At 33.8% G+C, this 126,386-nt stretch overlaps 13 protein-coding genes, 1 long non-coding RNA gene and 5 pseudogenes across 17 annotated transcripts; 4 read left to right on the top strand and 15 right to left on the bottom strand.

The window, feature by feature from the left end:
* The first annotated feature begins 6,308 nt into the window (after positions 1-6,308).
* LOC114762504 (receptor-like protein kinase HSL1) lies at positions 6,309-10,058 on the top strand (annotated as a pseudogene).
* A 3,827-nt stretch (positions 10,059-13,885) lies between these two features.
* On the top strand, positions 13,886-16,471 carry LOC114762500 (NAC domain-containing protein 73). Of its 2 annotated transcripts, none has more exons than XM_028951992.1 (3): positions 13,886-13,973; positions 14,329-14,518; positions 15,632-16,471. In XM_028951992.1, exons 1-3 carry the CDS (start codon positions 13,899-13,901, stop codon positions 16,156-16,158), a joined length of 792 nt encoding a protein of 263 aa, XP_028807825.1. In that variant the 5' UTR covers positions 13,886-13,898; the 3' UTR covers positions 16,159-16,471. The 2 variants fall into 2 exon arrangements, with proteins under 2 accessions (XP_028807825.1, XP_028807824.1); XM_028951991.1 differs by lacking the exon at positions 13,886-13,973 and adding an exon at positions 13,999-14,220.
* A 796-nt stretch (positions 16,472-17,267) lies between these two features.
* LOC114762538 (protein-lysine methyltransferase METTL21D) lies at positions 17,268-18,810 on the bottom strand. Its single transcript, XM_028952030.1, has 2 exons — positions 18,035-18,810; positions 17,268-17,623 (listed from the first exon to the last, which is right to left on the bottom strand). Exon 1 carries the CDS (start codon positions 18,749-18,751, stop codon positions 18,068-18,070), a length of 684 nt encoding a protein of 227 aa, XP_028807863.1. The 5' UTR covers positions 18,752-18,810; the 3' UTR covers positions 17,268-17,623; positions 18,035-18,067.
* A 2,472-nt stretch (positions 18,811-21,282) lies between these two features.
* LOC114762512 (zinc finger protein MAGPIE) lies at positions 21,283-24,094 on the bottom strand. Its single transcript, XM_028952008.1, is given in 4 exon segments — positions 21,283-21,727; positions 21,729-22,482; positions 23,146-23,542; positions 23,722-24,094. Coding segments are annotated over 4 exon segments (1,437 nt in total). The 5' UTR covers positions 23,861-24,094; the 3' UTR covers positions 21,283-21,580.
* A 7,678-nt stretch (positions 24,095-31,772) lies between these two features.
* LOC114762513 (uncharacterized) lies at positions 31,773-35,686 on the top strand. Its single transcript, XM_028952009.1, has 4 exons — positions 31,773-32,337; positions 32,508-32,620; positions 34,162-34,266; positions 34,484-35,686. The coding sequence occupies exons 1-4, from the start codon at positions 31,944-31,946 to the stop codon at positions 35,171-35,173; spliced, it is 1,302 nt and encodes a 433-aa protein (XP_028807842.1). The 5' UTR covers positions 31,773-31,943; the 3' UTR covers positions 35,174-35,686.
* Positions 35,687-37,315: 1,629 nt separating this feature from the next.
* Positions 37,316-38,048, bottom strand: LOC114762545 (glutaredoxin-C9). Its single transcript, XM_028952037.1, has one exon. It carries the CDS (start codon positions 37,984-37,986, stop codon positions 37,546-37,548), a length of 441 nt encoding a protein of 146 aa, XP_028807870.1. The 5' UTR covers positions 37,987-38,048; the 3' UTR covers positions 37,316-37,545.
* A 5,516-nt stretch (positions 38,049-43,564) lies between these two features.
* Positions 43,565-66,239, bottom strand: LOC114762533 (prohibitin-2, mitochondrial). 2 transcript variants are annotated; one of them, XM_028952026.1, is made up of 6 exons: positions 47,051-47,148; positions 46,387-46,571; positions 45,879-45,995; positions 44,797-44,967; positions 44,187-44,399; positions 43,565-44,062 (listed from the first exon to the last, which is right to left on the bottom strand). In XM_028952026.1, the coding sequence occupies exons 2-6, from the start codon at positions 46,561-46,563 to the stop codon at positions 43,871-43,873; spliced, it is 870 nt and encodes a 289-aa protein (XP_028807859.1). In that variant the 5' UTR covers positions 46,564-46,571; positions 47,051-47,148; the 3' UTR covers positions 43,565-43,870. The 2 variants fall into 2 exon arrangements, with proteins under 2 accessions (XP_028807859.1, XP_028807860.1); XM_028952027.1 differs by lacking the exon at positions 47,051-47,148 and adding an exon at positions 66,222-66,239 and having other exon boundaries at positions 43,579-44,062; positions 46,387-46,453.
* On the bottom strand, positions 49,312-50,487 carry LOC114762534 (fasciclin-like arabinogalactan protein 13). The gene has a single exon (XM_028952028.1). It carries the CDS (start codon positions 50,366-50,368, stop codon positions 49,616-49,618), a length of 753 nt encoding a protein of 250 aa, XP_028807861.1. The 5' UTR covers positions 50,369-50,487; the 3' UTR covers positions 49,312-49,615.
* On the top strand, positions 51,979-54,766 carry LOC114762535 (uncharacterized). 2 transcript variants are annotated; one of them, XM_028952029.1, is made up of 4 exons: positions 51,979-52,604; positions 52,636-53,055; positions 53,906-53,992; positions 54,173-54,766. In XM_028952029.1, exons 1-3 carry the CDS (start codon positions 52,381-52,383, stop codon positions 53,913-53,915), a joined length of 654 nt encoding a protein of 217 aa, XP_028807862.1. In that variant the 5' UTR covers positions 51,979-52,380; the 3' UTR covers positions 53,916-53,992; positions 54,173-54,766. The 2 variants fall into 2 exon arrangements, 1 of the variants encoding a protein (XP_028807862.1); XR_003742259.1 differs by lacking the exon at positions 51,979-52,604 and having other exon boundaries at positions 52,949-53,055; positions 53,931-53,992.
* On the bottom strand, positions 62,050-63,227 carry LOC114762531 (probable O-methyltransferase 3). Its single transcript, XM_028952024.1, has 2 exons — positions 62,454-63,227; positions 62,050-62,365 (listed from the first exon to the last, which is right to left on the bottom strand). Exons 1-2 carry the CDS (start codon positions 63,225-63,227, stop codon positions 62,057-62,059), a joined length of 1,083 nt encoding a protein of 360 aa, XP_028807857.1. The 3' UTR covers positions 62,050-62,056.
* Positions 66,240-75,022: 8,783 nt separating the features above from the next.
* Positions 75,023-76,343, bottom strand: LOC114762530 (probable O-methyltransferase 3). Its single transcript, XM_028952022.1, has 2 exons — positions 75,559-76,343; positions 75,023-75,470 (listed from the first exon to the last, which is right to left on the bottom strand). The coding sequence occupies exons 1-2, from the start codon at positions 76,330-76,332 to the stop codon at positions 75,162-75,164; spliced, it is 1,083 nt and encodes a 360-aa protein (XP_028807855.1). The 5' UTR covers positions 76,333-76,343; the 3' UTR covers positions 75,023-75,161.
* Positions 76,344-90,003: 13,660 nt separating this feature from the next.
* LOC114762532 (probable O-methyltransferase 3) lies at positions 90,004-91,365 on the bottom strand. Its single transcript, XM_028952025.1, has 2 exons — positions 90,529-91,365; positions 90,004-90,440 (listed from the first exon to the last, which is right to left on the bottom strand). Exons 1-2 carry the CDS (start codon positions 91,297-91,299, stop codon positions 90,141-90,143), a joined length of 1,071 nt encoding a protein of 356 aa, XP_028807858.1. The 5' UTR covers positions 91,300-91,365; the 3' UTR covers positions 90,004-90,140.
* A 1,597-nt stretch (positions 91,366-92,962) lies between these two features.
* On the bottom strand, positions 92,963-93,834 carry LOC114762536 (uncharacterized). The gene is made up of 2 exons (XR_003742260.1): positions 93,580-93,834; positions 92,963-93,246 (listed from the first exon to the last, which is right to left on the bottom strand). It is a non-coding gene; the product is annotated as an uncharacterized LOC114762536 (long non-coding RNA).
* Positions 93,835-96,541: 2,707 nt separating this feature from the next.
* On the bottom strand, positions 96,542-97,941 carry LOC114762542 (probable O-methyltransferase 3; annotated as a pseudogene).
* A 2,391-nt stretch (positions 97,942-100,332) lies between these two features.
* Positions 100,333-100,797, bottom strand: LOC114762516 (trans-resveratrol di-O-methyltransferase-like). Its single transcript, XM_028952010.1, has one exon. The coding sequence runs from the start codon at positions 100,795-100,797 to the stop codon at positions 100,333-100,335; it is 465 nt and encodes a 154-aa protein (XP_028807843.1).
* Positions 100,798-103,721: 2,924 nt separating this feature from the next.
* Positions 103,722-104,387, bottom strand: LOC114762515 (probable O-methyltransferase 3; annotated as a pseudogene).
* A 2,902-nt stretch (positions 104,388-107,289) lies between these two features.
* On the bottom strand, positions 107,290-108,718 carry LOC114762525 (trans-resveratrol di-O-methyltransferase-like; annotated as a pseudogene).
* A 7,648-nt stretch (positions 108,719-116,366) lies between these two features.
* On the bottom strand, positions 116,367-118,405 carry LOC114762514 (probable O-methyltransferase 3; annotated as a pseudogene).
* Positions 118,406-120,238: 1,833 nt separating this feature from the next.
* Positions 120,239-121,538, bottom strand: LOC114762524 (trans-resveratrol di-O-methyltransferase-like). The gene is made up of 2 exons (XM_028952015.1): positions 120,756-121,538; positions 120,239-120,627 (listed from the first exon to the last, which is right to left on the bottom strand). The coding sequence occupies exons 1-2, from the start codon at positions 121,536-121,538 to the stop codon at positions 120,319-120,321; spliced, it is 1,092 nt and encodes a 363-aa protein (XP_028807848.1). The 3' UTR covers positions 120,239-120,318.
* Between the last annotated feature and the right edge of the window lie 4,848 nt (positions 121,539-126,386).

Genomic DNA, 126,386 nt, shown 5'->3' with positions numbered 1-126,386 from the left:
TCCATGTCTTTTTTCGTCAAATGTAATTATGAGGGTCTTATTGTCAGATTACAGTTTTGGTAGCTCTGGCTGGGACACTAACCATCGGGTCAATAACGTTGACTCAAATAGTTAACAGTTGACCTATATGTGAAAAATAACTACTCTTCAGTTTTAAATATAAAGATCTTATATTTAGAATCGGAAAAATATCATTATGGAATCACAAAATAAACTCCGATTACTTTTTTTTTCTGAAAGCTGTGAAAATAAAAATAAACAACAAACATTAATTATGGTTTGGAGGGGGAAAAAAGAGTCCCCGGTAGATGTTAGTGTTTGAATTATTAAAAAAAATAAAGCAGAGGTAACTTAGGTATTTGTACAAATCAGCTTTATTAAAAGAGAGAATCAAGGGGCGATCCATGAGAAAGATAATTCATGAATGTCCAGTGATAGTTAAAGCCCCGTTTGGTGCAATAGATGCATGAGAAAGATAATTCATGAATAAAATTGAAAATTAAAAGGGCCTTTTATTGTAAATGAAAGGGCCTGGTCTGATTTGACGAAGATTGTACATACTCGTAGTCGCTCAAAATGCATGCATAGGACGGAGGGGAAATATAAGTGTTTTGTTTTTCAATCAGAACATTGGGCACCTCCACGTGGAATGGGAAAATGGGGAAACAATGCTTTCGGCCCACTATCCATTTGTTCATTTATGTTTGACCCATTCAACTCGTTAACCAAACTCGCCTCTCACACAGGCACTCACACACACGAGCCCTTTCTCTACCCCCCCTCATGAAGCAATAAACATAGAATTTCTGTTGAAAATTTTTTGAAAACAGACACTAAATATAAACACGTTTCTTAATAAAAATTTAAACTTTAGTTTGCACATTATGAGAAAGTAATCCTATTAAAAGCAGTTTTGTTCGAAATATTGTAATGCGCTAAATGTGGATATATCTCTTGGCTAGAATTCAAATATTGGTTTATCATATAAAGAACTAATTCTTTTCACAAAACTTAAACCCAATCGGTTGCAAACAAGTTTGAAAAGGAATTTATGTGCAAGGAAAAGAATACAAATGTGTTGGAAGAATCAAGAAAGAGCTCCTTTAAAATAGCTTATAAATAGCTTTTCAATCGTAATTTACTAAATATAAGATAAGTATGTGAGAAATGTTTTATCTTAACTTATTCAAAACGTGCTTATAAGTACTTCTAAAGATTATCTTAGAATCCACAATTACTTATTCATCGGGGACGGATATTGATAATGTTTAGTGATGGACTGGGCCATCGAATCGGGTAGGCAAAACGTTTTGGGCTAAGCCCACCAAGATGATTGAATTGGGCTGAACACATTTACCCGCATCTTGACGTTGAGAGTGCAATAAAAATGATATTTTTATGTTTTAGTACAGATGAATAAGCAGAAGATAATCGAGCACTAGATGGGAGTAGGTAGGGGGTAGAGGATAGTGTACTGTAGTGATTAGGGGAAAAAGGAAGAGGGGTGGGTAGTTGTCTGTTTGACCAAAAAAAAAAAAAGGCTACGTGTAATTAAAAGCTGAATATCAATCACACATATTGCCTATTGCCTAATGCCTATTCTTCGACCACCTTTTTCATTCCAATTTGCCACATTTCCCCATCAACTCTACTGTACAGTGCCTTCAATCATGGGGCAACTTCTTTGTTTCATCCTTCTTTCAATTTCAACCCTTCCATCACTCGACTAACTCCTGCCAAATCTCTAACAAAGCTAGCTAGCACTAGAGCACTTCACTTCATATGATCATACTTCATCTTTTTTCTCTAAAAAAAAATATTATCTTGTGCTAATGCTAATATAAACGCAATAATCACAAGTTGAAGAAATGGACGGACAAGGCACATCGAAAACTTAGAACCAAAGGACTGTTTGGATAGAAACCAAACCATGGTTTTAAAAATGTTTTTACAGTTTACGATATAAATATATAGATGATTTGGCTCGTTTTACAGAAAAGTAATTCTTAAAGCACTTTTAGATATTCCCAAACACCCCAAAAAAAAAGGGCAAAATAACATTAATGACGTTGATCCCAAGAAATTATTATAAACTCATGAGGCTTTGCCATGGGCCCCCTCTTCATAAAAAGCCAACAATAATACAAATGCTGAATTGTTTATATTTGATTAAATGGTCAATAATTAGCTTACATTTATTTAGTTTTTAAAATAATCACTTGGAGGATCATGTGCGTCGTTTTGTGGGGAAACATATATGTGTGTTTATTAAGCGTTACGAGCTTGGGCAAGCATTTGGTAAAGGGTAGGGACGACAGGGTTCCTATTTTCTATGGTAGGCAGCTTCAAGATGCTAAGAAGACTGACCCTTACGTGGCCTTTCAAACCCTTTATTTATTATCCTAACTAACCACCCCCACTAATTCTTGAAAATTTACGCACTCTCTTCCTATTTATAATTTATTTATATAGAAGTAATTTGTAGGGTAATTAATAAAATTTTTTTCCTAATTTTATTCATGTTGATTTAATAAATGCATAGAGAGATAGGTGATAGAAAATATAAATATATTTTTAAGACCTTTTTAAAGAATAAATATAAACAATATTTATAAATTTAATGTATTTTTAAGTTTGTGGATTTTAATAAATAAGAACAAAGTGATACACATTAGTCCACTTGTTTGGATTGGGTGATATGCTAAATTTATATATCTATATAATAGTAACATCTCATAAACTTCAATAAGTATGTAAATAATCAATAGTTCTATAATTTAGTAACATGAAAATTTTCCTCAAAACAAGAGAGATCACACCTTCAGTCTTGGTCAATTGTAACCTCAGTGTAATGCATGTGCTGGTTGGCAAGAATATAAGCATATGGAAGTCACACCGTTCATTTATACAAGGCCATGAACTGTAAAGTTTCTAGTTAGCTTAAACTTGTACTCCTTCGAATTTTAATATATGACCCAATTGTTGAATTAGTTTTTGTATTAAATAGAAGACCCGTTTTTCATATTTATTAATTTTCTCTAAGTTACTCTTATGGATACTCCTTCAATCATAATCAAGTAGAAGAGGAAAATGGGTATTAAGAAATATGGTTATGGTATTTTAGAAAAAATAAGTCACAGTTTTTATAATTAATACCTAATTTTCTTAATCTGATCAAATTAATTAAATGAGTCTTGTATTAAAGATTAGAGGAGTATAACGTATGAGACCTTCCTATCAGCTGATTATAAATATTAAGAAAGAACAGAAACTTTGAAATTAATTCTACACAATATACAGGAAGAAAAAAGTTCTTACTGACATGATAATGATTGAGATGGAATTGAAAGGAACAGGATGGAAGCATCCATTGTTGGTTTATGGTCCATGAAGGAAGAAAAGGCAGCACAGTGTAAAGTCGGGTGTGGTTTGAAAATAGGGGATTATGGGGGGACATCAGAATAATAAATTGGGTCAAAAAGGAGACGGCCATACCTTTTTGAAATTGAATGAATGCCTTTGCCTTCTAATCATTCATTCATTCATTCACTTCACCTTCGGCCCCTCAATCATTCATTCGGCGGCACCTTGGATCATGGTGATCTTTCCCAATCTTCTTACTAAAATTCAACCAAATAACACGAACCAGGCAATATAATCCTCTCCTTAATATACTGTCATTTAAAAAAAAAAGGAAACATATAAATTAGCAATAGTAATGATTGGAAACGGAGCAGGAAGACATGGTTTGAGGGGTTGGAAGCATGAATGACGCCTGGGAAGAAAGAACAAGTCGGTTTGCCACTTTTGCCTGTGGCCACAGGATAGGTAGTGAAGGAGGATGGCTTCAAAGTCAATTTTAGTGGCTCGTTTAGGGACAGGAACAGTACTGACACATGCAGAGCTTGGGTAATTGTTTCTTGACCTCTGTCCATAGACTTGGCAATTAAGAAGCGAAGTTTGAACTTACGCGGACTCTGCTCGATTAGCCTGTAAGTGTTGTTGAAGAGCAGAGCCACGCCACATCTTATCATCTTAGTACGGGAACAGTTAAAATTGGGCATAAATGGCCCAGGTAAGCACAAGTATGGTTAAAGAAGGCGTGCATCATGCAACTCACGGCAACGGTTACATGCTTCGGCGAGGAGGATGACGAGGAATCTTGGGAACCAGTTTTGTTATTAATCACTTTGATAAATACCTTAAACTCATCAGATCTAAATTGTTCACATCTCATTTAGATAGTTCAGATTTGATTTTTTTAATTTTTATTTGTTTAAAATAATTATTTTAATATATATGAATCTAAAATAAAAGTAATCTTTTAACTATCATTCTTTCAAAAAAATAATTTTTTATTTAAAAATAATTAAAATAAAAGTAATCTTTTAACTATCATTCTTTCAAAAAATAATTTTTTATTTAAAAATAATTAATTAAAAATTTTAATTTAAACTATTTAAATCAGATATAACCATTTAGATTTAGTTAGTTTATAATGCTTATTAAGATTGGTGAGTACCGAAACTTATTCTATAATCTTATAAAATCAAGCCAGAAAAGAGGCTACCTACTCTTCTTGGCTTTATGAGCGGTGAGGGTGTGCGGAAGTTATAAGGAAATTGAGGAAGGAGGGAGGGAGGAAGAGACGGGAAAGGAGGGGAATTAGAATTAAATAATTAAGTGGCAGATAAAGCATTTAAGTGGACTCGTTGACCGCATCGTTGACTGTCTCCTTCAGCGCTGTCACGCCATCAATGACTTTTCTTCCCCCCATGCCCATGCTCCTCATCCATTCACCCCGCCTCCTTTCATCCCCACCCATTTTTATATTTCACTCTCATTAATAATCATAAATCGTTAATGGTATCCCAAAAAAAATAAAATTAAAATTGGTACTTGATGTGGAAAAATGTTTTTCCCATAGATGTGCTACTGATACTTGTTATCAATTCCTCTCTGGTAGCCGTTTTCCATTATATTATTACTACCTCCGATCCTAATTATAAAATCCAGTTGACTTATTTGATAAGATTAAGGAAGTAAATTAAATTAGTTATTTGTAATAAATAAGTGTTGTCATTCCTAAAAATATTCTTAATAATTAAGTACATTGACTAGAACTATCATTATTAGAAGGACTATCTTGAAAAAAATGTATAAATATGATAGAAAAAATGGATTGGAGTCTTATAATTAAGACCAAATAAAAATCAAATGAAATCTTATATTAAGTACAGGAGGTAGTATTACAGAGGGGGTGATAAATATGTAAATTTCTAACTAACTTGTGTTTCCTAGATTGATGCTCCTCTTTACCGGTCGCTTTCTACTTACCCTCTACAGCTGTGTGTCAAAAATAACAATATCAGCATTTGGTGAGGGAAAACGTTTTCCCATCATGGACTGTTGACTCTTGTTTTTAATCCTATCCGTTGGTTACTTTTCATTGTAGCCGTGGGATGCCTAAATATGCAGATGAAAGAGGATACTCATAATTTTCCCCACTAAAAGCAAAGCAGCTATTCCATTGAAAAAAAAGAAAAAGAATTTCTATTTCTATATATTTTTTAATTCCAGAATAAATAATACTTTAAAATTTAATAACTTTTAATTTTATTCCTTTTTAAAATACACTTTCTACTTTAAAGAGACTTCAAACGTATTTTATATTGTAAGAAGTGTAAGAATATGAAGTCTACGTGATAATAAATGAATAGTGTAACTATATATTTATATAAAACAATTTAATGATATGATTTAGAAATAGAATAAAATACTGTGGGGGAAAAAGAAAATAATAGGATAAAATCCTGGTTAAAAAAAAGAAATATGATAAAAAATACTCTTTTATGTTATAAATAATACCATAGAAATATGAGATTAGGTTTCACTACAATGTTCTTATCATTAAGAAGACATCTCATAGGGTTGGAGAAAAGAAGAAGGGAAAAATGATTCATAGAGTATAAAAAAATAAAGTAAATGGCCAGTGATGTAACTTTGAAGCCGTTGTCTTGAATTAAACTCATGGGTAGAGAGGGGGAAAACAAAACCAAACACACGCACAAAATATACAATTATCTTATTAGATCCTTTTTTCTTTTCTTTTTTTAAAACTCCTTTTCATAAAGACGGGCAAAAAAGGTAGGATCTATTCTTTTTTATTTCTTTTCCATCCCAGTATTCATCAAATAAAATGGATGAATTTCAAAATATTATTAAAAATTCCAAATTCATGGTTATGAGATTTTGGTTTCTTCAAATCCCTCCCCACCTTGCTCCGGAAGCTGGACACGAAGAAGCGCCTCGCTCATCCCACCATGCTCCTCCTCCTACTCATCCTCCTCCTCTCCTCCCTTTACTCTCTCTCTGACTCAAGACGGTCTCTTCCTTCACGAGGCCAAGCTTCAACTCTCCGATCCCGACAATGCTCTTTCAAACTGGAACCTCCGTGACGCCACCCCCTGCAAATGGTTCGGCGTCACCTGCGACCCTCACTCCCGCGACGTTACTTCTCTCAACCTCCCCAGCGCACAGCTTGAGGGACCCTTCCCCACCATCCTTTGCCGCCTCCCTTCTCTCACATTCATCTCCTTCTACGACAACTTGATAAACTCTTCTCTTCCCCCTGGTATCTCCGACTGTCGTCATCTTCAGTTTCTCAATCTCTCTCAGAACGCCCTTGTGGGTCCCATCCCGGACACGCTCTCGCAGATTTCAAGTCTAAGGCATCTGGACCTCTCTTTCAATAACTTCTCCGGCGATCTTCTCTCAACCTCCCCAGCGCACAGCTTGAGGGACCCTTCCCCACCATCCTTTGCCGCCTCCCTTCTCTCACATTCATCTCCTTCTACGACAACTTGATAATCTCTTTCCCCCTGGTATCTCCGACTGTCGTCATCTCCAGTTTCTCAATCTCTCTCAGAACGCCCTTGTGGGTCCCATCCCGGACACGCTCTCGCAGATTTCAAGTCTAAGGCATCTGGACCTCTCTTTCAATAACTTCTCCGGCGATATTCCGGCGTCTTTTGGTCAGTTCCAGCGACTCGAATCGCTTGTGCTTGTTTCGAATCTGCTGAACGGGACAATACCGAGTTCTCTGGGTAACATTTCTTCCCTCAGAGTTCTTCGACTTGCTTATAACCTCTTTGCTCCGAATCCTATACCTGATGAATTTAGTAACCTGAAGAACATCGAGGAAGTATGGCTCGCTTCGTGTAACTTCGTCGGTTCGATTCCGGCATCGTTGGGTCGTCTCCCTCGGCTTTGGAACCTGGACTTGTCCATAAACAGACTCAATGGGTCTATTCCGGAATCAATTGTGGGGATGAAGAGCCTCGTTCAACTTGAGCTTTATCAGAACTCTCTCTCCGGCAAAATACCTGTCGGAATGTCAAAGTTGACGAAGCTGAGACGCTTCGATGCGTCGACGAACATGTTGACTGGGACGATTCCTGATGAGCTGTGCCGGTTGGAGCTCGAATCTCTTAATTTGAACGACAATCAACTTGTTGGGCCTTTACCAGAGAGCATAGCTCTTTCTCCCAATTTGCAGGAGCTCAAATTGTTTAACAATACGCTCACAGGGAGGTTGCCAAGTGCTCTTGGTAATAACTCGAACCTCAGGGTTCTCGACGTTTCGTACAATCAGTTTTATGGCGAAATACCGGAGACTTTGTGTAGAGGAGGCGGGTTAGTAGCCCTGATTTTGATTTACAATTCATTTTCTGGGAACATTCCTCAGAGTCTGGGAGAGTGCACGAGCTTAAACAGGGTACGATTGAGGAATAACAATCTCTCAGGCATAGTTCCTGATGCTCTCTGGGGTCTACCTCATCTGTATTTACTGGAGCTTCTTCAAAATTCTCTATCCGGGCAAATTTCCAGCAAAATATCCGGTGCTCGTAATCTGTCACAGTTGTTAATTTCGAACAACCAATTTTCTGATTCGTTACCTGATGAGATTGGGTCGTTGAGTAATCTTGTTGAATTTGATGGCAGCCATAATACATTCTCTGGTCAGATTCCGGCCAGTATAGTCAATCTCAGCCAGTTGGGAAAGCTTGATCTCAGTGGCAATAAACTTTCCGGAGCAATACCTGGAGAACTTAGTGAATTGAATAAGCTTAATGAGCTTAACTTGGCAAGCAATATGCTAGAGGGAAACATCCCAAAGGAAATAGGGAGCTTGCCTGTGCTCAATTATCTTGATCTTTCAAGCAATCAATTATGTGGTGAAATTCCGGCCCAGTTGCAAACTTTGAAGCTCAATTCGCTGAATTTGTCATACAATCATCTTTCTGGGAACATTCCTTTTCTTTATGATAACGAGAATTACAGAAAGAGCTTCATAGGGAATCAAGGCCTCTGTGGTAATCTCTACGGACTTTGTCCGAACAATGGTGAAAGTAAGAGCCGGAGGTATCTGTGGTTTTTCCGGTCAATATTTGTACTTGCTGGTATTGTATTTGTTGTTGGGGTTGCGTGGTTTTACTTCAAATACCGAAACTTCAAGAAATTGAGAAAAGGATTTAACATGTCAAAGTGGAGGTCATTTCACAGGTATGGATTCAGCGAGCTTGAGATTGTTAAATTGCTGAGTGAAGATAACGTAGTTGGGAGCGGCGCATCTGGAAAGGTGTACAAAGTAGTGCTTAGCAATAGCGATAGTGGCAGTGAAGAAACTCTGGAGGGCAACTAAGAAAGAAGATGGAAGCGCTGGTCCTGAGAGAGATGAATTCGAAGTTGAAGTCGAGACACTGGGAAAGATCAGACACAAGAATATTGTAAGGCTATGGTGTTGCTGCAACACTGGGGATAGCAAGCTTCTAGTCTATGAATATATGCCAAATGGAAGTTTGGCTGACATACTGCACAATAGCAAGAAAAGCTTGTTGGACTGGCCAACCAGATATAAGATTGCCATTGATGCTGCCGAGGGACTTTCTTACTTGCATCACGATTGTGTGCCACCAATTGTTCACAGGGACGTGAAGTCTAACAATATATTGCTAGATGGGGAGTTCGGGGCAAAAGTGGCAGATTTCGGGGTGGCCAAAATGTTTAGAGGAGTCAACCAAGGCGGAGAATCCATGTCTGTCATTGCCGGATCTTATGGTTACATTGCACCAGGTTTGTGAACTTAGTTTATTCATCTTGACATTTTTAAGTTGAATTCTAAATCTGAATCTAGGATTCCTTTTCTGTTCTGTTCTTTTAGATTATGCTTCTTTCAAGTTTCAATAGCCTGATAAACTGCTAGCTGCATATATTGCCTGTTTAAAATTCAAACATTAATGATATCTGTTATTGTTTGATCTGCTACAGAATATGCCTATACTCTTCGGGTGAATGAAAAGAGTGATATTTATAGCTTTGGAGTGGTTATTCTTGAACTGGTCACTGGGAAACCCCCCATTAATTCGGAGTATGGAGAAGAGGATTTGGTGAAATGGGTTTCCAAAACATTGGACCAGAAAGGAAACATTGGACCAGAAAGGAATAGACAAAGTGATATGATCCATTTCTTGATTCCAAATACGAAGAACAAATCAGAAGGTACTCAGTATAGGGCTTCTCTGCACAAGCTGTCTTCCTATACACGACCTTCCATGCGTCGAGTTGAATGGTGAAGATGCTGCAGAAGTTTCTGCAGATCCCAAGTCCACAAGTGTGAAGAGGGACGGAAAACTCTCCCCTTATTATCACGAAGAAGCCTGTGATCAGGGAAGCATAGTCTAATATCTACATGCCTCAAAATCATAGTGAGGTTCAAATTTTTCCTCTGTGCTGAAGATCTTTGAGAACATTACAGTAGAATACTTAGATAACTGTAGATGAAAAGATCCAAGGGTAAGAATCCAAATTTAAGTGAGAGGCATAATGTTGTCTCAATTGTTGTTAGTTGTATGTTATTATATTTAGCAGGAAAGTAAGTATTTAGCTTGACGCCAGTGGATTCATATGGAGGAAGTTATGTACTGCAATCACAAATGGCAGTCACCTTCTGCCGTCCATTTCCATTACAAAAAATAAATTTGTTCTGTTGCCCTCCCTTTCGATTCTTCTACCGTCACTACTCTATGTTGGTGAGATAATTTTGAATTAATTTATGATTGTCTTCATCAGAAGCATTTTTTAGGGGGGGAAAAGCAACAAAAAAAAAAAAAAAGAGCGTGAATTGGAGTTTCTTTCCTTCCCTAATTTAAGGACAGAACCATGTCGTCTGAACGTGTTTGTTCATTTTAATTTAATTCTTAATCTTAAATTGAGTTGGTTCTTTTTTTTTTTTTAATTTCAACTACATTAATTAATTAATTTAGTGTCCTAAAATATATGCATAATATTTTTTTAAAAATTTCAAGATTAGCATTTATCCTTGTTCAGTTCTTAGTAATTCAGTAAAAATTAATGGTCCTTTATGAGGGAAATGGGGAGATGAGGGGAAATTTTAATGAGTTAGATTTAAAAAAATTAGGATTAAAAATTTTTAATTAACTTTTTTCTTCTTTTATCATGCATCTTTTTCCTTATTAAAATTGCATAACCTCGTTTTTTTTTCTTCAATGTTTTAAATCTAAATCATTGTGTCAGATGAGTAACTCAACCTCAAACACAATTTTTTTCCAAAAAAAAAAAACCTCAAACAGAATTCATGCAGCGGGTCACGTTCCCTGCACCAGGGCCGCCACATCACCGCTCGCGTTACTCACGTCCCACCGTACGTCTCCTCTTAATTTCTCTCCTTTCTAATTTCATACACTTTTTCAAAATTAGGTTCTCCCCTCCTGATTTCCCTCCTGCTTTTCTGCTGTATGGTAAAATGTGATATTATGATAAATATATGTCAAACAAATGGAATGGATTTGGTAATCATTCTTTCAAAAACATTTTTTTATTTAAAAATAAGACTAAAACATATATTTGGTCTTTTAATTTTATGTAAAATTTCAGTTTGGTTCCTTAACTTTAAAAAGTATACTTTTAGTTCTTTAACTCTCTAAAATTTTTCTTTTTGAATAATTAATTAAAAAATTTAAATATGGACCATCAAAATCTGATAATTTAAGTATTTTCTTAGACAACATGCATGGTTTAAGTATTTCTTCTAATTTTTTTAATAAGCACCTACTAAAATTTTTAGAAGATTAGCAAAATTATTTAAAATTTTTGTGTGTGTAAAATCTCAAAATTAACGTTAATAAAAGTGATTAATTAGAGGAGTTTGTTTAATTAGCTTTGAAGTTTTATAGTTAGTTAAGAATATTAGGTGAAAAAATTAATATTTTACACAACACATATTAATATGTAGAAAATCCTTATAAGAAAAGATTAGAGGGCGTATTATTATTAAAGAATTTTTAAACATTTAATGGTGGAGGGAAATTATTTTGGGGTTTTTTTTTGTCTGAAGATTTTGGTGTTGGGTTTCATTTCTTTCAAGGCCCAGCGTCCGCGATTGGAAAACAAACAAAAATTGCCTTTTGCACCAAAAATTATATAAACGACCTCACAAGGACCTCATGTGTGGCTGAATGACCAATGAGTGTGTTTTCAAGTATAAGGATCTGGACACCTTAAACATTATATTTTAGGTTTAATTTTTGGAGCGGTGGATATGGAGAAAAATATCATTAGGAGGTTTCCCGCTATAATGCTTGATATTGTCTTGAGATATTAGTTTTTTACTAGTCGGGTGAGTAAATATCTAGGCAACAAAAAAAAAGGCTGAATGACATCAAATTTTACCAATGTTTAAAAAAATTCCTAAATATCAACAGAGTTGAGTATAGTAGAAAGGTTGATCCGTTACAACATGACAAATTAATATTCGAATCCCCGTTTTAAAGGTGCCTATATTTAGTGCTTAATAGTGTATTAAATAGGATTGTCTTGAATAGGAGGATACTTATACTTAGCAAAAAAACCTAAAGTTTTTGTGGCTTAAAATAAATATCATAATCACTGTTACTTTAAAGTGCAATCATTTTTAATTTGAAAAAAGTGCAAAAAAAAAAGAGTAAAAGATAATCTTCAATTATAAACATTATAATAATTTTAGTTTTTGTAATTCCCAAAAATGACTTTCTCCGTTGTACTTTCTCCCCCTTTTTTTTTGGTAAAAAGGTTTATATTTTATCTTTAATATCACGTATCACAAGCCTCTCAAAGAAATCATGGTTTAGGATTTTTTTTTTTCATACAGCTATTATAGATTAATAGTAATTTTTTTACTTGTGTTATTGCATATATATCTCAAATCAATTAGTATGATCAAAAGCCTATATTAAGAATGAAATGCTTCTAAAGTTATCAGAAACCATTATTTGATTATCTCTTCTTTAAATCGTGTCTCTTGCTCTTGTCGAGGTCTCTATTTTCTATCTGTTTGATAACACTTGTCTAATTATAAGTTACGTTGTTCAAAATAACTACTCCACCAAAGAATAACAAGGAGCAGTTTGTAGCAGCAACAAATCAAAATTATCATGACCATAATATGAATCACAAACATTAAACTAATTAATAGCAAAACAAAATAAAGGAAAATCACATTCTATTGTAAACCAAGGTCCAAATTCCTGTTAAGAAATGTACTCACATTTAATTCCTGACAGTATTTTAAGACAGTATTTTAAATAGGATACCTGTGTCTCAGGGAAAAAATAGAACTTTTTTTTTTTTTTTGTCTTTGCCCTTCACCAACAATTGACCCCTTTGCTTCTGCCACATGGCCACTAATAAATTTTTGTGCCACCAACAATATATATATTTAGGCATGGCTTTTTTTCAGTCAAAATAAGCATGAAAATCCAGAGAGAAGTAGAGAGTTTCCTTGCTATGCATGACAAGTTTACTTGAAGGAATGGATTTTATGGTTGGCTCTCTCTCTCTCTCTCTCTGATATATATATATATATATATATATTATATATATATATTCATCATTTCATAATCATCTTCTTCGTCTTCGTTCTGGTTATTGCAGTTTAGCTTTATCTGCACTCCAACACGACATAAGACCTGAATTCCAACCCTTTCATGTTGTTGCGTTCTTACAAGTTAGATTGCCCCATTCCCACTCAACTGATATCTCTCAGTGTTTCTTTTAAAACTTAAAAACCATTTTCGTTTTCAAAATGAAACATCCGTTTGGTACCTTGTCGTTGTATTATGAACATCATGGAGTTCAAACACAATATTATAAGTAACAAACAATGGCTGAATTATAGAAGACGTGAATTAAGATTAAACACAAAAGAGTAACCCAAACCCTCAGCTAGCCATATTAAGAGTAAGTGGGACAAAATTATAACCTACATATGTTTATTCTTCAAGTTTCCCTATAAAGTATTTGTGAGGCCAAAACAATACTTGAGATCAAAGCGATTTTTTATTTCTTATTTTATTTTTCTGCGGTTCCATGCTAGCCAGCTCTCTGTATACATACATCCATTGTCTGCTGAGATTTTTAAGGTCTGATCTCTCTCTCTCTCTCTCTCTCTCTCTGTCTCACACATCTTCTCGCAATAGGAAGGAGAGAGAGGTTAGGGAAGGACTGAACATTCTCTTTAGTGAAAAGAAAATCTCTCTTTTTTTAAAAAAAAAAATGTGAGAGAGAATTCAATTCTTTTCCGCCCCTCAACAAGAATTTGTATGAGAGGATCAATCTTCACAAGACACACAACATTTCTTTATTCTCTCGCCTTTTATTTGCTTCTTTTTGCTCTGAGATAGATAATTGAAACCTCTCTCTCCCTCTCTCTCTACGTTCTTAGATTCTGTTTGTACACTTTACGAGTTGGCAGAAGAGGAGATTAAAACAAGAAGTGTCTGGAAGAGAAGATATATAATGCAGAATGGAATGAGCATGAGGTAAGAAAGGAATGTATAAATATGACTCAGCAAAGCAATATCAGTATTGTTGACAGAACCTGTCCTTCGTGTGGCCATCATATCAAAGACCAACAGGTTTCATTATTCACAAATATATTATAATCTCCCTCTCTCTCTACGTTCTTAGATTCTGTTTGTACACTTTACGAGTTGACAGAAGAGGAGATTAAAACAAGAAGTGTCTGGAAGAGAAGATATATAATGCAGAATGGAATGAGCATGAGGTAAGAGAAAGGAATGTATAAATATGACTCAGCAAAGCAATATCAGTATTGTTGACAGAACCTGTCCTTCGTGTGGCCATCATATCAAAGACCAACAGGTTTCATTATTCACAAATATATTATTCCTTTTGTTCTTAGTTTTAATCTGTTATATATATATATATATATATATTGTTATTTTGGTATAATTATGAAATGGAAAATAGGGAGGAATACATGAGTTACCAGGATTACCAGCAGGAGTGAAGTTTGATCCGAGTGACCAGGAGCTCTTACAACACTTGGAAGCGAAGGTGAGGTCTGATATTCACAAGCTTCATCCTTTAATCGATGACTTCATTCCTACTCTTGAAGCCCAAAATGGAATCTGCTCCACTCATCCCCAGAAACTCCCAGGTCTCTTCATTTTTATCTTATTTTCTTTCCTCTTGACAATAAGTTTTAATATCTAAGTTTATAACTTTTTCAATTATTAGTTATTGTAATATAATAAGTTTTAATATCTAAGTTTATAACTCCCACTGGGGATATTGCTGAAGGGGATATTATATTACAATGGTGTATGTATTACCATGATACATCCACTTTATGATCACATTGATATACATAAGCAGCTTCCACCAAGTTTGTGTGTCCAGAGTTCCTTATAGATATATCATGGTAAGTTGGTTTCTTACAGACTCGTTTACATATGAACAAGAAGAGAAAGAAACAGAATACATAATCCCTTCAACAAATGTTATAGTTACTGCAGATAGAATATATGATTACTACACGTCTTAATAATCAATTGAAGTTATTGGTTCGAGTATTTATACATACACCATTGTAATATAATATCCCCTTCAGCAATGTTTCTGTATGTATTTATATAGTTTTGTGGACAAAGTGCTATAGAGTTCAAAGTGGATGTATCATTTCACGCCATTTATTTTATTTACCATACTATCATATTTTTAGTCCAAAATTTAACAGTATATGATCGTATAAACCTATTTCACTTAAATTCCCATTCATGGAAATGTTAATTTAGGAAGGGCTTTACATGTGTTCCGTTGCTGACAGAGATTAGTCTTTCATACTTAACTAGGAGAATGATCGATATTAATTCACACTAGAAAATTAATGCTTACTGTAATTATACTGATAATTTCAATTTGAACAATACTCTCTTAAGAGGATCATATAATTGTTGTTTTAAGATACAAATTCCAACAATTAATTTAATTACGTCTCAGGCATCATGTTTGTAAACGTCTAGTATGCTTAGTTTGATGCTACAAATCACACGATTCAGTGCAACTTTTAGTGATTTTAATATATATATATATATATTGATGTGTATATTGACGGCTCGTATGGTAGTTACCACCACATTAATTATATTTTTTGTAGCATTCAACTTGAAAGCAAAACATGACATTGCTGGTACGGAATCAATATCCTCGTTATAGTAATAAATTAACATGTGATGTGATAAATCTATAAATTAATTTGTGGTGCGTGCAGGAGTTAGAAAAGATGGCCTGATCCGCCATTTCTTTCACAGGCCATCAAAAGCATACACAACGGGAACAAGAAAAAGGAGAAAGGTGAACTCAGAAGAAGCAGAAGGGAGTGAGACAAGGTGGCACAAAACAGGCAAGACAAGGCCAGTGTACATTAATGGAAAGTTGAAAGGCTACAAGAAAATCCTCGTACTTTACGCCAACTATGGCAAACAAAGGAAGCCTGAGAAGACAAACTGGGTGATGCACCAGTACCACCTCGGATCCAACGAAGAGGAGAAAGAAGGAGAGCTGGTCGTGTCCAAGGTTTTCTACCAGACACAGCCTCGACAGTGTGGTTCTCTTCTGAAAACTCAACCTCTGCATCATCATCATCATCTTCATGGAGTCACCAGTCATAATCACAAGAACAATAATAATGGGTTCGTTGAGTTCTATAACTCTGGATTCATATCATTTGATCAAGCTGGCCAACAAAGATCTTCTCATTTTCCAGTTCATGATGATGAATCTCCTTTCATTGCTTGAATGGAAATAAAAGGTTTGGCTATGGGAGGAGAAGATGACAAAGATGATCGAAGAGAGGTATTACAATCACAATTATAATAATCACACACACACACACACACATATATATATCTCTGAAGAAATAAGCTAGGGGGGTAAAATTTTAATTTATCAGTTCTGAAAGTCTATTCAGGGTTGAAATCCGATCTTGTTTTCTTTTTGGAAGCATGTCAGGATTAAATCCCTGTGATTATTTAAGTACCATACTTGACTTTGTAAATTATCATGCTTACTATTATCAATGAAAGAAAGCGCAATAATCTTAAATTAATATCAATTCGTTGTTTCTACGATGGTTTAGTACAGTGTCAGAAGAAATGTTGACGTCATCAAGTCCTTGTCTTGGGTGAGCACTAAATATCAATCTAAACAGATATGGCTTTGCGCCTCAAGCAATCTTCAGCTTCAGACAACATGCGGTTTTCACTTAAAACTTTAGGTCAAAGTTTCCGAAATGCTACCTCCGGTCAAACAAAATTTTATAATTAGAACTAGAAGTACTATATTATTCGAGTTCTTGGATGGTTATAATAGGGTAATTTTAAGAATTGTGTATTTTATATTGAGAAGAAAAAAATGTGGTACAAGGACACATCAAAACTATCTGATTAGATATTAAATTAGAAAGTTTTCAAATAGAAATCAAACCATAGTTTTAAAAATGACTTTATGATATATAAAGTAAACATGTGAAAATTTTTTTATCTCAGTACTTGTGTAAAAATACTTTTTAAAACTAATTTTTGTTTAAACAAAAACCCCCTTAAAGTAATTTATTAAAATCCAATTATCATAACTTGATCCATCGTCATCTCTTGTCTTCCAATCAGTTTCTGTTTTTGTTCCTTCTTTTTGCAATCATTCTTCTTTTTCTCTCAAGCCAAGAACTTAGTTCCAAGTTGTTCCAAACACTGAATCATTTCACATCTTGCACTGCGCGGTGAAATTATTGGATTCTTTTGTCTCATCGGCCACAACACCCAAATCAATTTTACCCACCGCAGAGAAGTGAAGAAAGTTATTCCTTCACCAATAATGATTCCTCAAACCCTGAAACCAGTTAGCTTCAATTTTATCAGCAACATGCAATCGTTTGCTCTGACCTTATCAAGTTCCGACTACAATCGTGGGTTTGACAATAAATACTAATAGATTCAAACATAATCCAAAATGTTCATATGCTATTTTAATATGACAATCATGTCAGAGTCCAGCTTCATCAGTTCAATTTTTAATTCGTTCACATTCAAATATAAGACCAACAAAGAAGCAGATCTCCTACACCTGACTTTGATGAGGAAAACCATGACAACCTTTTGGAAAGGAAGCAAAGCACGAAACAGTTGGGTAAGCACCTGAACCAAAGCTCATGGTCTCTCCTCCCATAGGCTTCTTTCGCATTATAAGTGAAAACACTCGCCTGGGACTTGATCAACACGCCACAAACTCGAGTCAGCTTCCGCATATGAATTTTCAACCTTATTCTCATCAATTTCTTTTCATTCAAAGTTCAAAACCAGATGCAATTCAATTCAAGAACTAAAATGTTGAAATGTACACTCTTAGATATAATAAACAACCAACCTAAACTCAGATGTTGACAGAAAGTTTAACCAACGGATACGAATTAATCTGATTGATCGAAATAGAACATCAAGTATATCAACAAACAAGCACAATCCCAACGGGCGTCAGATAACATTGTGTGAGTGGAAGGAAATTATGCACCTAAATCACTCAACATCACAGAACTTCGCCTAAATAACCTACGAGGAGACGAGTTCCGTGATATACATTAACAAGGAACATTGAATATCCGACAATAGCGAGATTTTACCTATAATTCTTCCTAGTTATGTCTCCACAGTAGCTACATTTGTTTTTTCTTCTTCCTCAGTACATAAACGTCGGTTTCCTCATATGCATATTCAGGATGAAGGTGCTCGTGAGGAACTTTTTCGATCGTAAACACTTCCTCACACAGTTCCCAGAAAAGCTTGTGTGCCTCAGGGGACCTTAACTGGTAACCGAGCAAAACGACGCCGTTAGCAGCGAGAAGGGCCTCCATGGCGGAGACCAGTTGAGCCACGGATTCTTCAATATAAACGACGTCGGTAGCGACAACGAAGTCGAAGGGTGGATTAAGAGCCCTGATTTGATCGAGATTGTTCCAATAAAGAGTCGAGTATTTGAGGTTCTTGCCGAGGACAGGCTTGTTGATTTTAAGGTTGCGTTTGAGTGCGGGCATGACAGGGGCTATGTCAGTGAGAACGATGTCGGTGAGACCCAATAGGTAGAGTCCCATGCCGGCAACGCCGCATCCGGTGCCGATTTCGACGGCGCGTTTGGATCCGAAATCAAGGAGGTCGGAGTAAGGGTTGGGAGTGTTGAGGTCCGCAGGAAGGGGCGGGGCCCAGCGGTCGACGAATTTGACGAGGACGAGAGAACAAGGCCAAACGGAGGTTCCTACGTGGATGGAGCCGTTATCTTGCTGGAGAGAGAGGACGGAGCCGCGCACGGGGAGCTCGATCACCGGCGAGTCGGTGAACTTCATACTGTTCACTCTCCGTGTCCCTCCCAACACCCTGTTTGCCTCTCTCCTGGATTCGGCGTCAATATGTTCATTGATGATGCTTGACGTATAAGGCCCATTGAAGGCCCAATTGCACACCTATATTTGGACCCAACTAAAAAAAAAAAGCTCGAATTCTATGGATCTTGGGCATTGTCGGAAAAGTGGCTGAAAAATAAATGTATATAATATACAAAAAAAAGGGAAAGAAAGAAAAGTAGCTGAAAAATGTCCCAATATATATATATATATATATATAAAATCCACAAAAAATAAATGAATTAGTCTCTGAAAAATCATCTGATGGAAAAAATCCTATTCATTAGGTTACAAAAGGGAAAAGAAACTAGGTTGAGAAAACGATATTCTATTCAAAGTCCCAGGCCGTAATTTTAAGCTGCACTTTGCAGACTGTAATTTTTTCTTCGTCGAAACAATATTTTGGCATGATTTCTCAAAGTCTACTAGATGTAACTATATATTTTATTTAAATTTAATTCTCCTCCAATATTAAATGCAAAACCTATTTTATAGTGTAATTTGAGGCCCATTTTATGGTATAATTTATACTACAAAATGGGTTTGACATTTAGGATCAGAAAAGTAATATTTTTATGATTATAGAAAAGTTCTTATTAGTTAAAGATTATATAATTAAAAATATATTGATTTATTAATTAATAATAACCCATCACAATTGGACCATGGTTCAATCATTAAGCCGTGAACAAAATATTTTATGATATGAATCTCATGGATGCATAACTTAAATAAGAAGGCGATGAACGTCAATTTTAGAGAAGTTGCCCCACAGAGCACGCTATGATGTAACCAAAAGGGAAAACAAGATCAAAGATATATAGTACGGCAGTCTGAGACGGGAATATATATGTCTTCTTTATGTTGTTGCATTCACTTCCCCCCTCCTTTATGTTCTCTTTCACTGTTCTTTCATCCATATCCTATTATCTCGCTTTCAAATCTCTCCTCAACTCAGTTTGTTCTTAATTACTTTAATTACATAATGCTGACATATATATGAAGCCCCTGTGTCTTATATATGTAATCACAAACTAATCATCAAGTAAATTCACAAAATGTTAAAACTGTCAAGTGTCATGAGTCTCATATAGGGTGGGTTTCTTTGAAAGATAGGTTTTGTAAGGCATTGGGTTTCCCAACTCTAAATAGCTAACCTTTAGGGTGTGGTTTGTCTAAGGACTTGTACTCATTACATGCATTTTCTTTGATAAGTTAGAACAAGCCAGAATCATGAGCAAAAGCAATGCACTTGTTAATTAGCTTCGATGTGTTTTCATATTTTCTGTTTTAAGCTTTTGCTTTGTCATATTTTTCTCTCTGATCTATGGAAAAGGAAAATGCAGAGAAATGGAATGACAGTGAGCTAGCCATAAATGAAGAGAAGAAGGATTGATCATTAAATGAGAATTCAGAAGGTCATGTGCAGTTTATTAGAGAATATCCATTTTTGACATGTCTCAGAAAGACAGCCAATCTCGAAATACTACAGGTATATGCATTGTTGGAGAGAATGAACATGATGAAAAGCTTACCCATTATATATGTTTCTTTTTCTTTTCTTTTTTTTCAATATAATAAGTGATTAACGTAAAAGTGCTAGAGCAAAAGCTAGAATCATGCTTTTTTGTGATTGAAAAAAGAAAAGGTAAGGGAAAAAGGAAATTCCCCCCATGAAGGTCATGAGGTTGAAAAGACAAGTTACAAGAAGCACAACAAAGAGATGCGCAAAACTGAGCAATAATGGAGTCCAAAAGCGGTGCTTGCTTTGCTTTCCTTTGCTCCCACTAGTCCACAAATTCATTCCCTTTCACTAAAGCTCCCATTTTTACAAAAAAGGAGTCAGCTTTCAAGATTCAAAAGAATATGCATTTCTCTTCACCCTCTCTCTCTCTCTCTCTTCCTTTTTTTACTCACCCCACTTCGTTAGTTTCCTTCTAACTTACATATTCTTCTTCTTCCACCACAAGCAATCACTCAAATATAAGTTCCATGCATACTCTAAAATAATTTATGATGAAATCAGCGAGAGATAGAAATAACTAATAAACACGTAACTGATCAGTTAGTAGAGAACTCTGCTAACTTAATTAGTGAGTGATATATATCGTGTGAGTCCTATAAGTATGTAACTGTTAAAATTGGTTAAAAGAATGTTGCTGCTTTTGTGGTCCTTCAATATGACTTCGAGATGATAAAGGGAAGGGAGGGGCAAAGAGAAGAACAAATGAATATGGTATGGGCAAGATACCAAATATACAGAGATAAAACTTATTTTTATCTTCCTCTTTCTTTTTCCTTGTGACTTTATTAATCCATCAAGTACTTCAAAATCTGCGACTTTTAATCCTCCCTCCAAAGTCTTCACACACTTCATTCCTCTCCTCCAACTCAACGCCGTCCCCCCTTAGCTTTTCTTATAATCTTTCTTTTTCCTTTCATCGAGAAAAAGAAACAAAAAGTAAGCGGGCATAAAAATGGAACTACTACTGCTGTAATTTCTTTCATGTATACAATGTACAACCTCACTGTACGGTGGACCATTAAAACTCTTTAAAGTGGATGTTTTAGGTAGTGAAATCAACTAATTAATTTACCCACTTTTGCAGAAGTTTTATTATTCCATGCATTAGCTGATTGTACACTATATAACCAAGGAAATTTTCAGGGAACACTATGTGACAGAACGGAAAAAATGTAGTTTTCGAATGTAATTTGAAGTGTGGCACTGTGTCTGATATTAGTCTTAAATATTAAACCTAACGAAACAAATCAGACCCATCCATTGATTGATGAAGGGTGGCAAATGGTTTGCACACCACCAACACCAAGGAAATCCCTAGTTTGCCCTCCTTCTTCATTCTGTAATACCTGCCTTGGGCGTTTTGCCGGGTGCATTTGTGACATTTCACTTGCCTGAGTTGTTCTCTGTCGTCTGATCACTTCCTCCACCACCAACATTAGTGAGAACCGAACCTGAACCCGAACCCGAACCGTACATGCCATAATACTTGTTGCTCCCTTGATCATCTTCTTGAACACCTTGACTAGTACTACATTTTAACCCTAAGCTCCCCAGAAATGTGGGGTCACAGGTGGTCGAGGTTGCTCCTATCTGAGCAGCTTTTTGCAACAGCGCTGTAGCCGACATGTTTGCCGAGGTTGTTTGGTATGTTTGATGATTTTGGGAGCTGTACAAGGAAGGAACACTAATCATTCCAATTGAGGTGCTTGCTAGCTCTTGGCATGATGAAGAACTTGAAATAAGCTTGTTTCCAAACACCCAATTTAACTGCTGCGGGTGTGAAGAAACAAGCTGGTGGTTCCCAAGTTGATGATGCATATTCTGATCATGAGGGTTACCGATATTGCCATTACTAGGCATTATTGTTTGATGATGATCAGATTGGTGAGGTTGATGATGATGACCCATCCATAGGGATAGCCCTCTAATAGGTGTTTGATTATTTGCTTCCTCGGTATTGGTGTTTGAGATTGGCTTCAAGATTGAAGGAAAATGGGTTGACATATTGTTGTTGTTTGGTCCTAGTAAAGCAGCTCCAATTATATTATTGTAACTTATGTTGTTGTTCATGTTGGATGCGGCGTTCACTCTTGCTGTTTCTTCTGCTAGGGCATCACAGAAGGCCCTATGTGTGATGAAGCTATCCCTCCTGCTCCAATAGAAAGGAGAAAAAATTTCCAATATCAACAATCTTAACAAAAATCAGAATGGTGAGATATATATATATACACACATATGACTTGTAAGAAGTACAGCCTATAGAGCACACTTAGTCAAAAAATGAACAGAATCAACTAATAATCACATAATTAGGAAAGGTTTAAACTTTGAAGATAACTCCAAAGGAGGAGCTTTTGTCGTTTCATTCGCAAAATGATAGACAAAATTAAAGCTCTTCTCTCAAAGTTCTTTGTCTGCACTAACACTCATTCTGCTTTTACTCCTTAAAGCCACAGGGAGACAACAGGCACAAATTTACACGCACACTACTTTAGATTGACCTAGCCCAGTGTATTCAAAAAATTTTCCCCAAAATACTCTTAGAAACACTAAACCCGGGTCGAAAGATACTTTGCACTTCATCATGATTTTAAAAGACTCGAAGTTTAATTATATATTTCCTGCAATATGATGAAAGTGATATATCGTCTGAGCCAGCCGAGGTCAACTCGCGGCTGTGTGCAATATATTGCAAATCTCAGTCCTTTTCTAGTTTTCCAGTAAAACTGAAAGAACCTAGCTAATTGCCTGTTTCAGATTGTTCCTCAGAGACCGCAAGGAGAGTTACTACTTATGCAAATATATTAATTACCGTGAAAAGATGGTGCCACAGTCACATTTGTATTCCCTAGTACCACAGGTTTTGGAGTGGGCTTTCCAATCAGACTGAACAGCATAACGCTTTGAGCACTTCTCGCACTTCCACTTCTTCTCACCGTGCTTTCTGCAGAAGTGCTTTTTGATGCCAGTCAAATCTCCCAGAGCCCTCGATGGGTGGTTGTGCACGCAGCTTTTTTCTGGGCACACATACACTCGCTTTTTCACTTCTTTGCTTGTCCTCTGTTTCAGCTTCCACGGAAGATTATGCCCACGTCGATGAAGTTGCAGATTTTGATCCCTCTGGAAGCCTTTTCCACAGATTTCACACAGAAATCTGTTGGTCGCCATAAGAGTCTTGGGAGATAGGGCTATCACTTCCGCTTCAGGATCTGTACGTACATGCAAAAAGCTGATTATGTTAAAAAGCCTTATAAGTTCGAAATAGTTATTAGAATACTCATCTGTGTATCAGACAGATAGACAGGAGTATATTCAAAGCTGATTACAGAATGATAAGGAAAAGTAAGAGAGAATCAGAGAAATTCTAGAGAAGATATATAGAACTTGCCAGGGTTCCCTGGGAGGTTTCTCTTTCTCTTGAGAACCGGAGGAGGATCGGTATTGTTAGATGATGCAGCGGTTGGTGGGTGGTTCTGAGGAAAGCCGATATTTGAAATTTCTCCGTCGTCCATCTTCTCCAACAGCATCTATAATATCTCAGCTCGTGTTTCTTCTTCTCCTTAGTTGTGAGAAACCCAGAAGAAAGTAAACAGTTAAAGCTGATGAGAAGTATTAGTGATATGATGACGAATTCATTTAAGAGAAGAAAACTTCAGAGAACAGGCAAGCTCTTTTAATTATGGCTTCCAGCCCTAAACAACACAAACTGATATAAGCAAGATGGGATCTCTCTGTCTCTTCTCTCTCTTCTCCTCTCCCTCCCCACACGTTAGAGTCAATTTAATTATCTGCTTTTTAGGTGGAATATTAAAAAAATTAAGATGCTATGGGAGGCGGTGAAAAGTTAAAGTAGAGAGAGAGAGAGAGAAGCAAAGGTGTATGATGACAAATATGATGAGGTCGGAGGAAAGTTAATCTCCATTCGGAATGATTGTCCCATAATTTGTTGCCTTATGTTTTCTTATTTTTCTAATCCATTCTCCTCTAATCGCCATTTTTTTTTTCAGGTTAAGAAAAAGGATCCCCACTATATACGTCTTCCAGATACACATAAAGATTAAGTTTACATGTCTTCAAAATGGACGAATATATAGCTAAGTTAATTGGAAATGGCGTATTATTATTGCACAGAACAGCTTATTATTCCCACCACTGCAATGTTATAATAACTTTCAGATTTGCTTTGGATTGTCTTCTAATTATATTACATAAGATTAATTAGAAGCTAGTTGAGTAGATTTACTTTATGCATATAGCTAGGCTTCCCGTTCAAATTAGAACCATATCTCTATAAATGAAAACTGGGTCTGCAGAATTATTGGCGATGTCCCTAGAAATTACAGTGCCAACTTGAATCACATACTTCTTTAAATGCAGTTTCTGTGTGGAAAAGAGAGAATCATTATGTCTCATATGTTTGAGTGTGACTGGAAAGAGAGGCCTATCCAATCACCAAACAACTTGCTCTTTAATGCTCATTTTCCACAAAAAGCAACATCTTTTGAGTCTTTTGAACTTAGTCAAAGTGAAAGTGCAAGTCATTTCCCGAAGAAGATTGATACACGCCAAAATGTTGAAAATTGCATGCAGGCCCTTTATATATAGAGAGCGAATTATTAATGGGGTTGAAACTTGAAATTGATAGCGAACAAAATATAGAATTTGGAATTATGCATATAAGATCGATGGTTTGGGATTAATATAACCTCAAAAACTGGTCTTAATGTTGGAAAATAGTAACTCATGCACGTGCGTCCATGCACGCACCAAGCTGTCAAGGAAGGTAAAACAAAAGGAAACGACGAAACAACACAGAAAAGGGAATAATCGTCCTCAAGACACACAAACATGACTATGTCTTACAATTGACTGGGTTTCTTGCCCACTTGGCTTCTAACATGTACACCAAAAAAAATTATTAATACTATAATTTATCACTACATATGTATATTACTGTATCTCATCACATAAATGTGATGATACCACCTATTTAGCACTCAAACTTACATATGGTTCTTTTGATTTCTTATTTATATATATACACACACACACAAGTTGAAGGGCCACAGAAGACTTTGATTGGGTGGTCAATTTTTGGGCGGTAGATTTATGTTTTTTTTTTTTTAACTTTATAGATAGCTTTACCCCAGCAGCTTTTTTATATGAACACTTCCTTTTAAAAAGATTTTTGAATAGGAAATTGGTTTAACCTATGGATTGGCGTCCTTCTAATGGGTAAATCACAGATACAGTGACTTATTATATAATTACTGCATAGTTCAGCAGATTAGGTAAATTAAAGTAATGATCATGGAACTATTTTGAGAGAGAGAGAGAGAGAGAGAGAGAGATGTACTGTTAGAGAAAGTCGATGAACAGCTTCTTACTCTACTTCCAAAAGATTATTCATAATTCATTTATTCCTTCGATATATACACCTGTCCCCAGCTAATCAAATGAATGAAATTAATTACACAAAACCTACTTTGAATTAAAGCACATTTCCTCATAATACTTTTATAATTCTAATCAAAATATCCAGTCAATATATATCAAGGCGGGCTATAAAGTTTCAACAAGAGAAATATTTATATGAAGACAGGGTACTCTTTTCCCCACCACACACACACACACACAGACTACAGCCTGAAGAAAAAGAAAGAAAAGAGATTGCTTAACCTCAACGCTATGTTGTTGTAGGCAATATATGTTCTGTAGATTCACATGTAGTTATGGGAATACGATAAAATCTTGGTTCTCGGAAGAGGCACTGCGTAAAGCAAGGGCTGCTTCTGTTTGAGTGTCAATTATTAATTGAAGTTTCAAATAGGATCAAATGTGTGTGTGTGTGCATAGATGATAAATATTTTAAAATGAATTTATATTTAACTGCTGTAGTTGCTATGAGGATTGATATACGAGTAGTGTCAGTATATAGCGTTTTATATAGAAGGAGATGGAAGGGAAGGAGTGTTAATTAACTAAAGAAGACAGCGAGCTGACAAAGGCAGTGAATTTTTGGAAGTGTGAGCAGTCGTCTGGTTGTGAGCTGACTTTGTTGGGTGATCAAATTGCGAAACCTTAATGATAATCTAATGATGTTTGTGTTTTTTATTGGGTTTCAAACTTTGTTTAATGTAAAACTTTTGGAGTTTAGTTGTTGAAGTGTTGCGACCACAGAATATTCTTCTCTTCCATCCCACCCCTAAAGGCTTCAACTTTCAATGCCTTGTGAGATTCCTATTCTCATCCTTCCCACAACCCCTCTCTCTTCTCTCTCTCTCTCTAGCAATTGACAGAGTTAGAAACAAGAGGCATTTGAAAAATGCATAGTGGTTAGGGAAAAGCAAAGTGTTGTCACCAAGGGTATGTTCGTTTCCATGTTTGTCCTTTTGTTTCTACACAATTTTTGAACTGTAAATTTCCTATTGCATTTTGCTGTCTGTATTTCAGTATTTGTTTTTTTTCCCCACAATATATTGTGCCACGTGTCGAGCATAACAAAACCCATAAAGCTTTTATCTTAGGAGGATGTTTGGTACGAGTTGCTTAATTGACACAATAACTTTTTAATTCTAGTAGTGACAAATATTTCCCAATTTCATGATTGATATAATTATTAAATTTATAATTATAATTAGATGTGAGTTTCGTATATTATCGTATTAAATTTGAGAAATGAGACAAGTTATTGTAAGCTTATAAATAGTAGGCTATGTTAGTGTCTTTATATTTTATATTGATGATTTTTTAATAAAGATATTTAATTTAAAATTTATGAGATATCAAACGTTTGATTATATTCTTTTCTTCTATCATTTGAATACTTTTTATGACTATTTGAATATATTTATTGTTGAATTATATAAGTGCTCATCCAGAAAGACAACGGTCGTTGATTTGACATTTTGATGGCTGGCGCTTGGCATTAATTATGTGCTCAATAATTTTGATAAATTGGTTAGTATCGAATAATAATATATATTTCCCTTCAAACATTATTCGATCTCGTTCTACAAAATGTATTAATGTGATAATTAAATTAAAGCACATACAAAAATATTAAGCTTAAAAAGTACGCGGGAATGTAAATAGTACTAAGGGTAATTTAGTGAATTCCGAATTCTCAATTAGGTCGATCTGGCTTAAATTAGTTGGAATTATTACCCAAAAGTTGAACAGATTTGGATCTAGGATTCCCATACAGAACCCCACATGCTCTCTGCTTATCAAAAGCTGGAAAATATGTGCCTTTTTTAACATTAATATGAAATTAGTCATTCTTTTCTTTATTATAATTCTTTATTATTTATTTTATTTGAACTCTTTTTAAACTTTTCAATTTGCAATACACGTGGCAGCATGTTACAGGAGTGCACTGCATTATTATTGAACCAAACGAACACAGGAAACAGTATAGGCACTTGGGAATGAATATTCTTTTGGATTTGCAATTTGTACTTTACTTTTCTACAGATATGAATGTTTTCTCTTTTCAATATGAATAATTGCGTTATTATATTGCATGGTTGGTTCTACACCCTAATATCAGCGTTCTAGAAAAACCTTAACCATTTTCATAAGTTATTTTCCTTTCTAATCCAAATAATTAAGCATTCTAATCCTAAGGCCACATTAACATTTCTTGTCAAGATGTTAAGTGTGAGTGTAAACTTAGCTATAATTTTAGGAAGTCTCACAGCACATAGAATCGAGCATACTAATATACGTAAATAATCAACAAGTATTAGTCGATACGGTAAGTGGTCTCACTTTCACAAGGAGACTCTTACTCCTCGAGTTAATATTAATCGGTTTCCCAGCTACTTTATCCATATTAAAAAGTCATATTCAGATTTGAGTTAAAATGTCATGGGTGTTCTATGTTGCTAACAATTGATCTTATACGGTTTTCATATGATGCTAAAGTATAGTTTAATATTTAAAATAACAAAAATCTAATTATAACATGTTTTGCCATAAGGTTAAAATTTATCCACCTCCTAAATTAATTTCAAGGGGGAAAGAACGCACGAAGTCATATATATACAGTACAAATATATTTTAATAGAAACGAAACTAGTATTGTCAAGGAGATGATGAGATGAGGGTGATTGATGTGCAATAACATGTCGTGGATAATCATGAAGTATAATACTCATATTGCGCTCCTTGTTCCTTAATCATTGATACCTTTTTGGTCAAATTTGAAAAAAGATTGATTATTTGTCAAGCAAAGCAACTCAATGCTGGATGCAACTTTCGTGCATATCTCCCAAGTTATGACACTTTGATCCCACCCATTACCTTTTTAAATAGGAAAAAAAACATACCAACATCAAGTTAATATAATAGCTGAACCACTTATTATATATATTTATGATTCTTTTTTTAGGAAAAAAAACTGACCAATAGGAATAGGATTATGTTCGTGGGTGTAGGCCGAAGATGCCAGCACTACGGTGTAAAATTGACTACCACTATCAATCAATATGTCATTTGTATATTTATATATCGTGCAGAGTTTTTTTATTAGATATAGACATTGATTTCAAGTAGAGCTATATTAATTCGCTCATTCTACCAGTTTAAGACTAGATTGACTAGTTCTTCATCATCAATTTTCTTTTTCCCAATTCAATATTTAATTTGGACTGAACCAAACATCGGTTCTGAATTCTCTCTGAAGGATTTTATCATCTGTTCTACCTTTGATTTTAAGAAAGCACAAAAGAACTAAAGCACACAGCTTCATCGACACTGGTAGCTATGTACTTAAGTGGACAAGTCTCTCCCTTTATTTATTTGCAGAGCTGAATAAAGAAATTGATATTGGTTTTGACACTAGGTGTGTATGTGGGTGTGTAGTTATCCCTTTATAGAGGGAAATATTGGTAGGGACCATCAACCCATGATGGATCGTGCATGTAATGAGAGACAGAGCAAATAATACCCAAATGAGAAATTATTTTATTCGTGAAAAATTCGAATAAAGCTTCATTGCTTATATATATTTTGGAAAACAAAAGATCATCATCATCTCTGTTTCTTTGTTCCTGCGCAGGTCACCATCACCGATTATATCATTCACTTAACATTCGTCCATTATTTTGAAGGCAAATATATACATATATAAAAGAACAAAGGTTGAGGACAATTATATATGTGTATATAAAGATCAAATCCCTTTGATTTATTTCTATTTTTATTTATCACCATTATCATTATTATCATTATTATTATTCAGCTTTCTTTGCTCATTGAATTATTAGCTAGTTTGGATCCATATAGGGAAAGCCACCAAAAAGACAGATTTTCAAGACCCTTCGCTTTAAGCAATTCAAAGGCAAAAGCAGACCCATCTTCCACTCCCACGCATGATTGATAGGTTTTTTTTTTTATAATTATTATTTAGAATAACAATTTTTCGTTTATAAAGAAGCATTCATGTTACTATATATGTTAGACTATTGGTGATTCATAAATATTATGTGATTTTACATTATTTTCTGTGTTTGATTAAAAAGTATAAGAAATTAATTAATGAATAAATCTCCTGATTTTTGCATATGCTTTATCTATACTTGTTCTAACTTTTTTACTGGACATTAATTATTTGTTTTACATATAGTAAAACTTATTCTCTCTTAATTAGAGGGAAGTTCGGCAACTCTCTATAATTATTTGGGAAAAAAAATTACGTTCACATAACTCGAGACAATTTTTTATACACTCGTTTCATATGTCGTAAAATTACTTTTAAAAAGCTAATCCAAACAATGGGCAGAGTACATCAACCAAATTTGCTCCATATAAATACTGAAAATTGAATTTCTAGCCATTTATTTTAGAAACAACTCATTTTCTCAAGAAAATTTTATAAATGCAATTAACATAGCTAATGATTTCTTAACATTGTGAGAAAATTTTGTGATTAGAGTACTTTTTAAACGAATATTTCAGTCAAATGATTTGCATTTGATTAGACAGAAAGAATAATAGGATAAATGTAAATAATAGAGATATTATATCTGATCTGAGTGTATTATATAACACGAAAATTCAAGAAAAAGAAACAAATGATTGATTATTTAGCACGAGAGAGGAATAAAAGTGTACGTAAGTGTAAAAGTGATGTTTGTTATTTACCTTAGTGCCAGAATGGAATTAAGTTGATGGTGGCCTCTAATAAACAATTAATTGGTGCTTAAAAAGTTTGGTTTGAACAAAACAGTATAATTAACACATATTTTATACAATAATGATCATATTCTATTATATTACATATAATGCCAATTGCCAAACATTCTTTTCATAGTTGGGTCCCCAAAATCCACTTGTCGCATGTGCTAACTCCTAACATATAATTCACAAATTAATTAATACTTATCAACTTCTTAGGTTGATGATTGTCCTAAAAGTATTTATAATAGTATTTATAATTCTTATAATAATTTCTTTCAATTACAATGAAACAACACCCTTTTACTTTTAAAATCAATGTACATATTTGCTAAAAATGAAATAAACTATATAAATTTTTTTGTCTTATTTATAATTTAATTTAAATGAATTTTTTATTGTTGGCAAAAGAATGATTTTTTTTATTACTCTTTGTAATTTTTTACGATTGCGTGCTTAAAATATATATATATATATATAAATATATATATATATATCCCATCCCATCTCACGACTCATGATGGCGATAGGAACCTAAAGAGGGTTTTTTTTTGGGAAAAAAGGGAAAATCATAACATGCTTTCGTTTTAGAGCTACGAATTTCTTTCTTCAAGGTAACGAATGCTAAGGAAAGTGACCATTATATAAGATGTGGTATAAGTCAATACTACTTCCGGTCCTAATTATAAGAGCTAGTTGACTAATTTGAGGAGATTAAAAAAAGAAGTTAAATTATTTATTTGTAATAAATATTTATTGTCTTTCATAAAATATCCTTATTAATCAAGTGTATTGGTCATAACTACTATTGTTAAAAGGACTACCTTGAAAAAAATACATAAATATGAGAGATAAAGTGGATTAGGATCTTATGTTTAGGACCAAAATAAAAGTTAAATAAGGTTTCATATTAAGGATCGGAGGTAGTATTATTATAGACAACACAATTAGATAAATCTGAATTGATAACGTTAAATTTGAAATTAAGATGTATAAAAAATTATTATTTTAATAATTATAATTATTTTCGAAATCTTGGTTGCATTTGTGCCTTTTTTTTTTCCCTTAATGTAATGACCCAACCCAATCCTAATCCTACTTTCAAGTTACAGCCCAGCCTGTTTTCGTCCAGTCTTCAACCATCACACACTGATGACGGAGCCCAGGATCCGAATCCGTATGCCCACTCGATCCAGTTCCGGCCCCGTACACAGAGGCGAGACTTCCACACGGTGTCGTTTGGTTGCTCCCTCCGTCTGGACCCCGTCCTCCTTCCTCCCGAAGAAAATTGATTCCAAACCAATCTCTGAAACCTAATAATCCTTTGATCTAAAGCCAGAAATCCTAATGAATTAAGTCCTCGATTAATGTGTTGTCTCTTGATTCCGATAAAGTTCACAGCTTATAGAGTAAAGTTATTTGCTTGCAATGGATGTGAAAGCATTGGCAAAATCAAAGAGGGCACATTCTCAGCATCACAGTAAGAGGCCTCATGGCAGTCATCCAAATCAGAAGCTTAAACCCTCTTCATCGGGAGGTTCAAATGATGCAAACACTGGTAAGAAGTCACCGGGCAAGCAGGTGAACGAGAAAGCCCATCGCTCTAAGGGCTCACCGGCGCTCCCCTCCAACTGGGACCGTTATGATGATGAAGAATTGGATGCTGATTCTGAACGGCTCTCTCTTGACAGTTCCAGTAAAACCTCTGATGTTATTTTGCCGAAAAGTAAAGGTGCGGACTATCGCCATCTGCTTGCTGAGGCTGAGTCTCAAGAAAATGCCAGTTTGGGTGGCGTTACTTCTCTGGATGACGTTCTTTCTGGTAAGTATTTTGCTTCATTACTCAGATGCTCAGCAGTGGGAATCAGATACCTTCTTGTTGCTCTGTTAGCAGCATTGTATTTGACATCTCTGTTTATTTCATCCATAGAGCATTACAACAACGGTATTTGGATTTTGTTTTCAACTTCTTGGACTAATATTTTCTTGCAGGGGAGTTCAATGAGGGCTTAAGTGCTATGCTTGCAGTCAGAGGAGAGGGCATTCTCTCATGGGTTGGGGACGATAATTTTGTTGTAGAGGATAAGACAAGTGGCACTCATGAGGTAACTAGACGAACGAAAAGATGAACTTGATATGAATGAATTCTTTGAGTAATTCACTCTCAATGTAAAGTAGATTGTTCTCATCATAAGTGTTTAAGGTTGTATAGATGATCTACTAAATGTCTGTTTTGGCATGGTTGTTATTAGTAAGATCACCAGGAGCTAGTTCAGCAATCCCGTTGAACCCCCTTAAAATGAGAAGGCCACTGATCACACGTTATTGATGGTTTAGGATTCAGAGTGCTGCACTTTGTGGTCTCCATATTGAAGTTTGTTGCTTCCAACATTATGTTTCGCTCATTTTAATTTTAGACTCCTCTTAGCTCCTGAAAGCGGGAGGCACCAGAAAAGCAGTTCAAGAATTAAGTGCGGTAAAGCAGGAAAGAAGCTAAAACTATTCTATATAAATAGAAAATAAGCAGGTATGAACAGTTGTGATAAGATTTGTCATATAAGGTAACTTTTCAAGCAAGACAATTTCGTAAAACAGTGCTTTTCGGAAACGTCCTCATCTAATGTTATTTTAAGGTGAATGACTAACAACCTAAATAATAATCCCTCTAAGTTTAAAAGAAAACAACTTTTACCTATTATTGGGACTTATGGTTTCCCCCCTATGTTTACATACTTATCGTTGATGCTGCTACATGTTTGAAGGCCCCTAATCTCAGTGTTTATAGGCGCTTGGATAGAATGCCATTGACTGCCCTCATTTATTATATGTCAAGCTCCAATCATTCACATCTGGCTTGACCTTGTAATTCCCTTTCAACAGGGTGATTTTCTTCACCATAAGTCTTCATATTGATTGCTAATGTATGTTTCATTCATAAGTATAATTATGCAAGTCATTTTTATGTTCCCATCCTGTGCTTGTTGGATTTTCAAAATTGTGAAGGTACTATCTGCTTGTGGGATCTCTTTCTGTTTGGTTTTCTATAACGTAATATTTTCAATTGTTTGAGTGGATGTATGAATTCTTAGAATTGTAGCGCCAGCTAGTAATTGTGAGTGTGGCCTGTTTAAGAATTGGTTTCTAGGCAATTGACTCAAAGATTAATGTTTGTTTGAATCCAGCTTCCTGATCTTTTTTGAATTTATGACCAGATGCATTCTTATTTTTGTGTGTCTGTTTCCTCCTTTTGTTGGTTATCCTCAGATTCACATGCTGATGCATCCATAAACCAAATCTGTTATCCCTGCTTCTACCATTCCTTTCCAAGAACTCTCTTAATATTTGGTATCATTAAACAGGAGGTGGTATCACTGACGCTATTAAGGAAATTTTAGTTTTTGAGTGCACATTGCCACATCTCAGGATAGTTCATCGGGATATTCAAAGGGCCCTTTTTTAAAAAATAAATTAGCTTTGCCTGCATAAGATTATAATTGGGTGTAATAGCTTTGCCATGTTAATTGAATTAATGGCTATACTCATTGTGCAACGCCTTGTAATCTTATATTCTTAGCTCATTTTCCTACAAGTTATTGCCTCACTTGTAGTTGTTACCTTTTTTTACCAAGTTTCTATTGTCCCGCAGGCATCATTTCTTTCGTTGAACCTGCGTGCTATAGCTGAAAATCTTGCAAAAGTTGACTTATCAAAGATACTGTTCATTGAGCCTGACTTGTTACCCCCGGAGCTGGTATGTTTGGTCTCTGATTAACGGATTTGAACTTGAAGTTCAATCATGTTAATTGAACTTCATATCCAAGAACTTTCTCTATTTTTGGTAGCATATTTTGCTGCTGAAATTTACCAACATAGAAATAACACAACGACCACTTAGAGTGTCAGAAATGAAGGGTATAAGTGATGCATAATCTGCAAACTTCATATGAGGTTGTTTTGGTTTATTGCAGAGGGCCAAAGACTCTACAGCCAGCAGCAATGAACACCGGGCCACACTGCAAACTACAGAGTTAGCTGAAGAATCTAGTTTAGATGATTTTGCTGCGGGTGATGAGATTGCAGATCGGTTTACGTCATCTAGTTCCTGTGGTAGCAGCCAAGTTGCTTCAACCCTTCCATCGGCTGATGATATTGGTGTACCAGTAAATTATGTTGAAGCTGAATGTGGGCGAATTCACAGTTCAGACCAACACAGAGTACTTGATCCCATTTCGGAAGTTAATTTATCTTCCACTGAAAATCCTACAAGGGAAGTCTCAACATTCGAGGCTGCTGATGCAGAAGATGAATTAGATATGCTTCTTGGTTCAGTTAGTGAGATCAAGATTAAGGACTCTCCTGGCTTTACTCCCAATACCTCTTTTCCTGTTTCACGAGGAACCTCTGCTGTGAGTTCACAGATTCTTAATAAGGAACCAGATTCATCGAAAACCATATCAATTGCTGCCAGTCTTGATGACGAACTGGATGACTTGTTGGAGGCAACATCCAAAGTGATGAAGCCAAACGCTTCATTACATCCACTTGAAGAAAAGCCTGTTCTTCATGGCACACAATCTTCTTCTTCTTCTTCTTCTTCACATTCTAAAACCAACGCTAAAAGCTTAGATGAATTAGAGTCATGGTTAGATACAATGTGAGCGAGGTTGTCCTTTAGTCTAATGTAGAGCCGTTGAATTTTGAAGTTGTTACAACGTGGATGAAGTTCTTGATGAACTTGGAAAATGACCTGCTATCTTCAACTGGAAGCGTCTCGTGATCGTCCCATTGATCGTACATTTGACTCTGTAATCATGAGGTGGAGAACTGATACCCCGTTGCTTTTCAGCCAATTGATTGCAGTTACGGTTGCTTCTGAATGAATTATGCCTTGCAGTACTAAAATCTTGATGGCGAAATTTACCAAACTGGAGAGTATTGTGAGATCATCATTTCGCATTCCCCGCCAGCCTTGGTATGTTTGGCTGACGTGTCTTAGATTCTGTCGTCTGAAGAAAAAGTAGGGGAAGAAAAAAGAATACTACCCAAGGTTTTTCAGTGATTGCAATCATGATAAGATAGAAACTTCGTACAACGAGGCTGGTAGGAATTTGGAATATCACGCTTTTGCCCTAATTTGATGGAGTATAATGTTCACATTCCAAGACATCGCTTCTAGTTTTGTGTTTTGAAAAATTATATGAGGGGTGTTTGGATTTTGGAGTCTGGAACTTTATCACATAATTTCACCCTTATTATTTAGGCTAGATGGCTTCTTTTTTTTTTTTTTAAAAACCTTGGGTTATATATTTATGGAAGGTTTTAAATTCTTGACTATTACACATATTTCATTTAACCTTGCCACGTGAGTTAGTCTTGTGTATTAACACTAGCATGATGATTCTATTGAGCTTGATTACTCGTGTTTTAAATTAAATAATCCGTTAATTTCTCTTATAAAGTAATTTTTCTAAGTTTTTATGTATTTCAAATTTCAATTCAAACATTTTCCCCCAGAAAAAAGGGGGGATTTTAGTTCGACCCTTGTCAATATGCTAGAGTGGACTAAATCCATGGACTGTGGATATCGGAATTGAATGAGTTGTATTGTTCATAATTTATAAAAATTACTACTTCCAGTATTTAATACTACCTCCCCTTTTTAATATAAGATTTAATTTAATTTTTATTTTGGTCTTAAATATAAAATCTTAATTTATTTTGTCTCTCATATTTATATTTTTTTTCCAAATAGTCTTTCTAATAATAATAGTTCTAGCTAATACACTTGATTAGTAAGGATATTTTAGGAAAGACAACGCCTATTTATTACAAATAACTAACTTAACTTTTTTTCTTAATTTTCTCAAATTAGTCAACTAGCTTTTATAAATAAAACCTGAGGTAGTATAAAAGTTGGTTGATTAATTTGAGTAGATTAAGAAAGTTTGTTAAGTTATTTATAATAATTAGGCGTCCCTAAATCCTAATACTCTTGCTAACCATATATATTAGTTTTAGCTACCATTTAATGAAATTTTTAACATGTGCAACTATTACAAGGACTACTCTAAAAAAATAGATAAATATAAAAGATAAAGTGGATTGAAATATTATACTCCTCCGATCCTTAATATAGGACCTAATTATTGAGTTGATTTTGATCCTAAATATAAGACCTATTTATCATATTTATCAGTTTTTCTTAAATTACCTCTATAAATATTCCTTCAACCATAATCAAGTAGAAGAGGGAGGGAATTATAGTATTTTAGAAAAACATATCATATCTCTTATAATTAACTATCTTATATAATTTTCTTAATCTAATCAAATAGTTAAATAGGTCTTATATTAATGATCGAAAAAATATTTAAGATAAAATTAAAAATCAAACTAAATTTTATATTGGGCACAGAAGGTAGTAAACTTTTCATATATACATTTTTATTCGACCTACGCGACTTCAGGGATTGCTAAACTGCATTTTATATTATCATTTTTATTTATCTCTTACATATAAAAGACACTACCTCCCATTCTTAGCATTAATATAGAGCTTGTTTAACTTTTAGTTTAATCTTAAATATAAGATGTCAATCTATTTTGTATCTTATATTTGTTATATTTTAAAAATGGTTCTTATAATAGTTGCATACATTAAATATTTCATCAAATAATACTTGATTAACAATGATATTTTAAGAAAGACAATATCTATTTATTACAAACGACTAATTTAACTAATTTTTTTAATCTACTAAAATTAGTTAACTAACTCTCGTATTAAGGATTTGAAATAGTATTAAGAAGAGACATGATTGATTACATTAATCAAATTTAATTAACAATTAACAAATGGTAACGAAATTAGAGCGTTTAAATTTATAAGCACTCCACTAATTAATTACAAATTTCTAAATTCAAACAACTGACTTAAAATTATTAGGAAAGTCATGAAAATTAGTAAAGTTAACTCTCTTTCTCTCTCTGCTTTTTTTTTTTTTTTTAAATCTCTAGAGAAAACGCGGAGTCAGAGCCACAGAGCGCCTGCATCCTTCAAGATCGGAATCAATTCACCGGAGATATGAGTGGCCATGAGGCGATCCAACCCTCCGAACAACTTGCCGCCGATAAACACCGCCGGAAACTGTAGCTTCCCCTGTTTCCGATCACCAATCGCTTCCAACTCTGTAACAACACCTACTTCATCTTCCTCATCTATCTCATACACCGCCGGATTCACACCCAGCCCAAGAAGCAATCGCTTCACGACATGGCCCATACAGCATCCACGCCTCGCGAACACTATCACTGCGTTCTCTGACACCATGTTCTTCACCATTCCCTCAGAACTTCCTCTGGAAGGCAAAGAAACAGAGGATGCTGTGTTATTGTTCAGACTATGGCTGAAATGGGAATGATGGGGAAGAAGAGGTCGCCATGACGACTGGTAAGGAATTGCCTGTTGCATATCTGCGTAAGAATGCCTCAGAGAGAGAGAGAGAGAGAGAGAGGGATTGGGGTTGTGGGGATGAAGGGAGGAGACGAAGAAGGGTATAAATGGAGGGTCTGATGAGATGAGTTGAAAGAGTCGCTGAGGTATCCGTCAACGCCAATTACGCAAATACTTCCCAGCTAGTGACATATTACGCGGCCTTGCTTTCGTCATCTTGGCTCCTCATGACGTCACTTATTCTGTCCTTTTCCTCCGTCTGGCCATTTTTCCATCCGACTTTTGTACACCCTACTTTAATTTTTTTAATTAATGTTCATCATCAAGTTCTCTTGACGTGAGTATGAACTCCTGGACCAAAAAAAAAAAAGAAAAGATATGAATATGATCACAACCAAAGCATGAACTTTCTAGATTCGTGTGTAAAAATAAAATACATGTAATAAAAATAGTATCATTAAAATAGATCTTATATTTAGACCGGAAGAGTATTACTATTTGTACCAATTTAAAATTTTGAACATATTACTTCCGTTATAAATATAAGAATTATTTTGGTTTTTAATTGATTATAAATATAAGACTTCAAATCTATTTTGTCTTTTATATTTATTTATATTTTTTAAAATAGTCTTTATAATAGTTACACATATTAAATATTTTCTAACTAATACACAGAATTAATAAAGATATTTAAAAAAAAATCATACCTGTTTATGACAAATAGTTAACTTAATAAATTTTTTTAATTTATTCAAATTAATCAACTATCTTTTATATTAAAGACGTGAGGTAGTATTTATTACGTGAACGTGAATTTTGTGTAATTATACTTTTAAAGATTATGTTTTTTTTTTTCCTGGACCAAATCTACAAGCTCCAGATAAGAAGCATGAGAGATAATTTAACTGGGAGTTCTAGTCAGAGTGGGAAAAAAGAGATCACATGCAAGCAACACAATTTGGGTTGTTTCGTAAGTTGCTAATATTATTACTATTTGGACGGCGACCCACTTGCCCTGATCTTATTGTCCGTGCACGCGAGTTCCGGGCCGAACTCGCGGGACCTGGATCCCCTCTTATTGTAGGGTCCCCCCAGCCTCCCTCCTGTTATTATTATTATTATTATTTAGTTTAAATGACACTTGAATTTATAAATTTCCAAATAATCACTTAAATTTGTAAAATCTCAAATTAATCATAATGATTAAATTAGAATTTAAAAATATTGGCAAATTTAAGCCTTTTGTTTTTTTGTTATTTTTAAACCCTCAAGCCACCATCAGGTGGCCCCCCGTTACCGAAAATTTAAATAATTATTTGAGATTTTATAAATTTAAGTGTTATTTTATTAGAATTTTTTTCAAAGTAAATTCTAATTTTTAAAATAAATTGCTAAAAAAATAGAAGCTGAAAGGTGGGAAGGAATAGAAACTAGAAAGCGACATAAGGCAAAAGGATTTACCCATGTATGCTTGTTTAGCTGCTTCTGTTACGCTTTATGAGATAAGATTTTTTTTTGGTATACATTTACTTCATATTTTATAAAATTACTTAAAATAAGTTAATTCTAATATTTGATTGGATGAAAAGAAAATGACAAGGAGGCAGCTGGAGGGATGTAGCGTAGCAGAGGATGGCATTTGGAAATTGGAATTTACGCTACTTAAAATCTTTCTTTATCTCGTTGTTGTTTTGTAATTTTGGTCAATGTGCTCATTATTCTTGGGTACACACCTACACATATTATATTATTCTTCTTCTTTTTTCCCCCTAACATGTGAGCTGTACTTACCAAGCTATCGCCAGCGGCCAACACTGGGTATGGTCCAGCCAACTCTCAATCATGACATCTGCCTTATCCAAATTAAAATTCCTTTAAAAAAGAGTCTTACTTCTTTCATTTTTCAAAAAAATTTATGTTATCATCTGGATTGGATTTAACAGAAGGATTAATCCTTCGCAACATGATGAACTAATATTTGAATCCTCGTTTGAAAAAGTACTCATATTTAGTACCTGATAGTATTTCAAATAAGATTATCTCTAATAGAAGGATATTTATGTTTAGCTAAAAAAAGAATTATGTTGAGCCATGATTTCATATAAACCTTATATAATATATTGTCCTTTTAATCTCAATCTCCCTAATAACTAAGTGCGCGAAAAGTTGAAACCTCGCCAACTTTTTTCTTCTCCTTGGGTTTTGTTTGGTTCGACGGAAGGGAGGGGAGGTTAATTAGAGGAAGAGGAGAGGAAGGGAAGTCATGGTTTTGTTTGGTTGGAAGGGAGAGAAGGGGAGGTAATTATAAATTAACAAATATGTCCTTATCTCTATATTTAGACTGATTTATTTTTTTATTACAATATTTATGTCAAAATTATTATTTCTTAATTTATCAATTTTAAAAAAACCAATTACCTCACTTACATGTGATAAAAAAAATAAAACTAAAAAAATTAGAAAATATGATCAAAAAAATTTAATATTCTATCTCATTAATTTTATAAATATATGTATTAATATATATGGTATGTATAGATTATATAATTATAACACGCACGTTATGATATATTAATATATATGCATGTTATCTGAGATTATAATACAGATGCTATGATATATAATTATAATACACACATGTGATGATATGTATATACTAATATATATGATATGTATATATTATAATATTATAATTATCAAATATTATTAGTGGCTAAAAAGAGAAAGAAGTGAAAAAAAGATTTTTAATAAGATAGACAAACTTAGAATATTGAAAAGTTAGTATGGGTAATTTGATTAATGTTAGATATAATATTTCTCTCCCCTCCAAAAAACTCCAAATTTAGAGGGGAGCATGGGGAGAGGAGGGGAGTACTAAAAGACAAATTTCTTTCCTCTCCTCTCTTTTATTTTTCCCAACCAAACAAAGCCTTAGAGACCTAGGGCGCTCTTTGATTTTACTATAAATAAGTGTTTTTAGGTTTTACCATATAAAATTGTTTTATATATATATATTTGCTTTGCACACCTCAAAATTAGTTAAAATCAGTTGATCCAAAACAAATACATGCATTAAAACATAGGTCTCAACTAATAACCAAACGTATCTAATTCTTGACCCAGTCATTATTTACCAGCAACACTACTGTGTCCGGTCCTAAATATAAAAATTAGATAATAAGTTTTAAATATAATATTCTAATTTTTTTGCTAAAATATTTTCATTCGCTGCGCATACTCCTAATCAATGAGTAGTTTAGAAAAACCAAGTCATTTTTGTTAGGAATGGAAGGTAGTAATATTGTAATAGTGTTTAGATTTAATTAAAATGTTTAAAAGTAATTGAGGTTGTTTAATTAGTTATGAATGATTTGATGGCATTCCCATCAGGAGCTTATCGCAAAGGAGGCAAAACGACAACGTGAGCAAGCAGGAGGAAGCTTCGTTTTGGTTTGAGAGGGCATGATGACTCATTAATGCTAAGATGGCCCTCCACGTGGCACAGTAATGGTGAATGAGACACAGGGACGTCGGCAGCCGAACCTGTCGCCGTCGGTATGAGCCAGCTAAGCATCCGGTGAGCGGAGCGCTGTGCTGTGCTGTGAGCGGTGATGTGGAGGAATGTGGGTCCCACGTTACCGGCCAAGGAAGATTCCTCGTAGGTGCCGCCATGACTTGGATGATGCCACCTCCACGTGATCCCCACTTAATCCTCACCGGCTCTTCTTCCCCATGCTTCCTATGACATCAAGCAGTGAATTTATTCATGCTTCTTTATTTATTTATTAAAAAAAGTAAACTACATATAAGAAAAAAGGGTTACGGTATAATTTTAATCTTAATCTTATTTTTTAAGTATAATTTTTTCCTTGATGACTCTTTTTTTGTGTAATTTTTTGGGGTCAAAATTGCACTAAAAAAATCTGAGGCAAAATTGCACTCAAAACAAAAGATCAGGAGTAAAATTACACTACTAAAAAATTATGAACAAATTTATACCTAAGAAATAAGATCAAGGTTAAAATTGCATCTTAACTCCAAATAAAAAACTTCCCTAAATTTGAAAAGTACGTACAAATAAACTTTTTTTAAGTATTTAAAATTTAATAATAATGAATTAATGAGAATGCAGCATTTTTTTTCCAACAATGTGAATGCAACACAGGTTGTACGATATGACTTTTTAACAATATGATTAGTTAATAAACATGAGTGGTGCATGAGTTGTTGTACAGTCTAACAAACGCCATATAGGTCTATTTTAAGCTTCACAACAAATGATTTCATTAAAACCTTACAATACAATGTTTTAAAATTATTTCTACGTGTGGTTCATTGAAAATCGGCGGAAGAGCATAATTAAGAGTTAGAGACTTGTGAAATAAGAAGTGGTAAAATATGCCAAACTCTTAATGAATAATATTTGAAGTTATTTAATGTAATACTTTAAATGAATAATCGATGCCCAAAAAAAAACTTTAATTGAATAAAAATAGATATTCGTGGGTAATAAAAAATGTTCCCACAGTTTACACGGAACATAAAAATATCCTAATAATAAGCCATGACGTGGGACAATATAATCAAAGAGCAAGCCTTTGTCCAAATATCAATCCACCGTCACACTCTTACACACACACACACACACAAAAAATATATATTTCTCGACGACATCAATGCTGAAAACACGACATGAACCCTTAGGGGGGAAAAAATCTAATTTTGATGTGTCAATTTTGTCTTTAGTTCTTCTGAAGCATACCATGAAGTGTTCTTTTCTTTTATATTCTTCTTTTGCACTCAGTCATTTTTAACATACTTTTTTTTAATGCCAAGAAGATAATGTCATAAATTTAACACTAGTAAGAAAATGAGGAAAAATGATACTACCTCCACTTTTAAATGCAAGACTTCTCCTTTCTGCAATTGGAAAAAACAGCAGATTTTACTCAGCACAACCTAACGATGCATCCAATACCAATGATCTGTGCCTAGAACGCGTTGCTAGATCTTTGCTCTAGAAAGCTATGTTGTAAGGAAGAGGAGGCCCTTGTCATGGTGAGACACTGAGACTTTTGCTTGCTTCTATGATAAGGGGAAGGGGAGTGGGGAGGAGGGCTCCTTCAAGGCTAATCCATCTCTCTCCAAACAAGAACTCCCTTTACAGTTTATTTTCTCTCTCAAATTTATAATTTATTTATTAAAATAGTCTTATTAATTATATATAATAAAAGGGTTTTTATGAAGAGATATATTATATATAATTAATAATTTTACGTAACTTAATTCAACGTTATTTAATAATGAATGAAAGGTAAATGGGCACATGAATGAAAGGTAAAGGGTCAATCCTCAGATTGTGAGGAGGCCAGCCCACAATAGCATTTATTTCAAACGGCAATGACAGTATAACATGCGAACTCTTCTACACGTGGGACTGTGGGAGAGTATGACTTCAATCCTACTTAACCTCGAATCATTAGATTTTAATTGGCGAAAAACAAGCTTCTTATTGGCGCGCGAACTTCCTATCTCTTACCTATAAATTTAAACGCGAGACGTACAACAAAGTTGAATCTAATTTGCAACAGAGTGAAGCAATTTTCCGGGAAGAATTCAGAAAGCTGCCAGAGGGTTCGGCAAGAAGCAAGAAACATTTATTTAAAGCACATTCTCGTGAATTAATATCCTCCAAGGAAATTGGAGAAATATAATAGAAAGGAAATAAAGATTAAACCAAAAAAGTAACTAAGCTAGCTGAATCCCTTTCATTTTGTGTATGCTTAACACGTTAATATCAATCAATCCCTCTACCAAAAGTTCCAAAAGGCTCAAACACATTCCACGCTCTTGAATTCTTTGCACTTCAGTCATCACATTCTAAACATGGTCGACCAAGTCATTTTTTGACTGGCTCCAAATTCATCTCTTGAAGATTCAGCAACAGATCATCTGAATTGAGGTAAACCTTGTTTGCTGCGTTTGATATTGTGTGAGCAATTTCTCTTGCAGCTTCTATCTTCCTCAATGTGATAAAAGCTGGATTATTGGCAATAGCTTGTCCAATCAGTTGAGCACTCTTTGCTTCTCCCTGGAGATTTAAAAATGCAGAATTAGTGGCCGACTTACAGTGTAGATCAAGTTCTTACGAAAGTTTTTTTTTTTTTTTCGGTCGGAGTAGCTGTATCACTGAAAATTTTGGAACATCTTCTCACCTGTGCTCTAATTACAGCACTTCTTTTGTCTTGCTCAGCCTTTTCCACAACAAATTTAGCTCTCTCCGCTTCTTGAGCAGCCACCTGCTTGGCTTCAATGGCTGCTGTAAATTCTTTGCCAAAGGTCAGGCTGGTAATTGAAACATCATCTAGGGCAATATTGAAGTAGGATGCCCTCTCAGTCAAGATCTTCCGAATTTCCCTACTAACAGCCTGAAAGAAATTAAGTTCAAGTCAAAAAAATTTTCCCCTCTAGCATTAGAAAAAACCAAAATTAACTTACTAACATACATCTTATGAACTTGCAAGGAACTAGAAAGAACATAAACAGGAACATCCTTACCTAGTTCTAGTAATAAGTACCACCACCATGGTTAAAGAATATAAATCATATAATATTAATGAGAAATGAGAAATAATGAATAGAATTCAGAAGAATTTTTCAATTATTGCCTCTTGTTGTGGCCACTAGGCTTACTGTTGCAAAAGAAGCAAATTATCAACGACATTTAGATGCTGCCAAAAAAGGAAGCAGACATCTTAATAACTAATAACCTTCATTGATCAAATAACAACTTGAGTTGTAGTACTAATAAGCTTTGCTTCTAACCTCTCTCTGCGTGATAAGCTGGCTGGCATTGTATTGTGCAACAACAGCTTTCAAAGTTTCATGAATGATTGAAGGCAATACCCTTTCATTAAAATTCTCACCAAGTGTTCGATAAATTGTAGGCAGTTGATCAGGCAAGGGGCGAGTAAGAACACGAAGCCCAATTTTCACCTGCATATCAAAATAGAAATTACAGTTACAAGTAAATTTAATACACACACAAGAAATCATCAAAGGACGGAAAAATCCCTCCCAAATTGGGGGTGGGGATGGCGTAAACAGTCATTAATCACATTGAACCCCCTAAAAAGGATAAATGTTGAAAAATGTCAAGAGACCAGATTTACCAAAAAAAAAAAAAAAAAACTCCCCAAGATGTAATAGCCAAAAGTTTCACATTTATACTCGTTAAGCTCTTCAAAAAATAAAACCTCTGCAACAACTATTTAATTCAAATTTCTGTAAAAGCAAGCCTATCTGCCACCAATAAAAATCAGATAGTATGATAAAAACTTTTAAACACTAGGGCAAACTCACCATATCGAAACAAAGTGTTGTCCTCAACAAGAACAGGGTTTAAGTAGCATTGAAGAAATCATGTAACTCGTGATTATATACAGGACAGTGCAACTATGTCAATAAGCACATTCACTTTCTTCCTCCCTCCCTCCCTTTCTTTTCTAATTGAGAAAGAAAGAAGATAAATTGGTACTTCGGATCAACACTATAGTTAGTCTCATTAGGCTTGTAAAGTTGTTGCATCAGATGCCTTAAAGGGGCAGGGAGGGAGGGCAAAAGAGGAATTGGGCTAATAATTCAGTCATCTTGTGAGTTATAACTAATTTTTAACTATTCTAGGTCGTGGAATCCTTTGTGATGTTCCATTCGTCAACAAATTTAAGTTAAATTAAGTTTATATTTACTTGTACACACACACACACACACACATCTCTCTATAGAGATCCAAAATACTTAAATGCCAAATACTAAAAGGAAAAACATACAGAGAGATAGCCATGTTCTAAAAAATAAATAAATGATAAAGTTTCATGACAAATTGCAAGTAAACATAAAAAAATTACCATCTGGAGATCGTGACTTCCTGTTGTACTTTCAACCAGATGAGGTCGTGCACGAACATCATATATTACCGGCCTTTCAAACCATGGGATCATGAAGTGTGTTCCTTCAGGATAAACCTGAATGTCAAAGAACATTTTGATCACGTTATAGAGAACAGAACTTGAATAGCGCGGAAAACCTTATCCACGACCAAACTTAAATGAAATCAAAGGGAAAGAACAGATGCTCCCTTGAAATATACCAAATAATCAAATCACAGCAACAGTAAAAGATCCAAAGAACAGGACAATGATATCTCAATGCTGTCTTCTAAGCCACATTGACACCGTTATTATGCATTATGGTTATTCAGATTTCGCAGGGATGACATTAGATTTCAGTGTGTTGAACAGCATTGGATGTGAATTAATTTACAAAATGATGCCCAAATTAACAATTGAACGTGGATGATAATTCGCAAAACAATAAATGGATTTTCCATGGAATAAATTAGAAGTGCTGAACAACCTTGTCCTTAACACCGACAACACGGTTGAAAACAATAGCTCGGTGACCTCCCTCAACATTGTAAAGACTGTTGGAAACTGCATACAAGCCAAGGCCACCAACAATCCCCAGTTTAATAAGAGCGGAGGCTGCGCCACCGCCTGGAACGTTTGGAACTTTCATGTTCTTCAAATTCATTTTCTAAGCTGAAGAGAAATTTACAGATAGATATGTTAGTTCAACTTCACCAGCTACATTTCTACATTTACACAGCACTGAAATATGCCATGTGCAAATAGAAGCTAGGAAAAAAAATAAAAATACAAGAAAAACAGCAGGAAAAAACACTTCAAAACAAACTTTCAGAAAGTTATCAACTTCTATATGCAATAATCGCTCAATAATTCTTTTTCCGACATTTCTTGCACAGAAGAGAATACAGATCGAGAAGGGGAAAAGTGAAAAAGCAAACGGAAATGTAGAACGCCGGTCTGTGTACAATGTTTCTCGCCTACAATGAAGAGACAGGAATGAAGGATCTTGCAGGTCCACAAAGGAAACGCACCTAATTTACGAAAGGAACCCACAATGTTTGATTTATTTAAAGAAATTTCTCAAGAGTCAAACAGAAAATAGCTTAATGGTTAAGAAAAAAGGCATGGAAATCGCAGGGAAGAAATGATACCTTGAAATCGCACTCTGAACTATATGACGGCAAAGCTCAAAGAAAAGCTTCCGGTGAAGCTGAACCTGTAGGGTTTAAACTCGGGTGCGACAAAAGCGAAGAGGGTTTAGGGGGCGAGGGTAGGAGAGTCACGGGGGCCAGGTGGCGTTCAGCCCATTAATAGCCCATTGGCCCCTCTCTCAAGCAGATTAAGCTCAGATATAAAAAAAATAAACAGGTAAATTATGTGAGTTATTGAAGATTAAATGATGATTAATAATAGAATTAATAGATTAGCTCGCAAGTAATTTTTTAAATTTTATAATATAGAAACAAATTTAATATTTTAGAAAATTCAATAATAGATTTTATAAATATTAAATGCAAAAAACCTGAATATTCAAGAAAGAGTGTTGTCTTACAATTAAATTTGGACGAGCGAATTTTTTATACATTAATTATGGTGTCATCAATCTTGCTATTGACGCTTTTAATTTGATTTTTAATTGTAAATTCCACTTATTCTAATTTTATTGAAAAATTATTTTTGTTAGTTACACATTTTTCTGCTTTTCTAATTTGTATAAATAAATTTACGTAAAGTGAAAGCAGTTATATGCTCATACTCTTTTCGGGGAAAATGACATCTGTGATCTTCCTTGGAAAGGAATTATTAACATACTGATCTCATGAGAAAAAAAAAAGAGCTAATTTTTTTTAAGCTAAAGCATATATTTGATTCTTTAACTTACAGAATATCTCAATTTGATCCTTTAACTTTAACGAGCACACATTTATTTTTTTTAACTCTAAAATTGTTATACTTAAATAATGATTTTTTTTGGGCAATAATCATAGTTGTTTTAAAAATTAAATTTAATATATTAGCATTTGAGAATATTTTATTAACATTTAAGATTTCAATATCATTCTATTTTGTAGATAATTTTAGGATAAAAGTGAAAGGACTAAAAGTATACCTTTTAAAGGTAAGGACCTAAATTAAAACTCTCTATAAAATTAAAAGACTAAATATCTATTTTAGTTTTTTTGTTAATATAAGGCCATGGGAAGTCCTGTGTGCAGGAGAAACACAATCAATCCCGGTCAGTAATTAGCCAAGATACACCCACCAAGTCCAAACACCCCCTTCTCCTCAGCATAAAGTTGCTTGCTCCTAGTTTTCCACATTCAGGAGTATTTAAATTAATTTTTTAAAAATGTCTTAATTTATATAAAAATATTTTTTTTAAGTGCTTTTAAGCGTTGCGGAGGAGACCGACAAACATGTGCCAATAGCCCTCTCAGATGGCATGCATTTTTTTTTTTTTTGGGTCCAAAAATGATGCATTAAACAAAACGAAAGATACCAACAGTTCAGCCTATGCCCTCTCTACAGTTCGTCCTATCAGCAGAAAGCAAAAAACAAAAGAGGGGAAGTGAAATGGAGATTAAATTGCTCGAGACGCTTCACAGCTGCCAGTGCGCGTGATTTTCTCAAAGGAAACCGGCAAGTGAGTGGAAGGAGTATATGGACCATCGTATGGAAATTGAAGAGACTAGATTACTGTGGTACTGCTATGGCAGAAGCATGGGGAGTCTTTGAAGGACTTCAACTTTGCTGGGAACTTGGCTTTCGGAAGATCGAGGTTGAGAGCGATGCTCTCAAAGTAGTGGAACAGGTCCAACAAGCATTTAATTAACAGTTCACAAAGGGAAGATATTTTTCACAGGATCGCAGATTTAGGCATGTGTATGGACCAGTCGTTGTGCGGAATTAGTTTTGTGTCAGGATCAACTAGTGCGCATTTGGAGGACCCCGTTGTTTAGAATTTTCTCCTAAGATTACTGTTACGTACAGAGAAAGTAATTGATTTTTCATAAAAATGAGATATAGAAGATGGAAAAAAAAATGTATATGGTATTTTCATTAATGATAAAATAAGAGATGAAGAAAAGAATGAACAAGTCATCGCACTAGTTCTTACTTCTTAGGATCTTGACTTTGAATTTTTCAAAGTATTTTGTTATAAAATCTAAAGAAATAAAAATAAGAAAAATCACACACACACACGCACACAATTTCATTAAGATGCTGTGCTACCTTTTTTCCCCCTTAACAGTGCTCACAACTATTCAACGAATCATTTAGTGACAAACGCCATGAATGATATCCATTCATTTTTCTTTTTTGAAATAAACGATTTTATTCTTTACTATCATCTAAAGTTTATAAGAAGAATGCAATAGCAGGTAAAGAAACAGAAGCAGAAGACGAGAAGAACACGATAGATATCTGCAGAATCTTTTTTCTACTTGGGACCAAATATTCGCGGTATAATCAAACCAGGTACAAACAGAAGCAGTAAATTAAATACAAAGACCAATGCTCGGCGTAGATGTACATGTGCCAAGGCCCCCAAAATAGCCCCTTTTTAAATCACCCAGGAATCAAATGGAAGAACTTATTATACAAAAAGAAGGAAGAATAGAACAGAAGAAGAAATCACGGTAGGAAATGAAAGATAAAAGATTCTCGTGAAATAAAGAACGCGAGTTCCCATCTTCATCTTTCTTGCTTTTTGCTCAAAACAGGGCAGCCATGCAAATCAACCCAAGCCCAACAACCGAACCCATGCCCAGATTCCTTCCAATTGCGCCATTCTTATCCTCCGACGAAGCTGAAGTCGACGACGGAGCCGAACCGTCGTCGCTGCTTTCACTCTTTGTCGCCGGAGACTTAGACGCCTTCGGCGATGCAGCTGGAGCCCCAGACTTAACTCCGAAAAGCTCCTCGGGGAGCAACACCGAGTCCACCTGATAAACCGCAAGAGGGAAACTCTGCCTCAACGCGTTATTAATAGCTGTCTCCACCACTCCGGTAGACACATTGACCTGGTTCCCCTGGCCGGCGAAATTAAGCCCCCAGCTTCCTTTGCTGCCGGAAGCTTGGGTCCTGACGGGGTTGCTAACGGTGAGAAGGTCATTTAGGGAATAATACTTGGGTGTAACGTGGTAGAGAATGAGCTGGACTTTCTCCTGGTCAGTGAGGTCATTGATGGCGCCGGACTTGAGGTTGCGGAAGGCATTGTCGGTGGGAGCGAAGACGGTAAAGCCCTCAGAAGTGGAGTTGAGCTGGGATTGGAGTTGTTGCATCTGTTGGGTATCTTTGAGAAGGCGGATGAGGGTGGCATATTGGCCACCTTTGTCGAGGATGGCGGTGAGGTTCAGGGGGCCGGCGGGAGCCGGCGCGGGCGCGGATTGAGCTTCCGCCCTAGGAGTAAGGAGAAAAAGAATGGGAGTGAGGGCAAGAAGAATGAGTGCAAGAGAAGATGCCATGTTTGGTGATGGAAGAAAGAAGAAGAAGAGTGAAATATGTGCGGTGGTGGTGCAAGGCGGTGGAGGCTTTTTATTTGGATAAAAGCTTGGCTGAGGCCTGTGTTGGCATGAGCTGTCTCCTGCCTTTCAAGGGGAAAAAAAAAATATTCTTGACACAACGGAAAAATACAGATTAACAATAGCTACAGAGAAAATATATAAATATATATATATATGTCTCAATATATATAGTTGGCTTATTAAAAATGAATGCTGTACAGATGTTGGCTTTTGAAAGAGACATAATATCTAGTGGATAGTTGTGAGCGCAGTGAAATGTAGTTTCATCGAGCAGTTTACCTGATAAAAATGAAACAAACCATAAGTTGACTCTTATTATTACTGGGAGTATAGTTATGTGCTGTGAACTTGTGATCACTGCGAGTTTTAGGTAGGAGTTAAATGTAAATTTACTCTCTCTCTCTCTCTCTCACACACACACACACACAAGTGAAATAGTTTCGAAATTTCGGAAGCTTTACAAATGTTAACAAGATAACTGAAGAACTACAAAGGTGAATTCTGAACAAGGATGCTGAAATATGTACCGTTGTATGTGGTGCTTAGCTGTAATATGCAGAGATGATGAAGTCAAGCCCTTTCCAAATTGTATGATATTTTTTTTAAAGTTGAAAACTTGGTATGAACACGAGAGAGTAATTGCATATATTTGATCTTAGTTAAGAGAGATGAGCTGAGAATTGAGGAGAAATATCATCATCATTATTATTATTAGAGGCATAAAAGTCCAACCAATTTGCAGTGTCTGAATCTGGGCATTTGGTGTAACGTTATGGTCAAGTTGGGAGGGTTTGGACAAAAAACAATGGTATAAAATGTTGGTTTGGCAGGCTGGCAAATACTGCATACCATGTGGAGAGATAATGTTACCCACTCAATTATTAAAATCATCGTAATTAATTAAGTATCGTTAGACCTGTCTCTGATTCACTTGTTGAAATATTACTTCCGCTCTTTCATATAAAAGCTTATTTAACTTTTATTTTAGTCCTAAATATAAGACTTTAATTAACTTTGTCTATCATATTTATCCATTTTTTCTAAGGTAGTTCTTATAATAATGATAATTCTAACAAATACATTTGATTAATAACGATATTTTAGAAAAGACAGCACCTATTTATTATAAATAACTAACTTAACTAGTTTTTTTAATCTACTCGAATTAGTCAACTAGTTCTTATATTAAATACCAGGAGATAGTATTATACTATATCCTTTTTTTCCCCCACACAGTGGACAGCCACTCAATAATATATAATCGTGCAAGACTTTTCAAATTCCATCATTATATTCTTAACGCTTATTATAATACATATAAAGCTTTTACATTCAACTATGGCTTTATATACACTAATCTGTTGGAACAAACTTTCATGAAATTTGGTAGTTATAAAATTAAAGGACTAAAATTATATTTTTTCCCCTGGATTTTTTTTTGGAGATGTATGGTCACTATAAAATTAAGGGTGGCGTATTGTTGTTTCTTTTGTATCATAAAGGGATCGAGCAATGCCACACTTTTATAAGTATCCATTAATTGATCATTATATATGCATTATAAATTTAAAAAATAAAATAAAAAGAGTTTTGAGTTTACTTTTCCAGGGGAACGGAGGAAAAGAGAACTTCTGTTGTGGCCTACAGGCGAGCAATGCCAGCATGGTTTCAGAGTTCAAACTTCACGTATCCACACATATGGGCCGACACCCGAGAAGATCCATAAAGAGATCAGTCTAGGCCCAAATTCTTTGAAAACTCGTATTTTGGGCTTGTATTATTTACATCGGCCCAATTGTTGGCCTCTCTCTTCCCTTCCACTTCTTTCCTGCACCGGAACGAACAGGAAACAGAGAGAGTCTGAATAATTCAGATCCTTCGAATTCGCTTCCTCAAGTCTCTCTCTTTGCTTCCTCTTTACCCTTAAAAAGTGGTGGCGGTGGTGGTGGTTAATGGCGGCCAAAAACAAGTACGCCTCTATTAACTTCAATCATGTTTACGAGAAAACCACCACTACCAGTCCTGGCACTAACTCTGGGAAGATCTCATCCCCTGCATCTTCTTCATCTTCTGCTGCCTCATATTCTGCAGTTTCTTCGCCCAACAAGCCTCATGGCCGTATGCTGGTTCTAACCCGACCCACACCCAAACCTGTCACCCCCCCAGCACACCCTTCGCCTTCAATTCAATTCACATCAACATCAACATCAACATCAACAACCGAAGCTAACTCAACAAGCCCCAGATCAGCCCCAGTCCCAGCCCGGATCAGATACGAATGAGATCTCACTTCGCCCATTGGGTCGCACTGGAACAGGGTCGTCTCTTTCATCCCCTATCGTAAATTGTGAGAAAGACGCGGACATACCATCGCCCCTGGTATCGCCGAAACCTGGAAAGTTCGTGCCGCCGCATCTTCGGCCAGGATTTGTGTCGAAGGAGGAAAAGATTGGTCCCGATGTGGTTCGGTCTAGGCAGCAAGGGCATGCTGGATTGCGCGGTCGGTATGCGGAAGATGCGCGGCCCAAGTCGGGTGGATACGAAAGAATGAGGGGGGGCGACGCATTCGATACGGGGACGATGAGACGACCAACATCTAGTGGAAGTCGACCTGGTTCGAGTGGATGGTATGTTTGTCTTCACGATCCGCCTTTTAGCTGTAGATGGGTGGTCTATCTATTCTATGATAGGATTGATATTTTTCGTGTTTTGTCCTGTCTGAATTTTAACTTGACATCGATATGCAATCGTTTGTTTGGGAAGTGTATTGGATCAAGCGTTTGTTTGATTCTTGAAATGTATATGTAACTTGGAGCATAGAGGTGAGAACTTTAGAATTTGCTTGTTTTATGGGCAGTCAACACTTAATAGATAGATGTGCTTGAGAAAAAAAATGTAGGTTTCAGGATTGCTCATTTATCTATTTGAGCCTTAGCATTTATGTAGGAGACTAAGACAATTCCTAAATCTAACTGTAAATCTCCTTGACTTTTTTGAAGAGCAATAAATGAATAACCTCGTAGGCCTTCAGCAGCGTGGATACGCTTCTTGCTAAATTTCTTAATAATCTAGTTAGTATTTCTAGTGGCATTGCTTTATCAAATCTCAATATAATGAATTTTTGCATGTTTGGAATCCCCCAAGGTTGGTCCTGGCCTTTTGGTCGAATAATTTGTTGTCGTGATAAATGAAGATAATTCAAAGCAGTAATTTATGCAGTTATATTTGCCCTCTCAATATTCAGTGAGAGTTGGGTGTGGCAATAACCTATAAATTTTAATTGACATGCAGATTAGGCGGTACCATATACAAATTTTCTGTTGCTCTGCTATTGATCATTAACTTATTTATCTCTTATTTAACAACCCCCCCCCCCAAAAAAAAAAAAAAACAAAAACACACACACGCACAAAAAATAGTTCTTGCCATTTATGGTTCATAATTTGTGGAACTGACTTGGCTTGATGTTATTTTAAGCTTGACCTGAATGTTAACTTGTCAGATTCGATGCTTCACTTTGGCCATCCGTTGGTTACTCACGGAATGAGAAAAGCCGATGACCATGTAATGTCATGCTTTTGTTTCTGTTCTAATGGTTTTTAATTGCTATGTTCTGTCACCTTTTTTTTTTTTTTTAATGACAATGAATTACATGAAACCGAACATTCATGTTCATTTACTTCCTTTATGTATAAAAATGATTTACTGAATATGTTCATGATTTGATTAAATGTCTCTGTTCAGAATGGTTGCGAAACGGAATTCTTTCCCGAGGACGAAGATACACTTGTCAGTTTGCAAGACAGATGGGTCCTCTGGAATTAACATCACAAAATAGCGGTTCCAGTTCAATTGAATGAAGATGGAAGCTGACCAGCTGTCGACTTTTCAACCACTAACGTCAGAGTTTGTACTGAGAAAGAAGCTGTGTCACGCAATTGCTTTTCTCACTTTGTGTTTAACCTCGTGCCAATGCGCTATAGAATCCACTTACATTCTTTTTTATTACTCTAATACTATCTGAACTCGGTTTTGACTATTTATCCTGTGGCAGTGTGCCTTTGTAACCCGAACAGACTCAATCCTTTTATGGGGATTCAGGTTTTCCTTTTGCATGGCACAATATGTTAGTCAATGTAACCCAACCATTTTCGTTCCTTATACGGGTGACTGTTAGTGTTCTGTAACTTTATGGACTAGAAATGTGCCATCACATTAGAGATTGCTGAATCTGGTTAGAAGAATCCAGAACGTACACGGTGTTGCTGCAATACTCAATAAAACTGATACAAGTGGAAGGTCATTTTCTCTGCATAAACTTGTCCACTCTTATAACTACTTGAATCCTTTTGCATTTACATTTCGTAATGCTCAAAAGTCTCGTTCTATCTTATCTTGACTTGCCCATACGCAGATTGAATTGGTTGGGTACTTGGATCAGATGTTGTTCTGTGGTTATCACAATTAGAACGTGATGAAATGAACACCATCCGTCTGTAATGTTTTTCTCCCAAATGGGTAAAACATCAAGAAAATATCTTTTTAATCATAAATTTTTTTTGAAAAACTAGTTTTCTGGTTAGGTTCAATGCACGACTTGGGAAAATTATGGCTTGATTTAAGATTTGTTGTTAAATTTAAAAATGAAAAATATTCTGGAATTCAAATTAATATCGGTTAAGATTCAAGAGTATGTATAATGGTTCTCTCACTTAAATAACATCTACAAACTGACTGTTAGCAACTAATTTTAACCGTCACTGGAATTAAAAAAAAATGTAAATCCGGGGAACAATTAATTTGATTTTAAAATACGTTTTTATAATTTAAAAGCTTGTCGGCTGATATTTACAATTTTATACTTGTAGTATGTAGATAGTCCCAAAATCTCTGGCAAAATAAAAAGAACAACAACAGTAGTAGTAGCAGCCAATCCCAGGATTTCAATGAACCATGTGGATAACGGAAACGGAACATATTACGCCGACGAGGATACTGTTAACATGTGGCAGCCATTTATTGGTTTCTGAAAGTCAAAACGCAGGTCAGAAAGTTTGCTTGGCTGGCTCTACCATTGCCCTGGGAACGCCGGAGTTTCATTAGGAATTGCCGGCAGCTGCCAGGGTTTCTGGATCATCTAAACCCAAAATTTGCTCCTCCATCACTAAATTGAATCCCTTCCTCCTACCTCTCACCCTGATGGACATTGCCCAGCCAACCAGAATCTCCCTATTTTCGTCTTTCTCATTCTCTGAAGCCCCGACTTTGTCCTGAACCCATCCATGTCATTCGTTAGCTCAGAACGTTTCTGCGGCGAAAGTGGTGGACTGAAATCTCGGCAGCTTATTCTAACTATGGCGGAACCTGAAGAAACGGTTAAATCTGCTGGTGATCAACAATCAGAGCATGGCGTGTGCATTTCTTTTTCTTCTTGATTTTTTTTTTTGGGGCTGGGCAAGGAATCCGTCATAATCATTGACACATTTCCTCTTTCAGGTTTGGTTAGACTTTTGCTGATAATAGAATAGAATCAACTAATGATTTCAGTGCCTTCTGCTATTTCAGTGTGCAGTTTCTTTAGAAGGTCAGTTAATAAGAAGAAATGTTTCAGTGCCTTCTGGTAGCCCTTCATAGGTGAAGTGCTATCGGTCACGTTAATTTTTATTTATTTTCAATAATGTATGATCTAAGTAGCGCTTCACAGGTGAAGGGCTACCAGTTCAATTTCTTCTTTTTTTAAAAAAAGGTTTAACACGCAGCCTTTTTAGAGCTCTAAACGCAACCAAACCAAATTTATTTAGAAAAAGGCCCCCGCAGAGCTTTTCTCCAGTTTTCCCTTCTTCGTCTTTGTGCGCTGCTTGCTCCCTTTCCTTCTCAAATAACATTGATGTCTTTTTCTGTTTTCAGCTTGCATTCCTGTCACCGTCATGCTATCGTGCCTCAGCTCCCGTCTTTGGTGGTCCAATTCGATCGCGTCTTCGTGTTTAATCGTGTTCCTTTAAAAGGTGCTCTTTCTCCCTCAGTTTAAACCCTAGAGTCGGCCAGTACCTCCAGCTCTCAAGCAGAGGTATCTTCCCTATCATTTAAAGTTGTTGGTGCCCTTGTCTTACAGAACTAAAACATCTAAGTTGCCTTCAAGGAGATTTGACGGGCAAAGTTTCTTTTTCGGTTGTCCATGGCGTCGAATAAAGGTAACTCCTTTGGTCTTTATTTTTCTATGTTTCTTTTGTATTTGCGTGAGGATTTTTTAAATTAAAAAAAATAAGGCAATGATGGTCGGATTTGAGGACGGAGATGGAAGGAACAGCATCAAAGGATTCATCATCTTTGCTCGATAATAAATCTTAGTGCTACAATTTAACTTTGAATTAGCTTGACGTTATCATACAGTTACTGTTTCTTTTTCTTTACCCTCTATACTTTTCTTTGTTGGCATAAGTTCAGTAAAAAATTAAAAATTGTGAAACTGGGGGTTATAAATCTGTTCATGGGGTTCAAACGTGCGTGGAGATTGGGATTTTAAGGGGAGTAACCGAACTTGATTTTTGACATTCTTCAAAGTTACAATATTGATCCAAGTCTCTATCTTTGAAATTTTGCAACATAATTGAACGGCTGTGGTTTCTTTCTTTCAAATCTTATATAATATGCCGAGTCACTTGCAAGATCTGAAGTTTTCAAAGTATTCATGAAGTGTTTCACTCCAATACCCATGGCATGAAAATATAGGGTTCTTGGGCAGTGTTTTTAAAATATATGTTTGGCGTTCCTCATTAGTTTTCGTGATCTTTTCCTCTAATTTTGTGTAAGAAAGAATTTTAAACCTGCTAAACATTACCACATTTTATTGTGTGCTTACATCTCTCCTCTTCAGTAGCTTCTGGCATGTGCGAATGGTCTAACTTCACAAGAAGTTAGATTCTAAACGTCTCTTTGCATCTTATTGTATATATTTGTATGTATGTTCTGATATATTTGTCTAAATCATGTATGACCTTTCTATTTTAAATTGAGGAAAGGTGGTTGTTAGTTATTTGATGCATATTCATATGAAGTTTTTATTTATAGGAACATGTTCTTATTGTAGCTTGCAATCTCTGCATTTAGTAAGTTCTTAACCTCCTAGAACATTCTGGTCAAAAAAAAAAAAAACCTCCTAGAACATGTTCTAACCCCTAATATACTTTATATTTACATATATTTTGTTTTCCTTTTTTTTTCCAAGCTTTTTTCTTGTATGGTGCACCAGCCTCCTATTATTAAGACTTTTTAGAGAATTCCTCATCTTTTTCACACATGTATTTTGTAAATGTGGAGCCATGTAGTCATATTAAAAAAATTATGTAAAAATCATGGTACAGCACTAGCGCTAAAATGATTTTTTTTAGATAAAAACAATATCATGGTTTCGTTTATTTTGGAATAAGTGCCACCTAATGTTAATATTTTTTTAAAAATTAAACTAGAACACCAGGTAGCGCTCATACCTCATAAATGCTACCAAAGGATGACAAGTATGAGATATACACGCTACCGCTATTTTAACTTCTTATTAAAAAGAGTTTAAACTGTAACACTTCTTTAAAAAAGTGCTACCTGACTCCTCTATTTTAAGCTCTACCGCTTAAGTGATAGTGTATCGCTGGCCGGACATAAGTGAACACATTTGATTGAGTTTAGGATCATGGCCTGCATATTCCTAGAAAACCATCACAGGCAATGTGTTGAAAGGCGTGGGATCATCATTTTGGAACTGGGAAGACAGTGAATAAAATGGCTTCATCAGAATTGGATTTAGCAGAAGAAGCATCGAGAGTGTCATACTGAAGAAGCTTAGAGGTATTGGTTAGGGCATAACCCTCTTATGTGGCCCAAATTCATTATCTCTTGAATTCATTATAATATTTTGTCTTTTAACAAATTTTTTATTAATACTAACAGGATTAGGTCTAATAAAAAAAGCTAGTTGTTCATAACGTGATGAATCAAAGGATTGAATTTTTATTGAAAGAGATGCCTATATTTAGTGTCTTAAATAAGAGGATATCTGCGCATAGAATTTTTTTTTACTAAGAACAACAACAACAACTTATTTGTTAAAAGTACTAATCCCGAAGATGCAAAACATTTTACTTGTACTTCTCTTTTTTTTTCATAAAAAAAAGAAAATAATTTTTTCCACCTAAATGTTATGTCTCACGTCACGTGTTACCAGCCTTTTTTGAAAAACAAGGCAATGCCGAAGAATACTTCAATAGAAAATTGGGTGGATTTTTTAGAATATAAACCTCCATCATTGTGCTAAGTCCGTTTCATCATTATCTTGCAAAAGATATGGTCAGAGTTGTCATGCAGCAACTCCATCGCACGAGGATCTCGTGTGTGTCTGTGTAATGAGTTTTTATGTAACTGTTGTATATTTTTTGTGTTAAGAAACTTAAAAGTTTTATTGAATGATTACAAAACCGATGATCCTACTAAATATTGAGTTTTTAAGGGATAATAAAAGTATAAAGGTGAAATACCAAAAATACAGATAGATGTTGAAATGAATGCATATTCATAGTTAAAAAGATAAGATTCATATGAAAATGATAAATCAAATAATACTAAGTGTATCTTTTGAAACAGATACAAAACAGATAATAAAACTGTTTAATGAAGTTATTCAACAAGACAGTTTGATTAATATTATATTAAAAGAACTCATTAGTAATAAAACACAATAGTACAGTGCAATGTAATTAATCTTATTTACTAGGATATATAAGGTTTGTTATTGTTGTACATATGTCTCTTAAAAATTATATTATTCATATATATATATATTTTTCAATCTTAAAATTCTTGGCATCCGAATCCTAATTACGCTGCTCAGTGTTACATCTTGATTGTATTATCATAATCTCGTGGGTGGAAAGTGGGTGGAAAGTGGGTGGCTTTGGAAGGAAAATAAACAGAGATCAATAGGATCAGAGATATTGGAGTTTTCTTTTAATTTAATTTGTATTATAAAAAAAGTAGTCGGGAAAAATAGAAATGAACACAAAACAAAATAACAGCAAGAAATTGGGTCCTCAACTCCTCATGAATTTTATGCTACCTCCCGTTTTTAATATTAATATGACAATTGATTTTACTTTTATTTTAATTCTAAATATAAGACTCTAATTTACTTTATTACTCATATTTATTCATTTTTTCTAAGCTAGTAATTTTAATAATAGTAATTATAGCTAATACACTTAATTAGCAAGGATATTTAAAAAAATATTTATTTATTATAAATAACTAATTTTTTTAATTTATTCAACTTAGTTAACCAAATCTTATATTATAAAAAGATGACGTAGTATTATATTTGCTATTGCGACCCAACGAAGACGGGGACTGAAGAAAAAGTTACGTACATAGCCCACTATCACGACCATGCTGACAATTTAACCTTAATTTTCTTCCTCTCTTTCTTGATTTTTTTGGAGACATGTTGTTTTCATGATAAAATAAAAATTAAAATTCAGCACATGTTTGAACAGAAGGTGGATAATAAGATTATCTGAAATTTTATGGTCTCATTTTTTAAATTATCCACAATCCCAAATAAATTGTACGTAATATTTTTTTGTCATCTTGTGTATAACCACTTGCAAGGAGATTAATTAGAAGGAAAAAAAAAGTCAGTTTCTTACCTCATCATGTTTTTTTTGTGGTGAAGGATGCCTCATCATGTTTTTTAGTAGGTAGTAGATAGATACAACTTAATTAATTTATAACTCATTTCGTGAAACTTACAGCTTAATTTCGTATGATAAATTATTTTTAGATAATTTATAGGGAAAATTGTAAAAAAAGAGTTTGGAATTGCCAAAACGCAGATAGGGACCCTTGATAACTTCACTAAAGCTTTTGACAATAATAATATGTCATGAAATTGTCAAAACCCAAAGTGAAGTTGTCAAGGGTCCTTATCTGTGTTTTTGCAATTCCAAGGTCTTTTTTTACAATTTCTCCTAATTTGTACCTGATCTCCTAAAATTTATAATTCAATTATTTAATATTTACGAATCATCTTTTAGGATTTATAATTGCATTACATTATTTTTTTGTGTCCAAAGTTATACTACTTCTAGTTTTAATTATAAGACTTTGTTTTGTAAATTATAAACAAGATCTTGTAATTAGAATCGAAGATAATATTATTTATTAATAAAGACATTTTTGCACATCATTCTTTTGAGAGAAATTCTTTCTCCTTCACCCCCTCCCTTTTCCATCCTGACAGTGCAGGTCCTTGAAACTTGTGTGCAAGTTTCCGAATTCGGACAAATTATCATTATCATTATCATTTTTTTTTACAGTGATCTTGATCTATCTATGATTTTTTATCAAAATAAAATCTCCTTCACATTCCCAAATTCCACCCGTTTGCCCAAGTCACTCCAAAATTGCTTCTCTCCAAAAAGATTATCCCTAATCATGGCTTCTAATCTAAATATCTAATGATTCATTCAGTGGGAAAAAAACAAAACTGGTAATGTCACATATCTATGTCATGTGACTTGTGCGGCAGATGTTGCTCTGATGTGCATCATCAGATTGCATGGAGTATTCAAATTATCTTTTAATTCACAAAGGACGATGAAGGAAGATTTGCGGCCAAAAAAATGATAGAAGTTAGGAGGTTATTTTCTTTCAAACAGTATTTTTCAAAACTGTGATAGAAATTTCGATTCAAATAACCATAAATTAGAAATTTTAATTATCAATAAGATTTTTAGATTTTACATGCAGCTTTAATTTTACAACTAAAATTATTATTTACAATTGTTTGAATTATATTTACAATTCAGTTTCACAATTGTTTAAAAACATGGTTGTTACTAATCCAACTTGTTGAAAGCTTAAAATGTTATTCAAATCGAACATTTTCTTAATAATACCAGTAGTTATAATACAATAACTTGAATCCTCCCTTCGCCGCGGATCGCCTTCCCAAATTTATGTAAAGATGTTGTTTCTCTTCCCCACGTTGAATTGGATTATGCATCATCGAACACTGGCCATGGTAACATTATTGTATGAACTTATTAGTTACTCCTTTAACGCAATCTTCTCAAAATATACACTTCTACGTATTATTAAATTATGCGTCAATTTATAATTTAAGCATGTTAATTTGAAAAAATTAAAATTCATAAATATAAGATATAAAATAGATTCAAATTTTATATTTAGAATTATAATTGACTCATATTTAAGACTGGAGGAATAATTGATTTACAAAACACTTATTATGCATTTAGCATTGTGATTTAAAAAACATTATTGACTATATACTATGAAGGCTACAAGTTGTTGTATCTATTCAATAGACCTGTTAAAATTTCACAGATTCATTATCCACGATTAACTAGGAGTACCCAAGTTATCTATTCAATGAACTTTGTAAATGTTTTATAATTAAGTAATACTAATCACAATAAAATTTCTCAACTCCACCACGATATTATTACTGTTGCAACATAACATGCTAGATAACAAACATGAGTACTAAATTAACACAAATATCAATACCGAAGAGCTAACTTTAATTTCTCTTCTACATCATATATATATATATATGATTCATCAGGGAAAAGCCTGAATGAGAGATCTTAGTCCTAAAACTGGAGTAATCTTATAGTCACTAAAACCAGCAGAGAAGATCAACTTGGCCCACTCTTTCTCATTCCTCTCTTTTCCAGTCACCAAAACCATCATCAACATATCAGAGAACAGTTGTGTTTCAACCCATTCATCACCAATATCTCCCTTAGAATTCTCCATGATCATGTCTATTATAATCACCTTCCCTCCTTTCCCTTTGCTTCTAATTGCCTCCTTGCTCTTCGTTAGTATCTTCACACATTCCTCATCGTTCCAATCATGTAGAATCGACTGTTAGGCATTCAAAAAGAAACTATTATTAGACACACAAGTTTCAAATAATAATTAACTGGTTAATTCATTCTGAGAAATAACAAACCTTGAATAGTATGCCATCAGAAGGAGGAATGGCCTCGAACATGTCTCCTCCCACAAACTTGAGGTTCCCACTATCTTGGAGGCCATCGACAACGTGTGGGAGATCGAACACAGTACATTGTATTTCCGGAAATGCTTTAGCAATGGCCTTAGCCACTGTCCCAGTACCACCCCCGACATCAACTAATGACTCTAATCCCTTAAACACACCCTTACACTTCTCGATGACCACACTGGTCACCAATCTGGCATCACTAGCCATAGCCTCATTGAAAAAATGATTAAGCTTTGGTTCAACCCCGGCATACTCCCAAAGCGTCTTTCCATGTGCCGTATTAAACGGTGTCGGATCGTCGTTCTGGAACCAATTGGCCACCTCATACCAGGGCTTGGTTAGGATGGGATCCAACATGGCAAGCAAGAAAGGGGTGACGCTTAAGGGATTGTCCTTCAAAAGAAGGATCGATGCATCCGTAAGGACATAGCCTTCTTCTGCTTCATCAGGAAGTTTCTGGAGACAGAAGAAGCCAGAATGGGTGAGGATTCGCATTAAGCGATAGATATTGCGAGTTTTGGAAGGATGGATTTGAAGGGAAGAGATGAGAAGAGAAAGAGGCATGGGTCTGCCATGCTTGTGAATGGTATCTGGAATATTCAAATCTATTGCAGATTTGAGGGACATTGAGTTTATGAAGCTGAAGATGTGGTTCCATATGTGGGTTTGAGCATGAAGGAGCTTTGATGCTGAATATTGGTCTTGGTTTTGGGATTCCATGGATTTCTGTTTCGCTGAGGGATGCTAAGCTAGATTGAACTGGATTTTGATGGTGATGGCATGCATTGAAACTACCATTATACACACACACACACACACACACACACTGCGATCTCTCTATAGGAGAGCAGGTGGACATTCATCAAGTCAGTGAAATTATTGCGAAGATCATATAGAGTATAAGACACTTGGCTAAAGTTCAGTGGAAAGAGATACTGATGTTAGCAAAATATCAATTTTCATGAGCGAGGCGTGGAAAATGTAGTGGCACTATATAAAAAGTCATCTTGGATGTATATTCTCAAACTCTTAGTTTGATTTATTATTTGTGATATTTTCTACATTTATTGGAGTAACATGAAATTACGATCTTATTTCTGTTATTAAGGGATCTGACGCTATGTTTGGCTTAACAGAAGGAAGGGGAGGGGAGGGATTTTAATCAAGAGAAAGGGAGGGAAGGAAAGGGGAGGGTAGCTACAAGGGGCAGGGTAGGGAGGGAGAAGGGAGGGAAGGCATTTTAATGATCTCTTGTTTGAATGGATTGGAGGGGAAGGGAGGGAGGAGTTTTAATGATACCTTATTTTGTTCTAATAAAAGATTAACTATTTTAACCTTATAAAATTTAAATGAATTTTCTGACTTTTTTATTTTATCAAGATATAACTATATATATAATGCAATTCATCAATTTTGATTTGCATGACACAGTCACACACATATAGGATATCAAGATAAAAAATCATGAGTGATGAATTTCAATTAGAGAAGAGACCTTGAATGTGAAAGAAAATATCGACGACCTCTTGGAAGTAGAAGAAGAGAAAAAAGGTTCAACAATGCTCACTAATTTTGGAAACAACTATCTTGACAGCATCTTGCTAGATATTCAAAAGAACTCTCTTGTGTAGAAATGTGATTAACAAATCGAAAGGTATATGAACTGGGTTTTTGACTATTTATCCTGTGGCAGTGTGCCTTTGTAACCTGAACAGACTCAATCCTTTTATGGGGATTTAGGTTTTCCTTTTGCATGGCACAATATATTAGTCAATGTAACCCAACCATTTTCGTTCATTATACGGGTGACTGTTAGTGTTCTGTAACTTGAGGGACTAGAAATGTGCCATCACGTTAGAGATTGCTGAATCTGGTTAGAAGAATCCAGAACGTACACGGTGTTGCTGCAATACTCAATAAAACTGATACAAGTGGAAGGTCATTTTCTCTGCATAAAATTGTCCACTCTTGTAACTTTTGAATCCTTTTGCATTTACATTTCGTCAAGCTCAAAAATCTCGTTCTATCTTATCTTGACTTGCCCATACGCAGATTGAATTGGTTGGATACTTGGATCAGATGCTGTTCTGTGGTTATCCCAATTAGAACGTGGTGAAATGAACACCATCCGTCTGCAATGTTTTTCTCCCAAATGCGTAAAACATCAAGAAAATATCTCTTTAATCATAATTTTTTTTTGAAAAACTAGTTTTGTAGTTGCTGGTTAGGTTCAATGCACGACTTGGGAAAATTATGGCTTGATTTAAGATTTGTTGTTAAATTTAAAAATGAAAAATATTCTGGAATTAAAATTAGTATCGGTTAAGATTTAAGAGTATGTATAATGGTTTTCTCACTTAAATAACATCTACAAACTGACTGTTGCCAACTAATTTTAACTGTCACTGGAATTAAAAAAAAATGTAAATCCGGGGAACAATTAATTTGATTTTAAAATACGTTTTTATAATTTAAAAGCTTGATATTTACAATTTTATACTTGTAGTATCTAGATAGTCCCAAAATCTCTGGCAAAATAAAAAGAACAACAACAGTAGTAGTAGCAGCCAATCCCAGGATTTGAATGAACCATGTGGATAACGGAAACGGAACATATTACGCTGACGAGGATACTGTTAGCATGCGGCAGCCATTTATTGGTTTCTGAAAGTCAAAACGCAGGTCAGAAAGTTTGCTTGGCTGGCTCTACCATTGTCCTGAGAACGCCGGAGTTTCATAAGGATTTGCCGGCAGCTGCCAGGGTTTCCGGATCATCTAAACCCAAAATTTTCTCCTCCATCACTAAATTGAATCCCTTCCTCCTACCTCTCACCCTGATGGACATTGCCCGGCCAACCAGAATCTCCCTATTTTCGTCTTTCTCATTCTCTGAAGCCCCGCCTTTGTCCTGAACCCATCCATGTCATTCGTTAGCTCAGAACGTTTCTGCGGCGAAAGTGGTGGACTGAAATCTCGGCAGCTCATTCTAATTATGGCGGAACCTGAAGAAACGGTTAAATCTGCTGGTGATCAACAATCAGAGCATGGCGTGTGCATTTCTTTTTCTTCTTGATTTTTTTTTTTTGGGGCTGGGCAAGGAATCCGTCATAATCATTGACACATTTCCTCTTTCAGGTTTGGTTAGACTTTTGCTGATAATAGAATAGAATCAACTAATGATTTCAGTGCCTTCTGCTATTTCAGTGTGCAGTTTCTTTAGAAGGTCAGTTAATAAGAAGAAATGTTTCAGTGCCTTCTGGTAGCCCTTCATAGGTGAAGTGCTATCGGTCACGTTAATTTTTATTTATTTTCAATAATGTATGATCTAAGTAGCGCTTCACGGGTGAAGGGCTACCAGTTCAATTTCTTCTTTTTTTCAAAAAAGGTTTAACACGCAGCCTTTTTAGAGCTCTAAACGCAACCAAACCAAATTTATTTAGAAAAAAGGCCCCCGCAGAGCTTTTCTCCAGTTTTCCCTTCTTCGTCTTTGTGCGCTGCTTGCTCCCTTTCCTTCTCAAATAACATTGATGTCTTTTTCTGTTTTCAGATTGCTCCCTTTCGTGCCTCAGCTCCCGTCTTTGGTGGTCCAATTCGATCGCGTCTTCGTGTTTGATCGTGTTCCTTTAAAAGGTGCTCTTTCTCCCTCAGTTTAAAACCTAGAGTCGGCCAGTACCTCCACCTCTCAAGCAGAGGTATCTTACCTATCATTTAAAGTTGTTGGTGCCCTTGTCTTGCAGAACTAAAACATTTAAGTTGCCTTCAAGGAGATTTGAGGGGCAAAGTTTCCTTTTCGGTTATCCATGGCGTCGAATAAAGGTAACTCCTTTAGTCTTTATTTTTCTATGTTACTTTTGTGTTTGCGTGAGGATTTTTTAAATAAAAAAAAAAGGCAATGATGGTCGGATTTGAGGACGGAGATGGAAGGAACAGGATCAAAGGATTCATCATCTTTGCTCGATAATAAATCTTACTGCTACAATTTAACTTTGAATTAGCTTGACCTTATTATACAGTTACTACTCCTTTTTCTTTACCCTCTATACTTTCCTTTGTTGGTATATGTTCAGTAAAAAATTTAAACATTGTGAAACTAGGGGTTATAAATTTCTTCATGTGGTCTATTCGCTTTTTTTTTTTTCCTATGAGCTTGAAAATAAATAAATAACACAGAAGCCTCTGGAAATAAATTCAAGCTAATAAACTCAGTGCTGGTTAAGAATTACACCCCTTGAGGTTAGACTTGCACATGTTTGTGTTAAGGGACAAGATTCAGTGTGTGAACTTACCTCAAAATGATTGATTGTACATTCTTATTTCTTATTTTGACATTCATGAAGCTAGACAGCAATATGTTCATTTACTCTACCAAATTTGATACTAGTCTTGCCTCTTTCTCCATCATCTTCATTGGTCTCATTGTTTTTTTAAAAGTAGTTTTTTTATTTCTGTCATGCCCTCTCATCTTATTGTGGGCATATGATTTGATAAGTCAATTTTATTTTCTTCTTCTATTTCAACATCCTTTTGCGCAATTTTCTTTTATAATGGAGCTTTCCTAATGTTTTACACATGGCATCCCACATTTTTGCGGGAAGTGGTATTAAGCCTTTACTTGATCTAGTGAATCCTCAGCACAAGTGACCTTGTTGAGCATATATACTTTATATACCATATATTAGTATCTAACATGTTTTCCCGTACATTATTTAGAATTTGAGTAAAAAGTTATAGTGTTATGGCTTGCGAATAGCATAGCTTGCTATACATTTTATCATATATATTGGTGCTCGTAGCTTAATTGTTGATTTGGCTTGCAGTCATGGATTTAGCATCAAAGATCGTGTTTATCCCGTTATTCTACCTGTGGAAAATAAGAAAGTTACCGAAATTGTTTAGTAACTCATATTTAGCTTAATTTGTTTGTTCAGTTTGATGACGATATATTCTTCTGGATTTGCGTCTGGCTGTACGCATCAATTTTGTGATGAGAACCGCAGCTTTTTAGTAAAAGAAAAGGGCTGCGCATGCATGCTTTATCAGTCCGTGTCCTGAAGATGCGTATGCAAAATAATACGAGTGACATAATAACGCGTACTATACAATTAGGCAGTTTCAGTAATCAGAAGGTCCACTTTTCTGCTTGCAAAGCAGCCACAGTCACAAGAGAGATCGGCTTTCCAATTTCATCATCGTTCTGCTACTCTGTAGTCTGTACTGAACTCACAGAAAATAAATAAATAAGCAAGGAGAATAGGGGAGAAAGCAAGCAGATCCAGATACACCCTACCAAAAAAAAAAAAATCGAAAAGAACGAGAGATGTTAATGTCAAGATGCATCATGACCACTATTTATATAAGAAGGTGTTATGTCTCAATCAGCGATTAGGAAATTAATGCTGATTAATTTTTTATTTAGTCAGCTTTCTCGTACCATAATTCTCTCATAAAAATAAATGCCTGGTTTATTCTCTTATTAGATTATGTTTTTATTTTTCTGATAAACTAACGCGACCATCAAGAATGCATTCCGATGCTAATTCCAATATCAACCATACGCGCCCCGTTAATCACGGACTAAACATCCTTATCCAGCTAGCTGCTTTGACTTGCCCATACAATAGTTCGATATTGATCCGATATGCATGGAGCAAGTCAAGCATGCGTTTTTACTTTTTTTCCCAATCTCCAAACATACATATAATCACCAGCTATATATATATATATATATATATATAAACTGGTGAGGTCCACATGGTGAATTACATAGGTGCTTTAGTTATTTTCGGTCAAAGTCTCAAAGATAGAACAGAGGGGGCATGCGTGTGGATGTCCAAATGTTGACAAATCTCGAGCTCATGAGATGAATTGATGAAATGGAATTTTTCATTTGGATGAGTTTGAGGATGTTCAATATGAAAGAAGCGATGTTGATGTTTTTGAAGGTAAGGTTGACAGTCTATTTAAAACAATTTTCTTCGTCTTTCTTAGCATCATTTCATATTTGTATTACAAGTTGCACTAATCAACCTAAGAACAAATGAAGAAAAAGACCGGACAAATTGAATGGGATGTAGATCCACAAAGTGGGTAATCAAATTTTGATTGATGAGTGAGGACGGTCTCGGCTATTCATTTATCCAAATTTAATGTATAAATATACTAAATATGTGCTTTTGGGAAAATAAAAAAAATTGCAGGACAATTCTGGAAAAACTACAAGCTCAAACTAGCATTTGGAGCAAGAAAGTTGACCCAAACTTGCGGGGAGATTGGGATTTTGAGGTGAGTAACCAAGCTTGATTTTTGACATTCTTCAAAGTTACAATATTGATCCAAGTTTCTATCTTTAAAGTTTTACAACTTAATTGAACGGCTGTGGTTGCTTTCTTTCAAATCTTATATAATATGCCGAGTGACTTGCAAGATCTGAAGTTTTCAAATTATTCATGAAATGTTTCACTTGGGCAGTGTTTTTAAAATATATGTTTGGCGTTCCTCATTGGTTTTCGTGATCTTTTCCTCTAATTTGTGTAAGATTTTTAACTTGCTAAACATTAACACATTTTATTATGTGCTTACATCTCTCCTCTTCAGTAGTTTCTGGCATGTGCGAATAGTCTAATTTCACAAGAAGTTAGATTCTAAATGTCTCTTTGCATCTTATTGTATATATGTGTATGTATTTTGTGATATATTTGTCTAAATCATGTATGACCTTTCTATTTTAAATTGAGCAAATGTGGTTGTTAGTTATTTGATGCATGTTCATATGAAGTTTTTATTTATAGGAACATGTTCTTATCTTGCAATCTCTGCATTTGGTAAGTTCTTATCCTCCTAGAACATGTTCTAACCCCTAATATGCTTTATATTTACATATATTTTGTTTTCCTTTTTTTTCAAGCTTTTTTCTTGCATGGTACACCAGCCTCTTATTATTAAGACTTTCTAGGGAATTCCTCATTTTTTTCACACTTGTATTTTGCAAATGTGGAGCCACGTAATCATATTAAAAAATTATACATATATTTTTAAATGTTGTAAATATGATTAAAAATATGTAATAACGAGAGTTATAAAATTTGTTATTCATTATGAGATTTATTGGAATTTATGTACAAATCATGGTACAGCACTAGAGCTAAAATGATTTTTTTTAGATAAAACAACATCAGGTAGCGTTTATTTGGAATAAGTGCTACCTAACGTTAATATTTTTTTTAAAAAAACTAGAACATCAGGTAGCACTCATACCTCATAAATGCTACCAAAGGATGGCAAGTATGAGCTACAAAAAAGTACCGCTCATCTTTTTGAAGCGCTACTTAATGATTAGGTATTACTAACATACGTATTGTTTGATATGCTAATTAAACATTTTAAGCTCTACCGCGTATCGCTGGGCGGACATAAGTGAACATTTGATTGAGTTTAGGATCATGGCCTGCATATTCCTAGAAAACCATCACAGGCAATGTGTTGAAAGGCGTGGGATCATCATTTTGGAACTAGGAAGACAGTGAATAAAATGGCTTCATCAGATTTGGATTTAGCACAAGAAGCATCAAGAGCGTCACACTGAAGAAGCTTAGAGGTATTGGTTAGGGCATAACCCTCTTATGTGGCCCAAATTCATTATCTCTTGAATTCATTATAATATTTTGTCTTTTAACAAATTTTTTATTAATACTAACAGGATTAGCTCTAATAAAAAAGCTAGTTGTTCATAACGTGATGAATCAAAGGATTGAATTTTTATTAAAAGAGCTGCTCACATTTAGTATCTTAAATAAGAGGATATCTACGCATAGAATTTTTTTTACTAATAACAACAACAACAACAACTTATTTGTTAAAAGTACTAATCCAGAAGATGCAAAACATTTTACTTCTACTTTCCTTTTTTTTTTAAAAAAAAAAAGAAAATAATTTTTTCCACCTAAATGTTATGTCTCACGTCACGTGTTAGCAGCCTTTTTGAAAAACAAGGTAATGCCGAAGAATACTTCAATAGAAAATTGGGTGGATTTTTTAGAATATAAACCTCCATCATTGTGCTAAGTCCGTTTCATCATTATCTTGCAAAAAGATATGGTCAGAGTTGTCATGCAGCAACTCCATCGCCCGAGGATCTTGTCTGTGTCCGTGTAATGAGTTTTTGTGTAACTGTGTATATTTTTTGTGTTAAGAAACTTAAAAGTTTTATTGAATGATTACAAAACCGATGATCCTACTAAATATTGAGTTTTTAAGGGATAATAAAAGTATAAAGTTGAATTAGCAAAAATGAAGATAGATGTTGAAATGAATGCATATTCATACTTAAAAAGATAAGATTCATATGAAAATGATAAATCAAATACTCCTCCGGTCCTAAATATAAGACCCTTATGTATGCTAGTATAAGGGTCTTACATTTAGGATCGGAAGAGTAATACTAAGTATATCTTTTGAAACAGATAGAAAACAAATAATAAAAATGTTCAATGAAGTTATTCAACAAGAGAGTTTTTTTTTTCTGACTACTTTTTTTATAATACAAATTATATTAAAAAAACTCATTAGTAATAAAACACAATAGTACAGCGCAATGTAATTAATCTTATTTACTAGGATATATACGGTTTGTTATTGTTGTATATATGTCTCTTAAAAATTATATTATTCATATATATATTTTTCAATCTTAAAATTCTTGGCATCCGAATCCTAATTACGCTGCTCAGTGTTACATCTTGATTGTATTATCATAATCTCGTGGGTGGAAAGTGGGTGGCTTGGGAAGGAAAATAAACAGAGATCAATAGGATCAGAGATATTGGAGTTTTCTTTTAATTTAATTTGTATTATAAAAAAGTAGTCGGAAAAAAAAAAGAAAGGAACACAAAACAAAATAAAATAACAGCAAGAAATTGGGTCCTCAACTCCTCATGAATTTTATGCTACCTCCTGTTTTAATATGACAGTTGATTTGACTTTTATTTTAATTCTAAATATAAGATTCTAATTTATTTTATTACTCATATTTATTCATTTTTTTCTAAGCTAGTAATTTTAATAATAGTAGTTCTAGCTAATACACTTAATTAACAAGGATATTTTAAAAAAATAATATTTATTTATTATAAATAACTAATTTTTTTAATTTATTCAACTTAGTTAACTAGATCTTATATTAAAAAGATGAAGTAGTATTATATTTGCTATTGCCACCCAACCAAGACGGGGACTGAAGAAAAAATTATCTACATAGCCCGCTATCACGACCACATTAACAATTTAACCTTAATTTTCTTTCTCTCTCTCTTGATTTTTTTTGGAGACATGTTGTTTTCATGATAAAATAAAAAGGGAAAATTAATTTGGAGGTCCTTATAGTTTCACTTAGTTTTGAATTAGGTCATTGAGCTTTTTTTTCTTTTTATTGAGTCCTTGAACTTTTTAATATTATATTTATTAGTTCTTCTGTTAAATAAAACAAACGCCGTTAGAAATCTACAATTAACACTTAAAACATTCTTCTCCTTTTCTCTCTTTTGGCCATGACCGAGACCATGCTCTCTCATCCATCTTTTGCTCAATCCTCGACACATTTCTCTTCTTCATCATTTTCCTCACTTCACTATTTCTTTCCACCTCTTCCCACCTCTCCATAACACCTTCCCCAAGGCACCATAAGAATAAAGTACTGTATATAAAAGAATGAAGCCTTTTGTCTTTGCTCGTTCATGGACTATTCCTTGTGAGTGGGTAACGTGCTGTAGGTGACTTTTTTTTTTTTTACCAGGTTGTATTGTAGATGATTGTGTTCATTTGATTTTTTGCCTTTTTCATTGCAGACGGATGCATGTTTAATGTGATTGTTTCAATTTCAACTTTTGCTTTGAATGGAAAGCTATTGTGCGTTGAATTTGATGCTCTGGGTTTAATAGAATATATTGTTAGTTTGAAAAAAACTTAGCAAATATCTATTTGCTAAACCCAGCTCTTACAAAAGCTTCTCAATGTTTCATGCAATGGAATACCCCACCTAGCGGGGTCTTTAGAATTCTGGAAGAGGATAGTGCAGGAGTAGCAATCCCTAGAGGAACTGTCAATTAATTTATCTCTTTTTTTTTGTTAGTGAGTTTCTCACTCCTTTGTTCACCCGGAAAAAAAAAAGCTTCCCAACCCATATTGCTCCGTCGCCATGACCAAAACCAGAGATGCTGGAGATTCAGTCTTTTGATATCACCACGATACGACATTCAATTATTTGTTTTCCTTCTATGCTTTGTAGTTTACCAATATATTTACATTTATGAAAAGTAATTTATTGATAGAATTTTATTTGTTTTAGGTGATGAAATTCTTGACGACAATGGAAGAAAGGGGAGTCCACCAACAAGCAGTATCGCCCATAGATGCTAACACTGTGACTTTGGCAGTTCAACTTCTTGGATAACATTGTCCCCGCCGATGACGCCGATGGCAAGGAATGGTGAGGTAGGGAGAATGATGGGAAAGGAAAGGATGCTGATAGGAGCATGGTTTGGGAAAGCAAAAGAGAAGAATATTTCAGGCTTTAACTGCATAACGGCATTTATTTTATTTAACAGAAGGACTGATAAATATAACATTAAAAAGTTAAAAGACCTAATAAAAAGGTAAAAAAAAGCTCAAGGACCTAATTCAAAACTAACTGAAACTATAAGGATCTTCAAGTTAATTTTTCCAAATAAAAATTAAAATTCAGTACACGTTTAATCAGATGGTGGATAATAAGGTTATCTGAAATTTTATGGTCTCATATTTTTTAAATTATCCACAATCCCAAATAAATTGTACATAATATTTTTGTTGTCATTTTGTGTGTAACCACTTGCAAGGAGATTAATTAGAAGGGGAAAAAATTCAGTTTCTTACCTCATCATGTTTTTTTTAGGTGAAGGGTACCTCATCACGTTTTTTAGTAGGTAGTAGATAGATACAACTTAATTAATTTATAACTCATTTTGTGAAACTTACAGCTTAATTTCGTATCATAAATGCATATTATTTTTAAATAATTTATTCCTCATCTCGTAAAATTTATAATTCAATTATTTAATATTTATGAATAATCTTTTAAGATTTATAATTGTGTTACATTATTTAGTTTTTGTCCAAAGTTATACTACTTCCGGTTTTAATTATAAAACTTCTTTTATAAATTATAAATAAGATCTTATAATTAGAATAAAAAATAGTATTATTTATTGACAAAAACATTTTTGCGCATCATTCTTTTGAGAGAAATTCTTTCTCCTCCACCTCCTCCCTTTTCCACCCTGACAGTGTAGGTCCTTGAAACCTGTGTGCAAGTTTCCAAATTCGGACAAATTATCATTATCATTATTATTATTTTCTTATAGTGATCTATGATCTATCTATGATTTTTTATCAAAATAAAATCTCCTTCACATTCTCAAATTCCACCCATTTGTCCAAGTCACTCCAAAATTGCTTCTCTCCATGAAGATTATCCCTAATCATGGCTTCTAATCTAAATATCTGATGATTCATTCAGTGGGGAAAAAAAAAAACTGGTAATGTCACATATCTATGTCATGTGACTTGTGCGGCAGATATTGCTCTAATGTGCATCATCAGATTGGAGTATTCAAATTATCTTTTAATTCACAAATTATGATGATGGAAGATTTGTGGCCAAAAAAATGATAGAAGTTAGGAGGTTATTTTTTTTCAAACAGTATTTTTCAAAACTGTGATAGAAATTTCGATTCAAATAACCATAAATTAGAAATTTTAATTATAAATAAGATTTTTAAATTTTACATATAGCTTTAATTTTACAACTAAAATTCTTATTTACAATTGTTTGAATTATATTTACAATTCATTTTCACAATTCTTTAAAAACATGGTTGTTACTAATCCAACTTGTTGAAAGCTTAAAATGTTATTCAGATCGAACATTTTCTTAATAATAACAGTAATTATAATACAATTACTTCAATCCTCCCTTCGCCGCGGATCGCCTTCCCAAATTTATGTAAAGATGTTGTTTCTCTTCCCCACGTTGAATTGGATTATGCATCATTGAACAGTGGCCATGGTAACATTATTGTATGAACTTATTAGTTACTCCTTTAACACAATCTTCTCAAAATATACACTTCTACGTATTATTAAATTATACGTCAATTTATAATTTAAGCATGTTAGTTTGAAAAAATTAAAATTCATAAATATAAGATATAAAATATATTCAAATTTTATATTTAGAATTAGAATTAACTCATATTTAAGACTGGAGGAATAATTGATTTACAAAACACTTATTATGCATTTAGCATTATGATTTAAAAAACCTTAATGACTATACTATGAAGGCTCCAAGTTGTTGTATCTATTCAATAGACTTGTTAAAATTTCACAGATTCATTATCCACGATTAACTAGGAGTACCCAAGTTATCTATTCAATTAACTTTGTAAATGTTTTATAATTAAGTAATACTAATCACAATAAAATTTCTCAACTCCACCACAATATTATTACTGTTGCAACATAACATGCTAGATAACAAACATGAGTACTAAATTAACACAAATATCAATACCGAAGAGCTAACTTTAATTTCTCTTCTACATCATATATATATATGATTCATCAGGGAAAAGCCTGAATGAGAGATCTTAGTCCTAAAACTGGAGTAATTTTATAGTCACTAAAACCAGCAGAGAAGATCAACTTGGCCCACTCTTTCTCATTCCTCTCTTTTCCAGTCACCAAAACCATCATCAGCATATCAAAGAACAGTTGTGTTTCAACCGATTCATCATCAATATCTCCCTTAGCATTCTCCATCATCATGTCTATTATAATCACCTTCCCTCCCTTCCCTTTGCTTCTAATTGCCTCCTTGCTCTTCTTCAGTATCTTCACACATTCCTCGTCGTTCCAATCATGTAGAATCCACTGTTTGCCATTAAAAAAGAAACTATTATCAGACACACGAGTTTCAAATAACAATTAACCGGTTAATTCATTCTTAGAAATAACAAACCTTCAATAGTATGCCATCAGAAGGAGGAATGGCCTCGAACATGTCTCCTCCCACAAACTTGAGATTCCCACTATCTTGGAGGCCATCAACAACGTGTGGGAGATCGAACACAGTACATTGTATTTCTGGAAATGCTTTAGCAATAGCCTTAGCCACTGTCCCAGTACCACCCCCGACATCAACTAATGACTCTAATCCCTTAAACACACCCTTACACTTCTCGATGACCACACTGGTCACCAGTCTGGCATCACTAGCCATAGCCTCACTGAAAAAATGATTAAGCTTTGGTTCAACCCCAGCATACTCCCAAAGCGTCTTTCCATGTGCCGTATCAAACGGTGTCGGATCGTCGTTCTGGAACCAATTGGCCACCTCATACCAGGGCTTGGTTAGGATGGGATCCAACATGGCAAGCAAGAAAGGGGTGACGCTTAAGGGATTGTCCTTCAAAAGAAGGATCGATGCATCCGTAAGGACATAGCCTTCTTCTGCTTCATCAGGAAGTTTCTGGAGACAGAAGAAGCCAGAATGGGTGAGGATTCGCATTAAGCGATAGATATTGCGAGTTTTGGAAGGATGGATTTGAAGGGAAGAGATGAGAAGAGAAAGAGGCATGGGTTTGCCATGCTTGTGAATGGTATCTGGAATATTCAAATCTATTGCAGATTTGAGGGACATTGAGTTTATGAAGCTGAAGATGTGGTTCCATATGTGGGTTTGAGCATGAAGGAGCCTTGATGCTGAATATTGGTCTTGGTTTTGGGATTCCATGGATTTCTGTTTCGCTGAGGGATGCTAAGCTAGATTGAACTGGATTTTGATGGTGATGGCATGCATTGAAACTACCATTATATATATAAATATATGTGCGCGCGCGCGCGCGATGAAGGGGACATTCATCAAGTCAGTGAAATCATTGCGAAGATCATATAAAGTATAGGGATAATTAATTTGTAAGTCCTTATAGTTTCAACCAATTTTGAATCAGGTCCCTATAATTTTTTTTCTTTTTATCAGATCCTTATACTTTCACCTGTTTTTAATTAGGTCCTTGTATTTTTTTTTATCAAGTCCTTATAAGATCACCTTATTTTTAAGTAAGTCCTTAAATTTTTTATTCTTTATTTTATAAATTCTAATAGTACTATTTTATAAACATAAAATAGTATATATTATGTAATATTAGTTTATAAACAATAATATTCTAAAAATAATGAATTATTATAATAATTTTATTTTTTTAGCAAAAAAAATTAATTGTTTTAAAAAATTTCCTTAATTAATTAATTATATTACCTATCTTTTATTATATAATTATTAATATTTTATATTTCAGTACTAATTTATTTAATTAAGTTCATATTTAATTAATAAATAAAAATTAAAACTAGATGGACCTAATTAAAATTTTAGTGAAATTATAAGGACTTATTAAAAAGAAAAATAAATGCGAGGACCTAATTAAAAATAGATGAAAGTATAAGGACCTGATAAAAAGAAAAAAAACTATAAGGACCTAATTCAAAATTGGTTAAAACTATAAGGACTTGCAGATTAATTAACCCTAAAATATAAGACACTTGGCTAAAGTTCAGTGGAAAGAGATATTGATGTTAGCAAAATATCAATTTTCATGAGCGACGCATGAAAAATGTAGTGGCAATATATAAAAAGTCATCTTAGATGTATATTCTCAAACTCTTGGTTTGAATTATTATTTGTGATATTTTCTACATTTATTGGAGTAACATGAAATTACGATTTTATTTCCGTTATTAAGGGATATAACGCTATGTTTGGCTTGATGGAAGGAAGGGAAGGAAAGGGATTTTAATCAAGAGAAAGGGAGGGAAGGAAAGGGGAGAGTAGCTACAAAAGGGAGGGTAGGGAGGGAGAAGGGAGGGAAGGGATTTTAATGATCTCTTGTTTGAATGGATTGGAGGGGAAGGAAGGGAGGAATTTTAATGATACCTTATTTTGTTCTAATAAAAAATTAACTATTTTAACCTTATAAAATTTAAATAAAATTTCTGACTTTTTTATTTTATCAAGATATAACTATATATATGTGCAATTCATCAATTTTGATTTGCATGACACAGTCACACACATATAGGATATCAAGATAAAAAATCGTGAGTGATGAATTTCAATTAGAGAAGAGACCTTGAATGTGAAAGAAAATATCGATGACCTCTTGGAATTAGAAGAGAAAAAAGGTTTAACAATGCTAACTAATTTTGTAAACAACTATCTCGACGGCCTCTTGCTAGATATTCAAAAGGACTCTCTTGTGTAGAAATGTGGTTAACAAATCGAAAGGGTATATGAAGAATTAAAGTATTTTAGTTAGACTAATTTTGAAACTTAAAATTTTATCTCTCATCTCCTCTCCAGAAAACCACACTTTTAGAGGGGAGGCCAGAAGGGAAGAGGAGGGAAGAAAAGCTCCTCTCCTCTTTAAAAAAATATCTTAACCAAACAAGGGATGGGTAGCAACTCCCTTCCTTTCTTAAAAAATTGCACTAACCAAATAAGGAGACGGAAGCAACTTCCTTCCCCTCCCCTTCAAAAACCTCGTTCTAGACATAGTGTCAGTTGATTATGATTTATGAGAAATAAATGAGAAGGTAATCAATTTTTTGTTTTTTTGATAAAGAGGGAAAATAAAAACTACTGATGTACATTACAAGAAGTAAAATCAAAAGCATCTGTTGAACTTAAAAGGTGGAGTCCAGCTGGAAGGGGTAGAGCTCTCTTAGCAAGGTTGTCAGCTTCAGTGTTGTTCTCCCTCCTTGAATGACCGACTTCCACAAGCCATTCTCGCTGAAGCAAGTTCTGACAATTCTGAATCAATTCCCAGTTCTCATGAAGTGCTAGTGCACCATCATTTATCAACCTGACTACTTCCAAATAATCACTAAGTAACAAAACTTTTCTGTGACCCCTGTCCCATGCATGCTTGAGCCCAATAAGGCACGCCCACAGCTCCGCAACCAAAGGGTCGCCGTCTATCATACTGAACATAAAAGCTTCTTGAATTTGATGATCCGTGTTACGAATAGTCCCTCCACAGCCTGCCTTCCCAGTCCTCTGCGAGAAGGCTCCATCAATTTACTCATATGTAAATCTATACATTCATTTGTATAAAATAAAGTAGATAAAAAAATTACATTATCTCATGTGCTAAGATCCATTTAATTTTACACCTGGTAGAAACTGGAAAGGGATTTGGATCCCTCCCCATCCTGTTTTTCCTTGTCTTTCCTCATTTTAATTTTGTAAGATATTAAATATCAACACTTCATTTCTTAATTTAATCATATGGATGGAATGAAGAGAAAGGGTAAGGAGAGGATCCAAATGATAGGAAGCATGGGCCTAAACTTGCGTTTGTAATAATTTTTTTGTGTGTGTGGAAATGGTTCCATAGTTAATAAATCATATGTTCAATAATAATTAATCGTTAAAAAAATATTTAATTAATGTTATGTATTACTTGATAAAAGTATTATATATGCTATTCGTAAAATCTCCAATAATGAGTTGATAATCCAGCTCATATAAATCTTCTCACCGCATATTTTTAACTTTGACGATCAGATCCTCTCAATCAGAGATTCTCTCATGATACCCAAAAGACCAAAAATAAATTTCTCTCGGGAGTTTTTAGATTAGTTTTTTAAAAGTGATTTTTGCAAATTCTGAGATAAGTATCAGAATAATTTTGTTTCGACTTGTGTAAAAATTCTTATTTTAGATGCTTTGAAAGGTTGGCAAACACCCCTCAATCAGCGTATCTTTCCTGCAAAACCAAGAGAGAAATCACGATAACATTCCAAAAATAATGTGAGTATTTAATGATAAATTTGGATGCAGATAAAATTTACATGTTGTGATTTGTGAATTTATTATTTTAAAGATTTTTTAATATATATATAATATTAGAAGATGTTACGGTGATTTTCTAAAAAACAAACCTCTTACAGCAAATTCCGTGGCCTTGAAAAGTAAAACTGACACAGCATTAAAAAAATCACTGGGTTGATATCCGTACAATTTTTTTTCCGTTGGGAGTAAACTGGAGAGAAAATAGGGATTCGACCCAGTCACACGGTTAACAAAAATACAATTTCTGGTTCTCAAAACTTGTTATCATTTTTATTTTGATATCTCAGCTTTCAAACCATATCTTTTAGTTCTTTAGGTTTCATTTTATTTAAAATATTGATTCTTCTAATCTAATAAAAACTTGGGTTATTTTTTTTCTTATTAGATCAAAACCTATAGTTTGAAACTTGAGGGACCAAAATGAGAGCAAATCTAAGAGATCAAAGTTTATATCAACCCAATATAAAATAATGCTTCTTTCAAACTTCAATATCATTGTTCTAGTTTTTCAACGGAAGATTATTATTGTTTTTTGAATACTCCAGTTTCTTCATAAAGCTAAATTTTCAAACTTGATCGCATGTTAACGGACGTATGCAATTTGCATACAAATGATTGTACAGAAGTTATTACATATAGAGAAATTTTAATTAATAATTAGGTTAATTATAATGGCATGATTTGAAAGAATTAGGTTAATCTCTCGTACAATTAAATCAATCTCAACAAGAGTAATGATGTCGTGAACTCTAATTAATTAACATATTACATTATGATTAAAATTCAATAATAAATTTATTAAAATGAATAAATATTAAAATCAATATCTTTTCAAACAATCAAACCTAAGATAAAAAAAATTAATATATTGTTTATAATTAACTAATGTCATTTCAGCCTGTCATCATATATATTGTCAAACGTTGCAAATGAGAAAATAAACAAAAGTCGTTCCGTGATTACTGCAAAAGAGAATTATAAAATTTAATTAGCAAATTAGACAATCGTTCCGTGATTAAACTTTTTTTTAAACAAGGGTCGCATGTCAATACAAATATTCAGAACGCGCACGGTGTTGCTGCAATACTCAATAAAACTGATACAAGTGGAAGGTCATTTTCTCTGCATAAACTTGTCCACTCTTATAACTATTCGAATCCTTTTGCATTTACATTTCGTAATCGTAATGCTCAAAAGTCTCGTTCTATCTTATCTTGACTTGCCCATACGCAGATTGAATTGGTTGGATACTTGAAGCAGATGCTGTTCTGTGGTTATCACAATTAGAACCTGATGAAATGAACACCATCCGTCTATTGGTTTTTTTCCAAATGAGCTTTGAAAAACTAGTTTTCTAGGTTCTGGTTAGGTTCAATGCACGACTTGGGAAAATTATGGCTTCATTTCAGATTTGTTGTTAAATTTAAAAATGAAAAATATTCTGGAATTCAAATTAAGGGTTAATTAATCTGCAAGTCCTTATAGTTTTAACCAATTTTAAATTAGGTCCTTATAGTTTTTTTTCTTTTTATCAGGTCCTTATACTTTCATCTATTTTTAATTAGGTCCTCGCATTTATTTTTCTTTTTAATAAGTCCTTATAATTTCACTAAAATTTTAATTAGGTCCATCTAGTTTTAATTTTTATTTATTAATTAAATATGAAGTTAATTAAATAAATTAGTACTGAAATATAAAATATTAATAATTATATAATAAAAGATAGGTATATAATTAATTAATTAATTAAGGAAATTTTTTTAAAACAATTAATTTTTTGCTAAAAAAATAAAATTATTATAATAATTCATTATTTTTAGAATATTATTGTTTATAAACTAATATTACATAATATATACTATTTTATGTTTATAAAATAGTACTATTAGAATTTATAAAATAAAGAATAAAAAATTCAGGGACTTACTTAAAAATAAGGTGATCTTATAAGGACTTGATAAAAAAAATAAAATAAATACAAGGACCTAATTAAAAACAGGTGAAAGTATAAGGATCTGATAAAAAGAAAAAAAATTATAGGGACCTGATTTAAAATTGGTTGAAACTATAAGGACTTGCAGATTAATTATCCCTAAAATTAACACGGTTAAGATTTAAGAATATGTATAATGGTTTTCTCACTTAAATAACATTTACAAACTGACTGTTAGCAACTAATTTTAACTACTGTCACGGGAATTAAAAAAAATAATAAGATGTAAATCCGTAGAATAATTAATTTAATTTTAAAATTCGTTTTTATAATTTAAAAACTTGTTAGCTGATATTTACTTTTTTATACTCGTATTTAGATAGTCCCAAAATCTCTGGCAAAATAAAAACAAGGGTAGTAGTAGCAGGCAAGGTTGTCAAACAAAACCGTGATAAGGATATAAGCTGGGATCGTAAACTCGTAAAGTTTACTTTTATTAATAAATTGGTATTAAAATTATATAATCAAATAATTAATATGAAAAATGACAATAATTCTATTTAAATGTATTTCAAATTCAAATAATTGAAATGAAATCAATTAATGTTCATAATTTACTATATCCAACAAAGAAATTTTTATAAAATTCATATATGTATTTAAAGTCATTCAACATAACCAAATCTAAAAATTTAGGTCTAAAAGCAAGTTGACATGATTTTGTAAATTAAAAACATAAAAACAGTAAAGTTAGTGCATAAACTCATATTAAGAGCTAGTTGATACGATTTTATAAACTAAAAACGTAAAAATGTCAAACTCGGACAGTTAACTCATGAGTTTAATAACAATATCAATACTAGCAAGGATAACCACGATCACTGAGACTGGCTTCTCTAAAAATGCCCAAGCCAATCGTGAGAGAGCCTTAAAGCAAGGAGAAGTAGAATTTGAAGGGAGATGACAGAGGTGCTGAAGATGAAAAACTGTACAAGGACATCAAAGTTACACAGATTACAAAGCCGGCTTTCGTAGAGAACAAACCATTGTTAGTGAGAAAGTAGGTGGGGCACATGGGCCTCCCAAGGCTTCAGTTCATATATATGAGAGTGATATCAACTAGACATCTTCCTCCTTGCATTTCTCCAGTATTTCATCATTTCTGATTATGGATATCGAAGGAAAGAACTGCTTGATCCGTATCTCAATTGGTCAGCATGTAAATATATTTGTCCGTGACTTTGATAGAAAAGGTTGAACTTCTACGTATTTTGAAGTTTTGAGAGGCGGTTATGATGATGAACCAGGTAAAAGGAAAAGCTTCTAACAGTCAAATGACAATAAATGCTATTTACCTTCAATAAAAATGGCATTGGCATGAGAAATTTCCTTGAACATGTCACCTGCAACACATGATATATTCTCCTCATTACCTTGCAAGCCAGGAAGAACATGAGGGAGATCAAACACAGTACATTCCAATTGGCAATTGTGGGATTAATGTTTTGGCAATTGTCATGATCAATGTCCCTATGCTGCCCCCAACATCAACAAGTGACTCCAAACCTTCAAACATTCTCATACACTTCTCAATCACCACACTACAGTCACTATGTGAGCATCTATCGCTGGCCGGGGCATAAATGAACATTTGATTGAGTTCAGGATCATGGCCTGCGTATTCTGAGAAACCCATCCCATGCACGGTGTTGAAAGGCGTGGGATCATCATTTTTGAACCAGGAAGACAGTGGATAAAATGGCTTCAACAGAATTGGATTTAGCAGAAGAAGTATCAAGAGCGTCGCACGGAAGAAGCTTAGAGGCATTGTTTAGGGCATAACCCTCTTGTGGGTTGTTTTCTGATTTTTGTTTTTTTTTTGGCTGAGATAAAAGGCCATAATGAACCAAAAGGCACATCAGGCGAGGGACAAAGGTTGGCTTTCGCTTATGGTTTCCACAATTCGCTCTGCCAGATGCTCTTCTGCGGGTAACATACAGGAGAGGGATCGTACGTGTTTCGAATGTGCATTAAAAACTTGGAAGTTCTCGGAACTCAAATTATTTCTTTATGCCTTTTTGGGGCACAATTATGCTTCTTTAATAGAAGGGCAGGTAGTAATGTATAATGTCACAAGTAAAATCCAACCCAACATGTCGTTAGTAATTTTTATATTATTAGCCGCCATGTTGTGGGCTCAAATGATTTCTCTGACAGGCACCTTATTTGAAGGTAAATGACAGTGGTGTACTGAGCTGATGTGGGCAATTCAGCCCACAACCAACCTAGCCCAGATTCATTACCTTGTGAATTCATTATAATATTTTGTCTTTCAACAAATTTTTTATTAATACCAATAGGATTAAGTTTACTGGAAGGACTAATTCCTTGTAATGTGACAAATCAATAATTGAATCCTTATTAGAAGAGATGTTTATGTTTAGTGCTAATAGTACTTCAAATAAGAAAATACCTACGTACAGCAAAGAAATTTGGATTAATAATAACAACAACTTATTTGTTAAAAGTACTAATTTAGAAGATACAAAACATTGTACTTGTATTTCTCTTTTTTCAAAAATAAAAAGAAAAAACTAATTTTTCCACCTAAATGTTGTGTTTCACGTGTCAGCAGTCTTTTGAAAAGCAATGCAATATAATCAATGTAATGCCGACGAATACTTCAATAGAAAATTGAGTGAATTATTTGGAATATATTCCTCCATTATTGTTCTTCGTCCCTTTCACTATTGTCTTGCGGAAGATACTATGCTCAGAGCTGTCATACAGCAACTCCATCCCACGAGGATCATTTATATATATATATATATATATATATGTATGTATATAAATGCTGTATATTTTTTTGTGATAAGGAACTACCTAATAAACTTAAAAAGTTTTATTGAGTGATTACAAAACCAATGATCCTATATGGTACTAAATGTTGAGTTTTTATGGGATAATAAAGTCATAAAATTTAAATAGCAGATGCTTGAAATGAATGCGTGATCATACGTAAAAAAAATAATATTCATATTCATCATGTGAGAAAATGTTGGGACAACGTCTATTAAAAAAGAAAATGAAAAATTATCTGAGACTTGTTGGAGGCACATATGAAAAGGATAAATCAAATAATAATACGAAGTCTATCTTCTAAAAGAGATAGAAAACAAAGAAAATGTTTGATAATATTATTGAACAAGATATTTTGATATATTTTAAAAAATTCCATTATTAATAGAACACGATATCCCTGTTTGATGTAATTAATGTGATTTATTGGGATATATAGCTTGTTATTGTTGTATATAGGCGTCTTAAAAATTATATTATATATGTACCACTCTAGTTCTTATTATTTGTTACTTGTAGGAAGGAATTTTGATTTTTTTTTGGGGTCATTTGTACCATTTTTAATGCTTCATTTTAAATTCTCATCCTATTAATTACAGTAAATGTGAAGAAAGAGGATGTGTTAGAGAAAATATATTAGTATTAAATACTCCCTTTAATAAGGACAAAGTAAAAAATTTCATCTATTTAATGATCTTCTTAGTATGTGAGAAACTCTTATAAATGATAATGAATTAGTACCATGGTGATATGTTTCAATCTCAAAATTCACGACATCCGAATCCTAATTACGCTGCTCAGTGGTCCATCTTAATTATATTATCAAAATCTCGAGGGTGGAAAGTGGGTGGCTTGGGAAGGAAAATAAACAGAGGTGAATAGGATCAGAGATATTGGAGTTTTCTTTTAATTTAGTTTGTATTATAAAGAAGTAGTGGAAAAAAAAGAAAGGAACAGAAAACAGAATAACAGCAAGAAATTAGGTCCTCATCAATTTTATAGTGTTATACTCCTCCGATTCTTAATATAGGACCTAATTGTTAAGTTAGTTTTAGTCTTAAATATAAGACATATTCTTATATTTATCATTTTTATTAAATTACTCCTATAGATATTCCCTCAACCATAATCAAGTAAGTGAAGAAGGATAATAAGAAAGATGATTATGGTGTTTTAGGAAAAACATATCATATTTTTTATACTCCTCCGGTCCTAATTATAAGACCCAATTGACTTATTTGAGGAGATTAAGGAAGTAAGTTAAGTTGGTTATTTATAATAAATAAGTGTTGTTATTCCTAAAATATCCTTGCTAATTAAGTATATTGGCTAAAACTATCATTATTAGAAGGATTATCTTAGAAAAAAATACATAAATATAAGAGAGAAAATGGATTGGGTCTTATAATTAGGACCAAATAAAAAGTCAAATTGGGTCTTATAATAAGGACCGGAGGAGTAACTAACTAACTTACCTAACTCTCTTAATCTAATCAAATTAATTAAATAGGTCTTATATTAATGATCGGAGGAGTATTTGCTATTGCCAAGCTGCTAAGATGGGGACTGAAGAAAAAGTTACGTACATAAATCACGATCATATTAACAATCTAATCTTAATGTTCTTTCTGTCTTTCTTGATTTTTTTTTTGGTGAAACATGTTTTTATGATAAATAAAAATTATAAGTCAGATCAACATACTTAATCACATAGTGGATAATAAAGTTATCCGACATTTTGTGGTCACATTTTTTTGGATGAAAGACAAAATGAGATATATAAAAAGCTTTAAACTTTGCAAAATACTAAAGGAGAACGAGTTTAAGCTATGTCCTAGAAAACAAGAAAATATATCAGGAGAAATTTTCTTAAAAAGAAAACATGAAACTCACGAAGAAGGGCCAGAATTTCTTGCCATGTGATTGGTGAAGTTTCATTTTGATAAGCAACTGTAATATTAAATGAAACCTTTCCAACCCAAAGAATGTGCAAATTTGGATAATTCTCAGCTTGAAAAAAAAATCCAGCATGATGGATCCAAAGCAAGAGGCTCACAAACAGTTATAAATAAAAATTAATCTAGACTTTGCGTTGTTTATCCATAGAAATTCTATGAGTGTAGATTCATGCCAGCAAATAAGACATTGATAGAAATGCTTCATTGACTTCTTAAACTTGTAAATGATTATACTCCATCCATGAAGTCTCTTTAACCATCTTTATCTAATAAAGTGTCACTAGATGTTTGCACCACAAGTGTACGGATTGGCACAAGTAATAAAGTGATAAGTAGAGTATCGTTCCCACGAGGATTTGGTTTTAAAACCCGGTCAAGTATTGATTATCACATTTTTGCTTAATTTGATTAATACAAATATCAAGAATGAAAGCAACTATTTGGAAAATTAAAAATTAATTAAAAAGAAGAAGTGATTCTTCCATTCCAATGATTCAAAGGGAGTTAAGATTATGTATCCCCCTTATATTTCAAAAGCACTCAATTAAATTCTCATTATATTTGCTTCTTAATTATAGATTATGTTAGCCAATGATACTAAATTAACTATAAGTGCTTTCTCAAGTCTCCAAATAGATGTTTAGCTCAATTAATTTCTTACCCCAATTTTAATTGCAAACCTCATATGACTATATGAGGTTAATGAGTATATTTCTATCTCATTAGCAAAACTATCAATCCAACTCGCATATTTCAAGTTCTCACATAATTAAACCTAAGTTCTATACTCAACCTAGCCCTCTCAAACATCAATCAAGTAAACCTAACAATCTCATTGGTGGCCAATCAACAAGAAGCATTAAGTATAGGATAAAATCAACACAATCATATAATCACAAATATATAGGGGAAATGAGTACTTAATCCATACAACAGTTCCAAATAATCCTACAATCAAAATAGTTATCCACACACACTTAGAAAATCCATCATAATATATATACACATAAGCACAAAATGGAATAAGAGTAGAGAAAGCAAGATGGAGAGGAAAAACCTAGGAAAGAAGCTCAAATCTCTTTAAAGTTCCAACTCCTAGTTCAGTCTCCTCTAAGAAGCAAGTCCTAGCATAGCCAAATACTCCCAAGAACCACCCAGAACCGAAGAATGGTGGCCAAGGTCGAGTTTGGGGTCTTAAAACCTAGAATTTTCTGACTTACTGCTGCTGTGTGTTTTGCCATCAACGACTGCATTGCGGCCTAAAAATTTTGGGCTGTAGCCAAGTTTTCCTCTGCTTCAGTTGGACTACAGCTAGGTTAGAGTGCGCCGCAGATCATTTTACCTCTACAAAATTTTGTACTTCTAGATCAAATGAGGAGTTCTACCTATGATTTGGCCTCTATTTGTTCTTCTTTGATCACCATAATGTAATTCTTAAGAAACCTTGATCTTTAATTCCTTCTAAAATACTTCTAAGTGGCTTGAAACTTTACCAAAATAATCTTGCAAAAGTAACAAACTTTATAAGCTCAAAAATAACAAGGATAAATACCAAAATATGAACAAATACATCTAAAAGTGCATAAAACTTAAAAAAAAAAAAAGTGCTGAAATGACATGAAATTCTAGATATTAACACCAGAAGAGCTTTGGAAAGTTAATTTTAACTTATCAAAAATTAAGCTCCCAAGAGAGAAGAGGCCATTGACTTCCCTCATAACGGTAAAGGAGTCATCAAGTTTACCATGACATTTCATGGTCTCATATTTTTTAAATTATCTACAATCCCACATAAATTGTACATAATATTTTTTTTCTCATTTTACATGTGACCACTTGCAAGGAGATAAAGTAGAAGGAATAAAAAGTCAGTTTCTTACCTCCTCATGATACCTCTCGTACTTAATACAAAAATCATTTTGACATTTAGCTTAGTTTTAAATATAAAATTCTGATCCATTTTGTTTTTCATATTTATTAATTTTTCTTATGATAGTCCTTGTAATAATTACAAATATTAAAAGTTTAATCAAATGGTAGTTATAGCTAATACATATGACTAGTAAGCGTATTTTAGAAAAAATGACACCTATTTATAGCAAACAACTACCTTATTTAACTTATTCCTTAATCTACTTAAATGAGTGAATTAACTCTTATATTAAGTTATAACTTAATCAACTTATAACTCATTTTTTGAAACTTACAGCTTAATTTCGCATCATATGTGCATATTATTTGTAAATAATTTATACCTTATCTTCTAAAATTTATAATCCAATTATTTAATATTTATAAATAATCTTTTACTCCTCTGGTCCTATTTATAAGGCAGAGAGAGAAGATTTTTTTGTCCTATTTATAAGTCACTTCATTAAATTTTCATCGTGAATGTACCATATTGTCCTTCATTTATTATAGTGTAAATATTTTTTTTTGAAGGAGTATATATTAAATAGGAAAAAGTTAGAAAGTTATTATATTTTAATAAAGAGTTAATACAGTTTAAGATTTTTCTTAATCTGTATAAAACATATTTAAAGTATTTTATAAATAGGACTATAAGAGTAAGATTTATAATTGTGTTGCGTTATTTAATTTTTAGGCAAAGTTATGTTATTTATTGATAAAAACATTTTTGCACGTCATCCTTTTGAGAGACGGCCTTCTCCTCCGCCCCCTGCCTTTTCCATCTTGACAGTGCAGGTCCTTGGAACTTGTGTACGAGTTTGCAAATTCGGACAAATTATTGTTATTATTATAGATAGATAGATCTTTTATCAAAATAAAATCTGTTTTACCTATCATGGCTTCTAAACTAATGATTTATTCAATAAAAAAGAGGTAATGTCACGTCTCTCTCTCTCTATGTCATGTGAGGCAGACGGGCACAAATATCCATGCAGATATTGCCTTGATATGCATCTTTGGATGGGATTGGGAGTATTCAAATTACCTTTTAATTCACAAAGTATGATGATGGAAGATTTTTGGCCAAAAAATATGGAAGATTAGGTTTTTCTAACAATATTTTTCAAAACTGCAATAGAACCATAAATTAGAAATTTTAATTATAAATAAGATATTTAAATTTTAAATATAGATTTAATTTTACAATTAAATTTCTTATTTACAATTTTTTGAATTATATTTACAATTCATTTTCACAATTTTTTTAAAAACTTGATTGTTACTAATCCAATTTTTTGAAAACTCAAAATGTTATTCAGATCGAACATTTTCTCAATAATAACATAATTATAATACCATAATTTCAACCCTCCCCTCGCCGCGGATCGCCTTCCCAAATTTGTGTAAAGATGTTGTTTCTCTTCCCCGCGTTAAATTGGATCATGCATCATTGAACAGTGCCGTGGTATCATTGTAAGAACTTGTTAGTTACTCCTTTAACGTAATCTTCTCAAAATATACACTTATACGTCATATTAAATTATATGTCAATTTATAAGTTAAGCATGTTAGTTTGAAAAAATTAAAATTCATAAATGTAAGATATAAAATATACTCAAGTTTTATATTTAAGATTGGAATTGTCTCTCTAGTTAACTCATATTTAAGACTGGAGGAATAATTGATTCACAAAACTCTTGTTCTGCTTTTAGCTTTATGATTTTAAAAACCTTATTAACTATACTATGAAGGATTCAGGTTGTTGTATCTATTCAATAGACTTGCTTAAAATTTCAGATTCATTATCCATGATTAACTAGGAGTACCTAATTTGTTACCTATTCAATTAACTTTGTAAATGTTCTGATAATTAATTAATACTAATCACAATAAAATTGCTCAACTCCACCACAATATTATTACTGTTGCAACACAAGATGGTAGACGACAAACATGAGTAGTAAATTAACATAAACATCAAACTGAAGAGCTAACTTTAATTTCTCTTCCACATCATGTATGATTCATCAGGGAAAAGCCTGAATGAGAGATCTTAGTCCTAAAACTGGAGTAATTTTATAGTCACTAAAACCAGCAGAGAAGATCAACTTGGCCCACTCTTTCTCATTCCTCTCTTTTCCAGTCACCAAAACCATCATCAGCATATCAAAGAACAATTGTGTTTCAACCGATTCATCATCAATATCTCCCTTAGCATTCTCCATCATCATGTCTATTATAATCACCTTCCCTTTGCTTCTAATTGCCTCCTTGCTCTTCTTCAGTATCTTCACACATTCCTCGTCGTTCCAATCATGTAGAATCCACTGTTTGCCATTACAAAAGAAACTATTATCAGACACACGAGTTTCAAATAACAATTAACCGGTTAATTCATTCTTAGAAATAACAAACCTTCAATAGTATGCCATCAGAAGGAGGAATGGCCTCGAACATGTCTCCTCCCACAAACTTGAGATTCCCACTATCTTGGAGGCCATCAACAACGTGTGGGAGATCGAACACAGTACATTGTATTTCTGGAAATGCTTTAGCAATAGCCTTAGCCACTGTCCCAGTACCACCCCCGACATCAACTAATGACTCTAATCCCTTAAACACACCCTTACACTTCTCGATGACCACACTGGTCACCAATCTGGCATCACTAGCCATAGCATCATTGAAAAAATGATTAAGCTTTGGTTCAACCCCAGCATACTCCCAAAACGTCTTTCCATGTGCCGTATCAAACGGCGTCGGATCGTCGTTCTGGAACCAATTGGCCACCTCATACCAGGGCTTGGTTAGGATGGGATCCAACATGGCGAGCAAGAAAGGGGTGACGCTTAAGGGATTGTCCTTCAAAAGAAGGATCGATGCATCCGTAAGGACATAGCCTTCTGCTTCATCAGGAAGTTTCTGGAGAGAGAAGAAGCCAGAATGGGTGAGGATTCGCATTAAGCGATAGATATTGCGAGTTTTGGAAGGATGGATTTGAAGGGAAGAGATGAGAAGAGAAAGAGGCATGGGTTTGCCATGCTTGTGAATGGTATCTGGAATATTCAAATCTATTGCAGATTTGAGGGACATTGAGTTTATGAAGCTGAAGATGTGGTTCCATATGTGGGTTTGAGCATGAAGGAGTCTTGATGCTGAATATTGGTCTTGGTTTTGGGATTCCATGGCTTTCTGATTTGCTGAGAGAAGCTGAGCCTGATTGAACAGTGGATTCCGGCGGTGATAGCATCCACCGAAGCTACCATTATATATATCCTGGGATCACTCTATAGGAGAGCAAGTGGACATTCATCAAGTCCGTGAAATTATTGCGGAGATCATATAAAATATGAGCACTTGGTTGTTTTATTGATAAGTACAAAAAGTTTGACGTATTGAATGATGTGGAAAGAGATATTGATGTTTCACGTTTTTTTTAGAATTCTTGATGCAACCTAAAAGCAAAATATCAATTTTCAAGACCGACGCAAGTGATCTTTGATATATATTCTCAAACTCTTAGTTTGACTTATTATTTGTGATATTTTCTATATTTATTGAAGTAACATGAAATTATGATTTGATCACTCTATATTTTAAGTATTTCTGAAAGGTTGCCAAAACTCCCCTCAGCCGCTGTATCTTTCCTGCATAACCAAAAGAGAAATCGCAATGACATTCCAAAAGTAATGTAAGGATGTGATGATAAATTTGGATGCGGATAAAATTTTTATGTTGTTAGCTTATTATAAAGATTTTTTTTTCATGTATATATAAATATAAATATATATTAGAAGATGCAACGGTGATTTTCTAAAAACAAACCTCTTGGCGCAAATTCAATGGCCTCAAAAGTAAAACTGACAAAGCATTAAAAGACTCACTTGATTGATATCCATACAAATTTTTTATATTGGGAGCGAACTGAAAGAACATAGGGATTCGACACCGGTCACACCATTAACATAAAATAGTGCTTCTTTCAAATTTCAATACAATGTTCCATTTTTTAAAAAATTTTTTTGACCGAGTTCCACTTTTTAAGTGGAAGATTATTATTGCTTTTTGTATACTCCAGCTTCTCATAAAGCTAAATTTCGGAGCAGATCGTCTCAGCGTTCATTTTCTCCTCATCCCTGAAAAGCTTCAAATCCTATCTGTCCAAGTTATCTGACCGCTGACAAAGGAACACATCATGAGGCTTTTTAAATTGCATCTGAACCGTCCGTTTTTATGATCCTGATCATCCCATCTCTGTAGATGACGAATCAAGAATAGTTAAATACCTTTTCCTGTCGATGCTACTGCCCGATCGACGACGCCCCGTGGCCACCTCCTCTTGGACACTTTGAGAGGATCTCCATAGCTCTGGTTGAAACAGTTATTGGAAGTTTCTGTTCTGAATTTATTGGATTGATTGAATTGAATTGGGATGGTGAGCGATTGCACGGTGGAGATTATTGTTTTCATATGTTCTGAATTTGGTTTCTGTTATGTTTATTTCCGTTGATTCTTTTTATATGCATATTTTCATTGGTTGAGCTCCTCGTTGTGCTTCTCAGTTGTGTAGAGTCTACCAATTTGATGTGGTTTTACCAAAACTTCTTTCTAATCTCCTGCTGACATTCCATGTACCTATATGATAATGCATATTCACATTTGGATTATCCAATGAATATGCACTTATTTCTAAAAATTCCAGCAAAAACCAATAACTTGTACTTTTATCAATCAGAGAACTGTAAGGAGGTCTTGTTCTATTCATGCGTAAAAGCACCTTGAGACTTGAAAGGAATACCAGTTTCCAAATCAGGTGGTTCTGATGGGATCATACCTTCATTCCTTATCATATCTGTAAAATGAAATAACTTTATTAAAATCAGTGTGTATATACATCAAGATGCAAAATACATCTGTCACTCTTTAATCGGTCCCTCCTATATTAAAAATATTGCGTTACACCTGTGTTATGACTCTACTAACGTCTAAATTGCTCTTCTTTCTTCTTCTTATTAGGTGAAGGTCCATCTTCCATAACTGCTTCAACAATGTCCAATCAGTTCTAGCTGGTGAAGTCCATTTTCTATAACTTCAACAATGTTTAGTCAAAATGAAGGTTAAGGCAGCTACTACCTGCAATGACAATTCAAAATCTAGTAGTTCAGTCATTAAATCCAGCAAGTTCTTATGTTCATAAAGTCAATCCAACAAGGTTTATGCAGCAAATTATAAGTTGTTCCATATGATAGCAAATTGTATTTTGTTCAATATGGCAACAAGTTCAGTGCCCGTTTTGCTTATAATGACAGTTGAGATGGAAGAAATTTCTGACTATAGCAATTCTGTATTGTACAACGTGATACCTGACTTCGGCCCGTTCAATATAAAAGACAATAAACACAACACGCTTTTGGAGTTCAAAGCAGAAAACTTGATTTGAGGCCAAAAGGAACAGGTCCATCACACCTTCTGACTCGATAAAAATGCAGGTTGAGGAGCTCCACCAAGTATACAGAGTGCAAAAGTTGCTGATGGATGAGCTGAAGAAAGAAATCAAACAGAAAAAACTATGGAACCCGATAAATGGAGAAGCCATGAACCAACCAGAAAAACCAAAAAATGCAAGCGGGGCTATCGATTTGCAAGCTCAAAGGTTGAAAGACGATATGTGTTCAAGGGACCAGAGGTCGAAAGCTGCTTAGCGGAAGACATAGTCATTATTAAAAATAAAAAAATAAAAAATAAAAAACCAAGAGGAGGCGAAGCAGGGCCTGATTCCTACACCAATGAAAAAAATCAACATATACCCAGAAGCGCAAAGTGTCCGTCGGCGAATCCGTGGTGATTCTCTACCTCAACGACAATGTCCCATATAGTGAATGACCATGGTGGCTAGTATTTCCGTCGCGGTCGTGCGTTAGGAGAGAGCGGAATGACTCTAATGGCTGGGGATTTGGTTTGAATCAACGGTTCAAATTACAACAAAATCAACGAGAAAGTTTTACTTTTAGAAGCTGCATGATGTGGCTCTTTCTCACCCGTTGGATCAACTGCACGAACGAGATTAGGAGCTTTTGAGGAATATTGAGAAAAATGCTTATGAGAGAAACCGGACTCTGTTAATGGACGTTTGCAAATTGCAATTTGCATACAATGACTGTACGGAAAATAATTAAATATAGAGATATTTTAATTAAAAGAATTAATTATTGTGGCATGATTTGAAAGAATTAGGTTAATCTCTTGTACAATTAAATCAATCTCAACAAGAGTAATGATCATGATGTCATGAACTCTAATTAATTAATATATTACACTACTTCAATTATAATTAAAAATGAATAATAAATTTATTAACATGAATGAGTATTAAAATCAATATCTTTTTAAACAATTAAACTTAAACTTAGATAAAGAAATTAAGATCTTGTTTGTAATTAACTAAAGTCATTTCATTATAAGCCTGTCATCATATATATTGTCAAATGTTGCCAGTTTTACAGATAAATCCATATCTCTTTTACTCTACTACTCAATAACAAGTCACAAGGCCGGCTCAACCACCATATATCGTCCTTTTCTAATCATAAAATTTAATTATCAAACGAGAAAATCGTTCTGTGATTAAACTTAAAATAACAAAAGCCTCGTGCCAATACAAATTTGTTTATTAATTACTCTCTATATAATGCAAAACACACCATGTGCTGTATATCATAATATAATTCACCGGCACAGTGATACTATTCTCGTGTGATTCACGCTCACGCTAAGTTCCAACAACCGCAAAAATAAATAAATAAAATAACTCTTTTATTAGTCAATTTACACAATAACAGACAGTACGGAGCCACTCTTCACCCATTGATCATATCCTCCTCATAGTCTCGAGAGAGGCCGGTTTGGTAGAAAAAACTAGTTTTTTTTTTCGTTCGATCAGGATATTGAAAAATAAAGGGAAACGCATTAATTTGGATTTAATTTTTTTCTTAATATGGCCTGATTTGCTTAAATGAAATATGGGAGTTAAAAAACATTTTTATCTCCAAGGTATATTTGCCTCCTAAGATGTAATAATATTTTTAAAAAATGATACCGTACGTTGTGATACACTGTCAAGAGGAAAGCACCAAAGCCATGAAATTTCCCTCTTGTCACATGGATTATAAGATAACTTGCAAGGACTCATTAGGTAACTTCATGAACTAGTTTCGGTGCTTATCACCTAAACTCATCAAATCTTGATTGTTTATATTTTATTTTAATGGTTTAGATTTGATTTTTTTTATTTGTTCAAAATAATTATTTTAATATGTATATAATCTAAAATAGAGATAATCTCTTAACTATCATTTTTTCAAAAAATAGTCTTTTCTATTTAAAAATAATTAATTAAAAATTTTAAATATGAATTGTTCAAATCAAATATAAATGGTTTAGATTTGATAAGTTTAAAGTGCTCATCAACATGATAAGTACTGAAACAGGTTTCGATAACTTCATCCCAAGTTTAGTAATTACTCCATTGATTTCTGCTCCTATCCACAAAGCATTTTCAACATGTTTTGCATATACATTAAACCCTCTCTTATAATATAATAACATTTGTATTTTATTCATATTTAATATATATACCTTTTAGAAATACTATAATAAATAAAGAATATAAAATAGTATATATTCATGCAAAAAATTAAATAAGGTAACTTATAAATAAGACCAGAGAAATATGTCTCGGCAGGGCAAAGTCTTAACATATTTGACGTTAATTAGGTGAAATACTGAAACAGAAAATTAACCAATTAAATTTGTAGTAGTGATCCTTAAGGTGGGGCATGTGGAATTTCGAACTATATTTTTTTCTTAATATAGCCTGATTTGCTTAAATGAAATATAGCAGTTAAAAAAAGCTTTTTTATCTACAAAGTATATTTGCATCGTATCGTAAAATGTAATGTAACATTGTCAAAAGGAAAGCACCAAAGGCGTGAAATTTCCCTCTTCTCAAATGGATCATAACTTGCAAGGACTCATTAGGTAACTTTATCCTAAGTTTAACAATTACTCGTCTGTTCTCTGGTCTTATTTATATGATATTTTCAATATGTTTAGCACAAGTATTAACTTTTTCCCTGGCCTATTTAATATATACATTTTTTTTAAAATAATTATTTACATTATAATAAATAAAGGATAAAATAATATATTCATGTTAAAAATTAAATAAAGTGAGTTATAAATCGTATCAATAAAAACCTTTTTTCTATCCTTCATAAATAGGACCAGAGGAGTATGTCTTGGCAGGGGCAAAGTCTTAATTAGATTACGTATTTGACAGTAACTAGGTCAAATGTGCTGAAACAGAAAATTAACCAATTAAATTTGTAAAAATTTCGATAATTAATTAACAATCCACAATGAGAGATACTGATCAACTTAATCCACCATGATGTTATCTATTATTGTTGCATCATAACAGTTCTGTAGATAAAAAACATGTTACAACTCTCAATACCAAATTCATACGAACATCAATGATAAAGATCTATTTTATTAGTATATATGACTTGCCCTTTTCCATTATAACTTGCTTGATTACTTTATCAAGGAAAAGCCTGAATGAGAGATCTTAAGCTTAAAACTGGGGTAATCTTGTAGTCACTAAAACCAGCAGAGAATATCAACTTGGCCCACTCTTTTTCATTCCTTTCTTTTCCAGTCACCAAAACCATCATCAACATATCAAAGAACAATTGTGTTCGCGTAGATTCGTCATCCATATCTCCTTTACCATCCCCTATGATCATATCTATTATAATCACCTTTCCTTCTTTCCTTTTCTTGCAACTGCCTCCTTGCTCTTCTTCAGTATCTTCACACATTCTTCATCGTTCCAATCATGTAGAATCCACTGTTTTCCATTAAAAAAAAACAATTAATTATTAGACACAAATAATCAAATAATAACTAGCTAGTTAATTATTCTTCCAAAGTAAACATGTTGTAAATGTACATGCATTGTGTAATATATATAAAGATAATAATAAAATCATCACCTTCAAAAGTATGGCATCGCAAGAAGGAATGCTTTTGAACATGTGTCCCCCAACAAACTTGAGATTCCCACTATCTTGGAGTCCGTCTACAATGTGTGGGGGGATCAAACACAGTACATTGTAGTTCTGAAAATGCTTTAGCAACAACCTTAGCCATCGTCCCATTACCACCCCTGACATCCACTAATGACTCTAATCCCTTAAACACATCCTTAAACTTATCAATGACCACACTGCTCACCAACCGGGCATCACTAGCCATGCCATCATTGAAAAATTGATTAAGCTTAGGCTCAACCCCGGCACCCAAAATGTCTTTCCATGTGTTGTGTCAAAGGGCGCTGGAACATCATTTTGGAACCAGTTAGCCCTTTGATACCAAGGTTTTGTTAGGATAGGATCCAACATCGCAAGCAAGAAAGGGGTGACACTTTAAAGGGTTGTCTTTTAATAGAAGGGTCGATGCATCCGTAAGGATATAGCCTTCTTCAATTTCATCAGAAAATTTTTGGAGAGAGAGGAAGCCAGAATAGGTGAGGAGTCGCATTAAGCGATGGATGTTGTGAGATTTAGAAGGATGCATTTGAAGGGAAGAGATGAGGAGGGAAAGAGGCATGGGTTTGGCATGCTTGTGAATGATGTCTGGAATGTTCAAATCTATTGCAGATTTGAGGGACATTGAGTTTATGAAGCTGAAGATGTGGTTCCATATGTGGGTCTGAGCATGAAGGAGTCTTGATGCTGAATCATGCTCTTGGTTCTGGGATTCCATGACTTTAATTTCTGATTTTCTGCTGGGAGAAAAGCTGAGCTAGAGAGACTGAAGTGGATTAATTGGGTGGTGATGGTATACATATGGAAGCTACCATAATATATATACTGGGATCAATCTATAGGAGAGGAAGTGGACGGTCATAAAGTTTTTCTCAAGTTACTGTGACATAATATATATAATATCAGCCCTAACCACCAAAAGCTTGGCGTCATGGATGATGTCGTAGTAGTAAATTCTAATACCGCACGACCAAGATATATCTTTCTTTCTTTCTTTCTTTCTTTGTTTTTTTTTTCATGCGCGTCACATCAAAACCTACTGGCGATACACATGGATAATAATATTATATTAACCTTTTTTGAACTTGTCTAAATCATATTTGATAATTCATATATTCATCTTTTGTATATTTAATTTGTTTATGTTTATAATTCTATTACAGGAAAGCAACGGAACAAGTGCAGGAATAGCGCAATTGCTGAAAGAAAATTGGGGACTGCATCGTTGTATTGAAGCTCTTGCTTTAGATGATGATATTCCCCATTATATGTCAGATAATAACTAAATAAGTGATCAATGACTGATCAATTAATTTAAGAAATTTGAAATTTATTTTCAAATCATACTTAATTGGATAAGAATTAGTGAGCAATAGTGTAACGATCAGGCAAGATCGTTGTTACATATGCCCCAAATGTCGAAACAATTAACAATAGTCGACCCAAAGTATCAGTGTATACAATCCATTTCTTCAATAAGAAATCTTCAATTTTATATCCAAATCACATTTGATGAGAAAGAGGGCGTGATATACACAACAAAATAAGATTTGAAAAAGAATTCAGTAAGTAACATATATCGTTATTAGTTAAAGTTCGAGAATATATTTATTCTAAAACCTAAATTGGAGGTTTGTTTTAGTCTTGGAGATATGCAAGACTTCATTCATTTTATCTCATATACTTATTTATTTTTCCTCAAACTATTCCTATACGTATATATTCCCCTCAAAACGATATGATACGCAACATATGGCGTTCTCTAATCTTCTCTGTAGCGGCATTACCAGCGCCACTGAAAGCGAAGTCTTGTTCTAAACTCGGCCGTGGATCAAGTCTTTGTCGTTGACACTTTGCCTTCGCCACCGTCTCCTGGAAATGGAGACCTGCCAGCGATCTCAACGGATAAAATTAAAATCACCATGCTTCCTAATAGAGACACCAAGACAAGAGATCGGTCAACCGAAAGAGCTTCTTTGATGTTTTTAAAAAAAATAAAATAAAATAAAATAAAGGAGCTTCTCTTCGTGTGCGTGTATATATATCCACACACATCCAGAGAGAGCTCCATTTTCGTTAGAGATCTTTACCCTTTTGGCTTTATTTATCATTTATATTAGTGTTCACTTTTAGATCTTAAATTGTGAAGCACCTTTTTTTTTTTGTGGTGAAAAATTTGTGAAGCATCTCTGCATAGTCGGCACAGTCGGAGATATTTAGTTCACCTCAATGGTTGGAATCCAGATCCTCTCAGTAGCGTTTTTCTCAGCGTCTCTTGGTATCTTGACATCCTATCCGTTCAGATGATCTAAAGGCTCACAGTGGACCACATCATCAGGCCCATTCTCACTTCCTGGTCCAAGCCATTCAAAACACAGAGCTCCAATTGTTGGGTGCGACTGAGACTGCGTCTTCAACTTTCAAATGCTCTCTCCTCTTTCAAATCCCAACGTTTGAGGCGAACTAAATATCTCCGGCTGTGAAGAGATTATTCACATTTTAAAGTGCGAAAGGGACAGCTAACCTTAATGACCGATGAAGCTAAAATAACATATACCAATACATTAAATCAATGAAAGAAAAGGGTGAGGCTCTATGATGAAAACGAAGCTCTCTCTAGAGGAATCCAAATCCTTTTCTAGTTTCTACCGGGTGTAAAATTAATTTAATCTTAGCGTATGAGATAGTGTAATTTTTTTATCTATTTTATTTTATACAGATGTATGTATAGATTTACATATGGATAAATAGACTATAATTGATTTCCTTCTCATTTATTTCTCATAAATCATAATCAACTTAGGTCCCTTAACAACGGAAGTAAAATCATAATTTCACATTACTTCAATAAATATAGAAAATATCACAAATAATAAATCAAACTAAGAGTTTGAGAATATATCACAAATAATCATAATTTTATAAAAATGATTGATTTAAATTGTTAGATCAACTCAAAATTCTTGTTTTGTGACATCATTCACAAGCATGGCCTGTAACATCCATATGCTTACAACGAGTTTATACTTTGCTTCCAGAGCCAACTTATCTTAAAATTGGCTGTCTAATTTTGCAATTTATTCTTTTAATGCAAATAAATATACAAGTATTATGTCTTTCCATGTGCCGTGTGAAACGGCGTTGGATCGTCATTTTGGAACCAGTTAGCTACTTTGTACCGAGGCTTGGTTAGGATGGGATCCAGCTGGTAAAGCAAGAAAGGGGTGACACTTGAGGGATTGTCCTTCAAAAGAAGGTTCGATGCATCGGTAAGGTCATAGCCTTCTTCTGCGGCTTCATCGGGAAGTTTTTGAAGAGAGAAGAAGCCAGTATGTGTGAGGATTAGCATTAAGCGATAAACATTTTGAGACTTAGAAGGGTGGATTTGAAGAGAAGAGATGAGAAGGGAGAGAGGCATGGGCTTGCCATGCTTATGAATGATGTCAGGAATGTTCAAATCTATTGCAGATTTGAGGGACATTGAGTTAATGAAGCTGAAGATGTGGTTCCATATGTGGGTTTGAGTATGAAGGAGCCTTGATGCTGAATATTGCTCTTGGTTTTGGGATTCCATGGATTTCTGTTTCGATGAGGGATGCTAAGCTAGATTGACCTGGATTTTGATGGTGGTGGCATACATTGAAACTACCATTATATATATATATATATATATATATATATATATGTGCGCGCACGCGCGTGATGAAGGGGACAGTCACAAAGTTTCTGAAGTTATTTGCGACATACTCCTCCAATCCTTAATATAAAATCTATTTAACTAATTTGATTAGATTAAGAAAGTTAGCTGAGTTAGTTAATTATAAGAAATATAACATGATTTTTCTAAAATACCATAATCATTTTTCTTAACATCCTTTCTCCCTTACTTACTTGATTATGGTTGAGGGAATATCCATAGGAGTAATTTAAAAAAATTGATAAATATGATAAATAGGTCTTATATTTAGGATTAAAATTAACTTAACAATTAGGTCCTATAGTAAGGATCAGAGGAGTTCTAGCCACCAAGAACTTTGGCGTCATGAATGATATGTTGTCGTAAATCCTAATACCGCATATCTTCCAGTTTTTTTTCATGTGCTTCACATTAAAATTGACCGGCGATTCACATAGATACTATTAAGATAATAATTCCGTGATTTTATCTCCAATATAAGACAATTATTATTTTTAAATAAAACATATGGTGTATATCCAAGTCACTAACTTTGTTGATGAAATATAAATGAGAATGACATTAATTGCTAATCTATATATCCTTGTATAACTTTGTTTGCCAACTGTCTATATATAAATCTATACGTCTACATGTGAACTAAATTCTAAGAGAATCTACATATTCAAAGTCACGAAACATAACTCTGACTTCTGTGTAAGATATAAATAATTTACACAAATATATATTTTTTCCTTGGCTCATTATATTGATATTATTACACGCGATGAGTAGTCAGATAGATACCATAGAAAAAGAAGAACGCGAGGTCATCATCGGATAGAAAACTAGAGTGAGAAGCAAAAAGGTGCAGCTGTGTGGGACCCAGCGAAAAAGACGAAATCAAGAAAAAAAAAAGGTGATTTAGAGGGGAAAAGTCTATGATTATTGACCTTGGTTGAAATTATAACTTTTAAGTTTTTTCTTAAATTAAGATTATGACAAAATCTAAAACTAAAATTAGAGTCACCATGAGGGAAAAACTATAATATTAAAATTTAGATAATTAGTTTAATATTTAATAAGCATGTCATGCGTGTTAATGATTCATTATATTGCTCATTTTTTACAATAAAGAAAAATTGTTTTGTTAGTAAAATCTGTATAATAGTTCTTATACAAGTTAGGAAGGTTTCGGTTGTATAATTACATAATTTATAAAACCTCCCAAAACTGACAAACATGAGTTATATAAAATATGTATATATGTGTCCGCATTTTTATCATCTACTACCCAAACAAGGCCGGCTTAGCCGCCATCCATCGTCCTTTTTAATTGTAAACTTAATTAGCAACGAGAAAGTCGTTCAGCAATTAAACTTAAAATAAACAATAAAGAAGCACTGTCGGTAAAAAAAATTTTATTACGTATTGCTGCTACATTGCAAATTAAACACGCCATGTAATGTATATCAGAATATTATTCATAAACAGCACCGTTGACATATTATTAAATATACTTCTCCTGCATGAATCACGTTTAAGCTAATCTCCGACAACCTTAAAAAAAAAATTAAGAAATCAAAATAAGACATTAAATCCTACTAGACCAACTCTAACGAGTCGGCTTATAACCTACAAGATCATGAGTTTGAATCTCGCTACTAATATAAAGACCTCATTAGTGGCGATCTGTAACTATCTCTATAAGCGTTCTATGATTGGAGATATGTCTTGATCTTGATAAGCTTCCAAACCCAACTCACCTAAACTTTTTCATTCAAAAAAAATCCTAATGGGGATATTACTCAGTTTACATAATAGTACATAGCAACGTTTAACCCATTGATCGCATAATCATCCTCACATTCTCAAGAGACCACGGGCCTATTTGGGGTGTTTGGAGGAAAATAAAACTATAATTTTAGAAATGATTTTACAACATACATGTTAAAGGGAATACTTGTTAATATCTATATTTTATTTATTTGTTTTCTTGCACAGTAGGTCAGGTCATTAGGTGCTGGCCCAATGGGGTGTATAAATAAGGGTCAAGCCTCAGCTGTTTGTTATGAACTCACGGTCCTGTGGGCCTGATCATCAATAATAATCATTCTTATTCAGAAAGTTCACAATAATACGAAATAAGTATGTAAAAAGAATTTTGTTTTAACTTATGTGAATATACTTTTTAAAAGAATTTTGTTTGATCACGAAGGGAAACAACCTTATTTGAGTTCTACAAACAAAAAAAGCTCATTTCCATAAAAAAGCGAAACTAATACCAGATACGTTTGTATACACCGAAAAGTAGAAACCAATACTAGTTAATTATACCAGATATGAGCTACTAATTAAAACCCCTTTTTTAGCTCAATACTGAAACGGAAAACCAACCAAATAAAGTTGTAAATATTTCGATAATTGATTAATATTCTATGGTGAGATTGATCAACTGAATCCACCCATAATAATATCATTGTTGTTGCATGACAACACGGTGGAAAAACGAGAATTACATATACTACTCTCAATGCCAAATTAATTCTCACGAACATCAATATATTAAAGAGATATGATCAGTATGACTTTCTCTTTTCCACCGTATATAACAAGTCTTGAGTATTTCATCATGGGAAAGCCTCAACGTGAGATCTTAAGCCCAAAACGGGAGTAATCTTATGGTCACTAAAACCAGCAAAGAATATCAACTTGGCCCACTCTTTTCTCATTCCCCCTCTTTTCCAGTCACCAAAACCATCATCAACATATCAAAGAACAATTGTGTTTCAGCTGATTCATCATCCATATCTCCCTTAGAATTATCCTTGTATTTGTAAAGATGCTTTAGCAATAGCCTTAGCCACAGTCCTAGTACCACCCTCAACATCCACCAGTGACTCTAAGCCCTTAAACATATCCTTACACTTATCAGTGACCACACTGGTCACCAACCTCGCATCATTAGCCATAGCATCATTGAAGAAGCGATTAAGCTTAGGCTCAACCTCAGCATACTCCCAAAATGTCTTTCCGTGTGTCATGTCAAACGGCGTTGTCAAATCGTCGTTTTAGAACCAGTTAGCCATTTGATACCAACGTTTTGTTAAGATGAGATCTAAATTGGCGAGCAAAAAGGGGGTGACACTTAAAGGGCTGTCCTTTATTAGAATGGTCGATGCATCCACAAGGACATAGCCTTCTTCAATTTCGCCAGGAAGCTTTTGAAGAGAGAAGAAGCAAGAATAGGTGAAGATTCGCATTAAGCGATAGATATTTTAAGATTTAGAAGGGTGGATGTGAAGAGAAGAGATGAGAAGGGAAAGAGGTATATGTTTGCCATGGTTGTGGATGATGTCAGGAATGTTCAAATCTATCGCATATTTGAGGTACATTGAGTTTATGAAGCTGAAGATGTGGTTTCACACGTGGGTTTGAGCACGAAGGAGTCTTGATACCGAATCATGCTCTTGGTTTTGGGATTCCATGACTTTCTGATTTGCTGAGAGAAGCTGAGCCTGATTGAACTTGATTTTGGTGATGATGGTATACAGGGAAGCTACCATTATATACCATTACACACACACACACACACACACACACACACTGTTGGATCAATCTATATAGACGAGGAAGCGGGCTTTCAGAAAGTTTCTCCAGTTACTGCGACATAATATATGTAATATTAGCCCTAAACACCAAAAGTTTGGCATCATGCATGATTCGATCGATCGAATTAATAAATTCTAATACCTCACAAGCAACATGTCTTCTATACTTTTTTTTCCCCTTGTGCTTCACATTAAAATTGAGTGGCGATACTACTCCTTCAATCCTTAATGTAGCGTCTTATTGTTGAATTGATTTTAGTCTTAAATGTAAGATCTATTTATCATATTTATCAATTTTTTTAAATTACTCCTTTGATACTCCCTCAACTATAATCAAGTAGGAGAGGGTGAGGATATTAAGGAAGATGATTATGATGTTTTAAGAAAAGATGTCATATTTTTTATAATTAACTAACTTATCTAACTTTCCTAATCTAATCAAATTAGTTAAATAGGTCTTACATTAATGACTGAAGGAGTATTATACTAAACTTTTTTAAACTTATTTAAAGCATGGTTGATAATTCATAAATTCATATTTTGATGCATATTCTAAAAGTTTTATTGCTTGTGATAGTAATTTTCTATATATGTGTGTGTGTGTGTGTCATAGAATTTTGATTTTATCTCCAATTTAATATAAGGCAGCTAATTAATTGTTGAATAAAACACATGTTGTATTACGAAGTTAATAACTTTATGAAATATAAATGAGAAGGAAATTAATTGTAAATCTATATATCCATATATAAATGTTTACCAATTATCTATATATAATCTGTACATCTATAAATCAACAAATTAAACTGACGATCAATACCATACAAGTCACGTAACTTATAAATCCTAGACCTTTTTGTATGAAGCATGGTGCCCATAGTTTGATTGGTGGTATAATTCTATGTTACTGGGAATGGATCCTTAATTGTTAATTATATAGAGTAATACTGCTATATCTATTTTAAAATATTTGTCCCTACAATTATATATATTCCATGGTTATTACAAAAAAATCAATTATGAAAAATTGATACTTAATGCGATTATATGTGATAAAATATTATACTAATAACGCCTACGTGTTGCTTTGTTGTTGGCTCCTAGATCAGGCCCCCTTTGTCTTCCTCCATTTCTCAGTGCTTTCTCAATCAAGTTTTCTATTGGATCAAAATCCAAAACTTTCCCATTGCGAGGGACCACATATACGGGAAGATGAATTGTGGACGGGTGTTAGGACAGGGAGTAACAAGTTTCAAAGCTAATCCAATTGCAACAAGCTCTATGGTGCTTATAAATCTAACCGTTGAAATTTAATATGGACGGTCAATATTTAATTTTTTATATTTTTAAAATATTTTTTAATAGATAAATAATCCAAAATAAATGTAATATTTTAAATATAAGTTTTTAAAAAATAATTTTTTATTTAACAATTATTAGTTAAAAATTTTAAATCTAGACCACTAAAATTATATTTAAATGGTGTAGATCTTTCTGTAATAATAAGTATGATGATGGTCATTACTACGAAGTGATTCCGTTAGAACATTTGGAACTATTGTTAGGGGAAACATGCCAAAAAGATCAACGAACACAATAATGACTGGTAATTAAAGCCTCTCTCATCAAATACACAAACATTAATATGTAATGCAGATTGCAAACCGATACATATAAATTGACGATCTTCTTCTTCTTCCTTTTCGTTTGGTCCAACAGCCTTATTTTACTTCATAACAGTTAATCCTAGTTCATCGAGATGGTGAACGCAGAACAGGATGAATCTTGCAATCAGTGAAGCCAGCAGAATGAAATTCACTTGGTCAATTCTTTCTTACCTGCAGTCCTCTCTTTTCCAGGACACAAAACCATCAGCAGTTGATTTTCAACTGATTTATTGTGGTCTTCTCCCAACTCATCTTCCAATGCCATGTCATGTCCTTATCGGAATGGGATCACTATCCATAGCTTCCTTGAAAGAATGATTAAAATTAGGGTCCACCAGCCACACCCCCACTGCGAGATTTGGACGTTTCCAAACCACTATAAAGAGATGTCCGACGGATCGGACAACCATATTTGCCCGCTTTTTTTGATTTGTCATTATCACTTTTTGCCGCACCCCCACCGTACCACCTGAGGCCCAGGAGGAAAAGCAATTGAAAAAAAAAACTAATATTATATCCCATTTTTAATATAAGAACTAACTAAGAGCAAAGGTCTTTTAATCTAAAATATATGATTTCAATTCACTTTATTTTTCTAATTTATAACTTTTTCTTAAAGTATCCTTATTAATTGCATATCACTAGGTAGTTGCAATACACTTGATTAACAATGATATATATTTTAGAAAAGTCAGCACCCATTTATTATAATTTACAAATAATTCAGATAACTAATTTTCTTATTGCTTGTTTGGGATGGCATTTAAAAGTATTTATAAGTACATTTTATGTCAGTCTTAACAAAATTTTTCTTATATACTTACTTTATATTTTGTAAATCGCAATTGATATCTTAGAATTTAATAATCTAAAACAACTTAGACCGTTATGTTTAGGTGAAATCTCGAAAATTGTTAAGAGGAAAGAATCAGGGCGCGATTTTAATTTTTCCCTCTTCTCACACGGATTATAACTTGTTAGGACTCATTAGGTAGTTTAGTAATTGTGTCTTGGTAGGGCAAAGTCTTACTTGAACAATGTACTTGGTAGTAATTGCGTCTCGTGGACTCATAGTTGTCATTTGCTATTAATTGTATAACAACACTTTAGAATTAATTAGCAAGCAAAACACCGATTCATTCTATATTAAATTAGGCTACTAGTTGAAGCATTTGCTCCATAAAAACATCTCTAAAATCTACACTATCAAATTCGCAGATTATTATTCACAATATCAAATTCACGCGAACATCTATGACTTTGTCTTTTTCATTATGACAATCCTAATCAATTCATCATGGGAAAGCCTCAATCAGAGATCTTAAGCCTAAAACAGGAGTAATTTTATAGTCACTGAAACCAGCAGAGAATATCAACTTGGTCCACTCTTTCTCATTCCTCTCTTTTCCAGAGACCACAACCATCATCAACATATCAAGGAACAACTGTGTTTCAGTAGATTTATCATCCAGTTCTCCCTCAGCCATATCCATGATCGTGTCTATTATAATCACCTTCCTTTCTTCCCCTTTGCTTCTAATTGCCTCCTTACACTTCTTCAGTATCTTCACACATTCCTCATCGTTCCAATCATGCAGAATCCACTGCTCGCCATTCAGAAAGAAGCTATTATCAGACACAGATCATCACATAATAATTACGTACCCAGATAGTTATATTTATTTAGAAAGCAAAACAATCATATCACCTTCAACAGTATGCCGTCAGAAGGAGGAATGGCCTCGAACATGTCTCCTCCCACAAACTTGAGATTCCCACTATCTTGGAGGCCATCAACAACGTGCGGGAGATCAAACGTAGTACATTGTATTTCTGGAAATGCTTTAGAAATAGCCTTAGCCATTGTCCCTGTGCCACCCCCGACATCTACTAATGACTCTAGTCCTCGAAAGACACCCTTACACTTGTCAATAACCATATTGGTCATCAACCTAGCATCACTGGCCATGGCGTTATTGAAAACATGATTAAGCCTTGGCTCAGCCTCAGCATACTCCCAAAATGTCTTTCCATGTGCCGTGTGAAACGGCGTCGGATCGTCATTTTGCAACCAGTTAGCCACTTTGTACCAAGGCTTGGTTAGGATGGGATCCAGCTGGTAAAGCAAGAAAGGGGTGACACTTAAGGGATTGTCCTTCAAAAGAAGGGTCGATGCATCGGTAAGGACATAGCCTTCTTCTGCGGCTTCATCGGGAAGCTTTTGAAGGGAGAAGAAGCCAGAATGTGTCAGGATTCGCATTAAGCGATAAACATTTTGAGACTTAGAAGGGTGGATTTGAAGAGAAGAGAAGAGATGAGAAGGGAGAGAGGCATGGGCTTGCCATGCCTGTGAATGATGTCAGGAATGTTCAAATCTATTGCAGATTTGAGAGACATTGAGTTAACGAAGCTGAAGATGTGGTTCCATATGTGGGTTTGAGCATGAAGGAGCCTTGATGCTGAATATTGCTCTTGGTTTTGGGATTCCATGGATCTCTGTTTCGCTGGGGGATGCTAAGCTAGATTGAACTGGATTTGGATGGTGGTGGCATACATTGAAACTACCATTATATATATATAGGCGATGAAGGGGACAGTCATAAAGTTTCCGAAGATATTTGCGACATAATATATATATATATGATACTCAGTCCTAGCCACCAAAAAGGTTGCGTCACGAATGATGTCGTCGAAAATCCTAATACCGCGTATCTTCCTTTTTTTTTTTTTTTTTTTCTCCATGGCTTCACATTAAAATTGACCGCCGATTCACATAGATACTATTAAAATCGTCATTCCGTGATTTTATCTCCAATATAAGACAATTATTTTTTTTTACGAAGTTAATAACTTTGTTGATGAAATGTAAATGAGAATGACATTAATGGCTAAACTATATATCCTTATATAACTTTGTTTGCCAACTATCTATATATAAATCTATATCTACAACTACATGCGAACTAAATTCTAAGAGAATCTAATATTCAAAGTCATGGAACATATCTCTGACTTTTGTGTAAGATATAAATCATTTAATCAAGTATATCTATCTTTTTCCTTAGCTTAATATATTGATACCATTACACGCGATAAGTAGTCAGATACCATGTAAAAAGAAGAACGTGAGGATAATTATCAGATAGATGAGTGAGAACTCAGCAAAAAATTGGAGCTGTGTGGGACCCAGCGAAAAGGATGTCATGTGAACACCTACGAGATTTTGATGACACTATTTTTCGTTTGATGAATCATTCTTTTTCCCCTTTTTTGATTTTTATGATCAGCTATCATCATTGTTGCTTGATGTGGCTGATAAGGACGAAATCAGAGAAGAAGAAAAAAAGGGAAAGAAAAAGGGGGATTTAGAGGGGAAAAGTATATGAGTATTGACCGTGGTTGAAATTATAACTTTGAGTTTTTCTAAAAGTAAAATTAGAGTCACCATGAGGGAAAAATATATTAAAATTGAGATAATTAGTTTAATATTTAGAAAGCATGTCATGCGTGTTAATGATTCATTATATTGCTCACATTTTTTTGCATTAAAGAAAGATTGTATTATCAGTAAAATCTGTCTAATAATCAAGATTGATATTGAAAGTAATTAATTTCAGTCTCATATATTCTTATATATGTTAGACAGGTTTCGGTTGTATAATAATTACGTTAATTTATAAAACCCTCCAAACTGAAAACATGAGTTCTATAGATATCCACATTTTTATCTTATTTTTTTCCTTTACATTTTTATCTTATACTCAAATACGTCACAAGGCCGGCTCGGCCGCCATACATCGTCCTTTTTAACTGTAAACCTACTTAGGAAATGAGAAAGTCGTTCAGTGATTAAACTTAAACAATAAACAATAAAGAAGCCATGTACTGTATATGAGAATTACATACACTACCGTATTACAATTTTTGTTTGCTACGTATTACTACTATATTGCAAATTAAACACACCATGTACTGTATATTAGAATTATTATTCATAACAGTACCGTGGACAGATTAAAAATACTTTTCCTGCATGATTCACGTTTAAGCTAAGCTCCGACAGTCTTAAAAAAGAATTAAGAAATTAAAAACAAGACCTTAAATCAACCAAATGGATAATACTAGATCTTTTTATACACCGGAAAGTAGAAACCAATACTAGTTAATTATGCCAGATATGAGCTACTAGTTAGAACTCCTTTTTCTATGCTCAATAAATTATGTGCTCAACTCAATACTGAAACAGAAAATCAACCAAATAAAGTTGTAAATATTTTGATAATTGATTAATAATCTATGATGATATTGATCAACTGGATCCATGATAACTTCTCGAAATTCCTACTAATTCAACTTGTTTTAACACTCTTTCCTAAGTTTTGGAGTTAATTGTGCAGGATTATTCCCTTAAAGCTAAAAAATAGGGCTTGATCAAGTAAACTTTGATTTATGCTAACAACTGGGGACTGTTTGTGCAATGCTTTTAAGATTCTTTGTGCAAGAAATGGCAAGAGCTGAAAGATGAATGACAAGAAGAAAGATTCAACCAATTTTGGGCGATCAGGGGAAGATCAAAGACCCAGAGCGAGCAAGAACAGAAGACCACAATTAGAGAAGTTGAAAAGGCATTGTCCGGCGTGGCGCTTGATGAAAACCACCACAACGACTCCAACAGAAAGGAAGGAAGGCATTCAGTGTAAGGCGCCATGGCACCTGTCCATATCCGTCATGGTGCCCAATCTATCTCAAGAAGCTACCATTCAGTGTAAGGCGTCGCGGCACCTGTCCATATCCACCGTGGCACCCAATTTTTTTCCAAGAGTCCCATTTTGTGTAATCTGCTGCGGCAAATGAGCATATCCACCGCGACGTCTGCCCCCTCGCAGCTGTGCGTTTTGCAATGTAACTTAAAAATTAGAACATATAAGTGGAGGGACTCATGGTTTTCGGATAGACTTTGTCTCGGGGGCTTATATGCAGGTCTTCTTTGCTAGGGTTTGGAGATTTGAGGGCTTGGGAGTGTTGTGCTTAAAGTTGCAAGAGATTTGGAGCTCCTTCCTTCATTTTCCTTGGTTTTCTTCTTCTCTTCTCCTTTGTTTCTGCAATGGCTGGGAAATATCTTTGTATTTGTGGCTCTTTGCTAAACATGTGTAGCTAGAGAAGTCATCATAGGGTTATTTTGATCTATTGTATGGATGAAGACTTGTTTTAACTCTCTTTAGTGTTAATGATAATGTTATGTTGTTTTTATCTTGAGCTTAATGCTTTCTTATGATTGGCTACCATTTGGAATGATTTGTTGATTGGTTGAAACTTGAGAAAGTTAAATCAATCTGTGAACTTAGGTAAAAACGTGCTAGGCTGAAATTTATCCTATTAAATAGATGATTTGTTGATAGAATAGAGATATATCTATTGACCTAGCATTGTCCAAAAAGGGTTTTTGTTTCCATAGTGTAATCTTTTTAAACAAAAGCAAGAGATTGTGAAGTTTTACTCAGATTGCAAAACTTGGTTTTGACTTAAGAAAACTTAATCAATATTTGTGAACCTTGGACTAGCTTAACTCATTGTTAAACACTATTTGAGAAGTTATTAATCAAGTTTTGTAAAGTATATTAGTAAGAAACAACCCTAGACCCTTATTTGTTTCAAAGCCAAGTTTATTCCATTTCAAGTTTAATCTTTGTTTTCAACGTACAATTGAACAACTCCTTCCCAACTATTATTTCATTTAACCTAATCAACAGCACATTTATGATTTTTGACTTGTTTGGCCTTAGTCTCCAAGGAAATGATACTTTCTATACTACTTACAACCCGTCCACTTGCGATTAAGCTATTCGCCGAACAATCCACCCATAACAATATTATTATTGTTCCATCACAACACGGTAGACAAACAGAATTACATATGCTACTCTCAACACCAAATTAATTCACACGAACATCAGTATATGAAAGAGCTATGATCAGTATGACTTTCTCTTTTCTACCATATATAACAAGTCTTGAGTATTTCATCATGGGAAAGCCTCAACGTGAGATCTTAAGCCCAAAACTGGAGTAATCTTCGGGTCATTAAAACCAGCAGAGAATATCAACTTGGCCCCCTCTTTCTCATTCCCTCTCTTTTCCGGTCACCAAACCATCATCAACAACGTAACAATTGTGTTTTAGCTGATTCATCATCTATATCACCTCCCACAAACTTGATATTTTATATTTAAGACCAAAATAAAAATCAAACTAGGTCTTATATTAAGAACCGGAGATAGTATATAGAGTAATACTTCTATATCTATTTTAAAATATTTGTCCCTGCAATTATATATATTCCATGGTTATTACAAAAAAACGAATTATATTCGGTATCAATTAATTATGAAAAATTGACGCTTAATGTGATTATATTTGATAAAATATTATACTAATAACACCTACGTGGTGTTTTGTTGTTGGCTCCTAGATGAGGCCTCTTTGTCTTGCTCCACTTGTCAGTGCTTTCTCAGTCAATTTTTCTATTGGATCAAAATCCAAAACTTTCCCATCGCGAGGGACCATATATATGGGAAGATGAATTGCGGAGGGGTGTTAGACCAGGAAGCAACAAGTTTTAATGCTAATTATAGTAACGACCACTATGATACTTATCAAATTCCAGTCGTTCAAATTTAATATAGACAGCTAATATTTAATTTTTTTAATAGGTAGATAATCTAAAATAAATGTAATGTTTTAAATATAAGCTTTTTAAAAAATATTTTTTATTTAAAAATCAATAGTTAAAAGTTTTAGATATAGATCACTAAAACTATATTTGAATAGTATAGATTTCACTATAAAAGAGCATCCAAACTGGCTCCATTAAGACATTTGCAACTATTGTAAGGAGGAACGTGCCAAAAAGATCAACGAACACAATAATGACGGGTAATTAAAACCTGTCTCATCAAATACACAAACATTAATATGTAATGCAGGTTGCAAAGCGATACATATAAATTGATCTTTTTCTTCTCCCTTTTCGTTTGGTCCAACAGCCTTATCTTACTTCATAACAGTTAATACTAGTTCATCGAGATGGTGAACCCAGAACAAGATGAATCTTGCAATCAGTGAAGCCAGCGGAATGAAATTAACTTGGCCAATTCTTTCTCATCAGTCCTCTCTTTTCCAGGACACAAAACCATCAGCAGTTGATTTTCAACTGGTTTATTATGGTCTTCTCCCCAATCATCTTCCAATGCCATGTCCTCATCGGAATGGGATCACTAGCCATAGCTTCATTGAAAGAATGATTAAAATTAGGGTCCACCACCCACCACTACTGCGAGATTAATTTAGACGTTTCAAACCACTATAAGGAGATGTCAGACGGATTGGACAACCATGTTTGCCCGCTTTTTTTGATTTGTCATTATCACTTTTTAACGCACCACCACCGTACCGCCAGAGGCCAAGGAGGAAAAGCCAACAAAATAAAATACTAATATTATATCCCATTTTTGATATAAGAACTAACTAAGAACAAATTTTTTTTTAATCTAAAATATATGATTTCAATTCACTTTTTTTTAATTTATATTCTTTTAAAAATATCCATATTAATTGCATATCAATGGGTAAGTTGCAATGTATATGATTAACAATGATATGTATTTTAGAAAAAAAGTTAAGGTTAAGGTGCATTACAAAGTTAATAACTTTATGAAATATAAATGAGAAGGAAATTAATTGCAAATCTATATATCTATATAGAATTTTTTTTTTGCCAATTATCTATATAAATCTATACATCTATAAATAAACAAATTAAATTGACGATCAGTACAATACAAGTCACGTAACTTATATGTCTTGGACCATTTTGGATGAAGCATTCTATTATGGTGCCCATAGTTTGGTTAGGGGTGATTCTATATGTGATTGGGAAATGGATCCTTAATTGTTAATTACATAGAATAATACTTCTATATCTATTTTAAAAGATTTGCCCCTACAATTATATTCCATGGCTATTACGAAAGATTAATTCTATTCAGTATAAATTAATTATGAAAAATTAATATTTAATGTTATTATATATATTTGATAAAATATTGTGCTAATAATACCAGCGTGGTGCCTTGTTGTTGGTTCCTAGGTGTGGACCGCGCATAATTCAGACTATGGTTTCGGGCCCGCCCTCCTCGTCTTCCTCCATTTGTCAGTGCTTTCTCAATCGAGTTTTCAGTTCGATCAAAATCCAAAACTTCCCCATCGTGAGATATTTGTAATGCAGATTACAAAGCGATGCACATAAATTGATGATCTTCTTCTTCTTCGTTTGGTCTAACAACCTTATATTCCACTTGCTAACAGTTAGTTAATACTATTACCTCCAGTCTTAATTATAAGATCTCATTTGTAGTCTGTAAATAAAGTTTTATAATTATAACCGGAGGTAGTAGTTGATATGCAAGAATGTTTCATGGATAAGCCTGGATGAGGGATAGTGAACCCAGAACAGGATGAATATAATCTCGCAATCATCACTGAAGCCAGCAGAATGGAATTAACTTGGTCAGTTCTTTCTCATACTCCTCTCTTTTCCACTATACAAAACCATCAACAGTTGATTTTCATCTGATTTATTGTGGTTTTCTCAAAATATCCACATTAATTGCATACCAATAGATAGTTTTAATGTTCATGATCAACAAGGATACTTATTTTAGGAAAGTCAGCACTCATTTTTTACAAATAACTCACATAACTAATTTTTTTAGTATGAAAATTGATACTCCTCTGGTCCTTAATATAAGACTCATTTAACTAATTTGATTAGATTAAGGAAGTTAGGTAAGTTAGTTAATTATAAGAAAAGTGACACATTTTTCCTAAAACACCATAATCATCTTTCTTAATACCCCCTCTCCCTCTTTTATTTGATTATGGTTGAGGGAGTATTCATAGGGGTAATTTAGAGAAAATTGATAAATATGAGAAATGGGTCTTATATTTAGGACCAAAACCAACTCAAGAATTGGGTCCTATATTAATGACCGGAGGAGTATAACTAGTTAGGTTCAGAAATTGATTTAATTCTAGCAGAGCACAGATGTTATGCGTATTATTTAAATCTGTGTAATTTATTTTCATATCAATATTCAAATGATTTACAATGTATTTTTATAATAAGTATAAAGCATTGGGTGGAAAGCTAAACGAAAGAGATTTTATAATAAAAAAAAAAAGAATCAAAAAGTCGATGCTATGTTATTAATATTTTATAAACAGTAGATATAATGACAACAACGAAGGGTTTTTTGGTCCAGACAACAACGAAGGGTTAAAACAGCAAAAAAAACAGTTCTAAAAATGACTCATGTGCCCCTCTCTATCTCCCGCTAGTCCCTCCGGCTCGGTTTCAGATAAGTCTTCTCTCATCAAGATATTGATCGGTGATTTCTCGGTATGTCAGAAATTATATTATTCACCAGCACTATAAAAAAAACAAAATTCTCCCCCGACAGAGGGATGAATATTTTTGAGCAAATGTTGAGGGTGAGAATTGATTTCGCAACTACTTGCATTCCGAATCTAATCGTAACTATTGAGCCACCAAATTTCATTAATATAAGTAAATTTTTTAGTTTCGACTACATATCTATTATTTACAATTTTCGTGCAAGTATCAACTACATTAACAACTTTCATTTAACTACAATCATTTTTATTTTAAAAAAGCTAATATTAAATTTTAAAAATTGGTAAAACATTAATAAATATTAAGATTAAGTTTAATTATATTTTCAAAAGGATTTTGAGTTTCCGAAAATGATTTTCAATTGAGATCCCATTATGATGAGAATCTAATGTCCGGAGCAAAGTGCCAAAAAGATCAATCCGCACAATAAATAATGCTAGAAAATTAATTTGAGTTACTCCTCTTGTCCTATTTATAATTGTCTCAACCACACAGATCTATTTTCATATTATTAATAATCATAAAAGCCAATTTTATAAATGTTGACTGGTATCAAACACAGAAACATCAACATATATAATGCAAATTACAAAGAGATACATATAAAATAACCTTCTTCACTTTTTTCTCCTTGGTCTTCTTCTGCTACTGCTGCTTAAATTTTTTTTTTTTTGGATTAGTTTGCTCCAACAACCTTATTCCACTTCATAATAGTTAATTAATACTAGTTCATATGCAGGAATATTTCATGGATAGACTTCGATGAGAGATCGCGAACCCAGAGCAGGATGAATCTTGTAATCACTAAAACCAGCAGAATGAAATAACCGGGCCAATTCTTTCTCAGTCCTCTCTTTTCCAGGATACAAAACCATCAACAGCTGATTCTCAACTGATTTATTATGATTGTCTCCAAGTCCTCTTCCAATACCATGTCTATTATAATTAACTTCCCCACTTGCCCTTTGCTTGCGATTGCCTCCTTGCAGTTCTTCAGAATTTTCAGACAGTCCTCATCAGTCCAATCGTGTAGTATCCACTATTTTCATGCCAAGGAAGCAACAACTATATCAGGACACACAGTCTTAATTGAGAACAATAACAAATTAATGAATATAAATCATTTTGTTTCGTATGTACATTCAAGTTATTACCTTCATCAGTATGGCATCGGAAGGAGGAACGGCCTCGAACATGTTTCCTCCCACAAACTTGAGATTAGCATTACCTTGTAAGCCATCGACAACATGTGGGAGATGAAACACAGTGCATTGTATTTCTGGAAAGGTTTTTAGCAATGGCCTTAGCTGTAGTCCCAGTGCCTCCCCCAACATCAACCAACGACTTTATTCCATTAAACACCTCTTTACAACTTTCAATAACCACACTTATGACCAAGCTGGCATCGCTAGCCATAGCTTCATTGAAAGACTTGTTAAAATTAGGTTCCACCTTAGCTTAATCCCAAATCTTCTTCCCATGCGCCATGTGAAACGGCGATGGAGCATTATTTTGGAGCCAATTGGTCAGCTCATACCAAGGTTTTTGCATGGCAGGATCAACCACAGTGAGGAACAAAGGGGCTGCACTTAGAGCCGGGAAAACGGGCCGAGCCCGTCAGGCCGGCCCTTTTAGGCCCTGAAATTATGAGGGCCGGGCTTGATGTTTTTATCTTAAAATGAGAAATAAGCCCTGAAGGGCTGGCCCTGGAGGGCCGAGGGCTTAAAAGGGCCGGCCCTGGAGGGCCGCGGGCCGGCCCTTTTAAGCCATTTTATATTTTTTTTATTTTTTAAATTTTTTTATATAATATTAATGTTATTAATTTTTTACATTGTTAATAATATTTCAAATATTTAGTTATTATTATCATTTTAAAATTAAATTTAGTTTTAGACAATAATTTATCCAATTAAAATTTTAAAAAATGGTTAATTTGGACTTTAATAATGATTTGATTTATTATATGCGTTGATATTTTTAAACTATATATATATATTTGATAATAGAATATTTTTATACTTATATAACTTGTGATTCTATAATTTGAATTAGAAATTCATGAGTTTCAACAACAATGTTTCTCACATTAAAGTAAAATAATAGTTAGATTACAAAATTTAAAAATAAAATTCTTATAAAGAAGAAAAACTTGATATTTTTGTTACGAAAGAAAAGCATACTTATAAAGAAAAATAATTAGTTATAATGATGATGAAGTTTCAAAAGATTAATGATAGTGTTTATTTATTGCACAATTGCATTATAGATAAAACTTTTAGATGTTGTTATCTTGTTAATGAATGTTTTAGATGTTCTTAGATGTTGATGAATATTTATATATGATAATATTTTATATTTGTGACTTAATTTTATTCATATTTATGTCTTTTATTAATAATTTCATTGGTTTATTTTTATACTTTTATAAAAAAATATGATAAATATAAAAAATAGTATTTTTTTCTTAAACGGGCTAAAAGCCCGCGGGCTGGCCCTGACCCTGTAGCTTAAGGGCCGGGCTTAGCAAGTTGGGGTATTTTTAAAATTTCAGCCCTGGAGGGCCGGCCCTTTTAAGCCCGCCAGCCCTGAAGGGCCGGCCCTGGAGGGCCGGGCCAGCCCTGATTCCCGGCTCTAGCTGCACTTAAGGGATGGTCCTTGAGAAGAAGGGTGGATGCATCAGTTAGGACATAGCCTTCTTCTAAAGGGTCAGTCTCTGAAACTTTCTGAAGAGAGAAGAAGCCGGAATAGGTGAGGAGTTAAAAAAAAAAAAAAAAACTCCTCCGACAGAGGGGATGAACATTTTTGGGCAAATGGTGAAGATGAGATTCGATTTCACAACCGCTTGTATTCTAAAATTAAGAGTGATTATTGAGCCACCAAATTTCATTACTACTATATACTAGCTTCGTTTCTAAATATAAAAGCATGGAACTGGACCGATGGAAGGTGAAATCTGGAGGTGTGATTTCGCTGTTCAATCTCTCTGTTTTCTGGTCTCTGGTTCTGTCACGCCGAGAAGAAGAAGAAGGCAAAATCGATGGTGGTAATGGATTTGAGTGGATATGGAAGATGATGGATGGTTTCGTCGAGCTTCCTCCGGTCTCCTCTGTCGCAATCCCCTGGTCCTCTCTCTCTCTCCCCTCACTCTGCTCGCTCACCGCTGCTCCTCTCGTCTCTGTCACGCTTCTCTACCACCAGGAAGAAGACGCGGGGAAGAAGGTGAAGGTGATACTTCGATGGAAGATGAAGATTCAGAGGAGACGGAGATTGGTGACTTCAGTCCTTCATTCTCCCACCGTCGCTGGTCCTCAATCTCCGTCCCCTCCTCTGCTTGTCCTCCCTGTTGCCGTCACTCGTCCCCCTTCCCTCTCAATCCAGACGATGATGATGAATTAGTGTTTTCGGTCAGGGAGCAAAACGCCTTTTATTATTTTTTTCTTCTTTTTTTTTTTTCCTTTTTAATTATATTTTTTTCTTTTTTTATTTTCATTTTATTTTTAAATCTCCCAAAAACCTGTAATCAAAATTTAAGAATAATGTAGTATTAATTGTCTTTAAAGATTAATTAATTACAATTATGACAAATTTACTCCTATTATGCACTAATTCAAGTTAAAGTACTCCAATACCAATTATACTCAAATAATGTAATTAAAGACTAACAATAATGATAAAAGCCCACCAAAAATATATAAAAATGCATGTAAAATGTATGTTTGTTATTGACTAATTTGAATAGATTAAAAAAATAAGTTAAGTTAGATATTTGTAATAAATAGGTGTTATAGTTATTTGTAATAAATAGATGTTGTCTTTTCTAAAATATTCTTACTAATCAAGTATATTATTTAGAACTACTATTATTAAAATGACTACTTTGAAAAAAAATATATAAATATGAGAGAAGTGGATTTAGATATTTTATTTATGACTAAAATAAAAATCAAATGATATCTTATATTAAGAATCAGGGGTAGTATAACTTTATTTTAAAAAGGATTTTGAGTTTCCGAAAATGATTTTCATATGAGATACCATGCATTATGAGAATCCAATATCGGGGGCAAAGTGTTAAAAAGATCGGTCGACACAATAAACGCTAGAAAATTAACTTGGGATATACTCCTTTTTAAGGTTTAGAAAGAAGAACTTTTTCAATACTATTTATAAAGTAGAGATCAATTTTTTCATGAACATAAAATTTTACCATTCATTTATAATTGTATTTAAACTTTTTTTATCTATATAATACATGTTAAAAGTATGTCACAACTACACAGTGTTTTTTTATTATTAATCATAAAAGACAATTCTGTAAATGTTGACCCCTATCAAACACACAAACATTAACATACACGACGCAAATTACAAAGCGACACATATAAAGTAACCTTCCACTTTTTCTCCTTGGTTTTCGTCGTCGTCTTATTTTTTGTTTGCTTTTTTTATTATTTATCATAAAAGACAATTCTGTAAACGTTGACCCGTATCAAACACACAAACATTAACACATACGACGCAAATTACAAAGCGACACATATAAAGTAACCTTCCACTTTTTCTCCTTGGTTTTCGTCTTCGTCTTATTTTTTCTTCTTTTTTGTTTGCTTCAACAGCCTTTGTCCAGTTCATAATAGTGACCTAGTACCAGTTCATATGCAGGGATATTTCATGGATAAACTTCGATGAGAGATCGCGAACCCAGAACAGGATAAATCTTGTAATCACTAAAACCAGCAGAACGAAATAACTGGGCCAATTCCATCTCAGTTCGCTCTTTTCCAGGATACAAAACCATCAACAGCACATCAATCAACAGTTGATTCTCAACTGATTTATTATGGTTGTCTCTCAAGTCCTCTTCCAAAACCATGTCAATTATAATCAACTTCCCACCTTTGCCTTTGCTTGCGATTGCCTCCTTGCAGTTCTTCAGAATTTTCAAACACTCCTCGTCAGTCCAATCATGCAGTATCCACTATTTTCATGCCAAGGAAAGCAACAATTGTTAGAAAACTTAGTCTCAAGAATAATAACGAACGAATGAATATACGAATAATACGAGGTTGAAGAATAAATGTAAACACATCATCGTATTATTATCACCTTCATCAGTATGGCGTCGGAAGGAGGGATGGCCTCGAACATGTTTCCTCCCACAAACATGAGATTCGCAGCATTACCTTGTAAGCCATTAACAACTTGTGGGAGATCAAACACAGTACATTGTATTTCTGGAAAGGCTTTAGCAACGACCTTAGCTGTGGTCCCAGTGCCACCCCCAACATCAACCAACGACTTTATTCCATTGAACACCTCTTTACAACTTTCAATCGCCACATTTATGACCAAGCTGGCATCGCTAGCCATAGCTTCATTGAAAGAGTGATTAAAATCAGGGTCGACCTTAGCGTAATCCCAAATCTTGTTCCCATACGCCATGTGAAACGGTGACGGAGCATCATTTTGGAGCCAATTGGTCAATTGGCACCAAGGCTTTGTTATGACGGGATCGATCATAGCGAGGAAGAAAGGTGTGGCGCTTAAGGGGTGGTCCTTGAGAAGAAGGGTGGATGCATCAGTTAGGACATAACCTTCTTCTGAAGGTTCAGTCTCTGAAACTTTTTGAAGAGAGAAGAAGCCCGAATAGGTGAGGAGTTTCATTAAGCGATAAATGTTTTGGGACCTGGAAGGGTGGATTTGTAGGGAAGAGATGAGAAGAGGAAGGGGCATGGGCTTGCCATGCTTGTGAATGATGTCAGGGATGTTTAAGTCTATGGCAGACTTGAGAGACATTGAGTTTATGAAGCTGAAAGTGTGGTTCCATATATGGGTTTGAGCATTAAGCAGTCTTGTTGCTGAATAATGCTCTTGGTTTTGGGGTTCCATGGCTTTCTGATTTACTGAGAGAAGCTAACCTAACCTAGATTATTGAACTGGATTTTTGGTGTGGATGATATACATGGAAGCTACCATTATATATACACATTCGGATCAAAGTATAGGCGAGCGATTGGACAGTCATAAAGTTTCTTAATTTATTGTGACATGTCCCTATCATATCAGCCTTAAACACCAAAGGTTTGGCCTCATGCAAAATGTGGAGGAGTAAATTTTAATACCACTCTGGTTCTTATCAGAAGACACTTTATAAAAGGATTGACCTTACACCCAATAAATGTCCGTTTTCTCTTCTCCAAAAAAAAGAAAAGAAAAGAAAATGCCATCTAAACAACAAAAACCCCCCCCCAAAAAAAAAAAAGCACCCTCTGCCACCACTGGCCGGATGATTAAAACATGTTGGCAAAAAGAAAATAAAAACAGAACGATAAACATCAATATTAACATTTGGAAATATTATACTATTTCCGATCTTTAATATAAAACCTCGTTTGACCTTTATTTCAGTCTTAAATATAAAACCCTAATCCTAAATATTTTTTTTGTCTTCTAATAATGGTAGTTCTAGCCAATAAACTTGATTAGTAAGGATATTTTAAGAAAGACAATACTTATTTATTATAAATAACTAACTTAACTTTTTTTTAGTCTGCTCAAATTAGTCAACCAACTCCTATATTTAAGACCGGAGGTAGTAGTAGTTTTCTTTCAATTGCAAGTGGGAGGAGCTGATCAGATTGTGTACAGTAATCTTTTGTTTTTGGTTAAATTTCTTTTCCCTCTTATCTGGTTTCATATAGAAGAGGGTAAAAATAGAAAATTCTGCATCGAACCTAAATAAGTAAATTAATTACTCCTTTAAATTTGACTTACTAATAGGTCTTCGAAAGATTTATGTAAACATGCGCAGATAAGTTGTAAATTTCTAAATTTTTTTGGACTGAAAAATATATATATCTATTACTCAAAATATCAAAGTAAGTTTAACCAACTCAAATTTCTAAGTTTAATTTGACTCATAAATATGATAGGAGAAATTGAAATTTATAAGTAACTTTTAAATTTAAAATTTTAATACGATATTTTCAACTATTGCAAAATTCCATTTTACTATTAAGGACCATTCACAATAACTTTTTCTAAAAGGTTAATTAATTACCAATTAAATTATATATGTTCCTATTATGTTTAAATATTATTAAGCTCATTTAATTTTCCCCTTTCTTTGCATGATTGAGGACTGGCGTGATCAATATGTAATCGTGTTATGTATGAAAATCATGGTGATTAACTTCTATAGTTCTAATCATATACTATGAAAGTTGAGGCGAAAAAACCACAAGTTTCTTGTGTGAAAGCTTCTGGCTAAAAGTTAAATCTTTATGGTGATTCGATCGTGCGCTTTGAAAAGGCATGTATAATTATAAAACATATATTATGTACCACAATATTTTAGACGATACTGTAAATAAATGAAACATTAAATAATCAACATTATTAAAACTTCCAAATTGCATAACCCAAAAGCAAAAATCCATCACAACCACTCGAAACAGGAAGTGTAGAGGGAGAACGCAACGGGAAGTAAGTATTTCTGTATGAATGTTGAAAATATTTTAAGAATTGCTTTTTAACTGGGCCTGACAATTAATTAGATAGCCGTATCAAAAAAATTTATAGTGATATTGTTCATGACTCGAGTTTTTTTCAGCAAACCTGACTCAAGTTATTTTGAATTATACTACCTTTAGTTCTAAATATGATAGCTAGTTGTTAGTCCTACATATAAGATTCTAATCCACTTTGTCTCTTAAATTTATAATGTGTTTTTAAAAATATCCTTATTGATTGTAAGATATTTTCATCCAAGTATAATTCTAATATACATGATTGAATAGGAGTAATTTAAGAAAGTTAACGCATATTTGTTACAAATAACTAATTTAATTAATTTTTTTAATATTATCAAATTAGCTATCTAACTCTTATATATCATATTAAGGACTGGAGGTAGTATGAAATAATTTTGGAGGACAACTGGATGGTACGATTCATAATTTTATAAAACGTGTGGGCTCATGTGTATTTCCAGAGGATTTGACACCACATAAAGTAATAAATCAATAATTGAAGCACGGCAAAAAGTAAAGGCACGTTAATTTGATGCTAAATTTGTCATGTCAAGAACCGGCCAATCAAATAAAGTTAAATCTTCGACCTGGATCAACCTAACTCTTACAGGTAAAAAAAAAAAAAAAATTTAGACACGATTATAAAATATTTAAAACTTGACTTATGCAAAAACAGGTTTTTGAAATCAAATATTTTTGTCCTTCGATTTATGTTGTTCTTACTTCCTTGCTTTTTTTAATATACTTTTTATGCTTTCCGATCAGTTTTTAATTATTTATTTTTAATGTTCTCTAAAAATTTTTTTAACAGTTTTTATAATATTTTTTATTTTAAATTTTATATTATATATAAATTATGCAAAGTATGTTATCTAATTAATTATGTAATATTATTTAGTTTAAAATTTTTCACATTACTATGATTTTTAATTTGAATATATTTTATTCATTAAATATAACTTTTTCTTATTATAATTTTAAATTATTATGTTTTGTAAATTTATATGTTTAATATTTTTATATTTAATAAAAATTATACTTATTTTGGTTATTTTACAAAACTAAACTTATTTATTCAGTCATAATCCAAACAATTATTTTACTTTACAAACTAATTTTATAAAAGTCAATCTAAACACAAATGATATTATCCAATCTAACTTTCATCTAATCTTACTTTTCATAAAATCAAATTGAAAATAAATTACTTCTTTATTAAAAAAAATTAAATTATTTTTTTATCAAACGGACTCATTGTTATCTAAGCCTCTCATGTGAACAGGAACATTGCTGAAAAGCATCTCTTACACGTAACTCCACTTCGTCCGCACACTTGTTAATAACCGATGACTCCAACCCGCTAAAGACGTCCTTGCAGTTGTTAATAACGATATTGGGTTTGAAAGATTGAAGATGTGAGGTTGAAAGTTTTTAAGTAATATTTTTCTTTTATTTTAGATATTATTTTTATTAAAACTTTATAGCCTCATTTTTTTTTTCAATTTTTTAATCAAACTCATTAAAAATTTTCTTCCATCCCCTTTCCTCCAATTTCCTTATACCAACATCCGCTCCTTAATATAAAAATTTATTTGGTTTTTATTTTGCTCCTATTTATAAGATCTCAATTCACTTTATTTTTTATATTTATTTATTTTTTCTCAATAGTAGTTTTAACCAATACATTTGATTAGTAAAGATATTTAAAAAAAAAGCAACACTTATTTATTACAAATAACTAACTTAACTAGTTTTCTTAATTTATTTAAATCAGTCAAGTAACTCTTTTATTAAGTACTGTAAGTAATATAAGACTAAGGGATTTTCCTTCAAAAGAAGGGTCGAAGTTATGGCGTATTACGAAGTTAACTTTATTGATGAAATGTAAATGAGAATGACGTTATTTGCTAATCTGTATGTCTTCATATAAATATATATTTCCAATTATCTATATATAAATCTATGCATCCATACGTGAACTAGCTAGATTCGTGTAACATATCTTTGACTTTTGTGTTAGATATATAAATAATTTACACAAGTATATACTCCTCCGATCCTTAATATAAGACCTATTTAACTCATTTGATTAGATTAAGGAAGTTAGGTAAGTTAGTTAATTATAAGAAATGTGATACGTTTTTCTTAAAATACCATAATCATCTTTCTTAAACCACATCTCTTTCTTCTACTAGATTATGGTTGAGACGGTATCTATAGGGGTAATTTAGAAAAAATTGATAACTATAATAAATGGGTCTTATATTTATGATTAAAACCAACTCAATAATTAGGTTCTACATTAAGAACCGGGCAAGTATCTTTTTCCTTAGCTTATAATTACTGGCAAGAAGTAGTCAGATAAAATAGAAAAAGAAAGCGGGGATAATTGTCAGATAGAAAACTAGAGCGAGGACTCAGTCAAAACCCAAAGGGATGTCATTAACAAACTACGAGACTTTGATGGATCATTCTTTTTCCCCTTTTTTTATTAAATTATGCTACGATAAAATGATCAGATATTATATTTGCAGTCCCAAGTCTACGAACATTGACCGTGGTTGAAATTATAACTTTAAGTTTTTACTAAACTAGTATTACGATAAAATTTAATTGAACCTAATTAAAATTAGAGTCACAATATAATGAGGAAAGATTATAATATTAAAATTTATATACTGAGTTTAATATGTAAAAAGCATGTCTTGCTTGTTAATGATTGATTAGCTTATATTGCTCAAACTTTTTTCTTTACATTAAACAAAATTATTTCATTCTAAGCTTCAGCTTTAGCGGTTGAGAGTGTGGGATTTCTAAAGCAGGTGATTGTTATATGTTAGAAAGGTTTCGGTCGTCAGGAAGGTACATATTTTTATAAATTTTCTCATAATTAATTAATGTCAATCTGATACATATATTCACTTTTTCACATTGGTATCAATAGAATTTTGAAGTATTTGTGCAATACATAATGTGCATAATTGCCGGAAAAAAATGCCTAATTTTATGTGGTATAAGAAATGATTACATCATTTATAAAATTTTCCGAACTGAAAAACATGATATGAGTTTTATAGATCCACGTCACAAGGCCGGCTCAGTGGACACAGACCGTCCTCTTTTAATTACAAAATTTAATTTGGCAAATGAGAAAATCGTCCCATGATTAGACTTAAAACAATAAAAACGCACTGTGGATACAAAT

Source organism: Neltuma alba, unplaced genomic scaffold, assembly GCF_004799145.2.
Source record: "Neltuma alba isolate B1F8T4 unplaced genomic scaffold, ASM479914v2 tig00011218_pilon, whole genome shotgun sequence".
NCBI classification, from domain to species: Eukaryota; Viridiplantae; Streptophyta; class Magnoliopsida; order Fabales; family Fabaceae; genus Neltuma; species Neltuma alba.
The sequence above is the reverse complement of the archived record's forward strand: the minus strand, read 5'-3'. Positions and strand labels throughout refer to the sequence as shown.

Coding starts and splice junctions, on each gene's coding strand:
- LOC114762500 (XM_028951992.1), top strand. CDS start 13,899: ATGACTCAGCAAAGCAATATCAGTATTGTTGACAGAACCTGTCCTTCG. Junction 13,974..14,328: donor ATCATATCAAAGACCAACAG/GTTTCATTATTC, acceptor AATGGAAAATAG/GGAGGAATACATGAGTTACC. Junction 14,519..15,631: donor TCATCCCCAGAAACTCCCAG/GTCTCTTCATTT, acceptor TGGTGCGTGCAG/GAGTTAGAAAAGATGGCCTG.
- LOC114762538 (XM_028952030.1), bottom strand. CDS start 18,751: ATGAAGTTCACCGACTCGCCGGTGATCGAGCTCCCCGTGCGCGGCTCC.
- LOC114762513 (XM_028952009.1), top strand. CDS start 31,944: ATGGATGTGAAAGCATTGGCAAAATCAAAGAGGGCACATTCTCAGCAT. Junction 32,621..34,161: donor AGACAAGTGGCACTCATGAG/GTAACTAGACGA, acceptor ATTGTCCCGCAG/GCATCATTTCTTTCGTTGAA. Junction 34,267..34,483: donor ACTTGTTACCCCCGGAGCTG/GTATGTTTGGTC, acceptor GGTTTATTGCAG/AGGGCCAAAGACTCTACAGC.
- LOC114762545 (XM_028952037.1), bottom strand. CDS start 37,986: ATGCAACAGGCAATTCCTTACCAGTCGTCATGGCGACCTCTTCTTCCC.
- LOC114762533 (XM_028952026.1), bottom strand. CDS start 46,563: ATGAATTTGAAGAACATGAAAGTTCCAAACGTTCCAGGCGGTGGCGCA. Junction 45,996..46,386: donor TTGTCGGTGTTAAGGACAAG/GTTGTTCAGCAC, acceptor TTTGACATTCAG/GTTTATCCTGAAGGAACACA. Junction 44,400..44,796: donor AGCTTATCACGCAGAGAGAG/GTTAGAAGCAAA, acceptor AATTTCTTTCAG/GCTGTTAGTAGGGAAATTCG.
- LOC114762534 (XM_028952028.1), bottom strand. CDS start 50,368: ATGGCATCTTCTCTTGCACTCATTCTTCTTGCCCTCACTCCCATTCTT.
- LOC114762535 (XM_028952029.1), top strand. CDS start 52,381: ATGGCGGCCAAAAACAAGTACGCCTCTATTAACTTCAATCATGTTTAC. Junction 52,605..52,635: donor ACCCCCCCAGCACACCCTTC/GCCTTCAATTCA, acceptor TCAACATCAACA/TCAACATCAACAACCGAAGC.
- LOC114762531 (XM_028952024.1), bottom strand. CDS start 63,227: ATGGAATCCCAAAACCAAGACCAATATTCAGCATCAAAGCTCCTTCAT. Junction 62,366..62,453: donor CTGATGGCATACTATTCAAG/GTTTGTTATTTC, acceptor AATGCCTAACAG/TCGATTCTACATGATTGGAA.
- LOC114762530 (XM_028952022.1), bottom strand. CDS start 76,332: ATGGAATCCCAAAACCAAGACCAATATTCAGCATCAAGGCTCCTTCAT. Junction 75,471..75,558: donor CTGATGGCATACTATTGAAG/GTTTGTTATTTC, acceptor AATGGCAAACAG/TGGATTCTACATGATTGGAA.
- LOC114762532 (XM_028952025.1), bottom strand. CDS start 91,299: ATGGAATCCCAAAACCAAGACCAATATTCAGCATCAAGACTCCTTCAT. Junction 90,441..90,528: donor CTGATGGCATACTATTGAAG/GTTTGTTATTTC, acceptor AATGGCAAACAG/TGGATTCTACATGATTGGAA.
- LOC114762516 (XM_028952010.1), bottom strand. CDS start 100,797: ATGGAATCCCAAAACCAAGAGCAATATTCAGCATCAAGGCTCCTTCAT.
- LOC114762524 (XM_028952015.1), bottom strand. CDS start 121,538: ATGGAACCCCAAAACCAAGAGCATTATTCAGCAACAAGACTGCTTAAT. Junction 120,628..120,755: donor CCGACGCCATACTGATGAAG/GTGATAATAATA, acceptor GCATGAAAATAG/TGGATACTGCATGATTGGAC.